Source organism: Acinonyx jubatus, chromosome A3 (genome assembly GCF_027475565.1).
Source record: "Acinonyx jubatus isolate Ajub_Pintada_27869175 chromosome A3, VMU_Ajub_asm_v1.0, whole genome shotgun sequence".
Taxonomy (NCBI): domain Eukaryota; kingdom Metazoa; phylum Chordata; class Mammalia; order Carnivora; family Felidae; genus Acinonyx; species Acinonyx jubatus.
The window spans coordinates 1,492,784-1,628,673 of NC_069388.1; the positions used below are offsets into that span (position 1 = coordinate 1,492,784).

At 63.8% G+C, this 135,890-nt stretch overlaps 4 protein-coding genes, 3 long non-coding RNA genes and 1 other non-coding gene across 12 annotated transcripts; 3 read left to right on the plus strand and 5 right to left on the minus strand.

The window, feature by feature from the left end:
* Positions 1 to 16,036: 16,036 nt before the first annotated feature.
* On the minus strand, positions 16,037 to 38,361 carry SLCO4A1 (solute carrier organic anion transporter family member 4A1). Its single transcript, XM_027046564.2, has 12 exons — positions 38,215 to 38,361; positions 27,355 to 28,216; positions 26,233 to 26,323; positions 25,223 to 25,344; positions 24,912 to 25,023; positions 21,642 to 21,796; positions 20,218 to 20,413; positions 19,111 to 19,276; positions 18,848 to 19,020; positions 18,516 to 18,580; positions 17,959 to 18,107; positions 16,037 to 16,230 (listed from the first exon to the last, which is right to left on the minus strand). The coding sequence occupies exons 2-12, from the start codon at positions 28,145 to 28,147 to the stop codon at positions 16,066 to 16,068; spliced, it is 2,187 nt and encodes a 728-aa protein (XP_026902365.2). The 5' UTR covers positions 28,148 to 28,216; positions 38,215 to 38,361; the 3' UTR covers positions 16,037 to 16,065.
* On the plus strand, positions 31,726 to 41,901 carry LOC113595714 (mucin-1-like). The gene is made up of 5 exons (XM_053201336.1): positions 31,726 to 31,908; positions 32,265 to 32,349; positions 37,314 to 38,749; positions 39,357 to 39,872; positions 40,178 to 41,901. The coding sequence occupies exons 1-3, from the start codon at positions 31,726 to 31,728 to the stop codon at positions 38,519 to 38,521; spliced, it is 1,476 nt and encodes a 491-aa protein (XP_053057311.1). The 3' UTR covers positions 38,522 to 38,749; positions 39,357 to 39,872; positions 40,178 to 41,901.
* Positions 40,703 to 44,778, minus strand: LOC128311073 (uncharacterized). Of its 2 annotated transcripts, XR_008289001.1 has the most exons (4): positions 42,956 to 44,778; positions 42,306 to 42,487; positions 41,690 to 41,845; positions 40,703 to 41,597 (listed from the first exon to the last, which is right to left on the minus strand). XR_008289001.1 is itself a non-coding variant. In XM_053199749.1 (3 exons), the coding sequence occupies exons 1-3, from the start codon at positions 43,593 to 43,595 to the stop codon at positions 41,801 to 41,803; spliced, it is 867 nt and encodes a 288-aa protein (XP_053055724.1). In that variant the 5' UTR covers positions 43,596 to 44,778; the 3' UTR covers positions 40,703 to 41,800. The 2 variants fall into 2 exon arrangements, 1 of the variants encoding a protein (XP_053055724.1); XM_053199749.1 differs by having other exon boundaries at positions 40,703 to 41,845.
* A 1,597-nt stretch (positions 44,779 to 46,375) lies between these two features.
* LOC128311074 (uncharacterized) lies at positions 46,376 to 48,471 on the minus strand. The gene is made up of 3 exons (XR_008289004.1): positions 47,485 to 48,471; positions 46,862 to 47,138; positions 46,376 to 46,737 (listed from the first exon to the last, which is right to left on the minus strand). It is a non-coding gene; the product is annotated as an uncharacterized LOC128311074 (long non-coding RNA).
* Positions 46,376 to 51,361, plus strand: LOC113595718 (uncharacterized). 3 transcript variants are annotated; one of them, XR_008289002.1, is made up of 3 exons: positions 46,376 to 46,996; positions 47,844 to 48,107; positions 49,499 to 51,361. It is a non-coding gene; the product is annotated as an uncharacterized LOC113595718 (transcript). The 3 variants fall into 3 exon arrangements; XR_003416293.2 differs by lacking the exons at positions 46,376 to 46,996; positions 49,499 to 51,361 and adding an exon at positions 49,340 to 49,474 and having other exon boundaries at positions 47,881 to 48,107; XR_008289003.1 differs by lacking the exons at positions 46,376 to 46,996; positions 49,499 to 51,361 and adding an exon at positions 48,943 to 49,333 and having other exon boundaries at positions 47,881 to 48,107.
* A 6,322-nt stretch (positions 51,362 to 57,683) lies between these two features.
* LOC106969928 (uncharacterized) lies at positions 57,684 to 63,412 on the minus strand. Its single transcript, XR_008289005.1, has 2 exons — positions 59,998 to 63,412; positions 57,684 to 58,163 (listed from the first exon to the last, which is right to left on the minus strand). It is a non-coding gene; the product is annotated as an uncharacterized LOC106969928 (long non-coding RNA).
* A 44,837-nt stretch (positions 63,413 to 108,249) lies between these two features.
* Positions 108,250 to 114,582, plus strand: LOC128311075 (uncharacterized). The gene is made up of 3 exons (XR_008289006.1): positions 108,250 to 108,510; positions 109,695 to 109,900; positions 110,027 to 114,582. It is a non-coding gene; the product is annotated as an uncharacterized LOC128311075 (long non-coding RNA).
* A 4,606-nt stretch (positions 114,583 to 119,188) lies between these two features.
* Positions 119,189 to 121,264, minus strand: LOC128311076 (uncharacterized). 2 transcript variants are annotated; one of them, XM_053199751.1, is made up of 4 exons: positions 120,994 to 121,264; positions 120,340 to 120,660; positions 119,771 to 119,894; positions 119,189 to 119,507 (listed from the first exon to the last, which is right to left on the minus strand). In XM_053199751.1, exons 1-4 carry the CDS (start codon positions 121,093 to 121,095, stop codon positions 119,353 to 119,355), a joined length of 702 nt encoding a protein of 233 aa, XP_053055726.1. In that variant the 5' UTR covers positions 121,096 to 121,264; the 3' UTR covers positions 119,189 to 119,352. The 2 variants fall into 2 exon arrangements, with proteins under 2 accessions (XP_053055726.1, XP_053055727.1); XM_053199752.1 differs by having other exon boundaries at positions 119,189 to 119,894.
* Positions 121,265 to 135,890: the final 14,626 nt, after the last annotated feature.

Genomic DNA, 135,890 nt, shown 5'->3' on the forward strand with positions numbered 1-135,890 from the left:
GAGCCAGCCTAGGAGCTTAAAAAATCATAAAAGTCAACTTAGCACAAATATTAGGACAAGGGATTTGCTTAAAACCGTGGAGGAAATGTCACTCGGAAGGCCTCGTTCTACAAAGAGGGCGGCAGGCCCTCCTGGGGGGGCTCCCTGGCGGCCGGCTTGGAACCACTCTTCTGCGTACTGACAGCCCGGACGGCACGGAGGCCGGAACCTTCCAACTGGTTCGGCCCATTCTCTCTGACTTCCCCTGACGTGAACACTTCCTAAACAGCTGGGACCCTTTAAAGAAAGCGTTGGCAAGGTGCGGGGAGGGCCGATCCTGGGTCCGGCTGTGTCTGTGGGTGACCTGGCCGTGCCCTTGGCAGGTGCCCGGCCCCCAGGCTGACAGGCTGAAGCCTGGTACTTGGCTGGCTTTGGGGGAGCGGGGGCCTGTTGCCCTGCCCCCATGCCCCAGATGCTGCGTGTCGGGGGGGGGCGGGAATCGGCTGTCCCCTGTGCACTGAGGCCCCTGAGCCACCCGCCCCACAGCTGTGGGGGAAGTGGGGGCTACTCACCCATCTCAGGAGTGAAGGTCCTGGTTGGGGAATAGGAGTGTTTTTTCTGGCTACAGGAATTTGGTCCCTGGGTCACCGGCGCCGTGGGGCCCCTTCTGCTTTGCAGGTGTGCCTCTCTCTCCCCTGGGCCCCGTCTGCCGTTGGACAGCTCTTGGTGGCAAGAGCTGGGGCTAAATTAAAAATAAAAAAAGTTGGGGCGCCTGGGTGGCTCAGTCGGTTAAGTGTCCGACTTCAGCTCAGGTCGCGATCTCATGGTCTGTCAGTTCGAGGCCCGCGTCGGGCTCTGGGCTGATGGCTTGGAGCCTGGAGCCTGCTTCCGATTCTGTGTCTCCCTCTCTCTCTGCCCCTCCCCGTTCATGCTCTGTCTCTCTCTGTCTCAAAAATAAAATAAACGTTTAAAAAAAAATTTTTTTTTTTAAAAGTTAACAGCAGTACCGTGTCGGTATATCATGATGTTTCCTGCGGGGGGCGGGGGGAGAACGTTCCTTTGGAGACACCGAGGAAACGTAATGTGCGTGTGTGAGTGTTCACTGTAGATCTTCTCATCCGCGGCATGGAAATTGCATATGTTCCAGAACGTACAGCATTCCAAGGAAAATTGTAAAAATAGGGCAACACACGTGCAAGTGTGAGCGAGGTGTGAGCGCGATCCGGCGGAGGGGCCGGGGAGCCTCCCTCCGCCCGGGCGCCCGTGTGCTCACGGCACATCCCGGCTGCGGGCGCGTCCTGGCCGTCCGGCCCCTGGCCCCTGGAGCTTCACCGCCTGGCCCTCGCCCCTCCCGTCCTCCTGGTGACTCACCCACCCCTCACGGGGTCTGTGTGCACGTGTGTGCGCGTGCACATGCCCACGTGTGTCGGGCACCCGGGCACGGGGGCTCAGAGGGTCTCCACCGGCCAGCCCACCTTCTGCCCCTGCCCTGAGGCCCCCTGGGCTGGGCGTGTGGTCGTAGAGACAGCGGAGCCCAGAGCAAGAGCCAGGAGGGCCCCGGAGGGGGCTGTGTGCGTCCAGGTGACCCCTTCCCGGAAGCCACTGCTTGGGCTCGTGACTGGGCTGCACCTTTCTGGTGAACGTGCATTAGAGCCACTGAGGACGCCTTCACAAAAGGGTGCTGCGTGGGCTCTGGCCGCCCCCCCCCCCCCCCGCCCCTGGGCTCCCTGGGGACAAATGCTGCAAAGAGACTTCGTTCCCACCGACCGGAGGCCCTCTCCGTAGGGCTTCCCCTGCATTCACCGTCCAGTTTGCCACCTGTCCAGCACTTACTGAGTGTGGTCAGCGCCCGACGACAGGAGGCCACTTTCCCAGAGCTCACGGCACACTGTGTGCACAGCGCCAAGTGCACAAGTGTTTTCCGGTGGAGGGTGATGGGAGTAACGGGAGGAGGGCCGGGGGGCCTGGCTGGCGGGGGGACACGGGTGGTCTGGAAAGAGCTCCGCGGCCAGAGGTGAGGAAGGAGAGGCGAGGCCGCAGGGGCGCAGCGGGTGTAGGTATGGGGGTTTATTCCCCGTGCGCTGCAGGCTCCGTGCAGAGATATGCACAGACGGCTGAGCTCGTGGCTGCAGGTCAGGGGTTGGTTCCCTCAGGACTGTCGCCCCACATCTTCACAGGCGTCACCCCGCACAGCAGCCAGCCTAACCGGAGATTCGTCAAGCAGAGCCACCGCCGAGAAGGGCAGGTGGGGAGCCCCGGAGGCCCTGCGCCAGCCAGCGGGAGCCCCGTTTGGGACACTGAAGGCTTCTCCAAGGAGACGCGCAAGGAAGCTGGTGATTTGCAGGAAGGGGCCCGTTGGCTCACCTCCTAGGAGATGAGAAAGTCTGACTTCCAAGGCCTGTCAGTGCCGCGCGGTTGTCTACGAGTGTCCCGGGGGGCTCCCCATGGCTTCACCGCGGGCCCCAGAGGGTGCTGGTTACACTTGCCTTGGAAGCTGCAGTCCAGCGTCTCTGGCCCAGGTTTGGAGCTGATGGGGTGACACTCCCACCGGAGGTCGCTGCCGCCCTCCCCTCCCCCTCCAGGTCATGCTGGAAGGAGGGTCCCTAATTTGCTCTGGGCAAAGACACACACACACACACACACACACACACACGTGCATGCACACGCACGTGCACACACACAGCACATCTGACACAGAAGGACCAACTTCCACCTGCTCAGTGTGCAGAGAGGCGGGGTGCTGTCACCTCATCCCAGGAGCCTGGGTTTTTATGCCTCTTATAAATTTGCTGATTTGCGGTTGAATTTCCCAGGCACGCCTGGGAACGTAGCAGGCAATTTAAAGCCGAAAGGATCCCTTTCGGCTAATGTGAGGCTTCCATTTATTGTTGGGAGGAAGGGGGACGGGGATTCGTAGATTCCATAGTGCACTGGCTCTCTGACGGCGGGGTGCGGGGACCCCTCCCTGTGCCCCCCCCCCCCCCCGGCCCCAGGCACCTCCCTCGGCTTTGCCAGGCAGGCGGCACCAGGCCGGGCTGGGCAGCTAGGTTCCCACCTCTCTTTCCTCCGCCTTCCTGTCTTCCCTCCTCCTTGGCGGGGAGGATGGAGTTTTGCATAAACATGATGCTCCCGCTTCCAGCTTTCTCTGCGGATCCGAAGCACACGCTCCCTTTGTCTGTAATCAGGAATTCTAGTTGCCTAGAAATATTTAAATAGAACACTCTCTCATCTTCCAGTGACTTCATACAAGTTCCAGAAATAAAACCTGAACGGGAGCCTTCTTTGTCATTCCTGCCTCGAAGCTCCGATGGCCCGTTCAAGGCAACACCCTTTCCAAATGCAGCCAGGTGCCCCGGGGGGGGGGGGGGGGGGCAGGCAAGTGAACTCCAGAGCCTAGAGCCTAGGGTGGAGGAGGGGTCCCACAGAAGCTCACAGCAGGCCGGGCAGCCCGTGGGTTCCGGTGCGGCCCCCACGGCAAGTTGGGGACCCCAGACAGCCGCGGCCACCGGGTCATCGGCAGGTATCCCTGCGTCCCTCTGCCCTCCACCCTGAGTCTCCCGGCTCTGCAGGCAGACATGCCGTGGGCATGCGCTCTGGCCGCGGGCGTGCAGAGAAAGGCCCACTCCAGGTAAGGCCTCTTCTGGCTTCTAGGTCCTGGCACGCGCTCGTGGCTGTGGGACCCCAGGTTGGAAGCTGTGGGGGAGATGCCCAGTAGCAAGAGAGAGGGTGCTGGAACCCCTCTTCCTTGCGACCCCCCCCTCCCTGGGATCTCCCCGCCCCCCTCCGTCCATGAGACCCCCTCCCACCTCGCTGGGGGAGGGGAGCATTAGCACGCGGGACGAAACGCGTTCCCGGGGAAATGATCAACGAAAACACGCTCCGATCATGCGTGCCTCACAGACGGACAGGATCTGCTGAGATCGTAAGTACACGCTCACACTCCTATGAACCGCACGCTCACGCAGCCCTGCACGCACACGTGTGCACACGCGCTCACACACACTCGGACGTGTGCGCACACGCACGGCACTGCTTTCGTCACGACAGCACGACTCTGCAGGATTCTCTGTGCCTGCTGTTCCCAGTGCTTTTCCCGCCTGAACCTGCTCGCTCCCGGCACACACGGCCGCGTCGCACGCGGGCTCCCATGCACAGTGAGCGTGACGACTGCGAGGCGCGGTGGCTTACTCGCCTTCCAAGGCCGCTCGATGGTGCTGAGCAAATCGTCTGGCCAGTGACATCCTTCGCGGCCCAGAAGCTCCGAGTCTGGCTTCTGTCATCTTGTTCCAAACAGCGCTCCTGCGTGGCAGCCTGGGCCTCTGGATGGGAAATCTGTTGCTCCTTTGTTAGCCCTCACAACGGGCCAAACAGCGCTGCTCTGCCGTGGACAGCTGGCGCCGACCCCACGGGGGACATGTGCTGGCCTGGCTCGCCCAGACCCCTGGCTCCCCCAGGCTGGCCCTGCCCTCTCCCGCCCCCAGGAAACCAGAGACCCCATTCCCACGGCCCCGGGGGCGCAAGGTGGACCCTCAGACCCCTCCCCACTTGCTGGGAAAGGCAGTCACTCTTGGTTGCGGTCGCCAAACTGCTTCCGGGGACGCTGCTCTGAGCCTTGAGTCCCGGGGCGCCTGGAGCCTGCCCACCCCCTAACCCCCCCACCCCCTGCCCCCCCAGTCTGCTCTCAGTCTGGTTCCACTGGGCTTTCCGGCACCTGCAGTCGAGCACTTCAGATGTCACTTGCGGGTTCTGGTGCCCCTCGACCCCCCAGCCCTTTCTGCGTGAAGTGGGGGGAGGGCAGGGCGGCCGCCAGGCAGGCCCGCGGTTTCACGCACCCGGTCGGGAAATGAGGACAGAGGCACGCACCAACGGACTCCCGCCTTCTCTGGAAATTTCAAGGCTTGATGATGAAGACATTAGCTCCCGAGACACTTCGGTCTGCCGGGAGCGGAGTGGGGATAATTTGCTTCTTCCTGTGACAGCTGACGATTAGCTTCATAGCAGCACGTCACCGTCTCCGACTGACTTGCCTGCACAGCCGGGTCACTCGAGAAAAACACACTTCTGAGAAAATACAGTTGGAGGCTCCCAGTGCTATGTCCTCCCCAGTTCACCAGCAGCTCTGCCCTCGGCGTCCACCTGAGCCCCCGAGCAGCCCGGTCCCGGTCTCTCCCGGGGCCACAGGGAGCCGTCCTCCCCGCGGGGCCCTGTCCTCCCCAGGCCTGCGGGGCGCCGTCCTCCCGGGGCCCATCCTCTGCGACCTGGTGGCACCGGGCGGCCAGCCCCCCCACCCCCCGCGGTCTCCCCTCAGTAAGCTAAGGGGAGTCACCCCGAGGCCAACAGTCCACCCCCTTCCTGACCCGCCCGCACACTGACAAGGAATATCTGACTTTGTCGGAAAATGCTAATAAAGGAATTTGGGGGAAGAGGGCAAGCCAGGGCACGAAGCGCGTTGCAGGTCAGGGAGGCCGGCGAGGGGCACCGTCCTCGCGTTTCTACACACTTAGCAGAACCACGTCTGGGGTCGAATAAAACTATTGAAGGGCAGTCCTCTCTGCCCGCTGTTGAGTCGTGGAGCCGGGAGCTGGGCGGGCGCCTCCTTTCCGCTCAGGAGTCCACGGAGGCGTCTCCTGCCTGAACGAAGGCTGTGGAAGGAGAGGTGAGCCCCGAGTAATGACGCGGAGTCACAGGGGCAGGGAGGCAGCGCAGGGGCCTCTGGGCCGCGAGCCGGGGCACGTTTGCAGCGGACCCGCTGCCCCTGCTCCCTTCTCGTCGGGGTTCCTGCTGCTCCTGCAAAGCCTTCCCCAGGCAGAGGAGGGGACAGAGTCAGGTGGCCTGGGGGCCATTCCTGCCTTGCCCGCAGGTCGCAGCCTCTCCTGAGCTCCGTGTCACCCTGTGGGAAAACAGAGCGGGACGTGGGGGGAACTGATGAGATCTGAGGGTGCCGGGGAGATGCCTGGGTCCCCCCCCCCCCGAGACAGACATGAGGCGGGAGCACACGCAGGGAGTATGGGGGCAGGACACCAGGAAGCAGGGCTGGGGGCAGATGGGGCAGGTGAGGCACACGTGACACCTGCTTTGCCCAGGGCGCCCGTGGAAACGTCCCCTGAGCCCCACACCGGTGAGGCGTCGGCTCCACGGTCACCAGGGGCCTTCCTTCAGCTCCACCCCTCCCTTGGCCACAGGGTCCCCCCGCCTGGCATGCACGGTGCCATCACCTGAGCAGCGAGGGCCAGAGCGGTGGACACAGGTGTGGGGGCATCAATGTGCGGGCCACCTCTGTTTGGAACACAATAGGGGTTCCCGAGCCGGGCCAGCGTCCACTCCCCTTCATCAGCCTGAGACTTTCCAAGGTTTTCTAGGACTTTCTGGAAAGTCCTGGGGGGTCTAAGACCAGCAGGAAGTCTTTGGAAAGGACTGGGCCCCATAGGAGGGGAAGGTGTGGGATGGAGACACTTTCGAGAGTGACCGCTGAGCTCAGGTGGGGGAGGGTTAGGGTCCCTCCCTGACCGTCTGCTGTCCACCTCAGGAGGCCCTGAGCGTCTGCCTGTCTGTCCGCGTGGCTGGTGTCCTCTGTGCCCAGGATGGCGTCTGCCCTGTTCCGGCTTCTCCATGAACCCTCCTGTGACGTGACAATGAAAGGAAAAGGAAGACACCGTGTGTGCGTCCCGCCCGTCCCCACACGTCCCTTCGGGCCCCGGCTGCCCCCACACGTCCCTTCGGCAGGCGCGAGTCAAGGCCAGTCCACGGTTCCGGGAGGGAGAGGTGACAGTTGATTCTTTGACGACCAGGCTCTGTCCCTGCGGGAAGGGCGGGGGCCTCCAGCCTGCCCGGACTGGACCTCGAGGACTGTCTTGCAAGAGGGAAGGACAGCGGGGTCTGAATGGGAAACAAACTTCGGTGATTCTGATTTTCCAAACTTCTGGACAGATGGGTTTCATGCTGAGATGTGTGCCCACGGGGCTTTCTCAGGAAACGATAACCCGCCTGCTCCGCCAGCCCGGCACCCCGAGACGCCGGAGGCTTCTCCGCTCCGCTGGGCACTCTGGCTTGCAGGTCCTCCGGGGGCAGGTGGCTGAGGCCCGGCCCTGCCCCTGGGGCGTGGAGTCTGCCTAGAGAGGTTGCCCCTACCCTGGGTCCCGAGGGAGGGTCTGCCCGTGGGTCCGGGGCCGCCCCCCGCCCGCCCGCGCCTGGCTCACAGTGTGGGTGGTGGAGGGCCGCCGTCTCCAGTCTGGGCCCTGGGCCGTCTCCACACACCCCCCTCCGCCCCCGCCTGCCGCCTCCTCCCCAGGTGTCGGCTCAAACTCACGTTCTCCACGGGCCCCCCGACGCCCACGGTGGCCCCCTCCGCAGCCCCCCCCCTCGGTAGGCGTCAGCACGTACCCGGTGTGGCGGGGGCCTCGCTGCGTTGCCCGCGGCTCTGTGCTCAGCGGCAGCCTGGCCCTCAGCCATCCTTCTGAGCACCGGGAGGCTGAGCCCGAGGCCGGCCCCAATTAGGGGGGAGAATGAAGACTTTTGTCTTCAGAGGTTCCTAGCTCGCTTTGGGGGCTTTTCTTACAGCTGGCACCCTTTCCACCTGCCCCTCCTCTGTGGCCGCATGTACCCTGCCACCCTCTGCCCTCCCCCACGTCATCCAAATCTGCTGGTGAAATAGCCGATACTAATTCAGACTGAAAGGTAAATGACTGCTAAGTCTTTTGGTGGCCCTTTCCTTTATATCTTAGAATAGGATTTTCAGGTTTATTTATTTTTTATAATAATATTATTTTTTAATTTGGGGGGGAGGGGGAGGGGGAGAGAGAACCTTAAACAGGCTCAGCGTGCAGCCCAGCTTGGGGCTCAACCCCATGATCGTTGCCGCGATCGTGACCTGAGCCAAAATCAAGAGTCAGACGCTCAGGGGGCCTGCGGGGGGCTCCGTCGGTGGAGCGTCCGGCTTCAGCTCAGGTCATGATGTTGCAGTTTGTGGGTTCGAGCCCTGCGTCGGGCTCTGTGCTGACAGTTCGGGGCCTGGAGCCTGCTTCGGATTCTGCGTCTCCCTCTCTCTCTGCTCCTCCCCTGCTTATGCTCTTTCTCTGTCTGTCAAAAATAAATAAAACGTTAAAAACAAAATTAAAAACGAGAAGAGCCAGACGCTCAACCGACTGAGCCACCCGTGGACTTTACGCCAAGAAATCCCGGGTCTGTGGCCGGTCCTGCCTGGGTGTTGGGAGGTGGGCCCGGGTCAGAGCTGCCTGGGGCTCAGCAGTGGGAGCCGCTCCCCAGGTGGTGGACACATCTTCCACCTCCCTCCCCACCTCCAGCTGAGATCCTCATTCTGAAGCCGTGGAACAGGACGTTCAGTCACAACTGGGGACATCAGAAGAGTGACAAACCGTGCGTCTCTCAGTCGACTGTTGTCCTTGGTAAACAGGGAGGCGTCTGCCGCATTTCTCAGCTGCGAGGAGAGAAAAGGCTTGTTTAATCTGGTGCTTGGAGATAACAAGTCGAGAGCTATTTAGACGTCACCTGTCATCCTGAGCCCGGGAGGCTCCTCTTGGGGCTGGATTCACACGGAGACACTCGGCATTTTCCAGAAGTAGCCCCTGTCCCCAAACACAAAGGTGGCTCTGCCAGATGCGTGTGGCCAAGACACCTGGGCATATGGCCCCGGGGGGCTCTCCGAACCGAGGCGCCCACCCCACCCTGAAGGGCCCCATCCCCTACGCAGCTCTGGTCTTAATTCAGTAGTTGTTGCTCATGGCGTGTGTACTGTTGTCAGAGATCAGAGGTGGCCAGGAAGGGGACAACTCAGCTGCCTGCTTATGAGCCCTGCAACTGCAGCCTGGGGCAGAGGAAAGGAGCTGGGACAAGTGGGGCAGGGGAAGGAGCGGGGGAAGAAGGGAGAAGAGGAGGACGGGAGGGGGGAGGGAGGAGGGGAGGCGGGGGAGGGGTGGAGAGAAGGGGGAGGAGGGAGGAGGACGAGGAAGAGGGGAAGGGGAGGGTGGGGGAGGGGTGGAGGAGAGGAAGGAGGAGGAGGAGGGGTGGAGGGGAGGGGCATCTTGGAGGAAGAAGCCCGGAAGACCCTCCTCACCAAGATATACACTCCATGCGGTATTTCCTTGTGATCAGACAGGCGTCCCCCAAGCTTCATTATACAACCCTAATTTTATATACATATGTATTTAAATGTTTATTTGGGGTGGGGGGAGAGAGAGAGAGAGAGAGAGAGAGACAGCGCAAGCAGGGGAGGGGCAGAGAGAGAGGGAGGGAGAGAATCCCCAGCGGGCCCCCCACTGCCCACGCAGAGCCCAACACGGGGCTCAAATTCACAAACTGAGCCCGAGACCTGAGCTGAGATCGGGAGTCAGACGTTTAACCGACTGAGCCCCCCAGCGCCTCTAACCTTCATTTTTATTTTATTTTATTTTATTTTATGTTATTTTATTTTATTTATTTTTTTTTAAATTCTTTTTTCAACGTTTATTTATTTTTGGGACAGAGAGAGACAGAGCATGAACGGGGGAGGGGCAGAGAGAGAGGGAGACACAGAATCGGAAACAGGCTCCAGGTCTGAGCCATCAGCCCAGAGCCTGACGCGGGGCTCGAACCCACGGACCGCGAGATCGCGACCTGGCTGAAGTCGGACGCTTAACCGACTGCGCCACCCAGGCGCCCCAGCCTAACCTTCATTTTAAACGACGCCCCTGGTGCTTCTCAGGACAAGGACTCCGCCGTCCGCGGCCATGACCATCCTTATCTGGCCCTTCTGGGCCCGGGGCGCTGCAAGAACGCGTTTATTTCCTGAGGGGCGGACCGTTCGGCCGGGCCGGGTGCTGGATGGTCAGCGAGCCGGCCACTCGCCCTGGTGGGCCGGGTGCAGGCCCAGGCAGCAGGAACCCACGGTCTGCCCTTGAACACGTCCTGGCCGGGGCGCCCGCCCGCCCGCCGCTCCAAGTGCAGCTTTGACACCCCCCCCCCCCCCTCCCGCCAACAGCCGCTGGCCTCCACTGGCGGGAGCGTGTGCACAGCAGCAGCGACCCTGGATTCACGCTGGGCGTGCCGTGTGTGTTGTCGGACTCTCCCCACCAAGTGAGCTAGACGGAGGGATGCGCTAAGAAAAGAAAGAAGACAGAATTCGCCCACAGGGCCGCCCTGTAAGGTCCTGCGTGCCGTGGACCCACGCGGTTCACATCCGTGTTGCTCGAGGGTGGACGGCACCCGCAAGGTGCTCCCAGGTCCACTGCCCCTGAGTTCACGCTCTCTCCCCTTCAGACCAAACGAGAGACGCCCCACGGGTGAGGCCACCGCGGGCAGCGCAAAGGGACAGTGTGCGGAGGTGCCCCCACGAGCCGTCTCTGGGGAGCCAGGGTAGCTGGGGGGGGGGCGGAGGGGCAGAGCGGCCGGGTCCTCCCCCCTTCCGGTCCCACCGGCTCCACCCGCCCCTCCCGTCCCTCCATCATCACTATCCGTGTTGCTAGGACAGAAGAGGGGAGCCACCGGCCCATGTGCCCTAGCCTGACTGCCCGCTGGCTCCGGACGGGGCTGCGGGGCCCGCAGTGGCTCACATGTGCTGCTCTGAGCCTCCCCGGGAAGGTGGCAAATACAGACACAGACACAGACCAGTCTTCATTACTGTGGGTGTTGTGACGGTGCCAGGGCCCAGACGGGGCCAGCAGAGGACGGGACTGGGGACCTCCAGGCTCCGGATGAGTGACTTCCGGGGGCGGCGATGGCCCCCGCGTTGCTCCCGTGCACGTGAGTGACTCCTGGGGGGGAGGTCCTGGGGGGTCCTGGGGACGGCCCCGCACGACGTGCATTACCGATCACGCTGTGAATTAAACACAGAACGTAATTACCGCGGAGCAGCCCTTAGAGGACAGAGGATCATACACAGAACAGGCGTCACACGGTCATCCGATGTGCGTTTCTAACGTGCTGCCGATTAAGATAAATCTGAGCATAAATGACCAGAGTAATTGCTCTCTATACCTCGTCTCTGTGCCCCAGGGAGCGGCCAGCACGGCCACTGGCCTCCGACCAGATCAGAAAGGGGCCACCTGGGGTCCTGGAGCCACCAGGGGTGACCGGGCATCTTTGGAGCTCCACCCAGACGGATCAGCTCTTCCTCGCCTCACCCCGGGAGGCGGGTCCCCATCCGGGCCCCATTTGCAGATGGGAACACTGAGGCAGAGGGGCCAACATTCCTCGCTCAAGGTCAAACCACCTGTGAGTGCCAGAGCAGGGATCAGAACCCCGCCCCAGGGTCAGCACTTTAGAAGTGAACGTGTGTATGTGCGTGCAGGGGCACGGCCATGCGTGCACACGGACATGTGAGCACACGTATGCCCCCGATTTGAGTCCATACCCTTGGTTGCTTCCCACCCTCCCCCAAGGGGTGGCCCTCCCCAGGCTGCACGTCGGGAATTTGGGGAGGGCTGGGTGGGCGTGGTGCTCAGGACCCAGCAGCCCCCCCACTTCGGAGGGAGGTGTCCCGTGGGAGGTCCTCGCACTGGTGCTGCGGGCGGCCTGTCCCCGGCCCAGGCCTCTGGCCAATGCGGCTGACGGTGGGGGCGTCCCCCGGGGATCCAGCCCCGGCCACGGTGGCCCCGTTCCCCTGGGGCCTCTGTCCTGCCTTTTCTCTCCCATCTTGTGTCCACACACTTACCTCGTGTCCACACAGTTACCTCGTGTTAACCGTAGAAGTTTCCATCGGGACTCGGACGGCCCGCGTGGCAGGACACCAGGCGGCTTCCGCATTCCCAGTGCTGCGTGTGGCCGCTTCCATCGGGGGCGTCTCGGAACCGACATCTGATAATTGTGCCCGGCCCTCCCTGCACGGGGGCGGGGGCGTGCCCTGGACCAGGACCCCCCTCAGGGCCCAGGGCTGAAATCCTGCCAGAGTGACAGACTTCGCCCCCAGCTCTGGGGGCCGTGTGGCCGTCCCAGTAAGGACCCGCTTCGTTAGCAGACCTCCCTCTTGTCACGCCCTCACGTGCTGGGCAGGGTGGGGGCTCCGGGGTCCCCTCTCATGAGGACAGTAATCCCGTGATGAGCCCCCCGCCACTCCACGGGGGCCAGGCCCTCAGCATGAGAACATTCAATTCATGACACTTGTCTCTGCCAGTGTGCCGCCGTGGGGCCGGTCGGATCCTCAGTCTTCCCATCTGTAAAATGGGCAATTCCACCCCCCTGCAGATGGGGAGACGCGGCTCTGGGCACAGGGGCCACCCTCCCCACGGTCCCCCCATCTTCCCTCGCCTCCATGTCCACTGGGAGCTTTGAGGCCACACGGCTCCGGCAGGATGCAGTGGGTCCAGGAGACACGGTTCATGCTGTGGGGTGTGAGCGTGTGGACTCAACTGACCCCCTGACACACTCTGCCCCAATTCCTTCTTTGGGTTCTTGGTCCAGATGCCGAAGCCAGGCTGCCATCTTGGAACACTGGGGTGGGAAGGGGTGGGAGGGGGTGAGAAGGGATGGAAGGGGTGGGAAGAGTGAGAAGGGATGGAAAGGGTGGGAAGGGGTGAGAGGGGGGTGGGAGGGGGTGAGAAGGGGGTGGGAGGGGGTGGGAGGGGGTGGGAGGGGGGTGAGAAGGGATGGAAAGTGTGGGAGGGGGTGGGAAGGGGTGGGAGGGGGTGGGAGGGGGTGGGAGGGGGTGGGAGGAGGTGGGAGGGGGTGGGAGGGGGTGGGAGGGGGTGGGAGGAGGTGGGAGGGGGTGAGAAGGGTTGGAAGGGGTGGGAAGGGGTGAGAGCAGGTGGGAGGGGGTGGGAGGGGGTGAGAAGGGATGGAAGGGGTGGGAAGAGTGAGAAGGGATGGAAAGGGTGGGAAGGGGTGAGAGGGGGTGGGAGGGGGGTGGGAGGGGGTGGGAGGGGTGGGGAGGGGGTGGGAAGGGTGTGGTGAGGGGGTGGAGGGAGGTGGGGTGGGAGGTGGGCGTGGGAGGGTTGGGAGGGGGTGGTGGGAAGGGGTGGTAAGGGGGTGGGAGGGTGGTGGGCCACAAAGTCAGGCCCTGGCAGCCCCTCGCCCAGGAGCCTGCACAGAGGAACCGTGCTCCTCTCTGATGGAAGCTGCTGTCCCTCGCGGGCAGTGAGACCTCTTCCTGGGGCTCACCCGGGACCTGCCCCTCCAGCCTCTCGTCACCACCTGGCCCACAGGCCGGACCACCGCGGGATCTCCAGTGTGATTCCACCAGCCTCACCTCCAGCCCGAAGGCCCGTCTCCTGTTTGGTGGGAGGGGCCTGCTCGGCCCCGGGCACTCTGCCCCCCAGACCTGCCTCTGCTAGTTGACTGCTTGACACTCCGTGTCCCCGGATGCCCTTGCCCGGCCGGCCTGGGCCAGAGGTCATCCGGGTGAGCCTGGCGGACCGCATCCTGGGGACCCCACGGGCCGGGGGCGCAGCAGGGCAGACCGGTGTGGATGCGGCTGTCAAGACGTGCTTATGGGGTGCGCGTGTGCGCGGAGGATGCTGTGTCCCCGCGACGGCCACAGCACGGCTCGCGGTCAGAGCCCTGCTGGAGGCCATTACCCCGATCCCAGCATCGAAGTGAGCAAAACTGTAGTTCAGCCTGGAAAGGGCGGGGAGAAGCCAGGGACCTTTGTTTCTTCTGTAAGGAATGTGACCGACGCAGCGGGGCCCGTCCACACGGCGGACTGTCATTTGACCTTAGACAGGATTCGGGATACGGCCTGGACGGCACCTGGCGAGCACAGCAGGCGTGGAAGACGCCATCGGTGCGGTCCCGCCCACAGCAAATGCTCCGAGGAGGCAAACAGGGAGGAGAGTGGATTCGTGGCTGCAGGGGTGGGGGGGGGAGCTGGGGGGCGCAGGCCAAGGGGGGTCTCCGCGAGGAGAACGTTCCAGCCGGCCTTGGCGATGCTGGTCCAATCCTGTGAACAGACCAAGACCCACTGAGTTTTCCTTTATTTTTTTACGTTTATTTATTTATTTTCAGAGAGAGGAAGAGAGGGAGGGTCAGAGAGACAGAGAGAGAACCCCCAGCAGACTCCGTGCTCAGTGCAGAGCCCGACAAGGGGCTCGATCCCATGACCCTGGGATCGTGACCTGAGCCGAAATCAAGAGTTGGACGCTTAACCTACTGAGCCACCCGGGCGCCCCTAGTTTACTTTAAGTGGGTGATTCGCATTTCAATAAAGCTGCTTAGAAAAAGGCATGAGCTTAAGTGAGCGCCACCCCAGCTTGGACCCTCTTCAAGGGCAAAGACAGGGTGGAGGGAATCCAGAGGTACCAGCGTCCGCCAGGATGAAGGGGGTTTGAGGGCCTCCTCCTCCGGGGAGAGGGCATTGGCGCACCTAAGAGGGTCCCAGCGCCCCTGCCAGGCTGTGTGTCCCCGGGCCCGCTGCCCTCCCGCCCGGCCTGGGTTTGCCGTGGGGACCTCTCAGGCAGTGTCTCCCCCATTCCCCGCCACTCAGCACAGGGCCTGGCATACAGTAGGTGCCCCGTCAATTCTCGAACGTGGTCCAGAAGGCCAGGGAGGCCGTTTCCTGCTCACCACGTAAACCTTGGCCAACGGAAGCAGCCGGGTCAGGATTCAAGCGTGGGGAGTGGAAGGAAAGGCCCATCCGGGACGTGGGCCCACGTGGGCCGGCTGGTGAGACTGGTGTCCAGGACACCTGTGAGCTGCCCCCAGGGCCCCCCCGGGCCGTAGTTGTGGACTCTCTGGGCTCCACCTGGGAGGGACTGCATCAGATCTGGATACCCAGGGAGAAAGCCCAGTGGGGGGGGGGGGGGGTGTCTCCCTTTGTGTCCCCTCTCACACACATGCACACCCTTCCCGAGCTACCTGCTGAATCCGGCCGTCCCCATCTGAATCCTGGTGCTGCGGGTCACTCAGGAAAGTGGGACCCTGGGTGGAGGGCTCAGGCCCACCCAGCTGGCGCTGGGCCCCCGAGGGAGGGGACTCTTGGGGCACAACGGGGGTCACTGGCGAGGCGGGTGGCGAGAGGCCAACCGGGAGGGCGCAGGGCCAACGGAGCGCTTGTCCCTGGGGCAGCCCAACACTGGCTTTGGGGCGTGAACTCACAAAAACCCACACGAAGGGGGTGTACAAACATCAAACTCTGCACCTTCGTAGAAAGAAAACACATTGGCCAGAGAAGCTTGCTTTAAATATCAAAATATATTTATTTACACATAATTTTGACTGAGGACACCCGCGAACATTCCATGGGAGTCCCAGTGTCCTCCAGGAAGAGTTCACGAATGTCCGCTGAGCCGGCCGCTATGCCCACCACACGAGCAGGTAAAAGACAAATTCTATAAATAAGGTTCTGCAAAATATTGGTCCATAAATATCTGCTTTTGCGACGCGTCCCGTCCCGCTGCAGCTCTGAGGACGGGAGGGGGCAGCAGGGACCGTGCCCCTGGGGACGGCTGCCCGCCCAGCTGCCCCGCATCAGAAGAGACACAGGAAGTCGGGGCCAGGCTGGTCCCCAGATGCGCCGAATGAGGCCCGTTCGGGAGCACGGCCGGTGACACGCCCCGGCGGGGGTCAGGGCTTTGTAATTCCCACCCCGCGGTGTCGATGGTGTCACGATGAACAGGAGCGGCACGAGCCCCGTGTGCGCGCCACAGGCAGTGACGGGTGCTTCTCCAGTCTCCAGGACAGAATGGTGACTTCCGAACCCCCCAGCGGCTGCCAGCTTCACACCGGCCGGCAGGTGGTCCTGGACTTTCTGTAACAGTGCAGCTCAGATCGCATAGAGAGGCTGAAAATCACAGCTGTCGACGCGTCCGGGGTTCTCGAGGCCCCCGGGCAAAATCCAGTGCCTCGCGGCTCTGTCCGTTCATGGACTGTGAGAAGGGCTGGGCTGCGGGGCCTCGGTCTTCCTGAGCCAGAGGGACCGTCACACTCTCCCCCGGGGCTAGCGGGGAGGCGCGCCGTGTCCCCCCATGCCTTGCGTTCTTCCTCTTCGGCGTCTCTGAGACTTGGACGTGCGGCCCCCACCAGCTTAGTACCCTCAGGATCCTAGGAGAGATTTTTGGATACCCGTCCTCAGCCCTGGGGTATCAATCGGCGAGGGGTCAGCCCTTCTGGGGAGAAATCAGACAGTGCTTGCTGGCTCGTGTCCCTGGGCGGACGGGTGGGCGGTCAGACGTCACTCTGGAGCTGGAGGGCCGAGGGGGCGTCCTGGAGGTCCATGGGGGTGTCGGAGGCCGAGGACTGGCTGGGCAGAGAAGCTTCTAGGCCATTGGGAGCCTCCAACGGATGCTTGTACAGGAGGCAGGCGGCGGCAAAGAACAACAAGCCCAGCACCTGGGAGAGAGGAAGAGGCCAGGCGGCCCGGTTGCTCCCGAGGTCCCGAGGACCCCGCTTCCGGAGAGAAGACCCATCTTTCCTGCATAACCCGCCCCTGCGTGGACACCCATACTGTCAGTGAGGGAATGAAAACCAGCATTTGACGACATACTGGCCCTGGATGGGGTGGGGGGGCTCGTCCTGGGCTGAACAGTGCCCCCCCGTGTCGACCCCCAGAGCCTATCGTGGGAGCGGTGTCTTGGCAGGTGTAATTAAGTTCAGAAGGTTGAGATGAAATCATCCTGGGTGTCGGGTGGGCCTGCCTGCAGTGACAGGTGTCCTCGTGGGACCAAGGAGACAGTGGCTTTACAGAGACACCCAGGGGAAGGCCACGCAACACAGGGGCAGAGACGGGGCTGGAGCAGACCCTCCGTCAGAGCCCCCAGAAGGAACTGACGTGCGGATTTCGGACCTCTGGCCCCCAGAACTGAGGAATAAAGATCTTCAGGGTTTTTTGTAATTAAAAAAAAGTTTATTTTGGGGGGGGGGAGGGAAGGGCAGAGAGAGAGGGAGACACAGGATCCGAAGCAGCTCCAGGGTCCGAGCTGTCAGCACAGAGCCCGAAGCGGGGCTCGAACCCACGAACTGTGAGATCATGACCTGACCCTGAGTTGGACACGTAACTGACTGAGCCCCCCAGGCGCCTCTGTACACGTGTGTGTTTTAACATGCAGATGCTGGGTTTTAGCGTTTCTGGGAGCATCACCAGCCTGAGAAGCCTGGCACCCGTGTCCACTCTGGCGCAGGGATCGGAGGGGGTGCATTGGGAACCTGTCTGCTACTCCTGCTGAAACTAACACTGACCTGAGAAGTCACCGTAACCGCTGTGCTGACGCAGAGGGCTCATCGTCTGGGTGGACAGACGGCCCGGGTACCAGCCTGTTGCTCCGGGCACAGGGGCACAGAGGAAAAGCCGGGGGCAGCTCCCAGGAAGCCATGTCCCCCTCCGACTGACCCCTTGCCTTCTGCTGGGGTCACGCAAATCCTTTCTCACACGTGGCTATTATTATGCTAATCCGTGTGGAGATAAGCCCAGGGGGCTGAGGATTCGCCATCCCCGAGATGCTTCCAGACAAACGTGAGGCAAGGGGGGGGGGACCCCTGAGCAGCCCCCCCACCCAGAGAAGAAAATCGAGACACTCCTACAGGCTGGCCCCAGGATTTCACTTTATTGTGAAGGTTCCGTGTCCCTTCCTCCCATCGGGGAAAATTCAAACTATAAATACCGTGCTTCTCCCCACACGACACGAAACACGTGATAAAGCAGGCAGTTTCTCTTCCCAGGGTCGGGCGGAGGGTGGGCCAGCGCCCCAGGCACCTCAAGGTCAGGAAGCGGAATTGCTCAGGGGTCCATAAGCCCCGCCCCGACAGCCCCCAGACACCTACAGGCCCGCCAGAATCTGCCCTCGCAGGACGGAGCGGGGTCTTATCCCTGCAAAGCCCTAGGGGACCAGAGTCCGGGGCCAGCGGCAGGGGGGAGGCCCCGGCAGGCAGGGGCTTCGTGGGGCTGGGGCCCCACAACGGGCTCTCACTTGGGAAGGAAGCCGCTTCTGGGAACCGGGGCCCCGGGTTCGAGCGGCTGGAAGGCCCCGGTGGAAAGCCTGGGCCCCTGGGCCAGCAGGAGGAGACCCCGGGCCTCTGGAGCCGACCAGGGACCACCCCCCTCCAGCGCGCCCCCGCACTCACCTTGTACACCAGCCCTGCGATGAGCATGTAGCGGCTCATGGCCGAGTTCTGGTACACGAAGCAGGAGCCCTGCTGGCCACACTGGTCCTGCCAGAGCAGGCACGCCTTGTCGATCACCCAGCCGAAGGCGATGGGCCCTGGGATGCCCCCTGCAGAAAGAGGCTCACTCAGGACCCAACCTGTGCGGGGGGCCAGAGGGGGTGGGTGGGCAGCGACGAGACCCAGAAGGGTGACGTCAGTCAGCCACTGGTGTTCGCGGGGGGGGGGGGGGGTGTCGGTGCGGACTGGACGTAAATGTTCCTTTCTGGGGACTTGGCACCAGGGGGGGAGGTGCCGAATTACCCGCGACTCCCCTGGAGCCTTTGTGCTAATCAGGAAAAGGCAAATAAATGACCATGGGTCCCCCTAGTGGACGGCGAGGGGATGGCGTCCTTCTCCAAAGCGGGCACTAGCTGTTCCCGAATGCACACCCGCCGCGTGAGGGGACACAGGCCGGGTGCCCTTGTGCAGCGAACGCACTACGCAACTGTACGTGGCTTCCTCACGGGGCACAGTACCTAGAGTTCTAACCACAATCCACTGGATTCCCAGCGCAAACGATCTCTGCCGGTCACAGACACACCTGAAACGTGAGACAGCCGCGTCAGCGCCCGGGGGGGTGGGGCCGTCTGCCAAGTCACACCCCCCACGCTAGCAGCCAAGTCCTGGCCACGCCCCAGGCTGCAGTGGCCACCTCCCCAGGTGGCAAGCACCTCACAGAGGCAGTTGGCTCTCTCCTGCCGCGGTGTTTGGGGGGCCCGGCACGTACCCCGCGGGATCTGCAGAGCTCCACCGCAGCGTGCTGCAAGGGAAGGTTCTGGGCCTGAGCGAAACCCAGGCCCGGGCTTACCGTAACGTTGCCGTGAGCGCAGGAATGCTGCTGAGGAATGTAAATATGATTACAACGAATATGAAAACCAGAAGGAGGGGCTTTCTTTGACAAGTTGAGGTGCATTTCCCTGCAGTGGCATGGCCAAAACCAGAGGAAAAATTCTGAGGGACACAGCTACAGTCTCGGTACACCTGAGGGGCGCAAACAGCGCGGATTACCGGAGGAAGGGGCAGGGGCCCTCCCGGGGCGCGGACGGCACGGGGGGCGGCGGCCACGCTCACCTTCTGGCCGCCGGGGCCGGGTTCGGCCGCCTCCGGGCAGCCCGCGTAGCAGGGCGAGAAGTAGGTGAGGCCGTCGGAGCCGCACACGGGGCTGTAGAGCTCGGGCCGGCAGCCGCAGGCCGCGTTGCAGGTGGCGGTCAGCTCCAGGCGGCCCTGGGGCAGGAGGCTGCGGGCGGGAGAGGAGGGGGCGGTGGGGCCAGGCCGGGTGGGGAGCCCAGCCTGGGGCCTCGCGCCCCCCAACCCCCAGCCACGGCCTCCGGTTCCCGAGGTTCCCGGTGCTCCCCTCCCTGCCTCCTGCCCGTAGACCCGCTGGGCGTTCTCACGCCACGCAAACCGCGCTCGCTCTGCTCTCCGTGTGCGCGGCGCACTTCCCCCGACTTGGTGGTTGGACGGGCAGGTGGTTCAGAGCGCCCGGGGACAAAGCCCCCCCCCAGAGGCGCCAGCCCCTCAGGTGACAGCTGTGTACCTGCACGGCTCAGGGGCGCGTGCACACGGTGGCCATCACGGATGCGCGGGCTTCTTTCTCTTTCCACTCAGATGGAAGACCCCATGCCCATCCGGACCCTTCCCGCCTCCCTCACCACCCTCCCTGGGAGCTGGCCCGGGACCCGCTTGCCTCCCTCCCGTGGCAGCACGGTCCTCGTGGGGGGACCGTGGCGGTCCTGTCGGGGGACAGTGCTCCCACGGCCACTTTGAGGTCTGTGGTCCTGACCCGCCAGCGGCACCAGGAGTCCTTGAGAGGGGCCGCCCGTCCCAGCGGCCACCGTCGTAGCCTGCTCCAGATATTAGCCTGACCGGCTGTCGCTCTCACATTCCCGTGACTCGGTCACACACGGGAGCCGACCCTGGGCCACCTTCCACGTCCACACGTGGAGAGCGGCTGGGTGAGCGGAGTCTCGTTTTCCAGATGGGAACCCCGGGCTTGGGGCTGGGACGGAGCCCGGGGCTTCCAAAGGGCCGATGCCGGGCTTTCAGTGACCGTTAGCCCTGATCCTCTCCAAACAGTGACCGAGTCCCCACCCCACCGCTGCCATCCCCCGGGGCCACCGGTGCCTCCGACAGGTGCGCTGGGCTCTCCCCTTCTCCCGGGCACCTCTCGGTCCTTACCCGCCGTGGTAGCTGGCGGTCACACCCGCCACGGGCACGTTGGGACAGTGCATGAAGAACACGAAGATGGCCAGCAGGCTGGTCAGGGCACAGAAAAGGCACAGCTTGATGATGCCTGCACCACGGAGCTTGAACTTGTTCACGAAGAAGCCACCCAGGAAGGTGCCGCCACCCCCGGCCGGCACCACCAGGTACCCTGCGGCAGAGGGGACGTGCTCGGTGAGGGCCTGCGGGGCCGCAGGGGCGGGGCAGGACTGGGAGGGGGAGAGGCCAATAGCCCGCTGCCCGCCTGACCGGGAGGCCGCCCAGGGACTGTGCTCCCCAGAAAACCACAGCTTCTGCGAGTCCAGCCGTGGGCCACCTTCGAGAAATCCGTGGCCTGTGCCATTTCACGGGAAGCTGGGATTAGTTGGCGTGCGGCTCCCAGGCCGTCCCAGGGATGGGGTGCGGACGGGTGTGGGGCTCGGTGGGCCTGCCTCTCCAGCAAGGACCAAAGCCGGCTCTGACATGGACCCCTTCCAGCTCTGGGCTGCAGCCCGGGGGACCCCAGAGCAGGTGGCCGTTCTGGGACAATGTGAGCACAGGGAGGGGGCCGCTTTGGGAAAGGGGAGGCACTTGTGGATGGGGCCGAGAGGCCAGGCAAGGAGGGGTGTCTGGGGGCATTAGGGGGAGGGGGTCCCTAACTGAATGCCCAAGCCCCGTGCCGGAACAGAACCCCGAGGGCTGGGGGGCGGCCTGCACTGGCCCATGTGCTGCCCAGAAGTCCCCACATTCCACATGGTGTGTTGACCCCCCCAGCCAGGATCCACGCCACGTCTGGCACGGCCCGGCATCGACCCCTTGTCTGGTAACGCGTCCCGCCTGGTGTGTTCTCCGTGAGGCAGCAGGTGCCCTCTGCGCAGCAGCAGGAGGGGGTCTAAGCAGGGCCCTTGTTCTCCTGGGGGGGCCAGCCTGGCTCTGGCCACAGAATGTCTCTGGCCGGGCGGGTCCCGGGGCTCCGACCTCACGTTCCCGTGAAATCCTGGGACGCCGGCCACCTGGCTCCTGGGTGCGACCGGGCCTGAGGGTCTGGATGCCTCTAGCCAAACCCTTTCTGCAACAAGCCAGGGACGCTGGAGGGGGTGAGCGGGCGTCACAGGCGATGAGCTCGCCCCGGACCCTCCCAGCCAGAGCGGACCCCCCAGGAGGTCAGCACGTTGTTGTCCGTGCTCCCCACCTCCCGGGAAGGACCATCAGACCCACGAAGCAACACTGCACACGGCCCAGCACCCGCTCCGGGGGCCTCCCCTGCAGGACCACGCGCCCGCGTGTCCTCGCGCGTACAGGAGCCGCGTGCGCTTGTAAAAGAGACTCGGGAGACCCCTCACTCGTCCGAGAACTCACGAAAAGTCAGAGGACCCCGAGGATTCAGCGAGTTTTCTCACCGAACAAGGTGGCAGCTTCCGAGGCGCTCAGGCTGAACTGGGACTCCAGGAACTTGGGGCCAAACGTGGACATGCCTGCGATGAGTGTGGCCTCGGTGGCTCCCGCCAGGCACAGCAAGATGAACGTGGGGTTTTTCAGCAGGAGCCAGATGGAGCTGGATGGGGAGACGAGAGAGAAGAGACAGAGGGTCAGAGCAGGCCAGAGCAGGGAGGAAGTGCCCTTCCAGAGGGGAGCGCAGGGGGCTGGGGAGTGGGGGGCCCTCCATGTCTCCCCCAGAGCGGTCAGGACGGGGTGTGAGGCTGGCGGAGAACCAGCTCCAGGAAAGCAAGCCGCCAAATCAACCTCCTCACCGCCTCCGCCACAGTTCAGCTCTGGCATGGGGAGAGACCCCGAGCAACCACAAAACCATGGAATCACTTGGCACTGGGGGGAGTCAGGAGCCGGGGGCCGGGGGAGGCGGCTGTCCCCAAGTCCAGGACTGGCCAGGTCCCCACGGATGGGGACCGGCACTGAAGGCTGGGGTCCTTTCTCAGCCACCAGCTCTCGAGAACGGGGCACAGGGGGCCCTCCAAGGAGCCTCTGGGTGGACCGGGCTGGTGTGTACTTTGGGGGTGGTGTCGTAGGGATCCTGAGGAAGGACCTTGGCCCTGGCCCCTCGGACCTGACCTGCCTGTTCCCTAGTGAGGCCGGCCTTGCTTCCCTTTGGGGATCAGGGCGGGGAGCCCTGCACGGCCCCGTGGCGCTCTCGGCCTCAGGTCTCACCGAGAAGCGGAGAGACCTCTGTGAGTGCCCGACTCGGGCTCTGACTGCTGCCCGCCTGTGTCCCTGCCCCGAGCGACGGGCTGGGCACCAGGCCCTGCCCCACACTGCCTGCCCTCGCGTGAGCACGTTTCTCCGAGGGCCGCTGGCTCTGGCCCGACTGCTCTGCACCTTGTTGGGGATTCGGGCCGAGCAGGGCTGGCACCCGGGTGTGCCGACCACACACGCAGCATAGAACACAGCACACCGTCCTTACGGGGCAGTGGAGGCACGACGCTTGGAGTGGGAACGAAATTACAGCCGCGGGGGGTCCGCAAGTTCGGAAGCTCGGCCTCGGGGGGCAGCCAGCCGCCCGCACTTGAGGCTCTACTGCCTGCTTTTCCGATTCCCGGAGCCGCCAGGCGGCAGGTGCCTGGACCTGGGCACCGAGGTGCCGACCGGTACGCTTCTGTCCCTGGCCCCCGGGGAGTGATGTGGGCTGGGGGCAGGGTTTTCTCTGGAGCCCCGGGTCACCGCAGGGCAGCGCCTCCCTCTCCCGCACCTACGAGAAAGCAAACCCTGGAACTAAATGACTACCCTCAGCCCGCCGTGGGGGCCGGCTCTGAAATGGCCCTCGGGGCTTACGCTCTCCGGGTCTGCAGCTCAGGGCTGTGCCACACGTGAAGCCCGTCCTCGTGAGCCCCGGCCCGGAGACCCCGCTGCTGGTCGTGCTCACACCGGGAGGGAGCCCAGAGTCCCTGCTCACATCTCGGGGCACCTGCCACATGCCGCCAATTGGATCTTGGAAAGTAGGGACGTGCTGTGCAGCCGTGACTAGGCTTTGCACCGGGACACACGAGCAGGCGGCAGGGAGGAGGCGAAGGAAAGACGTTCCACGCGGCTCGTGGCACCTGACCTGCCCCAGAGCGACACACATGCAAAACTGACTTTCAAGCCGGAAGACTGAAAACAATGCTTTTTGGTTAATTATTTGGGTCCCATGTCCATGAAGGGAAGAAGAGGGGTGCTGGTGGGTGGGGGCTCGGGGGGGGCCCAGGGCACCGGCCCCTCCCCGGGACCTCCTCTGTTGGGGCTCGAAGGTCCTGCCTTGTATAGGGGACGCCCTGTGTCTGGCTGGCCCCTTCCCTGGGTCTTATTCAGATCGGCCCAGGCTTCGGGGCTCTCGGCTAGGCTTGGGGGGGGGGGGGCAGGCGACCCTCCCCAGGGTGTGCAGACCGTCCCAGGCTCTAGGTGGCTCTGCTAAAATCTGGTGTTGAATTTGCTCGGTTAACTAGTCGTGATGTTAACAGAGGGCACACGTTCCAGGATTTGTTTTATTACCGGCAACTGGCTAGGGAACTAAGCCTGGACACAGACCTCTTCTCGGCCCTCTGTCCCCAGCGCTGCTGACGTGCTGGGTCCCTAGCCCTGCATGTGGGGCACTGGTGGCCCTGCTCCAGCTCAGAGCGCCTCCCCGTGGCTGCTGGGAGACGGGGCGACCCAGCCTTCACACAGACGCTCTTGCGCCCCTGCCCAGTGCGGCCCCTGGCGGCTTACCTGCCTTGGGGCACCCTGCTGAGCGGGCAGCTCTTGGGTGGCCCCACAGGAAGCAGGACGCAGGAGAACAAAGCCCGAAGCGAGGCAGGCCCGTCCACCTTCCACCCCTAGCACGCCAGCCCTGCCTCCTCTCCACCGGACAGCAGACAGCCCCGGGGCTTCCCCGGAGGCCACCTTCGGCCCCGACGCCCCTCCACCCTTCCCACGGCGAAGGTAGGCAACGAGGGCTCATTCCTGCCACCAACAGCCCCTGGCCCCACGAGGCCAGTTAGACATGGCCGTTCCTGGGCTCCGGCTCCAGACTACCGGGGGGCAGGGGGTACTCAGCGAGGCCGAGGAATCAGGCTGGAGGCCGTCCGGGGGCTCCTTCCCCATTCCCTCAAGAGCCCCCTGTGCGATGCCTGGTCCCGTGAAGAGGGTGTGGGCGGCCAGGAGCCCCCCCCCCTCCCAGGGCCCCGAGTCTCCCTGAGACCAGAGCAAGCCAGGGGTCCTTGAAGCCCACAAAACAAGACCAGGTCTCACACAAGGGAGGGGAGCACACGAGGAGTGGGGGCTGCTGCAGGGCAGTGAGGGCAGGGGGCCGGAGACAGTCCCGTCCCTTCCTGGGTCGTCAGAGGCCTCAAGTCAGAGAGAGGGCGTGAGCCTGGAACCCTGGCACGTGCAGGTGACCTTAATGAAAAGGTCAGAGGACAGAGGACACAGCAGAGTGAGGGCCCTCCATCGGGACTGTCCCTCACCGGCTCTGTGTGCAGCTCTGAATCTCCCAGCCCGGATTTCGGGGCTGAGACCTCGAGTCCGTGGGGCCACAAAGTAGGTTCAGAAGCTGTGTGCTCACCGCGGCCCTGGAGGGGCCACGCGGACTCTCCTAGCTTGGGGTCAAGGTCCGGCATGTGTGGGCCCCCCAAGGGTCTGCAGGATACATGGGCACGGGCAGGAGCGCCCCCCCCCCCCCCCATTGCCCACAAGGTCCTTACAGAGGCAGGTCTCTGATGGTTTTCCCAAAGTCGGGGTTGCTGGCTGCCTTGTGGCCTCTGTCCTTCAGCCGGCATGTCTCCGACGCTCTCATGACCACGTAGTGTCGGGAGCCTGGAAGGACACAGACGTCGGCGAGTGGCAGGGACCAAGGTCTCTACCTGAGGCTCCCCCCTCCCAGGCCTGGGGGCGCCTGAGGGTCAGCTGCACGTGGCCGGGCTGGCCCTGCAGGACGGTGGCCTCGCCCCGAAGGCGAAGGGCCCGGACTCCCCAGGGGTGCCCCCCCAGGAGGACAGAGGAGCGATGCACCCACCTGGCAGCTGCCGGGGGTAGCCGAGGATGGGGATGGCGATGAGGAAGGCGGCGGCTCCCGCGCCCAGGAAGCCCACCCACCAGGCGCCGACCCACAGGGGGCTCTCGGTGGTCAGCTCCGTCCTGTGGGGGGAGACACTTGGGGTCAGCGTCCTGCCCACGTGCACTCAGGGCGCCCATGCCGGGCATCCGCACGCTGCTCCAGAAAGACCTTAGCCCAGGGGATCGGAGGGCTCCGGGGGGGGGGGGGGTGCTGGGGTGGCGCACTGCACATCACGGAAGCCCGCACCCCCTCCCACACCTGGACTCTCCACCTCCTCCATCTGGCGGCTCCTGGGTCGTAATCTGCTTAATAAACCGGTAATCTGGTGCGTAAAGCACATTCCTGAGGTCTGGGAGCTGTCCTAGCCGCTCACGAAACCCAAGGACGGGGCAGTGGGAACCCCGATTTGTAGCCAGGTGGGACGGAAGTCGTGGGGACCCAGTGCCTGAGGCTGGCGTCTGCAGGGGGTGGTCTCCTAAGGCTGAGCCTTCACCTGTGGGGTCTGTGCTGACCCTGGGAAGTCTGTCAGACCTGAGCTGAATTTAGGACCCCCAATGGGTGTCCGAAGAGACCTGCCTGGTGTGGAAAACCCCACACAGAAGCTCACATTGGCAGCACGAAATCTGCTCTCAGTTCTGCAAAGGGTATCAGAGAACTGGTGACCTGGTCTCGCCTGGTTCCAGGTCTCCGTCCTCAGGGCCTGCACTCAGGGACCCCCAGACCCCGGGGCTGCCAGAGCAGGGCCAGCCCCCCCAAGACCCTGGGGACCACCCCCCAGACCCCGGGGCTGCCAGAGCAGGGCCAGCCCCCCCCAGACCCCAGGGCCGCCCCCCCACCCAGACCCCAGACCCCGGGGCCACCAGAGCAGGGCCAGCCCAGCTTCTTCCTGCTGTGTGTCCTGCTCTGAGGGAGCCACCGCCCAGGTGAGGTGCCGTCCGCGTGGGGCAGATTCAGCTGGGGCCACTCACTGTCGGCCTACTTCTGTGTAAATGTTGAGCAGGGTGCCTCCGATCAGGTAGCCAGCGGCGGGGCCGAGGATGGCCGCCGTGTAGAAGATGGCTGGGGAGAAGCAGAGAGGTTGAGGCCGGCCACGTCCACTGCCCCAGGGCTCGCGAGCCACTGACACTCAGAAGCCCACCTGCGAGGAGCCCCCCACTCCGTGTGTCTGCACCTATCTGTCCCCGTCACACGGACCCTTTGGGCCAGGGTTTACGTAGGGGAGGCCTTCACGGAGTCTGAAATCTGGCTGCTTTTAAGATTTTTCTGGGGGCGCCTGGGGGCTCAGTCGGGTGGGCATCTGAGTTTGGCTCAGGTCACGATCTCATGACTCGTGAGTTCGAGCTCTGCGTCTGGCTCTCTGCTGATGGCATGGAGCCTGCTTGGGATTCTCTGTCCCTCTTCCTCTCTCTGTCCCTCCCCTGCTTGCGCGCGCGCGCTCTCGCTCTCTCTCTCTCTCTCTCTCTCTCTCAAATAAGTAAACATTTAAAAAAATTTTACAGCTTTCCTGGCCAAGCCGACCGCAGACATTATTTGGACCCTTTCTCCCGGAAGAGCAAAGACCCCCAGAGCCCGTGTTCCAGGCCACGGCTATCTCCACGCAGCATCACAGGCCCACCAGGGCGTCGCTGGACTAAGGAGACCCCAACGTCCCTGGGTCGGCACCGCTAGGTGACTAGGGGGACAGAGTCTGAGGTGGGAACGAGCAGGCTGCAGCCAGCTGACGGGGTCAGGGCAGGCCTTGGAGTGCCGGCCGGTCCCTCGCGCGCGTCCCCGAGCACCTCTCCCTGGGAAAGCCTGGCCTGGCAGGAGGGACGCGGGGACGTGGTGCCACGAGGTTGAAAACCCCGAATTCTGACACCCCCCTCCCCCCCCACAAACGAGGGTGTCTCAGCGGGAGCGTGAGGCTCGAGCCCAGTCCCAGGGGCAGCAGGGCAGCGCCTGGCTGACCCGGGGCACGAGCCAGCCCTGGGCCCACTTACTCTGCGCGCGCCCCCCGGACTCCCAAGACATGCTGGGGGCCAGGCTGAGGTCGGCCAGGACCACCGCCAGCCCCTGCGCTCGCCCGCTGCCTCGCCTGCGACCCCACTCACCGATGTAGACGGGCGAGTGGCTGGACTTGACGTTCTCGTCCAGGTAGGTGACGCCCAGCGTGTAGAGCGGCGTGGCGCCCGCACCGTGCAGGAACTGGCCCAGCATGAAGACCAGGCGGTAGGCGGACAGGCCGGAGGCGCGGTCCCCGCAGGCCAGGCTGCGGTTGGCCCGGCACGCGCCCAGGCCCTCGGCGCCCTCCGCCTCGTAGGCGCCCGCGGCGAAGTGGGGCAGCGCGAACACCAGCGAGCCGGCGCCCATGACCAGCACGCCCCGGCCCAGCCAGCGCGGCTTGTGGCCGGTGCCCCCAAAGTAGCTGACGAAGGTGAGGCACAGGCAGGCGGCCACGTCGTAGGAGCTGGCGATGAGGCCGCTCTGGTAGCTGCGCAGGTCGTAGCGGCGCTCGATGGAGGTGATGACCGTGTTGATGAAGCCGTTCACGGTCATGCCCTGCAGGAAGGCGGCCGCACACAGGAAGAGCAGGAAGGCCCTGGGCGTGTTGAAGGCCCGCAGGCACTCGGGCGCGAAGGCCCGCCAGCCACACACTGTGCTCTGCGGCCCCGCAGCCACGCGGCGCGTCTCGGGGGCCGCCAGGGGGTCACGCTTCCCGGCCGGCGGCTGGCACAGCGGCTGGCTGCAGGAGCCCAGGGCGTCGTGGCTGGGGGGCGAGCCGAGGGACGCCCGCCTGCTGGGGGTGCTGTGGCCACTCCCGCCGTCCGCGGCCGAGGGCGGGCTCGGGAGGACCAGCTGTGGCACCGACGTCGGGGGCTTGTCCCCCGTCGAGTGCTGAGGCATCTCCGCCAGGGGGGGGTCCCGGGGGCGGCCACGGAAGCCGCCGAACGGTATTCCGGGGGCCGGTTCGTCCTGTGAGAAGAGTTTCCGGGTCAGAAAGCTTACATCTGCCCTCGGATGCACGGATATCGCGGGGAGGTGTCCCCCTCCCCACCCCCCACCCCGTGCCCGGTCCCTCGGGGCAGCTGATGGCTCTGCTGTCCGCTACCCAGTCTGATGGGGTTTGACCTTCCCTGGCCAGCCCCCTTCTGAAGCCGGGGCTGGACCTCCCAGACCCACACATGTGAGCAAGCCACAGTCGGGGAGCGGGGCTGAGGCCCAGCGGGACCGAGCCGGATGGCCCCCCTCCCCCCCCCCCCCCCCCCCCCCGGCCTGTGCCCAGCCGGCGTGAGCCGTGCGCTTTGCTGCTGGGAGGGCTGCCCCGTGTGGACGCGGTCTCCGCACTGACCGTCCTGCCTCACTTCCGCAGGAGACTCACACCCCGCTAGCTTTCCGTGCCCTCAGCACGAAGGGGACATCATTGCAGTCCAGCACTTGGAGGGCGCGGGCCACTCGGGAGGGGAAAAGGGCGCCACAGCTGGCCCGGCTTGTTCTGCGGCCGCGGTGCTTGCTGCCCACGGCACGTTTTTCGGGATGTCGCCGCAAAGCACGTGTGCGGCCACGCGGACGGGTTAGGAGAAAGGCAGACACTCCTCTCCGCCGAGGCCCCAGCCCAGCCCCGTTCCCTCCCGGCCCCCACACCCCCAGCCCGCCCACCGTTAGAAAGGGCAGCACATCCTGCCGGGTACACGGTGGCTTCTGGGCGCCCCCCCTGCGCGGCCGGCGCTCCCGCCAGAACTAAACTGTCCTCCCGCTGGCGCTCCCTGCGGGAGAAGACGCCGGACCCTCCCCGTAGCCCAGCTGCTTCTGGCAAACCCCACATAGTCTCTGCTTCTCGGGGCTGACGGTCCTCCCCAAGGAAGGCGTGCTGGAGCCCCGACCGCCGGCCCCTCAGAACGGGGGCGTGTTTGGGCCAGGGCCTTCGAAGAGGTGACTGAGGTCAGATTCGGGGGTCAGTGCGGGCCCCAGTTCACTGTGACTGGCGTTCGGACTCAGGCACACGCAGAGCGAACACCACGTGCGCACAGAACACTGTCCCGCGGGCAGGTGCTTCCTCGCGGCCGCACCTCCGTCCCAGGCATCCTGCTCCCAGGACTAAGACCCTCAACACCTGCTGTGTCAGCGTCCGGTCTGCGGTCTGCCGTCCGGCAGCCCCAGGACACCGCCACGCCCTTCACCTTTGGGGCCGGGCCACTTTGTATGCAGAGTGTTTCTGAGGCCCAGCCATCCTGGGGAGCCTCACGCCGTGGGAGGCACGGGAAACATCACGGGGTTGTGCTCGGAGGCCTGGAGCCGCCTGCTGGCCTCCCCCAGGGCTGGGGCCCCGTGGCTGGTGACTCAGGACCCCGACGTGTCCTCAGACCCAGAGCATCAGGCCACAGGGGTTCATTCCCACCCACGCCCCCACCAGGCACAGAGACGAGGGTGTCCAGAGCTGCCTCCCGTCCACTTTCGCCGGCTGAGACTCCTTCAGGGACCCGGTTACGGGGAGCTGCCTCGTCGGGCCCTGCGCTGGGCGAACGGGGGTCTCCCCAAAACAGCCAGTGTCCACCCAGACACTGAGTGCGACCTTATTTGGAAAAAGCCTTTGCAGACGTCGTTAATGGTTTGAGATGAGGTCATCTGGATTGGGGTGGGCCCCAATCCAGTGACAAGGGTCCTTAGAAGAGAAGACACAGAGAAGTCACATGACAACGGGAGCCAAGAGCGGAGAGACACAGTCACCAGGAGGCCAGGGGCTCCCAGGGCACGAAGACCCTCTCCTGGAGCCTCCAGACGGCGCGAGGCCCGCTGACCTCAGGCTCTGGCCCGCAGAGCCGGGAGAGGCTGAAGTCCTGTGGCTTTAAGCCCCTGGTTTGGGAAGCTTGGCGAAGGCAGCCGCCGAGGACGCCACAAGCTGTCGCGTGTGGCCCGGCATCGAGGAGGCCGCAGGCCTGAGGGGGTGGGGCGGCCGAGCTTGACAGACACCCGGGAGCCGCGTGCATGCGACACGGCCGTCCTCGCCAACACCGTGCTGAAAGAACCCCGACTGATGGTGGCGTTCGCGCACGGGGCTGGCTGCTCCCCGTGAAGGGGGCGCCGCCAGGCCATCCACGCCGAGTCCCGAGGCCGTGCAGGGACAGCGACGTCGTCCCACGGCGGCCACTAGTGTTCCAGGTGCCTTGCTAGTTACTTGTAGCGCCTCCCAGCCTTGTAGGCCTGGCTCTGCTGTGAGCAGAGTGGGGAGGGGGCAACTCCTGGGGACCCTGCAGGACAGGCGGAGCGGGTGCTGCAGCTGATGGCCGCGGGGCCACCTCCAGCCCACGCAGCACAGGCGCCCGGACCACGGCAGAGCCTCGAAGAAGAGAGCAGCCAGTGCGAGCCCCGGCACGGGCGGGCCGCCGAAACAGACACACGGAGAGATACCACGAAGGCTGGACGTTCCCAGAAATGCCAAGGCCCAGAGGCCAGCCCGTGCTGTCGCCGTGGCGTGGTTTCCTCTAGATGCACCAACACACGCGTGCGTGCGGGTCCACGCGTACACACAGAGCCATCTGCACCTTTGCACGCACAATGCACACATCGTCTGGGGCAGGCCCGGAAGCAGAGGAACCTCAACCAGGTGAAGGCCAGCAGGGGCCACGGGCAGCTCAGGGAGGCCACCAGCAGCCTGCGTGGATGACAGGCCGGGATGGGGCCTTGGGAATTATTCGTGGGTCGGCGTTTCCAGTAAGTGGCGGAGACACCAGCCGCGGGCAGACGCCTGCTGCCCCAGCTCTGGGCTCGCCTCACACGCCCCGCCCCTGCAGGAGAGACGCAGGGCAGGTGACCCGGAAAGATCAGGCCCACAGCAGGGTTCAGGAGGCGGCGGGACAGCCAGCTGTTGTGACTGGGGCCAGGCACAAGATCTGAAATCAAAAGCCACAAGCGAGCACCCACGAGCAGCCCCAAGTCAGTGGGAAAATCCCACCTGCACCAACACTGTGGACGGACCTCGGACGTGAGTGTATAAGGCTCAGGCCAAATCCTATGCGTCCCATTATTTAAATTAGCAAATTGAACCGCCAGTCGGGGTGCTGGCCGGCGACCGACTTGTGGCTGCCACCCGCACACGGTAAGAATTATCAGCAGCGTTCAGGGCCGCCGGCCCTGGCGCCTCCTCCAGGGGTTCCGCCAGGAGGCTGACTGCGGCGGGCACGGCCGCCTCTCCTTGCTGTCCGCGGCCAGGTCAGCGCGCTGTGGAAAAGCCTTTGCAACCTTACGCCTGCAGCTCCGCCCCAGGTTTCCTGTGCCTCCTGGAGGCTGGAGTTCTTTGTCTGTCCGGCTCTCACCCTTCCGGACGGACGCTCTGGATGGGGAATGAGGAGGCCGGCCCTCCCGGTGGCCCCGGCGCTCCCGGCACTGCGGCGTGAGCGAGGAGAGGGTGCTCATGCCAGGATCTCACACGGCCCTGCCTGGACACTATCGTGTGCCAAAGCCTGGGGGTGGATGCACAGACGGCCATGCCGAAGCTTGCTGTGTGTGCCCGAGGCCCGACATGTCACCGCAGAGGCCTGCTAGAGAACGGGGTCCTGCACGACAGCAGTCAGCCGCACTGGCCGAGCCTGGTGGTGCGGACGTGGAGGCGAGGGCCGGACAGCACGGCTGCGCTCGGAGAAGCCTTGCTCCCGAGGCCCTGTGAGCATGTGACAGGTGCCTAGTTTCTGTCCGCTGGGAACCGTTTGTACAGAACGTGTGTCGGCTTCCCACCTGCCGATCGGGCCTCACTGGATTGCTGAGCCGGGTCCAGCCAGTGCCAAGGTGCTCACTGGCGCTGGTGCAGAGGGGCTGGGCAAGGTAGCCGGACGGTGGAGGAGGGAGCGTGTGGACGCAGGAGGCCGGCCGCGGGAGCCGAGGGGCAGACAGACCCCACAGCGGGAGGGACGGGCCGCGAGGCCGCCCTCACCCCCCCGGGGGCTCCAGGCACAGCCCGCGGGTACCCCCACGCAAAAGGACCCCAGGGCATCTCACTCCTGACGACTCCTCCCCCTCCTCCACCCAGACCACCGCTCAGAGTCTGGCCCAGAGCCACGGCCACGGCCTCAGAGCCAAGGGCAGCATGATGGTGGATTCCACCTGTCAACCTGGTGGGCCACGAGGTGTGTGGGCAGGGGTGTCTCTGGGAGAGATTAGCGGCTGAACTGGCGAACCCAATGCAGGTGTGTGGGCCTCGTCCAGCCAGTCGAATGGCGGGATAGGGCGGCAGGCTCACCCTTCTCTGAATTTCTCTGCCTGGCTACCTTTGAACTGGGAATTGGCTTTTTCCTGACTTTAGACTCGAACTAGCACGTTGTTCTTCTCAGGTCTCAAGCCCACCCTGCCGGCCCTCAGGCCAGAAGTGCACCTTTATGTGTCCCGGGTCTCCAGCTTGCCGACTGCCCGTTTAGAGAATTGTCAATCTCCACAGTTGTGCAGCCCAAGTTTCTAATAATAAATCTCTTTATATATAAATATCTCCTATTGACTGTGTTTCTCTGGAGAATTCGGGCCGCCGCGGCGGTGGTTCTACACTGACACCTGCTGTACGTGAGGCTGTGCTGGGCAGCGGGGCTTGGGGACCCCCGGGGCACTGTCCCATCCACCAGGAGCTCACAGCCCCCCTACACCCGGGAGCCATTTAAGAGCCAGCCGCAAACTGCCCACTACCAATCACAACAGCACAGGCTGCGAGAGCCAGCAGAGGCAGGAGGCAGGCGGCCAGCAGAGGCCCCGAGAGGAGGGCTTCAGGGCAGTGGGATCTGGCAGGACGCCCGCCACTGTCGCAGGTCATGAGCATTCTGCGGCCTGGTGCCGGCTGAGGCCTCTCCCACGCACACATAACCTCTGAGATCCCCGGTCTCAGAAGGGGGGTCCTTTTACCACGGAGCCGTGCGCGTTGCCCAGGACGAGGGAAAAGGCCTCCACGGGAGCCCCAGCCACGTGACCCCCAAACAGTGGCGGCAGCAGGAAGGAGCCCCCGTGACTGGAGCGGACTGGGGGGCTCCGTCTGGTGCCCTCCACCCCCTGTAGCACCTGTTCACACGCTGGGCCGTCCCTCCCTGCTGCTCTGCTGCCTTCAGCCTTGTGGAGGTGCATCTGGGGCCTCCAGATGCTCCGCAGGACGCTGGGAGGGCTTCCCAAGACCCGAGAGGAGAGACAAAGCATCCCCGTCCTCCAGCTGTGCAGGGAGGAGGCAGCTCCTTCACAGGGAGCCACCGTACGGGGCCTTACCCCGTCCTCCAGGCTTGTGCCGGGTCCCTGGGAGCCTCCCCCTACTGCCAGAGGCCCTCCCCCTGCTCCCATAGGAGACACGCCCTGTGGGATTAGGTGCCCAGGATTAGCGGCGAGGACAACGGGGTCCCTGGAGCCTCCAGCCAGAGGCTCTGCACCTGGGGCTCCGGTGGGAGGGGCAAGGGCGTGGCTGCGCACGCACACGTGTGTGTGTGTGTGTGGGGGGGGGGGGAGGGTGAGCTCGCTCAGGAGGACAACACAGATCTCTTCCACCGGCCCAGCCAACAGCCACAGTTCTCCGAGTCCGAGCCACTCGGCTCCAGGAACTCCAGGTGCATCTCCTCCCCGCCCCGCCGGCCCCAGCGGCCGCAGCGTGAGCACCGGGGGCCCCTGTGTGGGAGGCTCGGGGTCCTGGTCTCAACCCAGGGCTGCAGCAGCCCTAGTACCCACAAGCCCCTCTGCCGGCTCAGGCCTTGTGCGCTCACCCACGCCCCACGCGGAGGCTGCCCGCAAACCCAGCGGGCGGGAAGGACGCAGGTCGCCCCCGGCGCTACTGGTCCTCGCCTGGCGGCTCAGTCTGGCTCTGGCCCAGCCAGCGCCCCAGGGGGGCCTTTCCTGTTAGGGGCCGGGGCGCTCCCAGGCTCCGTCCTGAACCCCGTTCGCCGGGGACGTGGCAGCCGGGGACACACACACGCTGCTGTCACTTCTGCTTCCTCTCTGCGCTCCAGCCGGTAGGTCCTCTTCTCTGCACCGATGGCTCTGAGGTTGACAGCCACAGCCCACGCCACTGTGACATGGCCACACCACATGGTGGCCTCTGCCTGAGCTCCTGCACGTGGGTCCCCTCCCTGTCCCCTCCCCTTCTCCCTCCTAACCCCCTGCATCCTGGGTCTTTGCCCTGTGACCCTGGGCCCTCGCCCCTAGGGCCCTGGGCCTTGTCCCCATGACCCTGGACCCTTGCCCCTGTGGCCCTTGCCCCTGTGACCCTGGGCCCTCGCCCCTAGGGCCCTGGGCCTTGTCCCCATGACCCTGGACCCTTGCCCCTGTGACCCTGGGCCCTCGCCCCTAGGGCCCTGGGCCTTGTCCCCATGACCCTGGGCCCTCGCCCCTGTGGCCCTGGGCCCTCGCCCCTTGACTTGTGGAGGTCTTCAGGCAGCTCTCTTTTCTGGTCTACTACATCCATCTTGGTGTCTTATCCTCTGACTGAGGGAGAGGAGGGGACTTTCACTTGTTGAAAACGAGGCCAAAGCTATTCAGAGGGCAGACTGCGGGTGGCAGACAGATCTGGGCTGGTCATCCCAATTTGCATACCAGGGTGAGCAGGAAGCCGGCCACTTTGCATGGAGGTCAACAACGAAGGCTGGGAGAGAGCCAAGGACCTGTCCCTTGGGGCTGTCCTGCACGGACGTCCCTGCACCCACCTTGTCCCCACCAGCGGGCAGGAGTGTGGGGAGGGCCGGATGAGCCAGAGAGAGGGGAGTCCAAGTTTACCGGTCTTTCCAGTTCTCCACGTTTGATCCCTGGAGGGATGAAGATAGGATGTGTTGCAGCCACGCAAGCGTTCCCACCTTGGGCAGTGGTGGATTTCTCTGCACTCTCTGTGCCTCAGTTTCTCCACTTAAACATAAGCGTGGCCTCATGGGGAGGAGGGAGTGAGCCTCTTCGCAGGTGGGTCTGGGCACCACTTGGGGCTCGTGAGAAACAGAGACTGGCAGAAGGGCCCTCATAGGGTTTGGAGGTGCTGGGTGGGGCACAGGTTGGGCTGGGCCGTGTCCGGGTGGCCTCTGAGGCCTGGGGCTCCAAGTACCAGGCTGAGAGCACCTGCTGAGAGGCAGACCACCAGCCCAGTGGGCACCACCCTCAGCTCAGCTGGTCCCAAGCCCTAAAGGGCACTGAGCCGAGGGACGTGGCCTCGGGTACCCCCAAGGCTTGCTGGATAAAAAGCCAATGAGGAAAGGGGGCCCCGTGGGAGGAGAGGATGTGTTTGAAGTTCCCCAGCCCAGGAGCCTATGACTCTCCGGGCAGCCATAAGCGGAGTGGCCAGGCCCTGGCGAGCAAGCCCCGCCCTGTGCCTGGTCCTCCGTGGGCCACACCTGGCCACGCTGTGAGTGCCGTCTGCAAAAGGCATGATGTTGTGCAAAATGTCCACCAGCCCCAAGAAATGTGGTTCAAGAGGCTAATTCTGTGTAATGCTGGTGGGAGGGGGTGCACCATGGCCACAAAGGGGAAATGAGGGGTATCTGAGAAAAGCAGGCTGAGGGCCCACAGCAGGAAGAGTCCCCATGACCAGCCGAGGAGGGGATATGACCCGGGGCCCAGAAGGCCGGTTTCCTCCCCTGCTAGCAGGCCCCGGGCTCCACGGACACACACGAGCTCTGGTCCCCAGAGACCTGAGCTGGTGCCTCCTTCCCACCCACGGGCAGGGGCCTGGTGGGCCTGTCGATTACCTGCCGTGGTGGAGCCCCGGGCCTGCCCTGAAGTGGGCTCACCACGACCAGGCCCAGGCCAGACAAGCAGCTCAATGTTCCAGAACAAAAGCAGCTGGGTTTCTGAGGATTATTGTCTATCCCCTTCCAAAAGCAGACAATGGGCTCTTTGCCATGCCTGAGAACAGGAGGCCACGTGGCTCAGGAGGGAATATTTTCGTGGTTTCTGTCCACAACAGAGGAAGCAGAAATGGGGCCGGGCGGGTCTTCTGGGTTCGCGCCGGGCCAGCTGTTGAGCCCCCTCCTGACCGCGAGCACCGGGCGCCGCTCTGCTACCCGCCGGAAACCCGGGGAGGCCTCCCGGACCAAAACCACCCCAGCGAGCTTCAGCACTGACACCGGCTCAGCAGTGCCGGCCCAGGAAATGGATCACCGCTCGCGGAGACTTCTACATCGTTTAGAAGCCGGACCCAGAAGTGGACCCAGAGCCCGGACTGCAGCAGCGGTTTGTCAAGGCGAGGGTCCACTGCAGACTGGGGACAGCCAGACTCTCTGAGCTGAATCCCTCAGAACAGGTGTTCAGCAGACAGAAAACATCAGCCCTGAGACTTCCATTCACTCGGCCACCATCAAGCCCCGCCTCCAGGCCCCGGCCACCTCACCATGGTGTCGGGAGGGACTCGGTCGGGACCTGCCCAGGCACCTGCCTGAGGGGCCACACCCAGGGCGGACTAGGGTCACAGCCACCCAGGAGGTAAGCAGCCCCATAAAAACTTTCCAGGTAGTGTCCACCAGGCCTGTCCAGCAGGAAGGCAGTACTGAGGCAGGGCAGCCCGGGGTCCAGCCAGAGGGGCCCTTCCCTCCTCTCCCTGCATCCGTGGGCATTGGCCGGATGCTCCAGTCCCCTTAGCCACGGGCCCACCTTTTGGGACACTGCTCTGCGTCAGGCCGGGTCACCCGGGTTGCCTTCTCCCCACCACCATGAGAGCTGTGAGGGCTCCGGAGGCACCCAAGTCTGGATGATAACCTCTCCATCACATGCTAGCGGTGTGACCGTGCTCGAGCCACCTAACTCCTCAGTGCCTTGGTTTATTCATCTGTGAAATGGGAGTGGTAGTAGCCCACTCCACAGGGTTGTTGTGGGGCTTACATGAGATAACGCTCAAAGCACTTAGCACCGGGCCTGGCACGTTCGACTGCTCAGCAAACAGCTTCTCCCCCGTGAGCATTACTGATATTGTCAGATTCGAACACACAGCGGCTCAAACCAGACACTTTCTCTGGCACGTCCGGTGCCACACAGGGAATGAAATCTTCCCAGGTCGCGGGGTCCCAGCCCGGCTCCCCAGAGCCAGGGTCTGGTCTGACGGCAGGAACCCAGGTTCCAAACAGCACAGCGGGAAGCGGCGACTAAGCTGGTTCCTTCAGGTGGAAAACTACTGCGCTCCCCCGCGGCTGCGGAGAGGAACAGGCCCCTCCACCCAGTCCGCCGCCCACGAGGGAGCGCACGCACGCGGCCGGTCTCTACCCTCGTGGCGCTGACCCCGCGGAGCCCCGCTCGGGTCCGCACGGCCGGCCGGCTCGTCCTGCCTCGGGTCTCCAGGTCCGGGGCCAAGGGTGCCCCGCGGCGCCTCAGGCGGGTCCGCACCCTCGTTTCCATCCCCCCACCCCGCCCTCTGCTGGCACCCGGGCGCTCCCCGCCGCGCCTCGCGCCTCGCGCCGGGGTACCCGCGCCTGGCGTGGTGGGGCGGGAGAGGGGCCGGCCGGCGACGCCCGGGCTGGGGACCAGCCCCGCGTGCCCGCCCCAAAGCCCAGCGCTCCGCCCGCGCCCCCGCCGCGGGGTGTCTTTAGCGCAGCCGGCGCGCGAACAAAGCCCGGCCGCCCGCGAGAAACTTCTGCGCCTGGCGATTTCCTCCCGGACCCGGCCCGCCACCACTCTGCACCCCGGGGAGGCGCGTCCGTCCCTGAGCTGACCCGCGGGGCCTGCGCCTGCGAGCGCGCCCAGCCACCTGCCCGGCCACCAGCCCGGCCGCTCCCGCCCTCCCCACCCCCTCCCCCCCAAGGCTTCCCGCCCGGGCTGCCGGCGGCGACCGGGGTGCATTTGCCTCGGATTTCCCAGAGGCGGCCGGGCCGCCGGGCGCACCGCCCGTGCCCTGCGTCCCGCCCCGCCCGCGCCGGCGCCACCTCGAGCCCGCTGGCCCCAGCCCGGCGTCAGCGGGCACCTGCCGCGCTCCTGACGTCAGCAGGCCGGGGCCGGCGCGCCCGGGCGGCGCCCCACGAAGGCGCCCCGAGCCCCGCGCCCGCCGGAGCGCTCACCGTCCCGAGGTCCGGCCGCCGCGCCGCGCTCCGCGCTCTGGCGGCCGCTCGCAGCCGCCTCCCGCTCCATTCATCCGCGTCCGCGCCCCCGCCCGGCCGCCCGGCGCTGGCCCCACCTACCCGGGCCAATGGCCGCGCCGCGCCCCGGGCCCGCCCCCAGCGGTGGGGAGCGGCGGGGCGGGGCGGGGCGGGGCGTGCCTCTCCGGCCCCCGGGTCTCCGTCGCCCCCGGCCGCTCACCGACCCCTCCCCAACCGCGACAGCCCAGCCTCCGCCGCCGCGGGTCGGAAACCTGGAGCCCAGCGGTGAAGTCCCCAGGCCGGGCGTGACTCAGACCTGAACCCGCGCGTGTGGGACCCGGGCGGTGGTGGAGGCCGTGGTGGAGGAAATGAAGTTTCCCGCCCAACCCTTCGGAAAGGCCGCCGGGGGCCGAGGGAGTTGGGGGGGTGCCGCTCGGGGGGGCTCGCCCCGGCGGCGCATGGTGAGGCCAGCACCCTTGCCCGGCGAATCCAGCGTTCCCTGCCTGCAGCCTTCTCGGTAAAACGACCCTTCCTTAGATGGCAGCCCTTGCGGGGGGGGGGGGGGTGGGGAGGGGGGGGGTGAGGGGCACGAGACACATCCCCGTGGAAAGGAGGTTCCGTCTGAATCCCTGCCCCAGCTCTCTTTGGCCTGACCTTGAACACGAGGCTTAATCTCTCCGAGCCTCCCTGGGGGGGGGGGGGGGGAGGGGGCGGATGACAACAGCTCCTCAAAGGTCCCTGAAAACCCTGAGCGGGATGAAAGGGAAGCGCCCTGGGGGTTGCCAAACTCCTAGAGTAACAGCACATCAGGACCACAAGACTTTTTGCTTTCTGGTTGCCACAAAATGAATGTATTTTAACAGAAATCTACAAAAGTCAACCGTGTGTGTTTAAATCCTGAGGTAGGTTGAGGTAAGGGAGAAATGGCCAAAGCATGACCTTAGGCCGGTGAGGGGGAGCACCCAGAGCTCGAGGTGGGTGCAACCACCCCGGAGGGAGGGAGGCTGGCCTCTTCCTGTGTGTGCAGGGGGAGGGGAGGAGAGCCGCAGCGGAGCGGGGGTGGTTGCTGGGCCTTACGGTCATGTCCACATTTGCTCGTTATTTATGAAATGCTCTGCCTTCAGAGGGCCGCCCCCAGGGTCCCCGGTTTTGCCTTTGTCCCCACGCCTGCAAGCTGGGGCAAAGTCTCGCTGCTCCGGGAGCATTAGCCTCCACTGCCCGCACGGCCCTTTAAGAGGAAACCCCAGCACCTGTGCTCCCAGCTGGAGACGGTCTCTCTGAGAGTGTGAGGCAACCTCGCTGGCCTGCCTGGAAGAGGAGGCTGTTGGGAGAAAGTGGGAGCACGGTCTCTGCCAAGATCCCCGCCCGAGGAAAGGACGGCGAGCTGGTCTGCAGACCCGGCCTCCGTGCGGAGCCTGCTGGGAGCTGACCGGAGATGCCTTTGGGAGATCGTGAGCTCCCCATCCTGGGAGTGTGTGAACAGGGCTGGCCGATGCTGTGAGAGTGATGCCGTGAACGCACCTCAGATGGCAGAAGCAGCATGGGACTCACTCTTTCCAAGTTCATTTTGGATTCTACGCCTTGAAACTGTTACATACACATGATCTTCCTTTGGACGACTCATGTATTTCACTGAAAGAGTGAGTTTCCTTTTAAAAAGGCCAATCCGTATCTTTATCGGAGAGCATGGACGCAGATAAGAGAACACGGAAAGTGGGGTTACGTTCTAGACAGATGCTACTGTCTGCCGAGTGCTCCGGCCACAGACCCTCTTGCCTGAAAAAGGGCTGGTGTCAGGCGTCCGAAGGGCTGTCGCTGACGAGGGGAGCCCGTCTCCTGGACGTGTGGGACGTGTGGGACGTGTGGGACGATCGGCGGGTGGGACAAGGAAGGGGAGAGAAGCCGGCTCCCGCTGTGACTCACTGTTGTCCCCGTGCTTGTTCAGGCACTGTCTCCATCACCCACCCCAGGGAAACACTGTCCCCGAGGCCCCCCGGGGAGCCTGGGCTCCTGGCCCTCCGCGTGGGCCCCACCAAACCCAGGGTCACATAGGACAGTCTCCTCACCGGGGACCCTCCTCCAGGACTCATCCACAGGTGCAATTTGAAAGGTAAATCAGGAAGGAACGTTTCAGGCACATTAATGCAAAACTCGGGCCTTTGGTTCTCCAATGTTAAGCCGGTGCCTTGGTACCTCGGGAGGCCCCTGGGAGCACCTGTGTGCCCGAGACCACGCCCTATGTGGCCTGCCCAAGGGGGCAGCCAGGTGCCTCGGGGCAGGTGTCACGGGGCCGAAAGTGCCGGCCCACGCTCCGGGCCACTGGTGCCGTGGGACTGGGCGGCGGCCTGCTCTCCACAAGCCACCCCTGCCCTTCAGCGTGTGGGGGACGGATTAGGAGAGCAGGGACGAGGCCTTCGAGAGGTCACTCACAGAGCACAGCAGCCTTCAAGAATAAGCCAACCTGATAAAGTGCCCTGGAACATTCTGAACTCAGTTCTATTCTTGGGGGGGGGGGGGGTGGCAGGGAGGTTTGTCTGGAGAGGAAGTAATTAGAAGGAAAAGAAAAAAGTGCCCAAGTTGCACCGGCCCCCCTGTGGTCCCATGGAAGCCGTGCCACCGCCTGTCAGAGCCTCTCTAGGAGACTCACAACAGGCATGTTACATTTTTACGGTCGATCACCACCATCTGGTGTCACCTCCGGAGGCACCCCAGGAAACCGAGACGTGTAAGCTCCTGCCGACCGGCACACCCTCTCTCCGTGTTCGCCCGCTGGATCTACGCACATCTCACATCTCCTCGTACGATCAGAAGCAAAGAGGGAGGGAAAAGCGTTCCCCGCGTCTCAAGACAAGTCAACGGTCAAACCAGAAGTGCCCCTGACGCTCCACAGGCAGCAGATGGGGCGTCGTGTTCTTTTTAGGAGCCGCTCCTAACTGAACAGGTCACTGCTCAGAGGAGCTGCTGTGACACTTTAGTTTCTGGTGGAGAAAGAAGGAGTCCAGGCTTTCCTGCCCGACTAGACGGCCGTGTGATCTGAGGACGTCACTTGAGGACACCCAGGGCACCAAAGTTCCAGGAAAGCCCGACTCAGCAGAGACGGGGGAAGGCCCCTCTCTCTGCAGCTCCACGGCACGGGTCCTCGGGGACCTGCCGAATGGCAGGTGCCAGGCTCCCGCGACCCGTGGGGTCCAGCCCTTGTCGAGACCCAGGGCCTCGGCCGCCCGGGACTTCCCTGGAAGGATCGCTTGACTTTCATCGGGATCCACTTGTGTGGTCCCTCTCCGTTCGCTTCCACAGAGGCAAATGTCTGCCAGCGGGAGGGCTTCTGGGACTGCCCAGGCCTGCCCAGGGCCTGCCCTGTCGGACTGGGGTGGAGGTGGGGTCAGAAGGTCTGTTTGGCAGAGACCTCACATTCCAGAATGACCTCATGGTAGGTGAGTTGTTATTTCAGCCTCACCGATCCGCACGCGGGGCCTCCCGACGAGGCCTTGGGGAGTCCAGCCTTCCCGCTCGCCGTCGTGCCCACCCAGGTAACGCGCGTCATTTGTGAATCCTTTAATTGGCCTGACTAGGAAGACGGTATTGCATCGAGGGTGTTTTTGTGTCGGAAACACTTAAAGCAAACATTCAAATTATCAACAGTTATGTGTAGGCCTGCTTGGGCATTTCTTCATGTTTGATTTTGTTGGAAACCTCAGCAAATGGAGTGGGCAGGACCTTTCCCGCCACCGAGGCACTGCCCGGGGCATCTCTGCCCCTACGGCCACAGGAAGGGACGACACAGGATGCAGGGGGCCGGGGCCTCTGCTTCTCCGTGGGGCTGGGTGGTCTGCCCCGTGCCCTTCCGGCCCCAGCCCTCCCTTGTCCAGTGTCCTTGTCCTGTCTCCCGCCCGCCTGGGCCGCAGCTCACACCCCACAGCCCAGGCCGACCTGCCGCCTGCCCTCTCACTCCAGCCAGGACCCTCCTGCACCACAAACACCTCATGGGTCGTCCCGTCTCCGTGCCTTACTCTTGCAGCGTTCTTGTTTCTGGAAGTTTCCTTCCTCGCTGACTGTGGACACCTCTATCCCACCTCCTCCAGGTCCTCAAGGACCATGTCTCTCTCCACACTCCTGGAAGCCAGATCTCCGGGCTCTGTAGGTCTTTGTTCGTGGGTGTAGGCCTCACCCTGGTACCTGCCAGGCTGCATGCTCCCTGCAGAACCTTCCAGAAATCTGGCCATCCAGCATCGACACTCAGGCTGCCAGTGAGGCACTGATGGTGTGAGGAAGGGGGGACACATGTTCATGAGACATGATCGCAAGGGGGCTGCCTCAGTTTCCCCAGCTGTGGGAGGCATCCTGGACATCCACAGCCTAGTGCCGGCCCCAGGGTCCCCTCTGCTTGGCATGGCTTCATCATGGTCCCAGAACTGCTACCTGGGCTGACCCCTTCAAGCCCGGTGGTTTTGACCTTCTCAACCTCCATCCAGGACAACACGGCTCCTTCCCAGCAGACAAGCTGCAGGGCCTGAGGGCCCCCTTCCCCGGAGTCAGCTGCCAGACCTCCCCCCCACCAACCCCTGTCCTGGAAATAAGGGACAGATTCCCAACTGAGAAACAGACCTCCAGGGGCTTCTAGCTTAGTGATGGGACAGCAACAAGGTGGAGACCAGCTGCACGGCAGCTCTCAGTAAGCACCGGGGGGGCTGCTAGGAGGGAGAGGCCACGTCGGGAGGCCTACCGGCCAGTGTGAAACGGCTCTGGGGCGGCTGGGGAGGGCAAAGCTGGCAGGTGCAGCGGAGAGCCAGGCTGTCCGCAGGCAGCTGACCTCGGGCACTGTGCACTGGCATCGGGTGGGCCTGGTGCGGGAGGGACAGACGGCTGTAGTCACAGAGGAGGGGCCGAGATTTGCAAGGAGACAGGACGCTGAGTCTGGAGCCTGCCGGGCACGAGTCAGGTGGAGCCGTCACTGCAGGCAGGGAGACCGCCCTGAGGGGGGTCCTGGGGCCCAGGGAGACCCTCGCGGGAGGACTGAGACCTTGGGACTTCGCCTGAGGGGGGGTATGTCCCTGCAGAGCCTGGCTTGGGGGGCCAAGGGACCAGGCCCTCTCCAGGCTCCCCGGCTGTGAGCAGAGAGCTGCCCGCAGAGGCCCCTGGAAGGACCACTGGGGGGAGGCCAGGAGCGAGCCCTCTGGTCCCCCAGCTTCCTTCTCCGGAGCCCTGGTGGCCACCAGGACCCCGACAGCTTGCTGGCCCACCCTGCCCCGGGACGGGGGACCAGGGGGCTGGGTGAGCTCAGGTGAGTTCTCCCAACGCCCGAGCCTGCTCAATGGTGAGATCTTTCCCAAAGTCTCCACGGTTCGGTGGCCTGTGGCCAGCATCCTGCGGGACCGGTGGGCACCTTCCCCATCCCGGGGTTGAAACGCGATTCTCCGGCTCGCCCAGAGGCCTGAATGTTCTATCAACCTCAGGAACACGGAGACCCAGAGGGGATTTGGAGAGCTGGCTTAATTTCCGGATCCCAGATGGCTTGCCCCGACACAGGAAGTGGGTGGCTCGGCAAGGCCCTCCGAGGCCCCCTGCCTCCCTCACCCCGCCCCTCCCCTGGTGGTGCCTCCCCCCTCCTGCCTCCAGGCCTGCGGGACCCCTCCCTGCAGTTACACCGGAGGCTTCCCAGAAATGCTTCCTGAAAACCCTCCCACAGGCTCCTGGCTGGGCCGGGGGACCCTTCTGAGGTCACCTCCGAACCCGGCCCCACATCCTCCCGTGCAGACCCCACCCCCGCCTCCTAAGACGACCTCAGCGCCCACTCCTCACTTCTCCCCCCTCGCTGGTCACTGCCCCTCCCGGGAACGCATCCCCCCTGCCCGCCAAGGCCTTACACGCCTGACGTCCTTCTCTGCTCCCTCCGTCCTCTCACCCGTGAGGCAGGCTCGCCGTGGCCCAGGCCCCAAACCTGTGCCCGCAGCCGGCGTCCTCTGAGCTCTGCCTTCTGAGACCCATGGCTGGCCTCCCCCGTGTCCCCCCGGGAGGGGTCCGTGTGGGTCTCTCCGGCTGACCCCCGGCCACAGGCATGGCCCAGGGCCTCCTCCTTGGGCCTCGACTGGCTCCCTCCCGGTGTGCTCGTCTTGCCCAGGGACCTGTCCAGACCGTTCGGGTTCTCCAGCCTCCCGTCACCGCTGCTTGCCACTGTCCCTGCCAGCCCCCCCGTGGATCATCGTGTATTCGGAAAACGCCAGCCTCCCTGCCGTCGTCCGGGGGCCGTGCTGGGCTCCAGTGCAGACAGCCCCCTGCACACCTCGGCGTTTCAGCCACCTTGTCCCCACCTTGTTCACGGTCACATCCGTGCCCCTCCCCAGGGCCCCACCTCCAGGGCTCCCGGAGACCCCAGAGCCCTCGGCCAGGACGTCCCACACCCTCCGTTCGGCCCCGCTTATCCCACCCGGGTCTTGCCTCCCTTCCTCCCTGCCAGGCTTTCTTCTCCCCACCCTCCATGACTCGCCCTCCACCTCTGTCTCTGCCTCTCTGTCTCTCTCTGTCTCTGTCTCTGCCTCTCTGTCTCTCTCTGTCTCTGCCTCTGCGTCTCTGTCTCTCTGTCTCCATCTCTGTCTCTCTCTCTCTCTGTCTCTATCTCTCCATCTCTGTGTCACTGTCTCTCTCTGTGTCTCTGTCTTTCTGTCTCTGCCTCTGTCTCCATCTATGCGTCTCTCCGTCTCCATCTCTGTCACTGTCTCTCTCTGTCTCTCCGTCTCTGTCCCTGTGTCTCTGTCTCATTTGTGTCTAGCTCTCTGCCTCCTCCTTTGTCTCAGGAAATTATTTATTGCCAAAGCGACATTGCAACAGTGTCACAGGGAACGTTTAAAGGACAGAAGTTTGCTCCCGGCCCCGGGACGAGAGCACAGTGGCTGGTCTTCCCTATTTTTCTTGTTTTCTCTTGGCCTCGGCCAGCGACGTGGTGGGTGAGGTACAGCTCCAGAGGCAGCCTCTCCTCAACACCGCGTCCACGCGGACACGTCCCCTGACCGGTGTCGGCACCGTCCTCCTGCCGATGGCCACGTGCCTGCGTGGACATGTGGCCCGGGGGACGTCGGCACGGGTGGTGGGTCCCCACCACGGCCTTCGGGGAACAGCCCGGCAGAGCCTCCTTGCTGGGGCCTGGAAGGCACGGAACCCACACCCACAGATGCCGGGGACCTCCCCCTGCAGCCACCACGCGGGAGCCAGGCTGGTGTCGCCGGAGGCGGGTCCGCACTACGCTCGTGCGCGGTGGGTCCCTCCAGCGCGCACCTGTTTTAGCGGAAGGTGGGGAAGGGTGACCGCTGTCAGCACTGGGGCCGCAGGCGGAGGGAGGGGGGCAGCGTGACTTCTCCTGGACGCCCCGGCTGGGTCCGTGGAGCTCATGTTCCCTTGTCTTAAGAAACACACGAGGGCCCGGGCACCGCAGAGGCCAGATGCCCCCAGTGTGGCCCCCTGGGAGCAGCCGGGGGAAGGGAACTCGGTGAACGGCCGGGGCCAGGACGCCGTGCTCCTGAGGATGGGCTCCGTCCTCCACCTTGGCGCCAGCTCCCTGGGTGGCCTCCCGCATGGGGCAATTACCACCTCAGTCACCTCCCACGTGTCTCCGTCCAGAGCCAGGCCAGCCACGGTCCTCGGGCAAGACGCTGCCCACGCGGGCGGGGGGCCGGCTCCCTCCTCCTGTCCCCCTCCTCGAATCCTCCCCCCTCCCTTCTCCCTCCCCCTCCCTTGGGTCTCCTCCACCCCTCCCCCTCCCCCTCCCCCCCCCTCCTCCCTCCCTCGTCCTCCGTCCTCTCTCCCTCCCTCCACCTGGCTCCTCACCCGGGTCACCTGGGCCCTGCCCCTCCCACCCCACCTTCGTGTCCTAGGCTGTCCTCCTCATCTATGAGCACAGCCTCCAACACGGTCCTGCCACCTCCGCTCCGACACGGGCCGCCCTCTGTCCCCGTCCGCACCCTCAGGAGGGTGCTCCCTCCTCCCCGGACCCCAGGCCGAGGACCCCCAGAGAAGGTGCCCACTCTACCCCACGCTCCACAGGGGGGGCCCCCGGCAGCTTCTGGTTGGGTAGAGGCCCCAGTCCCGGGGAAAGGGGCCACCCCAGGTGGGCAAGCGAACCCCCTTGGCACAGAGCGTGCCTTCAGGTAGGAAATCGGCTGATGTGCCGGGAGCCACAGCTTTCGTGCGGAGACGGCGGAGGCGCAGGTGCCCGCCCACCAGGCGCCCCGGGCCCGGCGCTCTCGGCGGGCAAGCCCCCTTCTCCCCGCTGCTCCCCGTGGGCCCGAAGTCAGCCCCTGGCCGGAAGCCCCTCCCCCACCACGGTGGACTCCCGGTTTACGCCTGGGCTCGGCGCGTGTGGGATGCTCTCTCCATGTGGGCAGGTGGCGCGGAGCCTGGCGCCCGCAGGGGCCAGAGCTGTCTCTGGGCTGCCTTGGCCCAGACGTGGTTTCTCAGGCCATGTGGCGGCATCTCTCTGGAGCACACCCACTGCTCCTCTCCTTCCGGGGGCTTCTGAAAAACACACGGGCCAAGCGCCGTTGGTGAGGATGGGACGTGGTGTAGCTGCTGGGGAAAATGGCGCAGCGGTTCCTCGGAAAATTCGGAACGGAATTGCCGTGCGAGCCGGCGACCCCACCTCTCGGCGTATCCCCCCGAGAGCAGGGACTCGGGGGCATCTGTGCGCACCCACGTTCACAGCAGCCTTATTCGCAACAGCCGACAGGTGGAAGCGACCCGAATGTCCGTCAACGGAGGAGCAGGCGAACAAGCTGTGTGTGTCCATACAGCGGGGTATTCGGGCTTAACGGGGCCGACATGGGGCAGTTGCGCGGGGTGGGGTTCCAGATGGCAGGCTTCACAGTTGGCTGAGTGAGGTTGGGGCTGCCAGGCCTGCTTAACTCACAGCCAGTTCCCTTAGATCAGGGAGGTGGAAAAACCCCAAGAATGTGAATAAGTATTTTCCTTACAACCTTCGTTAACGATGTCTCTACATGGCCCGGGAGATGCTAATTTCCTTGTGTCCAGGTCTCACTCATAGTGACAGAAACACTGTCTGGGGGTGTCTCTGCCTCCTGGGTCCCCCATGTAGGGAGAGGCTCCCTCCCTTTCTAGGCAAACTAGGAAAATGATGGTGGTGATGGTGAGAGTGGAGATAACGGCGATGGTGGTGATGGTGGGTCAGCGGCTGGGCATACAGCTCTGGGTTTTGAGAACAGTCAGGCTGGAGGGCAAAAATGGGATGTTGTCTGTGACACTTACGTGGTATTTATCTCAGCCCAAGGCCAGGGCCCTCTGTGTGGGGTTTGCAGGGAGGAGACTGGGAAGGACGGGTGTCTGGGACACGGAGAGCGGAGGGACCTGCCTTTCCAGTCTCTTCTGACATCCCACCTCACGATCATGTGTCTCGAGCCCGGGTGGCCCTTGGCCGCACGCATGCCTGGGGACGGCAGGGTGGCCGGCCTCCTCCTCCCTCGGCACCGCTCCCCGTCCCGACCGCACCCTCGGCAGGACCAGCCCCACGAGGAAGTGCATTCCGGCAGCTTTCGTCCTGGGCGCTGCGGCTGGGTGGGCGGGAAGGTGGCCCGCCCAGGACCGTGTGTTGTTCTGTCTTCGTTTAGGGCAACATGAAGCAACAGTAAGCTCTAAACCAGAGACTCAGAACCGCAGGATTCCGTCGTGCCCGGTGGAGCAGAGAATGCTCACTGGGCCCAGACAGTGACCGGCCCGCCGTCCCTCGCTGGGCCCAGACTGTGGCCTGGCTGCGCTCCGCACGTGGACCATGCTGTGCGCGGCTAACGCACCCGCTCCGTGTTTCCTTTCTGCACCACAGGCGGTTACCTGGAAATGGGAGGATGGTTCATGACAAAAACTGAGCTCATAAGGTGGGGATTTGCATGAAGCGTTCTTTGACCTCGTTTCTGGGGAGGAAGTAAGAGCTGGGGCGTCTACGTGGGTGACTCCAAACTGCTGGCCCGTGTGTGCCCCGTGCAATGCTGTGTCACTCTCGGTGGCTGGGAGGGACGCAGGGACGAGGGGCTGTGGGGCCAGAGCCTGACCTGTCCCGGCAGGCGGGGCGGGGGTGCGGGTGGGGGGCTCGCCATGCCCTTGGGGGCACCGGCTGCAGCACAGTCCGCTCTTTCTGGAGAAACCGGAAGGAGTGTGGTGTGGACGGCGTTTCCCTTTTTTGATAGTCACACACTTGGATAATAATAAAGAACTGCCCTTAAAAATATCCAAATGCACAGTTGCCGGGAGGTTTTGTAGAAGACGAGGCTCGCTCAGGGGTGCGTAGGGGCAGCATCCGCTTCTGAGGGGGGCGGTCGGCACGGGCCCACACGAACAGGTCCCCGGACCCGGGCTTCGGCCCCGGGAGCCCCTCTGGGTGCCGTGCAGCCAGGGCAGGGGAGGAGGAGCTGGGGAGCCGCACACGAGTCCTGAGGTCTCCCGTCCAAACTGCAGACTGCCACATCCTGTCGCTCTCCACGTGGGCCCCTGGTGGGCGGAGGTGACCTCCTGCCTTGTGCCTGAAGCTGGAGGAGGGCCCCTCGCTTGGTGCGGCGTGGTTTGGGTCCGGTTCAAGGTTCATTCTGGGGGAACGGGGGCAGAGCTCGGCCACGGAGCCCCTGCCGCCTGCCCGCGGTGGGTGGGAGTCCTGAGACCTCGGGGCTGAGAAGGGTGGCAGCATCTGATACCCGTTTCCTTGCGCTCTCCCGCCAGTGGGAGCTGGGAAGGAGTCACGTCTTGCTGGCCTCTCTCCCGCCTGCGGCCAGGGTCCTGAGTCCTTGGCCACCTGGGCCTGCCCCCTGGAATGTTCTGTACCTGGGAAGTGATGCTCATGTGTGGCCAGAGATGCACGTGGTCTGAAGGTGGCGGGGGGGGGGGAGGGGGGGACAGCCAGACCTCCCAGCGCCCCACCTGCCATGGCTCTGCATGCGTCCTGGGACGGCACCCCGCCCCCACAGCCGGCGGCCCCCGCCTCCCATCAAGAGCCGCCTCTGCCCCTGCTCTGCCGGCTTCCCTTATGCTGCTGAGTCACGTCCCGGATCCCACTCTGGGCAGCTGCGACTTCTGGCTGGGTTGTCAGCAGCTGAATGTCCTTCCTGCCCCTTGACAGGAAAGTTGCAGCTCTGGAAAATTACCAGGCCAGGAAGCAAGGGAAGTTTCTGCCCTGGGGAGGCTGACAGAGGAATTTCCCAGGTTGGTCCCAGCCTGCGAGGAGAAATACTGACTCCTGGCAACCTTTATAATTTTTTTTTCCCTTTAATTTAAGTAGGCTCAACGCCCAGTGTGGGGCTTGAACTCACGACCTCGATGTCAAAAGTGGCATGCTCCACCGACTGAGCCAGCCAGGAGCCCCACCCAGTAGCCTTTATTAGAACCAATTTCCTGATTCTGGGGCAGCTGGGAAGGCTGTGTCCCAGACTGCGCTCGTGGACCCAAGCCAGTCTGTTCAAGAGAAACTCGGTCCTTTGTGAGAGGTGGAGACTCTAAGCGGACTCCTTCCAGAAAGCACGGGAACCCCCAGTGACGGCCTGAAGTGACTAAAACACGGCCAGGAGGCACATCCCTGCCCCAGCCCTCCCTAGGCAAACTTTGTGTTCAATGCACCTGAGAGTCAGGTAAATACCGGTAGCAGGTTAAATACGAGTTGAACTATTAGAACCGAAAATACAGCTGCCGAGCAGCCCAGAGAGGCTGCGGGTTCCGGGAGGGGAAGGCCCAGCACTGACTGAGCTCGCCGCCCGGCACAGGTGGTTCGCTTCTGTAGGAACCACTGATCTGGACACCCGCCTCCCCCCTCTGTCTCTCTGCTGCTGGCCCGCATGTTTGTCGCGCCCACGTGGGTGTCGCATGGCGCACAGTTCCGGGGAAGGCTCCCGAACCCTCCTGAGGAGCTCCACTGAGGAGTTATGCACAGCTCAGCCCTGGACGCAGCACGCGAACCTGATGAGCAGAGCTGTGGACAACCCCAGCAACCTGATGGGGGCCCCTGAGCAAGGGGCTTCGAGGCCAAGTTTGATACTGAAAGAGAAAGCCGGCTGACAGAGGCACACGTGGCACCCGAGGATGCCTGCAGGGTGACATCCACCCGTCTGAGCTGCTCTGCCGTCCAGCACCCACGGGGAGGGCCAGTACGCAGGCAGGCCTCAGTTTGCCCATCTGTAAGATGGGGACCCAGCCGCGCTGCAGGGAGAGCAAAGGAGGCTGTGCCACCAGGGGCAGGGGCCACGTGAGCCGTCCGCAAGGGTCCTGGGGCCACCCTCCCAGCAGGTGCTCACAGTTAAGAAACACAGACTTAGACAGTATCTCTTCCTGCTTCAAACCCTCCACGCTCCCGGGAACCTCCCCTCACTCAGCACCCACGCTCCTTCCCTCAAAGGCCACGTGAGTCTCCTGTTGCTGCTGTGACAAATCACCGCGAGCCCAGGGCTGAAAACGACACACGGTCCCAGGGCCGAAGTCCAACCCGGCCTCACCGGGCTGCAGGTGTCCACAGGATGGAACTCCTTCTGGAGGCTCCAGGAAAGAATCCGGGTCCTTGTCTGTTCCGGCTCCTGGGGGCAGAGGCCTGGGGTGGGGGGCATGGAGTCTCCACAGAAGCACGGTGAATAGAGAAGAGTCGAGCTCTGGGCTCCTGGGGCCCTCGCTGTAGGACTTGTCGCGTCCTCCGCTCCCCATCAGAGTGGGTCTCCGAGAGCGGCCGGGTCGGCCTGGTGCGCCAGCTCACGCGGCCTTGGAGTCCTTGCTCATCCCTCAGAACACCGAGTGTCACCTTATGGCCGTTAACCCAGGTGGGCTGCCTGCAGGCGGGGGGCTGGCAACATGGGTTTTGAAACCCCAGTCCCATCCGGCAACCACAGAGTGCTTTAATCTGACTTTAATTAGGTCAGATTTAAAAATTTTAATGACAGGGGGTGCCTGGGGGGCTCAGTCGGTTAAGCATCGACTTTGGCTCAGGTCATGATCTCACGGTTTGGGGGCTCGAGCCCCGCATCAGGCTCTGTGCTGACAGCTCGGAGCCTGGAGCCTGCTTCGAATTCTGTGTCTCCCTCTCTCTCTGCACCTCCCCTGCTCCTGCTCTGTCTCTGCCTCTCTCTCAAAAGTGAATAAACATTAATAAAAAAAATTTTTTTTTTTAGGTTTTAATGACAGTTCAGTTACTGAAAACTTTTCTGTATGTTTGGAACAACTTAGGTAAATGAATGTCCCTTTTGGACTATAAATCTTATGAAATGTAAGTACAATCAATCATATCTGATAACAAGTTTAGCGAGTAAACTGAAAAGTGCTGTAAGTGTAACAAAGACACTGGACTTTGAGGACTTATAGAAAAAAAGGAAAGTATCCCACCAATAATTCCTTATATTGATCACATGTGTAAGTGGTAAGTTTTGGCTCTGTTGGATTAAATAAGATATTCTTTCTCTTTTTCCCTTAAGACAGATCTTGCTCAGCCCAGGTAAATAAAACGTATTATTACAGTTAACTTCGCCCATTTCATGTAAAAATTACCCACGTGGCTCCATTATATTTTTATTGGACTGTTTCATTCCGGGTGCGCCAAGTGTAAAAAACCCAAGCAAACCCCGGCGGTTTTGCGGCGCCACCTAGTGGAACCGCGGAGAGAGTGCGTTCTCTGGAGAGCGGGCGCGTGGGTGCCGGAGTGCGACCCCCGGGGGCGGCGGGGGGGCGGGGGGGCGGGGTGGGGTGAGCAGGGCTCCGTCCCCGCGCCCGAGCGGGAGTCCGGCCACCGTCGCCGCAGGGGCTGGAGGCCTTTCCTCCAAACCCCGAAGACAACTGCAAACAGCAAGGCTGGCGCAGCGGGGACCAGCCGCGTGCAGTGGCCTGGGCCTCAGGGCGCCCGGGACGCGGGCACCAGGTCCGGCACCAGAACCTTCCAGCGGCCCCGCTGCCCTCCGCGTCCTGTTGCAGCCTGTGGGCTCGGAGCCCTTTCTGAGCCGGGGACCGCGGGCACCGCGCCTCCGTCTCCCCACCCGCCCCCGGCCACCCGGAGCCGCACGCGAACGGGGCACCTCGTGCCAGCCGACCCCACCTGTGCCGCCCCAGCCCACCGAGCGGGAGGCCAGTGCCTGCGTGGGGCTTGGGCAGGAGGCCATCCCCCTGCGGGGCTCGCAGCCCTGCGTCGGGGGTGGGGGGGTGGGGGTGCGGTTCCCGCCCCCTCGGGGAAGGTCCCGGCTTGGCTTCGTCACCCTCCCATCAAGGCCACTTCCGGGCGCACCGTGACCCCGCATGACTCAGCCCAGTCCTCCGCGCTCAGGAAACGGCAGGTGACGCAGGGTCACAGTGAAACCACCGTGACTGTGACCCGGAGCTGGAGTGGAAACGTTTGAGGAGCCGTAAATCCTTCCTGGGAAACTCCCCGGGCTTCGCGGGGGGCCGAGCCGCCAGGCTCCGGCCTGTGCCGCGTTCGCGTGCGGCCCCGGGTGCCCGGGGGCGGGCGGGGAAACCGAGGGGCCGCGCCCGCTGTCCGGAAACGGGCTCCGAGCCCGCGGGCTGCAACGGGACGGGCGTCCAGCGGGGCCGAGGAGCCCCTGGAAAGTTCCGGCGTCCCGGGTGCGCCGAGGCGCCGCGCCCTCCTCTGCCCCCTGGAGGCCGGCGAGCCTGGGGACGCCCCCGGGAGGCACCGGCAGCCTCTCCACGCCGCCGCGGATTCCAGGCAGCTGGCTTTCCCCGCGCCTCCCTCCCGGATCGCGGGCAGGGACCCCGGGGGACGGCAGCCTGGCTGCACGCTGCGGGGGTTTCGGTCACCGGTGGTTCCCTACGCGTGGCTTCCACCGCCCACACCGCAAGATCGCTGCGCGCAGGAGGCGGGGCGGGCCCTTCTGGAATCCCGCGCCCGCCCTTCTCTGGGGAGAACACACAGCAAAGCAGGGGGAAAAGCAGGTGCTCCAGCTGACCCCACCCACCCCAGGCGCAGACACTCCCGGACCCCACAGTCCCTACAGCAAAGGCAGCACAAATGCCTCAGTCTTGCCTTAAAAACCAAACCAAACCAAACATTTTTCAAAAAGAAAGCCTGGGCTGTGCTGCTGTTTTCATCACCGTCTCGAAGGTGTGCGTCTCGACGCAGCGGCAGGACGGGTGTGGACAATGGCTGCCGTCACCCTTCCCGGTGCCCAGTCGGGCCTTTCCGAGGGCTTGCCACCACCCGGCCCTGCGGAGCTGCCATCCTGGCTCGGGGAGGCGTGGCATCGAGGTCTGGCCCAGGGGCCCGTGGGGCCTGCAGGCCCTCCTTCTGGCACCTTCCCTCCCCCCCCCCCCCCCCCCGTGGCCGGACCCCCTCTCTGCTGGCTCTCACAGGCTGTGCGTGCAACTTGGGCATGGTTAGGGGTCTTCTCTACATATAAACGCTACCTTTCTGACAGTTTGAGAAAGAGTAGAAGGGAAGGCAAATGCTCAGCCGGGTCCCCCCAGCGCCGGGCTCTCTCCAGGCATATGCTGCACACGCCTGCCGCCCAGAGGGAGGGGCCCCGCTCATTCATTCGCTTTGCTGTAGGCCATTGTCCAAACACGCACAGTTTACCCATTGAGTTGTTCGCGGGCACTTGGGCTCCTACCACTTTGGGGCTGTTCCGAACGGCACCGCCATGCCTGCGGAGCGGCCACACTCGCGTGTGCACTTCTGATGGAAGCGGGTGCCGCGGCGTTGTGGCTCCAGGATACGCACGTGCCTCGCCTGGATCTGTGTGATCTGTGCCAAGCAACGTTCCCTTGGAAAGAGGCTGTGTTCTTCTCGAATACATACAGCAGCAATACCCAGGTTAGCCGTAGCATGGGTGTTTATCAAGTCCTTCCAAAGCGGATCCCAACTCTGTGAGGTGCATCGAGGGGGCAGACACGATCACTTCTGTGGTGTCACAGATGAGGATAAAGTGAGAAGTCAGGTGGCTGGCCCTGAGTCCATCGCTAGTGAGCGCGGAGCCTGAATCCCACCCGCTGGGCGCTGGTGCTGAGGTGAACAGTCTTCGTTCCCATCGTTTACCTCTCCATCACTCGCATTGCCTTGTAAAAAATCGGTTTTAATTGCAAGGGGACTATGGTAATGGTTGTTCCACCGCGCCCCGGCTCTTTCCTCCTCTGTTATGACAATAACCCGCTTGCTAAGCGGATGCCTGTCTTCCCTGTGTTTGCAGCCCCATTCGGGTGCGTGCCTCCTTGCACTACGATCCTGAATAACTCCGTTGGAAGCGATTTATAGAACAAAGTCAGTGGGAACAGATAGAGGAGTCATCAGCAGGACACTGACCGGCCTGTCTTGTAATTTCTTCTGATTTGCCGCAAGTAAGTTTAGGAAGGCCCGCTGCTCACCCCGGGCACGGGTGGGGACGGCCCTGGGCCCTTGGCCGCCCGCCTGTCCGACTCTTACAGAACTGCGTGCGCATCTGCCCACTGTTTCTGGAACTCTCTTCACCCCACTCGGCCGTGGTCGGGGTTACATGCTTCGTCAGTGAGCGTGCTTTTACAGCATTTCAGTGGCTGCGTACGATTCTCCCACAACCTGCTTATGCTCGGAGACCGTTTCCAGCTTCAGGTGCTATGTGGAGCGACGGTGCTGGATGCAAATCTTCCCGCGGGAATGCATTTTTTACGGACATATTTCTGTGAATTTTATTAGGATTTCGGTTCCTGGTATCTAAATGCGTCCCGTTGCCTTGCCCCCACCCCAGCCTCCGTGCCGCAGGGCATAAGGGGTCTTTTCTCTGTTCTTTGGCCAGAATTGGTTTTATGATTTAAAACATTGTTTACCAGAAGATAAATTGAACGCCATCGATGCTTTTGTGGCATTTCTCTGACTCCAGCGAAGTGAAGCATTGGTCATGAGCTCACTGGCCACAGTGCAGTTTGTGAAATGCCTGTTCAAGTCTTTTGCCCATTTCTTGTGGGTGCACTTGTCCTTTAAAAATGTAGTGCTTTAAGGGTGCCTGGGTGGCTCAGTCAGTTAGGCATCTGACTTCCACTCAGGTCATGATCTCGCAGTTCATGAGTTGAAGTCCCTCGTCTGGCTCTGGTCTGATAGCTCAGAGCCTGGAGCCTGCTTCGGAGTCTTGTCTCCCTCTCTCTCTGCTCCTCCCCTGCTCACGCTCTGTCTCTCCCTCTCTCTCTCAAAAAGAAACATTTAAAAAATTTTTTTAAAAATGTATTGCTTTATAAGATTATTACTAACCATTTGTGACATATATTGAAACACTTTCTCCTGGTTTGCCATTTGCTTCTAATTTTGGTTTATGGTAACTTTAACCATTCAGATGTTTTACGTTTTTATGTGGTCAAATATATGAGTCTTTCCTTTTGTGGTGCTTGGAAAGGACTCACCATCCCAGAGCAATAAAATAACTCACTGTGTCCCTGTTATTTTATCTGTCTGGCGGATTTGGGTATACGGTGACGTGAGGCTTCTAAACTTTGGTTCCAACTGCACATTTAAATAATTAGCTGAGGGTCTGGCACTGGTGACCCACGATTGCAGATCGCGTGTAATTATACGGTTTGAAAGGGATAGAGGCTAATGTTTTCCAGAGATCTTCATCGACAGCCCTGAATAAACTCATTTGTCCGTGTCCGTGGGGTTGGAGACAATGATTTTCCCCCAACCGGAGATCTTTCAGCTACTGGGCAGTGACCCCTGAGGTTGGGGTCTGTCTCAGGGCCACTGCCGCCCCCCACGTACACACACGAGGTCGCAGACGGAAGGGAAGAGCCCGAAGCAGCGTCCTCGCACGCACGCCGGGTGTGAGTGTGGCCTGGGCTGCGTGGCTGCGTCTGGAGATCAGTCCCCGGGGGCCAGGCGGGCCCCCAGGAGGGTGTGGGCCGGAGTGAAGGCCGCCTCGCACCGGGCGGAGCCGCCTGGGAGGACGCCCCTGCTCGCGACGCCGGGCTGTCCGGAAAAGACCTGACTCGTGGGATTTCATAAATCAAGATGATTTTCGTGTCGAGGGTTGAAAATTGATTAAAATCTGAGCTGTCACGTGTCGTATGGATCCGGGAGGCCGGTCTCCCTCAAGCTGTCTCTGCCAGAGTCCCGGGTATCAGCCGTTTTCCTGGAAAGCAATCTTTCCACGTTTAGTGTCGGTGCAATTACTGTGATGCCGTGGTGGCCGCGGGCCTGGCAGGCGGGGGCTCGGTGACTGGGGTTCGCACAGCTCCCGGCTCCTGAGCACCTTGGCCAGGGGGGACCCGTAGGGCAAAAGCTGAGGCGTGTTGGCCCGATGCCTCAGGATCTCCCTGCCACGGGGGCGGGGGCTCCCACTGACGTCAGATCGCTGGGCCGGGTTTGCGCTGGGGCGGGGGCCTCAAAATAGCTGACCAGTCGCTCTACCCTTGTGCCAGGCTCCCTTCTGCCCCCGATAGAGGTCGTGCGGCGTCATCACCCGCTTCGGTGAGCAGGGGCCTCGAGGGGGGCCCCCGCGTCCACCAGCCCGCGGAGTTTTGGTGACCGTGAAGCCAAGGCCCGGACCGAGTGTGGGCGTCTGGCCCGTGTGCTCGTGCTTGGCCGTCACCTGACGAGGACGGGCCCTGGGCTCCCGCCGGTCCCAGAAGACTAAGGGGGACGGGAACGGGAAGGAGATGCTCCTCCCACCCGCCACGGGGACGCTCGTTACCCGGCGCCGGGTGACTGACACGCTGCCCGGCTTGGCCGGCAGGTTCCTGGTGCCCGCCTGTTGATTTGGCTCCTAAAGGCTTCGGTGTCCGTGGGCTTCTCTCGTTCCCCACCCCCTTCCTTTCTCTGAGACGCGAACCGAGTGGCAGGGAGCCCCTCCGGGTCCGAGGAGCAGACCCCACAGCGACTGGCGAGCTGCCCTCTGCACTCCGGCACCGGGCCGCCCCCTGCCCTCGACCCGCATCCCGCCTGCCCTCCGCTCCCAGCCGAAGGGCTGCGGGGGAACGGCTGGGCCGTGGTCCCCGGTCGCGGGGCCGGGGCTCGGGCGCCTGCGCGTGTGCAGCGGAAGCCAGAGGGGCTGCCGGGGTCTTCCTTCGGGCGGGGCCCCCGACGGAGGCCACGGTCCTCACGGCCCCTCATGCCACACTCCTGCCGACCCCGCGGATCCTCCGGTGTCCTGAGCGAGGCGGGCAGTCCACACCGGCCAGCTGCCACCCGGTCCTCACCCACACGGGCCCGTCTCCACAGCCGCTCAGGGACACCGAGCCAGGACCCGCATGCCGGCCTGGAGAGGCCACCGGCAGCCTGCCGGCCCCAGGCGGGGGGGGGGTGCCTTCTCAGGTGGCTTCTCCTGCCCCAGCCCGGCGTCGGTGGGGGTCCCGACCTCACCCACCTCCTGTCCCTGGCTGTTCTCCGTACAACAGCCGTTAAGGTAAACCGTCATCCTTTTCGTGGCCGAGGGCTCTCAAGCCCGACTGCGTGTCTGCCCACACAACCCCTGCCCGTTCATCCTCGGGCGGCCCGGGAACCTGTATTTTTCTCGCTGTGGGATTTTGTGGCTGCGTGGACTGCTTGCACACGTAACAAAGTTCCAGACCCACTCGGGGCAGCCGCACGCCTCCCAGCCCCTCCCTTCTTCTAGAGCTGAAACGTGTAACATCAAACCGAAGGCTCACTGGTGTCTGCGAAACCGTATCTCCTCAGTAAATTTTCAAGTTGTGATTTATTTTTCTCCTTCCTGTTTTAAACACACATGGAAAATTTTAGAAGGGTTTCAATTTACAGAAATGCTGCAAAGAGAGGGTGGCGAGTCCCCACGTGCCCCCAGCCAGATGCCCTGCCGCTCCCGTCTTGGGTCACGATGGTACATTTGTCACAGGGAAGGAGCGTGTGAACCCGTGATGGGAAATGGGCTTTGCTGACGTCCCACTGTCCTCCTTCTGTGCCAGGACCACGTGACGCTTGGTCACCATGTCTCCTCGGGCCCCTCTCGGCTGGGACACTCTTGGACTTTCCTTGTTTTTGGCGACCTTGGCAGCTGTAAGGAGGATTGGACCGGTTCTTTGTAGAACGTCCCTCAAGTTGGATTTGTCAGAGGCTTGTCTCACGATGGGGTCATGGCATCTTCTCCGCGGCCTGGTGTGGGCCCAGCGAGCCCACGCCGCCCCATCCTGCCCCTTCAGCTTGAACACAGGCTGGCCGGCCTCCCTCGGTTGCAGGTGGCGGAAAACACAACCCGGAAGGTCAGGGCATGCTGATTTCAGGTACGGCTTGATCAAGGGTTTAGAAGGTGTGGTGCCTGGGTGGCTCAGTCGGTGGAGCGTCCGACTTCATCTCAGGTCATGATCTCCCAGCTTGTGGGTTCGAGCCCCGCGTCGGGCTCTGTGCTGACAGCTCGGAGCCTGGAGCCTGTTTGGATTCTGTGTCTCCCTCTCTCTGTGCCCCTCCCCTGCTCATGCTCTGTCTCTCTCTCAAAAATAAACATTTTATTTAAAAAGGATTTAAAATGTATTGCCAAGATGAGATTTCTCCTCTCTCTGTCCCACCCACATCGGCTCTGTCCTCAAGAACCCATTTCACTGACATGGATGCAGTCCCCGAATCAACCCCCCCCCCCCCGGGTCACGTGCCCACCCTGGATGGCAGCCAGGCAGCCGAGCCTGTAATACGTGGGCTGGAGGAGCAGCGGTGGATCCCCAAGGCAAAACCAGTCCACCACCGTAAGAGGGGGGCCCCTCCACTAAGGTCTTCTGCAGCGGGGAAGGGATTCCCTGCAGCCCAGAACTCTGCTGAGGAGGCCACGAGGAGGCAGGGGTAGGACATGTGCAGCCCCGACCCAGATCGTTACACAGTGTGAGACGCAGCGTTCGCGCCCCCATGACAATTCTCCAGGTGAGTGACGTGGAGCGAGTGGATGTTCAAACGCGGCCGTGGCTGGCCCTGCATTTGGGGCCGAGTGACACGGGGCGTGGGCAGGATGGACGAGGCCCGTGTAACCCATCAGGAACCCTTCGGGGAGGTGACTGTTGCTAGGTCCCTTGAATGGTATTTAAGGAGGAAATGAATTTGTGAAATTACCTAAACGTGCGGCCCAATGGACACACGGCGGCCCTCCCGGTCTTCAGCGGGAAATGACCTGGGACTTGGCCGGAGCAGGGCTCAGAGAGTCTGCCCCAGTGGCGGGATGGCAGACGGTGTCTCGCACTTGCATTAAGGCCAAACAATGAGTGGTCACGTTTAGAAAAGGGTGTCACCCGAAAGTGCTCTGTTCCTCGCTCACGAAATCATGGCAGCGAGGCTCGAGCCTCCACGAGTGTCTTAGAAGGCTGCTACCACAGGTGTGGGGAAGAACCTTCTGGAAGAGGGCGCTTTCGCTGCACTTCCCCAAAGTGGAAAAGTGTGAATTTCCCTGGGACACCGGCCTATTAGGAGGCCACAGCGTGACCTCAGAGAAGTGCGGATGGTAAGTACGAGAAATGTCATTCAGAAGGGCCACTGTGGGCTCCCCCAGCCGCCCGCTGGGCTCCCTGACCACTCACCCCTGCGGCCCGCCGGATATGGAGCTGGGCCTGATGTCCCTGCCCCGCGAGGACAAGGACCGGCCTGCGGGGCAACCTGGCCCAGAGCCTGGGCAAGTGCCAAGCCCAGGAGTGGACGACAGGCCATCTCCGAGAGATGCTGAAGTGCAGGGGTGGCTGGGGAGGGACATCGGACCCCAACAGGGTCCCAGGTGGGGGCGTGACGGGAGCTGGCAGGGGTCCGGGGCCGAAGGGTCCGTCAGTTCCATCTTCCCTCTCCACCCGCCCACTCCACCTCTGTCCGTCCCACCCTGCCTCTCCCCTGCCCGCCCCTGAGCCTCTCCCGGAACTTACCGTCTGCAGACAGGGTTGTGAGTCGGTGCCTGGAGCTGGCTCCACTGGGGTTGCTCTGGACACTGAGCACTGTCGGTGCAGGAGACTAGCCCTGGGGACCGTCCAGGACAGGAGGGGGCGCTGAGCATAGAGCCTGCTGCGGGGGGAGGAGTGAGGGGCTCGGAGCATTGCCTGGCACTGAAAGGAAACCAGGGGGCGCGGCTGGTGGGGCAGGAGTGCCCTGGAGGCCCCGCCACCGCGCAGTCCGAGTCCTAAACCGCTTCAGGGCGTGTGCCTCCAGGATCAAGGCCAGCAGGGCTTTCCCCCTAGCCCCCCCCAACCCGCCCCGCCTCCCCCCACCCCGCGCTCTCCGCTGCCCTGCCCTCCGACTCCACCCTGGGCTGAGACCCTGCCCTCCTTCCGCCTCCCTCACTGCTGGGCCAGGATGGGCAGTGTGTGACCTGCTGTGACCTACAGGTCTGCCCGGGCTGGTGGGGCAGGGGCGCTTACCTGGGACACCTGGCGGGGGGCTGCAGGAGAGTCTGACCTGTGTTGGCTCAGCCTGCTGTGCGCACACTTCCCGCGTCCAGGCTCTGAGCTGGGGGTCCCCGGTCCCAATCTGGTCCTGGGCCAACCTCGGGGGGGGGCACATGTTCCTACAGGTGTCCCCTTGGGTGTCCCCCTGACCCCCAGGGCACATGGTTGAAGAATCACGCTCCTGCTGAGCACAGACCTTGGAAATGGAAGGAACAGAGAGCCCAGCCAGTTGGTGGGACCGTGGGGGAACTTGGGCCCTTTTAGTGGCTCAGCGCCCACCCCCACCCAGGAAGGAGGTCCCTGTGTGCCTTGTCCAAGCCCTGGCCCACAGACTCTGAGAGCAACACACGAGGTCATCTTACAACCTGAGTCTCGGTGCTTGTGATGTGGTAGTCATGGGAACAACGTTTGAGGTCTGGGGGCAGGCCCTGGGACATCTGGGGGCTGATCCCGGTGGGCTGTCGGGGGAGGCCCTGGGGGTCTTACAGTGGCATTTGCTAGACAAGCATCTCCTGCAGCAGCCTAGCTGACATCCTTTGGTTGAAGCAAATATTGGCCTTGGGGGCTCACCTCCCTCCAACCTCGCCCACACGTGCTCTGGGTACATGGTGCGTCTCCTGCCACAGGGCCTTTGCACACGTAGGTCTGGCCTTGGGGAAAGCTCCCCTCACCCCGCATGGGTGAGGGCCTCCATTATCCACTGCCCCTGTACCCCAAAACTCTTCCTGTTCCCATCAGGTCTGTGCCTACTGTTTCCTGCTGGGGACATTATCTGGCACATAATAGGACCTTACTTTGTATTTGTGAATAAAAAGTGAATGGGGTGACATTTATGCGGCCCGAGCGCCCAGTCCCTCCGTGTCTGTGGTTGAACGTGGGCCCCGCCCTCCCACCTGGCCTCCAGAGCTCACGGCCCAGAGGAGCTGGGCCCCCCAGGCTCTCCGCTGCCAGGATGTGACCTCCCCCCACCACGCTGTGAGTCCTCAGTCCGCGGCTGACCTCTTCGTTGAGATCCTGAACCTGAGAATTCTCAAGACACTGCCTTCTCCCCTCTCCCCTAAGACAGCTAACCCCTGGGACGAGAGCTTCCTGCCAAAATCCCAAAGAGCCTGTTTTATAGGCTTCTTTTATTTGGAAGCACTCTCTGGAAAGCTGACCTTTAGGACGCACTTGCCCCTCTACCGTTCAAGGTTTCAAGTCGGCACACGTGGGTCGCTGAAGGGAATGTGCTTTGTCACACTGGATCAGGACAGGGGTCCCCTCGGGCTGTGTGGCCCCAGCAGGTGTGCCAAGGGCTCTGTGGGGGGCGGGGGAGTTCCCTGGTCACCGGTCACTGCAAAGGTGAGAACGTAACTACCCGTGAGCAGACCCACACCGTGCAGCCGGCCCGGCCCAGGGTCCCCAGAGAGGAGACAGGGGGGCTGAGGCACGGGATTCTCGGGGGCTGCAGAGGGGAGCTCGGGGGTGGCGTGGGGAAGGGGCCCAGACGCACTGGCGGGGCCCCAGGGCAGCCAGTGATCTCATCAGAGCAGATCAGAGGGTTCCACCCAGATGCGGGGTGGGATGGTGTGTGTCCGTGACAAGGGGGGAGGGAAGGGGGGCAGGGCTGCCTGGGGGTGCTCTCGCCCGCAGGAGACCCAGGCAGGGGAGCCCCGACGGGGGGTGCGGGAGCTGGCAGAGTGGGCTGGGACACGGGTTGAGGGGTGCCCCTGAGATCGCTAGCGGACGGGCCAGCGGGAGCTGGATGCTCAGGCCTTGAGTTCGGAGGCAAGAGTAAGGGTGACAACAACTGGGGGACAGATGCCGGCTGGTGCTGATGGGGGCTGACGGGGCTGCAGCTGTGGAGAAGGACGGCCCTGGCCCCAAGGGAACGCTGCCCGGGGGACGTGGCCTTATTCTAGACTCGGGGCGGGGGGGGGGGGGATGCCCAGGTCCTTCCTGACCTCACTATTCTCCCCAAAAACGGACAGCAGATCTGGAGGGACTGTAGTGTGTGGGTGGCCCAGGTTGCAGCCTCCAGATGGCCAGTGTGTGGTTTGGGGCCGCGGGCCCTTGCTGTCCCCTCTTCCCGGCTCCTGCTGGTGGGGGCCAGGGAGGGGCCCGCAGGGGAGGTGGGCATCGTAGTGAACAGGCAGGGAGGGGCCAGGTTCACCCCCATCCGGATGTGCCCTCCGTCCCGGCCTGCCCACCGTCCCTCGGAGGCTGGGCAGGTCCTACAGGGGGGGCACGGCCCGCACGTGTGTGCGCACTGTGGCTGCCACACCGTCCCCGCCCGGCCGCCATGTGACGGGGATTGTCGTCCGCGTCCGCACAGAGCCTCGCCCGCGCTGGCACACTCAGGGGACGCTTTAGCCAAAGGCCATTAAGCTGTCACGCTCCATATGTCTCACGTCCTTCTTCCTGCCCCGTGTGCGTGCAACGCCTCTGCCTCCCGTCTCCTCCTCTGCACTGAGTCACCGCCGTCCGGCCAGACCGCCCCCCAGCTCTGAGCTCACCGGCCCCGCCATCAGCGAGCCGCCCCGGAGTGGCGGCGTGGGGCCGAAGAGACCGGGTCCTCCCTGCAAGGACTCAGCCGGCCCAAGCGGCTGGAGGAGCTCAGAGAACGCGGGGCCGCGGCAGTGCCTCCGTGTGACGACGGAGCGGGGACGAGGTCCGGAGGCCCCAGCTCAGGTTCCGAGTCCGGCCCTGCACCTCCTGTCCCCATGGCCGTGGGTGTGCCGCTCCGGGCTGCCCGCGTCTGAGGATGCCGGCCCGACGTGTCGACACGAGGGGGCCGATCCCCACTCCACCTGACCCGGCCTCTGGCCGCAGCCTCCCTGCCAGTTGCGGGTCAGCTCCGGCCAACTGCCAGGAAGTCCTCACCACCTGCCTGAGCTGCCAGCACCGCCCGGGGGGGGGGGGCTGCACCCAGTGGGGGCCCACGCTCACTCGCCCTCGGGCCTCAGAAAGATCTTCCTGCAAGCGTCACGGGCAGGAAACCCTCGAAGGAGCACAGAGGTGGCGTCTCCCACGCGGCCAAGGTGCGGATTGGGCGACAGCCCATCCCTCCACTAATCACAACGGAAATCCACGCAAAATGCAAACGAAAACTTCTGCCGAGGACGCAGTGAAGTGCACAGAACTTCTGGGTTTTCCCGGTGGCTCTGCCCAGGAGGCGAGGCCCGGCCTCGGGTCAGCGCGGCCACGCGAGAGGCTCTGATTGTGATAGAAACCCCCCCTTTCCAGGGAGAGAAACAGGGAGAGGGGCTCCTGCGGGCCGGGGGGGGGGGGGGTGGGGGAGAGGACCCGGGGAGGGAGGGAGCCGACAAGAGGGTCCCCTAGTTCCGTGTCTGGCCCCGCACCCACCTCAGAACAGCCCCGGAGGGTGCACGTGTGAGGCCCACAGAAGGCGAGGTGAACCCGCCTCCACGCCACCAATGCCAGCATCTCCAGAGGATTAAAACAGGACCCGGCATCTATGCAGCACGGCATTCCAGTGCTCACGATGTGAAACAAAATCGCTCGACAGAAACCAGGAAAATGGGGGCCCCCGGGCGACTCGGTCGGTTAAGCGTCTGACTCTCTTGATTTCGGCTCAGGTCGTGATCTCACAGTTCTTAAGATCGAGCCCCGTGTCGGGCTCTGTGCTGACAGCATGCAGGCTGCTTGGGATTCTCTCTCTCTCTCTCCCTCTCTCTCTGCCCCTCCGCTCTCCTCTCTCTCAAAATAAATAAATAAACGTAAAAAAAAAAACAAACAAACAGGAAAAAGATCAATCTTCAGGAGGAGGCACGATGGATGGCCAGATGCCAGCCCTGGGTATGACCAGGTACTTACAGCTGGCGTCCTGACTGTGTTTTGTGAGACTTCTGTCTCTCTCTCTCTTTCTCTCTCTCTCTCTCTCACACACACACACACACTGTATGATAAGAAATTAATAAGAATTCTCAGCAGAGGGGTAGGAAACATAAAAAACAAATGAGTATTTTCGAATCCAAAAATGCAAGGTCTGAAACCCCCTGATGGAGTTGAGAGCAGAACAGGGATGAAAGAGGAAGCCAGTGAACTTGAAGATAAACAGAAAAGACGCAATCCGAAGAAGAGAGACAGGAAGTGACAGCTGAGTGGAGGTTCAGGGGCCAGCGGGCACGACCTCAGAAAGTCCAGACGGAGGGAAGAAAGGTGGGGAAGGGATTCAAAGGAATAGTGGCGGGAAACATCCCCAATTTGGTGACAGAAACGCGTCAAAACGTTGAAGAAGCTCAGAGAATCCCAAAGAGGATGAACTTAAAGAAAACCACACTGAGAAACATAATAATCCCTGAAAACCAAAGAAAACATCCTGGAGGCAGCTAGAGAGAAACGACACGTTGCAGTCACCGTCCGGTGATTCAGTCGCCGCACGTCGTGGGGACGAGGCGCAGGGAAGCGGGGCCTGGAATGCGGAAAGAAAAGCACTTTGGCCGAGTTTCATTTCCGGTGACTACCTCTTTCAGGAATGAAGGTAAAGATCATCCCAGGTGAAAGAAGCCCCAGAGAATCCCCCACCGCAGACCGTCTGCTCCCGAAATGGCGCGGGGGCTCCCCAGGCTGGTGGGGAGCAGCACCGGGGAGGGGAGGGGCGGGGGGAGCCGCCTTCACAACAGAAACGTGGTTCCCTGAGTAAACACAGGAGTCTGCTTCCCTCCCCCTTTGAAAAAATGGCCGCGCTGCGGCAAGATGGTCAGCCCTCGTCGAGGACACACGGGCGGCAACCGCGAAGGCCAGCGGGGCCGGGGCGGGGGTTGGGGGGACGCGCCGGGATCCGCAAGCCCGCTCTATTTTATGGGAGGGGGTAAAGACGCAGGGTACTGACAGTGAAAATGACAGAAGAGACAGCCGAAACGCCGGCGCATGCCTGACCGTGCCATGCTAAGCAACATATTCGTTACAACAAATAAACGAACCCAGAGGAGAGAGGCAGAAAACAAAGGAGAAGACGACAGACCTAAACTCAGCCAGTGGGTAATTACATCAAGGGTTAATGTGTTAAGCATTCCCATTAAAAGGCAGAGACCGGGGCACCTGGTGGCTCAGCCGGTTAAGGGTCCGACTCGTGGTCGTGATCTCATGGTTGGTGAGTCTGAGCCCCGGGTTGGGGGCTCAAATCCCTGCTTGGGATTCTCTCTCTCCCTCTCTCTCTGCCCCTCCCCCGCTCGCACTTTCCCTCTCAAAATAAATAAAACAAGGTTAAAAAAAAAAAAAGGAAAGGAAACAGATCCATTACCCGAAACCCCCTTGAACTAATTTACGATTAATCCCCTTTCTTCCCGGGGCCCGGCATCCACTGATTTGTTGTCCGTCCCTGTGGTTCTGTCTCTTCCAAAATGTCGTGTAAGAGGACCTGCGCTGGACGGGATCGTGGGTCTGGCCTCTTGCAGCGAGCATGACGCTTTTGTGATTCATCGCCATGATCACACCCGTCGGTGGCCTGCTCCTTCCTGGTGGGTCAGTAGGTCGCCGCATGGTCGCATGGCCGCCTGCTCACCCAATCACTCTCAGGACACTGGGGTCCTTTACAGCCCGGGGTGATTCGAAATAGGTCCCCTGCAAACACCCACCTGTGAGTATGTGGGTGAGCATGCCTTCACTTCTCGAGTCACGAGGAGGGGGGCTGTCACGTGCAGCGCGGCACGTGTGGGCCTGGCTGGGTAAGAAGCCGAACTATTTTCCAAAGGGGCTATTCCCACCAGGGATGCCCGCGTCTCACGTGTTCTGCATGCCTGTCAGCTGCGGGAGCCGAGCCTGCTTGGGATTCTCTCTCCCTCTCTCACTCACTGCCCCTTCCGCGCATGCTCTCTCTCTCTCTCTCTCTCTCAAAATAAATAAATAAACTTAAAAAAACTAAAAACTAAAATAAAACGAACACGAAGTTAGCCTTCCCACGTGTGCTGGCATCTCCACTACGGCATTAACGTGCGTTTGTCTGATAATTAAGGATCCTGAACATATTTTCAGGTGCTCACTTGCCGCCCATATACCTTCTTGGAGGAAGCATCTGCTCAAATCTTTTGCTCATTTTATTTTATTTTATTTTTTCAACGTTTATTTATTTTTGGGACAGAGAGAGACAGAGCATGAACGGGGGAGGGGCAGAGAGAGAGGGAGACACAGAATCAGAAACAGGCTCCAGGCTCTGAGCCATCAGCCCAGAGCCTGACTCGGGGCTCGAACTCATGGACCGCGAGATCGTGACCTGGCTGAAGTCGGACACTTAACCGACTGCGCCACCCAGGCGCCCCTTTTGCTCATTTTAAAAGCTGGGCTGTTTATGACCGAGTTTTGAGACCCCTTTATACATTCGGAATTCCAGTTCCTTATCAGGTAATGGGAAGGGCAAATGTTTTCTCCCCGTCAGCTCCTCTGTTCCTTGTCTCAACTGCCACAGAAAAGGCTTAAGTTCTTAATTTTTATTAAGTTCAATTTACAAATTTGCTTTTTTATGGATCACTGCTCTTAAGTGTCATATCTAAAATCTTTGCCTAACCCAAGGTCACAAGAATTTCCTTTTCCGTCTTCCAGGAGTTTTATGGTTGCAGACTTTCTGTTTAGGTCAATGAACCAATTTGAATTAATTTTTGTATGCACTGCAGTGTGTCGGTCAAGATTCTTTTCTTTTCTTTCTTTCTTTCTTTTTTTTTTTCCGTATGAATATCTGATCGTTCCAGCCCCATTTGTTAAAAAGACTATCTTTTCTCTGCTGTATTGTCTTCGAATCTTCACTGAAATCAATTGACCACGTGTCTGTGGGTCCACGTGTCTATCGTGTCATAAATACCACAGGCTCGTAATGACCATAGCCTTACAGTAAGACTTGAAATCAGGTTAGAATCTCCCAGCTTTGTTCTTCCTTTTCAAACCCTTCTTTCGGTGATTGTAGCTCCTTTCCCTTTCCCTGTAAGTTTTAAGATTGGGTTTCCAACTTCCACACAAAAACATTCTGTGCTTTCCCTTTTATTTTTAGTTTTTGGCCTCCCATTGGATCTATAGGCCAGTTTGGGGGAAACGAACATGGTAACGATCCATGAACATGGTTCATCTCTCCATTTATGTGCATTTTAGCTGACCTCGATAATAGTGTTTTGTGGTCCTCAACTTACAAAATCTACACTCATTTCATTAGACTTATTAAGTCTAAGTATTTCATCTGTGTTTGGTGCCGTTGTAAATGGTACTGTTTTTGTTAAAAAATTTCTTTCATGTTTGTTTTTGAGAGACAGAGCGTGAGCAGGGGAGGGGCAGAGAAAGAGGGAGACACGGAATCTGAAGCAGGCGCCAGGCTCTGAGCTGTCAGCACAGAGCCTGACGGGGGGGCTCGAACCCACAAACCATGAGATCGCGACCTGAGCCGAAGTCGGACGCTTAACCGACTGAGCCACCCAGGCGTCCCTGTTTTTAAGTTTCAGTTTGCAATTGCTCGTTGCTGGTATACAGACATAGGACTGATTTTTGTACAGACACTTTGTATCTGGGGACCTTGCAAAGCTCACTTACTAGTTCTTTTTGTCGGTTCTTGGGGACTTTCGATACGGATTCACGTCACCCGTGGGAAGAGTCAGGTGTGTGTCTTTTCTCCGGCCAATGTGGCGTCCCCCCGGCTCGTCATTGCCTCATTACACTGTCTAAGCCCTTCCACCATTAAAAGCGATGTTAGCTACCGGGGTGCCCGGGGGGCTCAGTCGGTTAAATCCTGACTCCTGATTTCAGCTCAGGTCGTGACCTCATGGTTCAGGGGATTGAGCCGTGTCGGGCTCCACGCCAACAGTACGGAGCCTGCTCGGGATTCTGTCCCTCTCCCTCTCTCTCAAAATAAATAAATAAGCATTTAATAAAATGACGTTAGAGACATACGGTTTCTTGTCTACCGTTATTAATTTTTGTAGATGCCTTTAATCAGGTTGGGGGCTTCCTTCCTTTCCGAGTGCGCTGAGGGTTTTCATCGCGAAGAGAAGTTAAATATTCTTACGGCATCTACTGAGATGTTCTCATGGGTTTTCTTCTTTGGTCTGTTGGTAGGGTGACTACAGTATTGAGTCTGGAACGAGCCACACACCATAGGGACAACTCCACTTGGTTAGGTTGGTTTATTTTTATTTTTGCTGGATTCATGGCCTAGTATTTGTTGAAGATTTTTGAATCTGTTATGGGCCGAATGTTTATCTCCCCACCCTCCTGCCCCCGGCCAAGTTCCCTCAAAGCGCCTATGTTGAAACCCCAACTCCACCGTGATGGTATTTGGAGGTGGGGCTTTCAGGAGGTGTTTAGGGGAGGACGAGGTCGTGAGGACAGGCCCTCCCAGTGGGATTTGTGCCCTGTAGGATGGGTCACTCTATCCGCATGCACACCAAGGAGGGGCCATCTGAGGACACAGGGAGCGGAATGCGGTCTCAAGCCAGGAAGAGGCGTCACCAAGAACCAGATGGCACGGGCACCGTGGTCTCAGACTTCCAGCCTCTGGAAGCGTGAGGGGAGGGGTTTCTGTCATTTAAGCTGCCAGTTATGGCCTTCTGAGCTCGCCGAGAGAGCCCTGACGTGCATGCGGCCTGGCCTTCCCGTCAGCACACCACAGCTGAACGCAACTCTTTCTCCGGGACCCACGCCCAACCAGAGCAAGGATGTGGGGGTGGGCGGGCAGGGGGACCCCACCAGCCCCATTTCCCCTCCTGGCTGTTGAAGGGCCACTGTCACTGCTCGTCTGCACCAGATGTGAGTGCTGGGAGCGGGGCCCGGGCTGGGCTCCTGTCCTGATGTGCGCTGCACCCAGAGGACAACAGGCGAGACCGCTGTCCTCATGCTACGTGTCCTTGCCTCCACCTGGCTGGGGCTGTCTGGCCTGCGGGAGGCCCCGTCTCCTCGTGTGACGACAGGCCCACCCCGTGGTCACAGTGACGGCAGCACAGGGCAGACGCCCACGGGAGGCCCTCTCTTGCCCCACCACCAGCATTGGCAGGGACCTGGCACCTACCTGCCCCGAGGGACCTCTCCGTGGGTGACCTGGTGGCCGTGGGCAGGTGAGGGCAGGGTGCGAGGGGCCCGGTGCCCCCCTGGGTTCTTGTCTCTCTGCGGCCCACTGGCTACCCCTCACTTCTGCCGTCTGTCTCAGTGTCTCCACGGGGTGAGGAGGAGAGGCGGGGGCCCCCGCTAACGCCCACGCCAGCCCCACCCTGCACGGCGCCCCTCGGAGGCCGGGACTGGCTCCCCCGCGCTGCTGAGAGCTGGCGCAGGAAAGGCTCATTCGGGGTGAGAGCGTGTTGTGCCCGTCACCCGGGCTCCGGTCATTTGCCAAGCCTCTGCCTTGCTTGGCACCAACAACAGCTTTGTGTCCAAGGCCCAGGGTGCTGGCGGCTTTCAAGCACTCGCTGTCTGCCGGACGTCAGGCGATGGACGGGTCGGGTCACGCTCCCGGCATGAGCAGGGCCCAAAGGGGCTGCCGGCCGCTTTGACTCGGGACCCGAGCCTCCCACCCAAAGGGGCCCCAGGAGCTGCCTGGGATACAGATGTCCCCAGCCTCTCCTCTTCTCCTGCTGGGCTTTTAATTGATCGTTAATATCAGGGCCGAGGGGAGGTGGGTACGGTCACCCCAGCACAGGCAACATTGTCTTTGGGGGCTTCAACAAACATTAATAAACCCAAGTGAAAGTCAGACAGGTGATTCTAAGGAAAGGGGCGAGGAATCACCCCCCTCTGCCCAGTGGTGCCCCTGTCCTTGGCACACTGCCAATCACACAGGCCGCAGACTGCCTCTCCTGGGCCCAGCAGCCTCCCTGAGCCTCCTCACCTGCGCACAGGTAGGTGGGTGACGCTTGAAACAAGCAGTGTGTGGGAGGTATTTCTGTGTGTGTGTGCATGTGTGTGTCCGTGTGTGCGCGTGCAATGCTGGCAGGCGAAGGCACTGTCCGGCCACCTGTGTTTCCCACCGGGTCTGAGTTTATCCCACGGATCCCCCAATAATCGGCTCCACAGCCCCACCCCCGGTGCTCCCTGGGGACTCTGGGCGGCTGGCCGGGGCATCCGTTCTCACCAAGCCCTCTTGCTGGGTCCACCCGACTCGGGAAGCCCTGACCGGCCCCCCCTCGTAGAGGCTGCGTGGGACCAGACGGCACGCACGACCACATGGCTTGCACCTGTGCTCCTCCCCTGCCCCCACGCTGGGCCCATGGTGGGGGCGAACCTCACAGATTCCTCAATACCCGCCCCCTTCTCTCCTCCCGTCCCCAAACTCTGGGTGTGGGGTGGGGCTGGGCTCTGTTTTAAAAGCTCAGCGGGTGATTTAGTATGCAGGCAGGGCAGGAACCCCCAAGTCAGCGGTCCTCAAAGTGGGGTCCCAGACCAGCGGCATCATGGAAAGGCACATCCTCAACGCCCCAGACCTGCCGAGCTCAGTCCTCCGGATGCGCCTCGCGGGAGTTTGAGAACCACTGCCCCCCGGGGAACCGCGTCCCTCTCCAGGGCAGTGCGGCCGCCAAGCCCAGCGCCTCCACAGGCCAAGGGCCCCTTCTGTCCCCGGTCAACGGTCACAGCATCTACTCCGGGGGGAAGCGTTCTGCGGGCAGGAGGGCACCCTGTGGTCCTGCCTCCCTGATTCACTCGAACCCCACTGGGGCCTTTGTGGGGTTGAGGGCACCGGCCCGGAAGAAAGATGTGCCGAACGGACTGGCTGGGAAGGGGGTGCGGGGTGTGCAGGGGGCTTCGGGCGTCAGCACACGGGTAGCCCGGCCGTGCACCTCCCACCTCCTCGCCACGGAGACCCTCTGTGTACTCTGCTAACCGCACGCTGGGTGCCCTGCGTGGCAGGCGGAGCCTGGAAATCTCAGGAATCCAGGCTGCTCGTTTGTGGACCAGGAACTGAGATGCTGGACCCCCCCCCCCCCCCCCCGTCAGGTTAACCAGCCGGGTCGCCCCCCGGGCCTCACAGGGAGAGAACACCAGAGGCGAGCAAAGGTCCGCTTGGGCGCTGGTCCAGCCCACAAAGTCGCCCAGTGTGTTCACGCGAGCCCCGGCTGCCCTTTGCAGATGATGGGCGGGGGGGGGGTCTCCACAGGTGACCCCGGAACAAGTCCGCTGCTGCTTTGGACGGAGGCAGGTGACTACCGTCTCTTGACCAGCAAACTCTGAGCCAAGTAACGATACCTTACTGACATCACATGCACCCCCCCCCACACCCGCCCCCCTCCTCGGGTCACGGGGTTGGAGGCCACAGGGCTCGGCCTCTTCTCCCAGCCGTCCGCACCCCATGGCCTCAGACAGTCCTGACGCTTCAGAGATCACCCGTGCACTATGACCCCCGTCCACACCCACGAGCCAGCTCGTCTGGGTCCTCGGTCACCGGCTCACCCATGTGAAGGCCCGGCGGGCGGCCCAGGTTGGGTGAGGGCAGGTGGCCCTGTCCACCAGCCCTCCGGGCCCAGCTGTCCCAGGCTCTGCCGTCGATGCCCCGGTGTCCCCCAACTCAGCGTCACCGCACACCCGTCCGTCTGCAGCTCGCGGCTTCGCCCCCAAGATACATCTGAAATTCCCCTCCCGTCCCCCCGCGTCTCCTGAGAGACGGTCTTGAAACCCGGCCTCCTCACTGCCCTCTGGCTCCGCACACCCGCCCCTCCCCACAGCAGCCAGAGGGTCTTATGAACACGGGGGCCAGGCCCTGTCGCCTGGGCGCCCCACAGCACCCGGAGGACCCAGCGCCACACCGGGACCCACGAGGGCCCTGAGACCTGTCACCGGCCGTGAGGGCCTCCCTCCTGGGCGAGGACCACCATCCCGTCCCACGCACCCCAGGTCCTTTGCGCCTGCTGCTCCTGCCTCTGCAGTGCTCCCCCCTCTCCCCCCCCATGAGGCCCCGTAGCTGCTCCTTCCCGGGGCTCAGGCACCATTTCAGACATTTCTTCCCCAGGAGGGGTCTTCCTTGACCCACCCCTCAGTCCCTTCTGACATTATCTCAGCTGCTCCCTGGCCCCTCCCACTAGGACGTGACCCCTGGGAGCAGTGACCTCCTCTGTCTGTCTTGTTCACTGAGTCCTGCTGCCCGTTGTGCTGAGGAAGAAACTGAGGCACCAGGAGGAGGGGGAGCGCGCCCAGCAGGCAGCACTGGGGCTGGAGCAGGACCTGAACCCCGTCGTGGGGAGGCCGTGGCCACATCCTGTCTGGGCCAGAGAGGGGCTGTACTGGTGGCTGCCTGAGGACGTGCTCACGCTGCCTCCACAACACAGCTAGGACAGCGGCGCTGGCAGGGGAGGCCGCTGCCGTGGGGCCCGGGCCCAAGGAGCCTCCAGGCGGCTGCTGGGTCTGGCGAGGCTCCCAGGCTCCTAATGGGCCGGGCAAGGCACACCCCCCCCCCCCGCCCCCCGCCCCCGGGAAAGGGGTTGGAGCAGGGCTGAGTGGTGGCCCAGATGCACCCAAGCCCCGCCCCCAGGGCCAGGCCCCAGAGGCCGCCCTCCGCGGGCCCGCCCACTCTGAGCAGGGGGCGGAGCCTCTGGCCCGGGGACCCCAGTGCCCGGGGGTGTGGCGTGTCCCGCAGGGGCTCAGCCCGGGGCCAGTGGCAGAGACGGAGGAAGCGACGGTCTGTACCGAAATGTGAGAGCTGTGTTGCACACCCCCCGTTGTGTCCTGGCCGGGGCTCCGCTGTTCTCCGGAGAGAGGTGCATCCTGGCCTCAGCCCAGGAGCTATGCAGGGGCCCCCTAGGCCTCAGTTTCCCCAGCTCTAAAATAATCCCTGGACCCACGGAGCAGGTGCGCCCCTCCCACCTGCGTCCTGCCTGCCCTTGCCCGGCAGCCTGGAGCCCGCCGTGCCTGCTTCCTGTCTGGGTCAGCTTGCTGAATAATTCACTCGGCACGGGGCAGGCCCTGGCGGGACGGGCAGGGGTGGGGGGTGCGTCCTCCTGGACCGCGGCCCACCCCTCCAGTGCTGTCTGACTCATCTCTGGCTCCAGCTCCGAGCTTCCGTCCTGTTAATGGAACCACAGCCCCGGCGGCGGCTCCCCCGCAGCCAGGCCGGCCCCTCCTCCCGCGGCTTCCTGGCTCTGGGGCCGGGCCCCGGTCACCCGTCCAGCACGTCGACACCGCGTTTGCAAACAAGGCTCCAGCCAGTCGCCGCGTTCACCCGCGCACCTCACCGTCCACCAGGCAAGGAATCCGGCCGAACTGGGGCTCCAGAACCCCCAGGGCTGCGGCGGCCTTGTTTTCCCAAAAAGTGTCTCCCGGGAGCGTGGAAAGGCCGACTGTAGGTTCGCTTTGAGGGGGGAGGTGTGTGCGTGCACATCCAACGCACCCAACACGGCTTGCATCGCCTCGGCCTCCCCTGAGCGCACACCGGTGTGCACGTGTGCGAGGACGCTGACCCAGCAGGTCCGGTCCGTTGCAGGCCTGGTCGGCCGCGGTGCTCCCACGTTTGGTGTAGGGCCGGCTTATCCTGGCTTGCCACTTCCTGCCGGTTTATCCAGGATCCCCGCTGGATACAGGGACCAAATCCCGGTCCCTGTAAACCTTTGGCACCAGGTCTGCTGGGCCCCCGTGAAGCTCCAGGCCCAGCCCTGTCCTTCAGCAAGGAGAGAGTCTGTCTGCCAAGAGGGCCTCGGATTCCCTGCTCGAGGCCCTCAGGGCAGAGCCGGCCCCCCACCCCGGGACAGGCAGCATTCCTGGGGGTGCTGGGAAGGACGGCCTCTTCCAGGTATGTCTTGGGCCGCCAGGAGCCCGGCGGAGGGGATTCTGGACAGATGTGTAAAAGCCCCTGAAGGCCCAGTCCATGGGGTCGGAACCACAGCACCCCCAGAGGGAGAGTCCAGCTTCAGGGTCAGCAGCCCTGGCCCCTCCTCACCCCCAGCCTTGGGCCGTCTCCCCCCGGGGAACACGCACAGCTCAGCCTGGTATCCTGACCCTGGTTCGATGCCCTCAGGGAGCTAAAAGTTCTGCAGGGAAATCTCCCTCCTGGCCTGCCGGTCAGGGTCCCTGGTGGGGTCCCTGGCAGGGTCCGGATGGGGTCCCAGATGGGGTCCCGGATGAGGTCCCTGGTGGGGTCCCAGAAGGGGTCCCGGATGGGGTCCGGAGCCCCCACGGCTCCTGCACGGGTGGAGTCAGGTGCCGCCACAGGGCCTGAGTTCTGGCCGTGTCCACACCCCAGCAGCCCCCACCCCCACCCCAGGCACTGGATGATATGTAGCAGAGCCCCTCAGGAGGCCCCCAGCCGCTGGCCCTTTTCTGCCTGGCTGCCCCGCCCCCCAGCTCTGATCCCGGCGGTCTGAGGTGGGCGTCCAGGGAGGCAGCGCCCTGCAATCCGGCCATCTGCACTGCGGTCCCCTTTCCCGGTGTGGATGGGGGACGCCAGCCGTAAAAACCCAGACAGTCACCCAGGAGGCAGGTCGCCGACCGGCAAAGCCCTTTGAGCCCCGGGTGCTGACAGAGGTGGCTGACTTGATTCACATGAATCCCCCCCCTTCACTCGCTGTGTGACCCAACCCGGGTCCCCCCCACCCCGCCTCCCATCTCGCTCCCCTCAGCTGTGAGATGGGGCCTGTCCAGAGGCGTGTGCTGGGCTAACGTGAGGGGTGTGGGGAGCTGAGAACAGGGCCAGGCAATGCCCAGCAGATGCCTCTGATGGAAGCATGCGACCTCTGGTCCCCTAAGTCCCCCAGATGCTTCCTCCGAGCTCGGCAGGCCCAGGGCCCCCACCTGGGGCTCCTGATATCACAAACCCCAGTTCAAACCTCAGCCCCCCCCCCCCGCCCCCAGGCGCTGTGTGGCTTTGGGAAGCTGCCTGGTCTCTCTGAGGCTTCAGTTCCATCTGTGGTTTGGGGAAGCGAACCCCACACACTTGGGGCCATAGTGAGGATGAAGCGGGGTGACCACTGGCACCTGCTACGTCTGGGGTCACCTCTCCAGCAGCAGAGCCAGAGTCCTCAGCCACCGAGAGCCAGGCTGAGCTGCCCGCCAAACTAGCGGCATAAAGAAAGGGCTTTTGGAGACCAAGGGCTGCCATTCAGCACGGAGGGCTTCGCAGAGAAGGTGCCCTTGAGCTTGACCTTGAAAAAGAAGTCAATTTTGATGCTGGGGGCAGGAAGGGTGTTACAGGAGGTAGGGGGACCCCCAGCCCCCAAAACACAGGTGCCAGGTGGAGCCCAAGCCCCTACCGCCTGCACAGCAGAGACTATCCTCCCCTGGTCCCTCCAACACCCGCAGCACGCTGACCTCCAGGGACCCATTTCCCTCCTGTTTGTGGCGACGGGGACTCGGGCCCACCGGGACACGGAGACATGCCAGGGAGGGCTTGTGTCAGAGCTGCCTGCGCGGGGCCCGGGGAGCAGCCTGGTGGCCGCACGGTGGGCTCCCGGCATTGGCGGCCTCCGTCCCCCAGCTCCTTGGGCTCCTGCTGCCTATAAACCCCGCATCGCTGATGGGAGCTGAGCGTCCCCCTTAAAAGGCCTCAGAAGATAGATTCGATTTGGTCATTCTGACTGGCAAACCCAACTCGAAAGCCCCGGCAGATTTGTAGGAAATTGGTTACTCGTGCCCAAAATGAGAGAGTAAATCTTGGCCCCACACGAGTCACTGCCTGAGAGGCCGTCACCCTCAGTGTCCGCAGCACTTTCTGCCTTGGCAAGCCAGCAGCATAAACCTCCGTCTTCGAAGTGATTTACAAACCGGAGCTGCGCCAGCCCGCGGCCCGCCCGGGCATCGGGCTTCGGAGACGAAGACAGACCCCAGAACGGGTGGCACCCGGGCTCTCCCAGGTGCTGGAAGCCGGCGGGGGCCGGACGGCCGTGGTGGACATCTGCACACCCCCCCCCCGCCCCCCGTCGCCGCCCGAGGCCACCCCAGTCCTGGAACCGCCAGCCTGAGAGCATCTGTGGCCAAGAGCGGACGGCGCGGGGGGGGGGGGTGGGGGGGGGGCAGGCTGAGAGCGCCGGCGATCCGTGCCTGCAGGAGAGGCCCCCACCGAGACGGCCGGGAGCCGTGGACAGACGCCCAGTGTCCCCAGGGGGGGCCAGCTCCCAGTGCGCTCACCAGCGTGCCAGAGAGTACTCAGCACCACCTGTCAGGAACACGGCTCCTTGTCTCTCCTCCCCGCCCGGCCTCCCGGCCGCCGGCTCCCCACCTCTGACCCAGGCTCTGCTCTGGGGACCCCGGGCCGGGACACCAGTGCTCCCACTTAGGGGGCACCCTCGATGCTCAGACCAGGGCCGTCATGTTGTGTCACACGGAGCTTTGGAAGGAGACCCCCTTCATCTGCCCTCTGGCTTCACAGCCCCCACTCTGCTGGAGCTGCCAGCGGGGCCCTACCCTGGGGGGAAGGCGGGTGGAACCAGCTGTTTCTGGACTGTGTCCCCGGCAGGCTCAGTCCCAGCAGGCAGCCCAGGAGCTATGCGGTCAGAGCCTCGGCACAGGCTTCCCAGAGACACCGGTGCGCGGGCCACGTGCACAAGCCTGCGGGGCCGGCACAGGGGGCTTGTGTGACCTGGGTGCCGGGCCCTCCGGACGAGGTCACCAGGAAGCCCTTACGTCTACTCACCCGCCAGCCTGCATTTCCTAGGAGCGCTTGGCCCACCGGGCCATTGATCGCACCGGCTCCCGAACGTGGATCTCTTCAGTGCGTGTAAGCAGTGTGAAGTCACCACATTGCGTCTCCACACTCGGCCTCAGGAGCACGTAGTTCGCATGTCTGTGAAATCCTGGGAGCAGGAAGCATGCGTCATCTCTGTTCGTGTTTCCAGAGCCCGTGGCGCGGGGCCCCCGGCCGCCCTCCGAGCGCCGGCCGCGAGGGTGAACTGTGCGCGTCGCTGGGTCCTGCCGACCTCACCGGGCACGGGAGGGGCAGGGTGCGTGGCGCCCCGCCCCGGCCATCTGTCACCCCAGGTCTGTTGCCACAGAGCTCACCGTTGCTGAGCAGTGCTCTGTGCTCTAAGGTGCCACCCCGGTTCTCTGTCACCCCCATTTTACAGACAGAAGACCGAGGCCCAGACAGAGGCAGCCACTTGTCCCGGTCACATAGGACAAGTGGTGTCTGCGTCCCTACACCCTCAGTCCCAGACCGGCCTCCTGTTCTGCATCTGAGGGTCTGGCTGAGCTGCCCTGGCGAGTGTGGCCAGCTGGGAGACACGGCGCCGGGCAGGGGCCAGGAACGTTCTGGACACCTGCAGGCTTGCCTGCATCTACACTGCCCCAGACCCGCCCACAGCCAATTCTGACCGGACAGCCGGACACCTCGCCGGCGGGGCTGACCCGTCGTCACCTACAGCGGACGTGTGTGAGTGGAGCTTGTGTGGTATACATTTGTAGTCGTGTGTGTGTGTTGGTGAGGCCGCGTGGGGCGACAGTGTGTGCGGCGTGTGGGGTCTCCATGGAAAGGCCTAACTCCTGTGGATGCACTGGCCCCCCGTGTGTGCGCCACGGGGTTTTCGAGGTCGTGGCAGCCGTGGGCGTGTGACTTCGCATCGACAGGCCGGGCCTCGGTGCCTGGCTGTCAGATCACCCAACACCAGTGTAGAGGCCGCTGTGAAGGTGTTTTCAGACGTGATTCACAGTTAAGCGGGCCGACTTTGAGCAAAGTAGAGGAAGGACCCTCCGAAAAGTGGTTGAGCCTCCCGCAAGCAGCTGAGGCCGTAGGAACAAAGACTGAGGTTTCTGGAAGGACTTCTGGGCCCAGAGACCCTGCCTGAGTGTCCAGCCTACGGGGCTGCCCCTGAGCCAATTCCTTAAAATAAATCTCTCCCTCTCCCTCTCTCATTCTGGACGGATAAACAGCCAGGCAGGTAGGTGGATGGATGATGGGTGCATACGTTGACTGATCCGGCTACAGGTGCCCATACCGCGTCTGTCTGTCCAGCGAAGCTTGACTGACACAGGGAGGCTCCAGCTTTCCAAGCCTGACCCACCTGTCCTCGGAGACGGGTCCGGAAGCCCGACGGACATGGTCTTGTTCAAGGTCCGAGCAGCTTAGACAACGAACAGTCCCCCAAGTCCATGCCTCCCTTTCTCCAGGACCCAGAGCCCCCACTGCACTTCCTTTCCCCACCACCTGTGCTCTCCCAGCCTGGATCCTGTCTGCCTGTCGTGGGACAGCTGTCCTTCCAGCCCAGCGGAGGGTCCAAGCATCAGCAGGGAAGGCAGGAGCGGGGGGGGGGGGGGGGGGGGGGGCGCGGAGTGTGGCTCCCATGACGGCCTCTTCTGTGTTCACCCATGTGCCGGGGCTCCTGGCTCCCGGACAAATATTTTACGGGCAGCCTGGGTCCGTGGGTGCGAATCACAGGACACTCCCTTGTCGCACCTACGCTGTCCTGCGAAGTCTGGGCAAAGTATAAGTGCTTTCCGTCCACCAGCCCCGACGAGCGGATCAAATGAAAGTCAAGTGAGAGGTCTGTAGCGTCCTTGTGAAGTCGTCTCCAGGGAGGGGGCCGCTGGCAGCGCGGACACGGGCTGGGGCTCCTGTCCCCCGGGAAGGCCTGGCAAAGGAAGGGGGCCCTGGGGCGGGCATGGGGGGGGCGGCGCTCGAAGCCTGATTTCTCATGACCTGGGACCTGTGCCTCCCATCCGCACCCGAGTTTTGCTTTTTAAATAAAAGCAGCCCTCGCTGCTGGTTTAACATTGAGACTCGGGAAGGGTACCAGTCACCCCCCACCCCACCCCTCCCCGCCCTGTACAGCCTTGCCCTCCTCCAACCGCCTCAGCCCGAGGTTTCTCCAAAGCCTGTGGAGCACACGGTGTTCCAACCCTGTGCAAGTGTAGACGCGTTAAAGCAAACGACCCCAATGCAGCCAACAGTGGTACATACCCTCCCGCGACCCCGCGCCCTCCCGCGACCGCACAGACTCCCCACGCACTTTCATCCCTGAGCGCAAACCCACCGCGATGCGTGGCCGCCGAGGGCCTGCTGCTGCTGTGATGCGTTCACCAGCCCGGCTGTCCTCACTTGTGCCCAAGGGTCCTCGCCCGGGAGCTCCCCCGCCCAGTCCGACCGCAGGTGGACACCCACAGGCCGCTGGATCCAGCCACAGGCCCGATGGGCCCTCGGACCCCTTGACAACCTCCCCCCGCCCCCACCCTGCCCCAGGCGCAGGGCTGGCCTGTGGAAGAGGAGGGCGCCGTCACTTGCTCAAGTGGCCTCGGGCTCAGGGCCAGGCTGCACTCAGTCCCCTCACAGGCCTCTGCGACTTTGCTTTTCCTGGAAGGCCTCCTGCCCCCAAGCCCCCCCTCCCCGGGCCGTTCAGGACCCTGCGTGTCTCCCCACCTCCCTCCCCCAGCAAACCCCTCCTGACGTCCCCACCTGCCAGCTTGGCCTTCGGGGTCGGGCCCCACGGGGAAATGCCGCCCTAGAGGGGCCCCGCCTGTCCTGTGGCCCCCAGGTGCCAGCTGCCCAGGGCACAGGCAGAAGGCAGGCACTTCCCGGGACCGCTGTGGGCTCCTGGGCGTCAAGCCCCTGCCAGCTTCCTGGTTGAGATAAGAGCCGGCCTCCAGGGACAAATCATTCTTCTCCAAATGAGCCCAAGCCCCACACCCTCCTGCCCAGGGGACCCTTTGCTTGGGGGTGAGCGGCCTGTTCAGAGATAAGTTGCCCAAAGGGAATAAAGCAAGTTGTGTGACTTCTGTCTTGGTGCTAAGCTCTGGCCCAAGTCCTGCTGCTCCAGAGGAACCAGTCCCTGAAGGTCAAGGACACAAGCACATGTGGACGGGAGCATGGGAGGGGGCCACCGGGCGTCTCTGTGGATGCTGGGGGTGCAGCCTGCAGAGCTCCAGTAAGGGACCCTTCCAGCAACCCTCCAGGAGCCACCAATTCACAAGGAAAAGACGGAGACAGGGAGAGAGACAGAGAGAGAAGGAGGGAGAGAGACAGGGAGGGAGGGAAGGAAGGAGAGACAGGGAGGGCAGAAGGGAGGGGCACAGAGAGAAGGGAGAGACAGAGAGAGGAGGGAGAGACAGAGAGAGAAGGAGGGAGAGACAGGGAGGGCAGGAGGGAGGGGGACAGAGAGGAGGGAGAGACAGAGAGAGGAGGGAGAGACAGAGAGAGAAGGAGGGAGAGACAGGGAAGGAAGGAGGGAGGGGGACAGAGAGAAGGAGGGAGAGACAGCGAGAAGGAGGGAGAGACAGGGAGGGAAGGAGAGAGGGGGACAGAGAGAGAAGGCGGGAGAGACAGAGAGAGAAGCAGGGAGAGAGACAGGGAGGGAAGGGGGGAGAGAGACAGAGAGAGGAGGAGGGAGAGACAGGGAAGGAAGGGGGGAGAGAGACAGAGAGAGGAGGAGGGAGAGACAGGGAGGGAAGGAGGGAGGGGGACAGAGAGAGAAGGGGGGAGAGACAGAGAAGGAGGGAGACACAGGGAAGGAAGGAGGGAGAGAGACAGGGAGGGAAGGAGGGAGAGACAGGGAAGGAAGGGGGGAGAGAGACAGAGAGAGGAGGAGGGAGAGACAGGGAGGGAAGGAGGGAGAGACAGGGAGGGAAGGGGGGAGAGAGACAGAGAGAGGAGGAGGGAGAGACAGGGAGGGAAGGGGGGAGAGAGACAGAGAGAGGAGGAGGGAGAGACAGGGAAGGAAGGGGGGAGAGAGACAGAGAGAGGAGGAGGGAGAGACAGGGAGGGAAGGAGGGAGGGGGACAGAGAGAGAAGGGGGGAGAGACAGAGAAGGAGGGAGACACAGGGAAGGAAGGAGGGAGAGAGACAGGGAGGGAAGGAGGGAGAGACAGGGAAGGAAGGGGGGAGAGAGACAGAGAGAGGAGGAGGGAGAGACAGGGAGGGAAGGAGGGAGAGACAGGGAGGGAAGGGGGGAGAGAGACAGAGAGAGGAGGAGGGAGAGACAGGGAGGGAAGGGGGGAGAGAGACAGAGAGAGGAGGAGGGAGAGACAGGGAAGGAAGGGGGGAGAGAGACAGAGAGAGGAGGAGGGAGAGACAGGGAGGGAAGGAGGGAGGGGGACAGAGAGAGAAGGGGGGAGAGACAGAGAAGGAGGGAGACACAGGGAAGGAAGGAGGGAGAGAGACAGGGAGGGAAGGAGGGAGAGACAGGGAAGGAAGGGGGGAGAGAGACAGAGAGAGGAGGAGGGAGAGACAGGGAGGGAAGGAGGGAGAGAGACAGAGAGAGGAGGAGGGAGAGACAGGGAGGGAAGGAGGGAGAGACAGAGAGAGAAGGAGGGAGAGACAGGGAAGGAAGGAGGGAGGGGGACAGAGAGGAGGGAGAGACAGCGAGAAAGAGGGAGAGACAGGGAGGGAAGGAGGGAGAGGGACAGAGAGAGAAGGGGGAGAGACAGAGAAGGAGGGAGACACAGGGAAGGAAGGAGGGAGAGAGACAGGGAGGGAAGGAGGGAGGGGGACAGAGACACACAGAGGCAGACGAGGAGGGGGAGGGGCAGGGGAGGGGAGGGAGGGGAGCTGGGGCCGCACGAACACCCACCCCGGTCTGGAAACTCGTGCCTGTGTTTGGAGCCCAGCTGGGTTCCTCCAGGGGACACTTAACTTGCCAGGGTCTCATTTCCGAGCCCGTAAAACAGGGCCGAGGAGGGCGATCGGGGCAGAAGTGTCACCTCGGAGGTGGACGGAGTCCGCACGCGTGTCACACGCCCCGGGAGGGCTCCGCGCCCTAGGACCCCTGCCTCCGTCGTTCCCCTGGATGTTTCCAGCCGGGCAGTCGCTCCGAACACCAGCCCTCCAGATCCGCGCTCCTAGACCAAGCCTAGGCCTCCACCCTGGACCCCTTTCCGGGCGGGCCCGGCGGGGAAGTGGGGCTGCGGACGCGGTGGTTTCCAGAATTTACTCCAGAGCTCTCCAAGGAGGGAGACTGGGCAAAACCCTCAGGGGGGAGTAACGGCTGCTCCGAGTGCCTGCTCTCGCGGCTCCGAGCCTCCCGCGGGGCGGCACGGCCGCTGTACCCATTCTGCAGATGGTACCACGGGGCTTCAGGGGCCGGCCTGGTGCTCCCGCCCCCCACGCGCCCCCTTCTCTGCACTCCTCCCACAGGGCGGGGGCCCCTATTCCGTGACTCCCTCGTCCCAGGGCGGGACCTCCCGGGGAGGGCGTGAGCGCGCGGCCACAGACTGGTCACGGCGGTGGCTCTTCGCGTTGTCGTTATTAATTATTAATATATCGATGCAATTAATACCGCGCCGCATGAATAATTCACGAGCTTGCTGGGCGGCGGAGGGCGTGTTAGGCCGGTTCTCGGATCAGGGAGTCCCCGGTCCACGAGCCTCCGCGTTAACACCCTCCTTCCAGTTGTGCCCGGGAACCGTTAGCAGGCAAGCATTTTAATTAACTCGCACAGACTCAGATGAAGGGTCCCCACCTTCCAGCTCGAGGGCTCCTATCTACCTCCGGCGGGAGGCTCAGCGCCTGGCCTGGGGACACGGGGCGGGGAGCAGTCCCTGCACTCCGCGCCCACCTGCCACCAGCCCGGGGCGCTGGCAAGGCACTGGCCGGGAGCTGTCCTCAATCGGGTCCTGAAAACGCACTCGCTGTGGCCGCCTTGTCACCGTTCTGTTTAAGCAAACGCTGTGCTTACACCCCCACACCTGACCTGAGGGGGGCAGTCTTTCCTGGGGGGAAAGTCCTTCCTGGGGGAGCCAGTCCTTCCTGGGGGAACCAGTCCTTCCTGGGGGGGGTGGAGTCCTTCCTGGGAGGGGCAGTCCTTCCTGGGGAGGTCCAGTCCTTGCTGGGGGGGCCAGTCCTTCCTGAGGGGGGACCAGTCCTTCCTGGGGGGGGGGAGTCCTTCCTGGGGGAACAGTCTTTCCTGGGGGGAGGCAGTCCTTCCTGGGGGGGCCAGTCCTTCCTGGGGGTGGAGTCCTTCATGGAAGGGGCAGTCCTTCCTGGGGGGGGCAGTCTTTCCTGGGGGGGGCTCAGTCCTTACTGGGGGGAGTCCTTCTTGGGGGGAAGTCCTTCCTGGGGGGACCAGTCCTTCCTGGGGGGCTGTCTTTCCTGGGGGGGATCAGTCCTTCCCGGGGGGAGTCCTTCCTGGGGGGGCAGTCCTTCCTGGGGGGGGCAGTCTTTCCTGGGGGGGGCAGTCCTTCCTGGGGGGGGCAGTCCTTCCTGGGAGGCAGTCTTTCCTGGGGGGGGGGGTCAGTCCTTCCTGCGGAGGAGGAGTCCTTCCTGGGAGGGCCAGTCTTTCCTGGGGGGGCCAGTCCTTCCTGGGGGGGCAGTCCTTCCTTGGGGGGGAGTCCTTCCTGGGGAGGGCCAGTCCTTCCTTGGGGGGGTAACAGTCTTTCCTCGGGGGGCAGTCCTTCCTGGGCAGGTTTGGAACACGTGCAGAAGGCAAGTCACATACCCAGGGTCTCCAGTGGACTGGCCAGTCCTGAAACAGGTCGCCAGCCTTCCCGTCCCCAAGAGCCTTCCTTGGAGTCCTGTCCTGTCCCCCTGCTCTCCTGGTCAGGTGCAGGGACTTTCCATTCGGGGCTGACAGCACACGAGATGTACAAATGGAGCTATTCTTATTATTGTGTCATTACGTTATTATTGTCACAGATGGGGTTGATTAGAAACCGCCAAAGCAAGAGTGGCCGGAAGGTCAGTGCCATGGGCGGGGAAGGGCCCACTGGGGATGGCCAAATTGCTAGGAAGTGTCTCTCGGAGGCGTCTCTGCTGGCCTGGAAGGAGGCGCAGCCGTGGGCACTTAGAGCATGGGCGGCCGGCAGAGAGGAGCACGTCAAACTCAGGAGACCGTGGTCACCGTCCCGGGAGTGAGAGAACCATCCCCCAAGGACTTCCATCCTGAGGGGAAATTTAAATGTGTAAGCAAGCACGTCCTGAACCCCAAGGGGGTCCCCAAATCCTTCTGCCTTCGGACAGGCTGCGGGAAATGGGGGAGGCACGGGATGGAGATGCCCACGGGGCCCACACACCCCGGGGAACAGCGCCTCGGGCCCCTCGAGCCTCCCATGAGGAGCCGTGCAGGGCAGTCCCGAGTTACAGGGGAGAACAGGTCTGGGGACACCTTCCCAGGGTCCCCGGCCAGGACTTCTCCGGAGGCCTGTGCAGGGCCCAGGGCCGCTTCAGGGCAGCACACGCCTCCCCCGAGGGCTGCCTTGAGACTCACGGAAGAGGCCTCTTCGGGTGGCCCGGCAGGCACAGCCCCAGCCCCGTGCGTCCTGGGGGACAGTGGCCTCAGGGACAGGGATCCGCCACGGCCACCGAGGTGGGCAAGGTGGGTGGGGGCCGGAGCCCCCAGCCCTATAGGACTTGCTTCGGCTGCTGGCTGTCAGGCTCCACGTTGTCTGACTCAGCAGGAAGACCGATCCCCGCCCTCCGAGGACGACAGTGGTGCAACCAAGTGACACGAGAAACCCTCTCGTTTCTGACAAGCACTGAGCCGGGGCCCAGCGCCCCTCATTCTGTCCTGTGACAAAGGTCAGGTGTTCCTGGTGCTTGTTTTTCGAAGCAGACACCAGCAAGGCCTGCCCACCGCTGCTGCGGCTGTCGGCACACTTGGGGTCTTCCGTGTGTCCCGAGAATGGAGGGGCCGGAAGAGGGGTCCGGGGCCGGACCTGGAGTCTTCAATGGGCCCCCCTTCCCCTCTGTGCTGGTCAGAGCCCCTCTGCCTACTGTGAAGGAAGGAAGCTTCCAACCCCTGGGGGACCCCGGCCCCACCCACGACCGCTGTCTGGTTGGCCATCTGGGGGGACCTGTCTCCTGCTTGCCCTGCACACCGTCCTGCCGCCCTCTGACAGACGTCCAGGGGCTGCCCTGGAGCAAACGGAGGCCAGATGAGGGCTGCGCACCCTCCGGAAAAGGTCAATACAAAGGACAAAATGAGTCGTGTCAATCTAGACCCACCTCCCCTCCGCCCAGGCGGCCCCTCTTGGCGAGCACTACCCCCCCGCCCACCCCCACCCCACCCCGAGGGCTCCAGTGACGCAGGCCCGGCCACGAGCATCCCCTGGGACGCTTGCTGGGGCTGCTTCAGTGAGTCCCTTGCCCCCCCCAGCCCCAGGCCCTGCCCCAGAATGAAGCCAGCCCAGGGGAAAGTGGTGAAGAGGTGGAGGCCAAAACAGATTTCCGATCACACAGTCGGAGGTTCTGGATCCAGCCCGAGCTTCAGAGCTCGCGGCCACGAGCCCCTAAATTCCCTTCTGAGTTGGGTTTCTCTCCCCCGCTGACACTGAGCCCGTCCGGACTCCCGAGCGACGGCAGACTGCAGCCCACTGTGTGCCCACTCCTCCCCGAGCCCCTGTCTCCTCCCACGACGGGACACGCGATGCTGCCCGGCAAAGAGGGGAAGGGGAACAGGCGTCCCACCACGCACGAGTCTCAAGTAAAGCCCAGGCAATGCCAGGCAGAGCCGGCCACACACTGAGGTGTGCACTGAAATTTCTGGAAAAGGCAGACCTGATCTCTGCCGACAGAAGGTGGATGGAGGGGGCGTGCAGACAGGACCCCCATGCCTCGCGGCTGCACGGAGGCCCATAAAGGTGGCAGAGCAGAGGGCTGGAGGGGCCATGGGCCCAGGGAGGGGCGCGCGCGACAGGGGCTGAGTCCTCCTCAGTGGGGTTGCCAAGGAAAGCCCACAGTCCCCAGCCCGACCGCCTCGGTCTGAGCCTCACCCCACACGCGCCATCCCCCTGCCTCCCCAGATGTGACCGTGAATCGGGTCTCTGTGCGTGTGTGTGCGTGCACCCCTGCCTGGGTGTGCCTGTGCGTGTGTATGTGTGTGTGGGTGTGTGTCCCCAGCTGTCAGTGCTGGGACTTGCACAGAAACAGACGGGCAACAGACAAGGACAAGTGCACTGGGGCGCCAGCCGCACGGGGTGTGAGTGGCGCTGGCACTTGGACGTCTGATGGAGGCAGTGTTTCCCCAGGACGGGAGCACTGTCCCAGGAGGTGCGGGGCAGGGGTGAGGACGACGGACCAGGCTGGATGCTGAAAACACACACCGCCTTCATTACACAACCACACGAGCTCCAGATACAAAGCTCTTCAGAGGCCGTGGAAACAGCAGGGAGGGAGCTTTCCAGCTCGAGGACCCGCCTCCCCCACCGCCACGCGCCCACCCTGTCCCCGTGAGGAAGGACACTCCGTCTTGCTGTCACTCACTGTCCACGTACAAAGCATCTGGGGTCACTTACTGGAAAAGCATCTTAACATTTTCCAAGAAAGAAGAATCTCTTTCAAAGGCACATATTCTTTTCTCTACTGAAATGTAGCGACATTTCAGGGCCCCCTCGGAGTAAAGAATGTCCAGGGCAGGAGCACAGGTCGGGGAGCGGGGGCTCTGAGAGGCGGGGGGGGGGGGGGCGGGGGGGTCTCTTTCTCTGGGAGCTCAAGGCCCAGGATCAGGAAGCAGCCAGGCCTAAAGCTGTCAGGCACACGGCCTTGGTCCGGGTGGCTGTCGGCAGGGACTGGTGACCGCCATTTCCTTCTTCAACAGCTTCCGGAGGCCACAGGTCCCTCCTGGAGACCCGGAAAGCCGAGTTCCCGCCCCGGGCCCACCCCCGACTCCCGTGAAGGTTCTGGGAGGCACATCGCCTTCACCAACCTTCGCGGCTTCCTTGACAAAAGTGTCCAAGGACAGTCTCGGCCGGAGCATAGGGCCAGGCGAGGACCCCATCGAGGGACCCTGAACTCACAAGGGACCCCACAGCCGGGTGCTAGGGACAAGAGGCACCATGGGGACGCATGGGGGGCACCCTGGCCAGCGAGGCCTAAGGAGAGGTGGGGCACTGGGGCCGGAGGGAGACAGGGGGCCAGGCCAGGCTGAGGTGCTGCAGGAGGCCCGGGAGGCCTGCACCCTGGACTCCCGGGGAAGTCGGCGTGTCTCCAGGAGGGGACAAGTCCCCAGGTGGCCTCAGGGGCAGCCCAGGTAGGAAATCGTGGCTGGAAGGAACCCACCGCGGACGAGAGGGCTCAGCACCAGGGCCGCCGTGAGTGACCCGGACGGTGATTGGAGTAGCTAATGATACGGAGCAGGGAAGGCTGGCCCCTATGCGTCCTCCGAGCACAGGGACGGGGCCACAGCTGCGGTGGGCTGTGACAGGCACCATCTGTGAGCGCTGGCCCCTCAGACCGTCTCCCCGGCGAGGGAGCCCCTGCCCGCTCTCCCCTGGAGCCTCACCCAGGGCGAGATACTCAGGCCCCCGCAAAGCCGAACGCTCAGCATGGCTGGAAACCACATGCGGGACCACCCTAGTGGCCCGAGCTCGGCCCGGACAAGGGCCTGGGTGGGAGGACGAGCCCAGGCCCCACAGCCCTGCATGCCAACCCCAAGCTGAACTGGGCAGGGACTGCCGTGTGACCATGGGCGCTTCCCTCACCCTTCTGGCGGCCACGCCCAGCCCCAAGGGGACACAGACTCTGGGGCCATGACGAGCAGAGTGTGAGGCTGGAGGAAGTGTGGTCCCCAGGACGAACCCACGTCCCTGTGCCCTGGCCCCCTGCCTAGGCCCCGAGCTGGGCCCTGGTACCCGGTGGATGCCTGCTGCAGCTACTGGCCCTTGCTTGTGGGCACATCCAGCCGAGAGCCAGGCAGGCCGCCCAGGGGCAGAGACAGCCCCACCTCCGGACCCACAGCCCAGCCAGGGCTCAGGACAGAGCGTCTCCAGCTACAGAGAACATGGACCCACCCCCGGCTGCTGGGCTCCCGCTTATGCGCTCACCTGCCGGGTGGGCCAGGCCTCTGTGCCCCCCCGGCTCTGGGAAAGCTGGGAGTGGGCAAGGGGCTTCCCTGGAGGCCTCCCCCTGTTCATTCACCAAATGTCCGCTAAGCAGTTAATACCAGGAACAGAGCAGGGGCCTCTGTGGCGCTTTCCACGCACACTGTGCCGAACACGTGTCTTTGCTGTCCCTTTGGGTGGGGCAAACTGGGGCCCTAGGGCCAAACCCCAGATGGCTGCATGCACACTGCCTGAGAGCCGAGATGGCTTTTATATTTTTAAAGGATTGAGGGGGGAAGAAACCCATGACCGGTAAAAATTACATGGAATTCAAACATCAGCGTCCGCAGTATTTATTGGAATGTACCTAAGCCCATTTGCTCACGTATTGCCTGTGGCTGCTTACTGGGGCTGCCTGGCCGTGTGCCAGCCCCGCCGGGCACACTTTGGGCTGGTTTGGGGTCTGCAGTCACTTAACCCACAGCATCCGTGCGGTCACCCGTGGCAAAGGAAGCAGAGGGGTCTCTGGTCTACAGAGTGGGTCTCACGGGGGACCTGACCCAAGACAGCCTGCGAGGGGGTGGGAACCAGCAGCTCCCCCCTTTCCAGTAATTCAGGGGCTGGTGTCCATGGTGCAGGTGGAGATGGGAGCCGGTTTTGGTTGGTCCATCCTTTCATTTAGAGGGGAAAGCTAAGGCCAGGGGCAGGGGGCCCCGAGGCTAGACTGGACCCTGCCGTGACCCTCCTCCTGGGCTCCCCCTTCCTATCCTAAGCATCACAGAATGTTCTCGGGTCCTGGCACCAACAGGTGTCAACACAGGTCAGAATCAGAACCACAGGCGCTGACCCAGAGTGAGGCTGCAAAGACAGGAAGGAAGGGGCAGGCTGGGGACAGGTGTCCTCACCCACGGCCGGGATCGTGTCCTGACTCAAACCGTAGCTCGTGTCCCAGGGGCCTTCACCAGTTTCAGGGTTTCCTGAGTGGGTGTCTGGCCAGGGCTGGCCGCTGGTCTTGGCACAGTATTTGCACAAGAACCTCCCTCCCGTAAGGACGGGACCCGGTTCCAGCCCTGCCGCGATGGGAGAGGGACGCGAACTGTATCTAATCAATTGAAGAGCTAACTGATCTGCTCCTGGGCCAGTGGACAGCGGTGAAGACCGGTGAAGACCGGTATTTTCCTCTCCCGAGGACCCATGGGGTGTGCCCCAGAGTCCCCAGCGAGGTGCCACATTTCACACTGGACCGAGAGCAGCCTCAGGCAGGAATGAGACAGACGGGGCAGGTGAGGTCCTTAGCTTGGGCTGGATTCCCAAAGTGGCCCCTTGGGCCGGAGCCCTGCCTCTCGTGTGAGTCCTGCCCCCCCCCCCCCCCACCGGGCAGGGCGTGCAGGATCCCACTGCCCACGGCCGGTGGTGCCAGGGCCTGAAGTGACTTCCGGACATGCAGTGCGGGGCCTCCCCAGCCACCACCAGAGCCGTTCCTAAGGCCATCAGCGTGACAGGGGCGCCCTGTATGGTGAAGGGCCTTCGGGCCAAGGTCACCCTCAAGGAGAAAGGAGAGCAGAGGTGGAGAGGGGTCTGCCTCTCGGGGACCGGCAGGATGCAGGGCTCCAGGATAGACTTCCCGGCAGCGCGCCGGTGTGGAAACGGACGGACGTTTTCACGGTACCCTGCTGAGGGCTGCGGGGGGCAGGCAGCCACAGCTGGCCACCGTCCCGGCCGCCCCAGGGAGCACAGCTCCGAGGGACCCACACTCGGAGCAGGGTGGGTAGGTCTCGGGGGGTTCAGCCGGAAGTCCCACCCGAGGCCGGTCAGGGGCCCGGGCAGGGTAGGGGTTTCGCTTACTTGGAGCTGAGCAGACCTCGCCGGGCCTCCGTGTGGCCTCCGCTGTGGCCTCCGCGTGGCCGCCGTGTCCTCCAGCCTGGCCGACGGTGCGATCAATGCGCAGCTACAGCTGGTTGAAGGGGACCAAATCCATTGAACAGTTGATTTGGTTCCATTTTACCAGCTTTAGCAAAGCATTTGGCTCCGGGATCCACGGGAAGCAGCGACGTGGATGACAAAGTCGGCCCCAGGGTGAGGTCCGGACGTGGTGGGGGCGCCCAGCCTCTGCCCCCACCTTGCCTGCAGGGCTCACCATGGCGGAGGGGCCCTCGAGCCCTGCAGGGGCTGAACGTGAGAGGGACGCGCCCAGGGTGGGGGTGGGAGGCCCCACGCCGGACACACGTGCACGGGGCCCCCTGGGCAGAGGGGCTCCATCCAGAGCAGTGGCGCCCCGACCCCCCACTGGTACATCAGGGACCCTGGCACCTGCCACTGGTCTCAGCCCCGGGGCCCAGCCAAGAAACATCAGGGCCCTGCCCTCATGGGGCTAACAGCCTGGGGAGAGAGACCACTTGCCCACCCCCACCCCCACCCCCGTCCCGGTCACATTCCCAGCCGGAGCTGACACAGGACAGGCCCCTGGGTCCCACCTGGGCCAGGCTGACCATGAGCCTGGCCTGCGGTGACCTCGGCCCAGCCTGGCCCAGGAGGGGTGGGTGGGCTCTGAGGGGGGAGGGGCCGGAATATTCCGGGACAGCACCCCCTTGTGTGGCTGTGGGAGGTGAAGCAGGACAGGGGCACCCACGGAGCTGACCGCATCAGTGCCCAGGGCCCTGCCCCCCCCCAAACCCGCGACCTGTCGGGGACGTGACGGTGGTCCCCTTGACTCCCAGGAAGGGCCCCGCATTCAGTGTGAGGACAGCACCTGGCCAGCGGAGGCCGCAGAAACCTCATCACCCTCAGTGACTCTGACGGAGCAAGTTCCTTTTTAGAAAATTAGTTTTCCTGCCAGCACCCAATTCATCAGCATCGATGACGAGGGAGGACAGCAGCCTCAGTGCCAGGGACACTGCGTCCTGGGTGTGTGGACTTCCCTCTGAGCACAGACCAGCCTGACAGCAAGGGGTGACCGCACTGACCCGCCAGAACCCTCGCTCTCTGCCCTGCCCTCCCGACACCGCGGGACCGATGCTCGGGGGGTGGGGCTGGGCCGCTCAGCATCATACACCCGGCCGCCCGAGGGCAGCAGAACCCGCAGACCACCCCCCTCCACACCTCAGCCCCCATGCCCCTCCGCAGAGAAGTGAACTGGTCGGTGCCACAGGGTCCTTCCTCTGGGGACAGCCTTGGCCGTTCCCTCAAGACCAGGCCCCGAAGTTCACCGGGAGCCCGGGGTGAGCCCCAAACCTCCGGCCTCTCATTCCACGACCAGCGGACGGCCCTGGAGGACGAGGAGCCCCCAGGTCCCAGCCCTGTAAACACCCTTTTATTCTGGCTCCGGAGCACGGGGAGCGGGGGGGGCCCCGAGGACCCCCGGAGCCCGGCCCTCCCTTGCCCTCCAGAGAAGGCCCTGTAGACCGAGCGACGGGCCCGGCTCTGACCCGCCTGCCACTGTTCCAAACAGAGCAGGGATGTGACAAGCTGCCCCGGGCCAACACCGTCACTCCCGTGTCGACCCTGCGCCCAACACCATCGGGGCACCCGGCCCTTCCCCGCCCCTTTGACACCCTACTGCCACGTTCACCACATCTGAGGGAATCTCCCCCAAATCACAGACCTTCTGCTTCCGCACGCTTCCCCTGGGGGGGTTGGTCCCACCGCGGCCCTCGGCCGAGTCAGTCCAGCCCCGGCCTGTCCAGGCCCCTGCTCGAGGCCGGAACACTCCGGGGTTCGAGTCCAGAGCCGCCGATCCTTGTCCGTGAGCAGGTGGGAGCTTCGAACTCGCCAGGGAGCACAGCAAATGTGGCCTAGGGGTTTTAGCCCCAGCACCAGGCACGGGGTTGGCCGTGGGGTCTTGGCTGGGCTATCTCGGCGAGCGCAGACCGAACCCCTGCGTGCCAGGCACCGGGATCCTGGCATCCCGTTAGAGTGCACTGGGCTCGGGACGCCTCCCTGTGGCCATTCTCCCGGGGGAGTGGATGTCCAGCCACCCACTCTCGCACCCCCGCACGGCCTTGCCTGGGGAATGTTCTGGCAGCTCTTTCCTGGACGAGTGACCACCACACGTGACGGCGGGTTTGGGGGGGCTTGCTGGGTCTGTGTCTGCAGTGGGGCTCCAGGGGGAGGCGGTCCCTGTCTCTCTGACTCAGTTGCCCAGTGACCGTGTTAACTCAATTTGGCAGATTTTCTGCCTTCCGCCACCCCAGCATCCCGGGGTCTCAGCCTCTGTCTGGGGCTCCCGACTTCCCCACGAGCCCCTGAACGACCCATGGCTCAGCCCAGGTGCCTCTCAAGCCCACCCTCCCAGGAGCCCCCCGCCCAGCTCAGGCCCTGCCACTCACCTCCACCAAACAGCCTCCGGAGCCCCCGCAGCCCCTTACCCCCAACCGCCTGCTCTCTGGAACTCTGACCCTGGGGCCAGAAGGAGGCGCAAAGAGACTGAGCCCAGAGGACTCCAGAGAAAACAGACAAGGCTAGCGCCAGGCCTTCACCATGACTCGCAAACGTATCACCGAGTCTGCGTTTACGTGCGCGATGCGTCCCGCCAGAAGGTAAGCTTGTCCTGGGCAGGGACTGCGCCCCAGGCCTGGGCTGCAGGGCCCCGAGTTCCGGTGACTGTACCATCTGCCAGAAAGGCAGGCCGTGGCTGGAGCCGGGTAGTGGTTTTGTCCGAACCCCTCCCCGGCCCTTCTGCCTCTCCTTCCGCTAGGGCACGAGAGACCGAGGCTGCAGCTAAGACACTTTGTGCATTTTATGAACAAAACAATTAAATAGGTTTTAAAACATCTGCTGACGGAATTGTCCCATACGGGGAAGTACACTCAGCATTTTTGAAGCAGCAGCTGACACTGGATGTGGGGAATCACTGCGGAAAACACCAACGGCCCTGTTAAAATCGATAGAAAATTAGACGCTATGAACATGCACTAGGTGTCCAATTAGTTATAATTGGAGCAAACCACCGTGTAGATGAAGGCGCGGTGTGTTCGCCAAGACGCGTGGCTGGCGTCACCCCGAGAGGTCCCAGTGGGGCAGCGACACCACCAACGCGAGAGCCGGAGGCCTGTGGTGCTGCTGGCACTGTCCCCAAGTGCCCCCCGGGGCCCAAGCGGCAGCTGGCACCTCTTCTGGGAAGCTCTCCGGCATTTGGTGAGGGCCCTGGACTCAGCAAGGACTCAGTGAGCAGCTGAGCTCCCCAGACAACCTGGGCCGCACCGGGCTGCCCCTGTACCCTAAGCTGTCCCAAAGTCTGACCCACCCGTCGGGGGCTCTCGGCGGGCTTCCTCGGCCTCTCTGAGCCTCAGTTGCCCCATGTGAGAGGGCCAGCCACGCCCTGCCCATAGCCGATGTCAACCCAAGCCCTGTCACGGCGGTCACCGCCGTCCCAGCTCACTGAAAGGCCCTGGCCATTGTCCCTCAAGGGCAGCGAGCAGCGTCTCTCCACACTGCCCCACAGCCCCTGGCCCAGGACCCCAGGGCACAGCGTTCACTTTGGGCAGAAACCACACAGACTCCTCCAGAAGGAGGTGTCAGTGGCCCGGCACACTGAGCACTACAGCCCGAGTCCCGGGGAACAGGTGGCACCAGCTTCTGCTCAAGGGCAACCAACAGCCCAGACAGACCTGCAGCTAAAGACACGGCCCTTGGAGGTCACAGAGCAGAGATGACGCGAAACCCCCCCAGCCCCGCAAGCACATACCCACCCGGGGGCGGCCCCCCGGCCCCCCAAACACATACCCACTCGGGGGCAGGCAGCCTGTGGCCACGACAATACCTTACACAGCTAACAGATCCCTTCCCTCCACCAGGAGGTACCAACAACTCGCATCTGGATGCGTCTGGTGTTTTTTACTACGAAGCTTTTAAAATTTAAACATAAGTAACCTAATATATCTCCAGCAGCAACATTACCTATTAGCACTCAGATTCACCACTAAATTAATTTTTAATTCCAAATTTTGGTTAATTATTAAAATAAATAGCAAAGAACGACAGTTGGCCCCAGGAATGTGAGCAGCCCGGCCAGGGCTGTGCTGAAGGAGCCTTCCCGGGGATTCTGTTCGGGCTGCGGGGTCCTTACAAAAGAGTCTCAGGGGAGACCCGCGGTGAAAAGGCAAAAGCAAACCCCGCCCCCAGACATTTCTCATTCTCGCGACGCTGACCCAGCCAGGTGCCACACAAGACCCGCTCGGCCCAGTCCCGTAACTTTTCCGTCTATTCAAAAAAATATGTATTCTTTCTCAACACTGATAAAAGTTTAATACGGAGTTGCCCGGGTTTTTAATAAACTTGTCAACAAAAGAGCAGGGTAAATTGATGGGGCCCCTCCTAGAGATAAATTTCACCTCAAATAGACCCAAAGAGCATGGGGACAGGCCAAGGGGGAGGCACGATTGTTTTGCTGTTCTTTGCAAAAAGTGGTAAGGTGGATTTTTGTGTCTTATTAGCTCACAGATAGGGCCGGGGTAGAAGCAGGTATAATTTCAGGAAAGAAAGCCACTTGGCTGAGAACCGGATCCAAGAGCCCTGAGGTCAGGGGACAGTGGCAGCTCGGGAGCAAATTAGCAGCCAACGTGCTCGGAGATAAGAAGAAGCCACCAGGCTCCGTGGTCCCTCTCTGGAGTCCCCGTCACATCCCCTCCACCTGCAGAAACGGATCCCGGCAGCCGCCAGAGCCCGGAGCGCAGGGACGCGTGCTTCACCGGGTCAGGGGGATCAGCAGTCTACCGTGGGAGGCCTGAGCTGCGCCAACACAGACCGCGCACGTCCAACCCTAAATTCTGCCTGCTTGGCGAGGTCTTCCAACGGCGGAGACGCGTGAAGTGTAGCTACCCGTCTCCAGGCAGGGAGTGGCACCCCGTGCTTTGCGGGGTATAAGCAGGCCCTTTTATTCCCTCACTCAAGGTCACCTGCTCCACTGGCTGCAGAGCGGTTTGAAATTCCACCATTAGAGATTCACTTCTTGGGCCAAAGGTGGAAGGAAAGCAGGTCCCCCTGGGAAGCTGCTGGCCTACCAGCTATGGGGCCTTGGGGCAAGCTGCTGTGTGCAGCACAGGAGGCCATGGCCAGGGACAGACGAGGAGGTATAGAGGGGACTCTGGCGACAGCGTCCACGCTGCGGGACAGAGCCCGTGGGAGCCGGGCCAGGTGGCTCCCCGCCCTACCACACATAGCCCCCAGGCCAGAGTTGGGGTCCTGGCCCTCTTTACCCCTCGGTGCCCTTGGAAATGGATGACAGGAAGTCTCCAGGTCCTGCCTGGACTTGGGGCCCACAAAGGGGAGAGGTGAGGAGGGCACAGGGCTCGGAGCCCCCCCACCCCACCCCAGCCTGTCACTGCAGCCGGCACTGGGGTGGTGGGCAGGGTGCAGGGAGGCCGCCTGGGGCCTCCCCTGGCCCGGAGTCATCTGAGTTCAGCCTCTCCAACAGGACAGCTGAGAACGTGGACTATTTATACCGGCCAAGGCGGGCAGGCGGCCGCACAGACACATAGCCCAGTAGCCATATGTGGGCATGACCGACAGCAGACAGGCCTGCCAGGGGGACAAGGACCCAAAACAGTGTGTCTGTCCTGGGCGTCCTTCAACCTCCAGATGTCCCCCACTGAGCGCCCCCCCCTCCTCCGTATCACCCCCAAGCCGTGACAGGTTCCCGACAGCTGCCTTCCCCCACCCCCACCACTCAACTGTTAAAAATACTCTGGTCACTGAGCCTCCCGTCCTGCGGCTGTCCTCTGTGCCCCAAGCTAGCCATCTGAACCCGTGGGGGCGACTCCAGACTCTCAACCACCAGGTCCTTCGGGGCTCCACTCCCCAGGATGGGGAACAGCCAGAGACCTGGCCACCCGGCTCTCGTGCAGTGGAAACTTCCTTCCTTCGTTCTCTCCTGGGCTGGGCACCAGGGGCCTGGGAGGTGCCTCGGTGCCCAGTGTCCCTGGCCCCGTCCCACGCACCCGGTCTCACCCCCAGCCCAGCACGAGAAGCAGACCTGGGCCTCTGGAAACCTCGGTGGGTGGCACCGATGGCCAGTGCCCTGCCACGTTTCAGGGCCGGTCGCCCTGAGTCTCTACCTCAGGAGCAGCTGCCGGGCTGCCAGAGCCGGCCCTCTTGTCCCTGCCCTTGAGACGCGCAGCCCTGCATGCCGCCTGCACAGCTCTGCAGCAGCCTGCACTGCTCGGGCCACCGCGCCGGTGGCCCCTCCCCGCTGGGCGGGCTGGGCCTTCCCGGGGTCAGAGCCAGCCTGCGACTGGGAGCGCTGAAGGCAGTCCCCACCGGGGAGCCAGGAAGGCACCCAGGAGCAGCCCCAAGCCGGGGCCAGCCAGGTCCAGGGCCTTGTGGGGCCGGGTGAGAGAATCCCCAAGCACGATGCAGGCGGGAGACGGCAGGAGCTCCCGGGGGGCCACCGGCGCTATGCTGGGGGCCCCTCCTCTTGCCCAAAGTCACGCCAGCCTCTTCCCCTCTGAGGCTGGCTGCTGGCGGGCCAAGGGCAGTAGGGCCAGGCCAGGGTCCCCCAGAAAGCCACGCGCTCTCATCCCCGGGGCCCCTCTCCAGCAGCTCGGTCCCCAGGCCTGGCCACCCTGAGGAGCAGGGGGCGTCAAAGGCAGGGAGCCGAGCGGCAGCGAGCGGAGGCCCTCTGCAGTGGGACGTGCGGCCGGCGAGCGAGGCTGAGTCAGCACAAAGCTGCTCTCACGGAGGCTACCCTTTATGCTAAGGTGGCACAATTAATGCGATCGCGCCGGCCCCGCCCCCGCCCGCCGGCCCCGCCCACTTCCGCACCCGCCCCGTCCACTTTCTGCCCCACAAGGCCTCCGGCCTCCAGGCTCCAACGCCCCGCGCTCTGCGCTGGCCCTGAAGAGCGCTGGGGCCCTCCCGGTTCTCACTCAGGCCGTGGGGGGACAGGGGTTTGCAGTTCCAGCAATGTCCACTTTGATTGACTGGGGCTGCGGCAGCTCGACCATCCTCCTGCAGGGCAGTCCGATCATTTGTTCTTTAGCGCAGCGTTTTTCACGTGAGATGGACCGTTTTCAACGAGATTCCTGAGCCCTGTTCACAAATGCCTTCACCAGCCCTCCCCCCTTGAAAACCTCACGCAGGGAAGGGCTTTCCCGCCCGTGACGAGTGCACCACCACCACACCAGAGCCACAAGCACCCCTCCTTGGAAGCAGGTGCCACAGTCCACGTGGCCACCTGGCTACAGACAATTTGTGGTCGGCACGAGCGCGGGCACGCGGTGCGACGGGGCTGCCCCAGCCTCCCGACCCCCTCGCACGGCGAAGGTCCATTTGGAGCGTAGGTGGGTTTGGTGGGCCGTCCCCTGGAAGAACGGAACCAATGACACCCTGACATGAGTGCCACGATTCTCGGAGCTGCCGTTTCTACCTCAGAATCTGGGGCCTGCCACCGGCCCGCAATCCACCCAAGTGTCCCGGAAACCCAGGAGCCCCCCCACTCCTCACTCTGAGAGCTCAGAGAAAGGGGCACCGGCCCCCCCTCCCGACCTGGGTTTCTCCCCACGACCTCACAAAGCCCACGTCCCCAAGGTGGCAGGCAAGCCCTAAGAGGTGGAGCTCTGACCCCACCCAGGAACGCCCCAGGCCCTCTCCCCCTGCCAGGGCCCCAGGGCCCCCGCGGCAGCCCATCTCTGGTGGCGGGCCATCCCGGAAAAGAGCTCTGGGCGGAGGACACACCCTGTCCTGCCGCTGTCTCCTTCCCCCACAGAAAGGCCCAAAGACCCAACTCAGAAGCCACGCTTGCTCTGGGCTCCCTCCCTGGCTCCTTCCCCGGGAAGCCAAGAACTAGGGCTTCCCGAACAGAAAATTTCAGCCGCCCCCAAGACTCCCATCGGGAGGCGTCCAAGTGGTGCCCGTTCTTAATTTGGCCAATCAAGAGACGGGTGGCAATTTACAGCTCTCTCCCTGTGAACTCTCTGGCTTTGCTCAGTCAAACCTGATTCCAAAACACTAATGCTTTTATTTAAACACCACATCCTGCAATAAAGCCCTAATGTGCAGCGGGATGCATCGAGGGGAAGAGCCGTGTGTCTGCGGCCAGCCCCGGTGGCCATGCGCCCTGCTACTTCCCTCCCTGTGGCCGGAGCCGGAGGCATAGGGCAGAGATGACCTTCCTGGGGACGCTGGGCACTGACCCCTCTGGGCCCCGTGGCCGGAAGGAAGGCAGTTCCCAAGGACAAGCCTGCCTCCTGGACATGCACGCCATCGGAGTGGCCCTCGACTACGGTGTCCCCCCCGCCGCCCCCCCCCCCCCCTGCCGCCGGCCCGGCAGCTGGGAGCCACGTGCGAGCTTGGAGCCGCCCATGTCTGCCCGTCCCCCGGCTCCTTGGTGGGACCTTAGTGTCTCAGGGAACCTAGCTGCCCCCAGACCCAATGCTCCCAGCAGCTGGAGGAGGCGGCCTGCTGGCCTGCCCCTCCCTGTCCCACCCCCATGCAAGAGCCGCGTTCCTGCCAAAGGTCAGCGTGTGGGAGGGGCTGGGGCACCTGCCGTGGGCCCCAGGCAGCAATGCCAAGGATGCCCAGAAAAGCAGAGATGACACACACATTGGAAAAATAGCCCTGAGCCCGAGGAGGACGTGCCCTGGGCAGACACGCCGGCCTCACCCCACTCTGAGGGCCAGAGACTGGCAGAGACGCCTGGCCCCCCCCGCCCCGGGGCCCTCTGCCCTCAGCCTCCCCGGAGGAGGACCAGCGCCCTGGAGACCACCTCTACAGAGGCTCTGCTCTCCTCTCCTGGGCCCTTACCACCCCGCCCCGGGCCCACAGGACACCCCGGGCTCTTCTGGCAGGGGCTGGGGTCACGCGCGGACATGGAGAACAGCTCAGGCTGGTGTAGCGGCGTGGGGCAGGACCAGCTGGGGAGAGGGGCTCAGGGCCGGCCACGCTCCGCCCCTGCGGTCTCTGTCTTCACCACCACGGGCTCCCGAGGGGCCCTCGGGGTCCAGGGCTTGGGTGTTTTCAGGCAGGAGCGGGGCCTGGCACCATGGGCCTTCTGACCCTGTTTGCTGGTCCCCGGGGGACTGTGCTGCGGGGTCCCCGCCTCACAGTACGGCCCCTGGGAGCCAAGGAGGGTCCCCACGTGGCCACAGGAGCCCCTTCTCTCCTCCCTTTCCTTGCCCCGCGTGACTCCCTGACCCTGAGGGGACTCCCTGCGCTTCTAGTGCCCGTGAATAGCTTTCTGCCCCTACCTCACAAACAGCCCTTTCTACTGGCATGTGACCCCTTTCAGGGTGCCCAGAAGCGATGGCCCGGAGCCCCAGGCACCCTGCGTTCCCAAGCCAAGGCCCCCACCCCCAGCCCTCCAGCCCCCGCGCCGGACCCCACTCCTGCCACAAGGCCCCCTTGCCTCTGCCGCAGTCAGCACGTTGAATATTTAATGTCTGATGAACGCTTCCACCTGCTGACACAGGCAAAGTGACAGAACAATGCCGGCAGGGGACAGGGCAGTCCACTGACGCCCAGGCGGCCTGCCACGGAGGCCTCGCCCCGGCCACAGCCGCCTGCCCGGCTGTCTGTGTGTCCGTCTGTCCCCCGGGCGGCCCCGCAGGTGAGAGGTCCCCGCCTGAAATACATACTTCTTTACATTCCATAGCTTAGGTCCATATGGGCATATAAAGAAGTATGTTTCCCAAGCAGGTAGTTCAATGAGTACAGTCACGTGGGCTCCGGGAAGGGGAAGCCCCACGGAGGCCACGGGGCGTCTGCCTGGAGCCTCGCCTGTGCCTGAGGCCCCACGCCCTCCAGCTCTGCCCTGCCCCCTGCCCTCAGGGCTCCCCCTCTGTCTGGGGCTCCCGGGAACGTGCACACACATGGTCAGGAAGGGCAGAGGCAGAAACCCGCTCGAAGTCTCGAGAATGCCTCCCTCGCCCCACAGTTATCTGGTTTTGCGTCAATGGAACAAGAAAAGCAAGGACCCAGGCTGTCACCTCCCACCCTCACCCCGGAGAAGGGATGCGCCATTTCCTCTCAGCACCCCCCCCCCCCCCCTCCATCTGGGCACCTTGTCCCGGCCAAGTGCACGGGGAGGCCGGAGCGAAGACACCGCAGCTCAGAAGGAGCCCACCAGGGGCGATCAGGGAACCGGGTGGCCAGAGTCCACGGGGCGCCGGCATCACTGGCCTCGAGCCCAGAGGGGGGCAGCAGGAGCCCCCGAGAAGTGGACAGGCCTTACCTGGGCAGCTGGAGGGCAGCTTGCTGGGCTGGTCCCTGGTGGTTCTGCCTCCCAGGAACCAGAGCCCTCAAGGGCAGGGCTCGGTCGGTGCCTCTGTCTTTGAAGACATGTGTGACAAGGGCGGCTGCCGGGAGACGCTGGGAGGCGGCCCTCGCCTCAGCCAGCCCTTGTGCCGGGGGGTGGGGGTGGGGGGGTGCCGGCCCAGTGGGGGGCAGAGCCGACTCCTGCTCCCCTCTGTGGCTCCTGTGTCCCTTCCTCGCCTCTGTCTCCCTCTCCCCTCCTGGCACGTCACGCCCTCTGCCACGGCCCCCAAGAAGAGGCTGGCCCCAGCGAGCAGCTCACACGGGTGCCGGGGCCACCGAGCACTGCCACCAGTTTTGGCGATGTGGCCCAGGGGCGCCTGGCTCCTGTGGCCCGTGCCCGGCCTCCACCGGGCCTGATCAATACCAATTTACTGTCAAACGCAGGGGCTGCCTTCCCGTTAATGAATTTCCCGGTGCTCACCAGCTTCTAATGAACCCGTTAAAGAGGGTTTAAGTAAACTTAGCAAGTGGCGAGCTAAGCACTTTGGAACACTTAATTGTATCGATATTGTTGTCACTGCATCTCAGAATGTCCCTGTGATAGAAGCAGCCCCTCGTCCCCATCGCCTGCCTTCTACGACCGCCCCGAAGCCAGGAGTCAGAACCGCAGAGTCTGACAGAGAGCAGTGTGACCTCTGGGTCAGGTCCCCGCCACAGGAAGGGGCACTAATCCCCCCCCACCGCCAGCCTGCGCCCAGGGGCGTCAGGCGTCCATGGGGGGGGGTCTTGCCATCGCCAGGGTGAGTGAGGCCCGCGGATGGGGCAGTGGCACGCTGAGGCTGTCAGGTGCCTGCAGGGGGAGAGAGCCGGGGGCAGGCAGGCTCACTGGGGGCAGGAGCCGGGCTGGGCACAGACAGAGGAGCTGGGCCCAGGGTCCTGGTGTGGCCGGACGAGGCCCCGGGCCTGAACACACTTCAATTCTATCAGTGAGACAAGGCCTGGGGCGCCCCCGCGCGCCCCTGCCCACCGGGCAGCCCACCTGTCCTGTGCAGACGGGCCCAGAGAGGGTCGTCCGGACGCTGCCGTCCCCAGGGCCGGGCTGTGTCTCAGCAGAGCCTGCAGCATGCAGAGGCAAGTAAGCAATTTCTCCAGTCCCTGGGCTGTGGTGGCTGCACCGGGGACAGCCAGGCTGGAGTTTTCCGTGGGGCTGTGTGATCTGGGCTCCAAGAGGCCCCCCCCGCCGACAGGAGAGAGCCACCCTACAGAAAGACACCGAGAAGCGACGTCCCGTCGTCCCATCTTCGTGTTGCTGCTCTCGTCTATCACCTTCACGCAGCCCGCATGAGAAGGGCGGCCGGGGCACCCCCACTCCCCCCCGCATCCCAGAATGTGCCCTCGAGACCCTCACACGAGAAATTTCCCTGCCAGCCTCTGACAGGTGAGGCCTCAGAGGCACTGCTCAGGCCGGGGACCCTCCCTCACCGCCCTCCCCACGCCAGGCCTTCACACAGGCTGCATCTGGGACACAGAGGAAAGTGGGGGGCTCCAAAGGGCAGGAGGGGTTAGACTAGGTCCGGCCAGAGTCCCGCGAGCTTCCGCCCTGCTCCAACACGAACCCCGGCCACTTTTCAAACAGTTTCCCATCCTGTGAGGACAGTGAGCAGTAGCCACCTCCAAGGGACCCCACGGTGGGGGGAGCAGCGGGCTGGCACCCTGCCCGGCCTCGCCTAGCACTCCTCAGCCGCGATTCCACCCCCCCCCGCCCCGCCCCCAGCCGCGTGGAGGTCATGATCCCTCGCAGAGACCCCTAGCTGCTCCCCACCCCCGCCCCATCCCCCATCCAGCCCCCAGTCTCTGCCACATATGCTCCCCGCGGGGCGCACCTAGCATAGGGCCCCTCCACCCCCCCCCCCCACCATGGGGGCCGTGACAACTACAGAAGTCTAGTGTCCCAGCCTGGGGCGGCCACACTGCCGGCCTGGGACCCCCTGCCCCAGCATCTCCACCGTTAACGCTGCAAGTTCCAAGGTAAGTTTAACCACACTCCCAGCGCCAAGCTTTGTGCCTCGGGGCAGGTTCATCGCGCCCTCCCCACCCCCACCCCCGGCCTCCCCTCTGGCCCCCCCCCGGCCCCCCCCACCCCGGCACCAGGACCCCCGTCCACCCCGGGCATCTGGAGGCAGCTGCTTCCTTGCAAAATGCCCGCATGTCAAAGTTCGTGCATCCCGGTTGGACGCGCCCTCCCGGCCTGCTGGCTGCTGGCTCTGCAGTTTTCCAGATGCGGACGGAGCCGCGAGCCAGGAGAAAAGTCCAAAGCGCCCCCGCTGGAACCACGCGGCCCGCCGCCCCGGCTCCCACCCACCGGCAGGCACACCCCCACCGCGGCGGCCGGCAAGTTTGTGGGGCCGTCCGGACCGGCGGGGCAGGACTCACCGCGGAGCCCCTCCGGCCGGGCTGGCGGCAGCGGCAGCGGGCGCAGGGTCGCGGCTCCCGGTACGATGCGCCCGCGTGGCTCCCAGGGAGATGCTGCAGCCGTGGCGGCACCATCCACCTTCTCCCGGAGCCAATCGCGAATGCAGGGGTGGGGGAGGCCAGAGCTCCCGATGCGTCCGCACTTGGGGGGCGGGGGGGGGGGCAGGCACCGGGAAAGAAGACACCACGCACCCCCCTCCGCACCGGCCCTTCCCCCAGCCCTCCCGCAGCAGCCGCGCAGACTTAGCTGGAAGGGAGATCTTGAGAGGAGAGAGGGAGAGAGAGAGGGAGGGAGGGAGGGACCGGAGGCGCAGGACTGGCGGGCGATGCGGAGTTACGGAGGAGCCACCTCGAGCCCCTGCGCCTTGAGCCCTCCCCGCGCTGGGCTGTGTCTGCAGACGCTCCCGCACCCCCAGCCGGGGTCAGCGCCAGGTAGAGGTCAGGGCGGAACAAAAGGGGACCGGTCCCGTGGGTGTGCAGGCTCACACATGCACACAGCCCTCCGCCGAGCCTCCCGCAGGCGGGGGAGGGGAGGGGATGGGAGGAGAGGGCTGACCCGAGGGGCCGGAGCGGGCATGGGGGCCCCCCTCGGGTCAGGAGCCCGCCTCACCTTTGCAGTCCTTATATACCCGGCCAAGCATCCCAAACACGCGGCCCCGGCCAAGTGGCCCCCTCGGGCTGTGCTCCCTGACCATATTTAGTCAAGCAGGGGAAAAAATAGCCTGTCAGCTGGGCCTCGGCTGGCCGGCCACCGGGAACAGGGTGGGAGCACCAGCGCCATTGACGGCCGGTCCTGGGCCCCGAGCTGCCATCCTCGGCCCCCTCCGGCCCCTCCCCACGGGCCTCCCACCGGCTGTCCCTGCCCTGCCGTCCCCCCCTGCTATTTTTAGCCCAGCCCAGGACAGAGGGGCCCTCTTGCAGCAGGAGCAGTGGCCTCCCGGGCCACACAGCCCGTTCCGGGGGTGCCCGGGGGAGACCCAGGCAGGGAGGCCGGCCGCCTCCACCCCGCTCTTGGCCTCTGGGGACGGGGCCCCACCCAGGCCACCCAGGGTCTCACTTGGTGCCCTTCTGGCCAGAATTGGGGGCCAGGTCAGGTGATGACAGAGCCACCGGGGTTTCCGGAGGCTCCCAAGCCAGCTCTGAGTAATGAGGACCACAGGTCACCTTGGACAGAAAGCCAGGCCACCCAGCTCACCGCCGGGTACCCCAGGCCCGCGACCGGGGGGCACGCGCTAGTGGGAGATCCTCGTGCACACTCTGGCTACGCTCAGAGCACCCCCATCCTGGGTCCGTGCCACAATGATGTAATGGGCATGTGCTGGGCACGGCCTGCAGGGGCCTGTCCCCACGGGGCCCGGACGCGGAGGCCACCTGTCCCCCACAGCCGTGTGAGCCGCGTGGGCCTCCTTGTCTCCCCGGGGCCCCCAGGACGCAGGACGGACCCCACTTCCCTGAAGGTGGGGGGCAGGGCCCACACGGGGTGCAGAGGGCTGCTAGCTTCACTGTCTGTGGAGTCCTGGCCACTAGAGTGCAGGCAGCAAGATGTTCTATTGTCCCAGAAAAGCCATGTCACAGACCTCCCTGCCTCCTGTGCCTTGAAGGCCTGGCCCAGCTGCGGGCGTGGGGAAGGGGTGTCCACACTTCTCGGGGCAGACTCCCATAGGCCCAGAGCTGCAGGGTCCCAGCCTGGGGGCAGGGGTGCCACGGGGAGGGTCTGCGAGGACCCCCACATAGGGACAGGGGCGGGCAGGGAGGGACATGCTGGCAAGCAGTGGCCACGCAGGCCCAGGAGATTGGGCAACGGCATGGGGTGGGGGGTGTCAGGCAGCGGCGGGGGGGGGGGGTGCGGCGCTCCCAGAAGCTCTGAGCGTCTGGGAGCCCCCACGTGGAGACGTCAGCGGGGGGGCAGTCAGGCCCTGCTCACAGGCCTGCAACCCCAGTTGCGGGGGGCCTGGGTTCGTGCACCCAGGGGAGGTGGGGACCCTGAGAGGTTTCAAGCTTTGGTCGAAGTGCTTTTCTGAAACCAGCCGTTTGGCCCCCCGACAGTGAGGGAGTGTCTGCAGTGCCCCTGCACATGCCCCTGTCCCCTCGGTGGGCAGGGGTGGGGACAGGAGGGCGTCATAGAGTTTGGCCAAGGAGGTCAAGGCAGCCAGGGCCCTAGGTGGGCGAGGGAGGGTGGCGAAAATGACAGCAAAGACAGTCCAAGGCGATGGGGGCGGGGGAGAGTGCGTGGAAGAGGCCCCACCATAAATCACCCAGATAGTCACCCTCCCGATGGCAGCCCGGCACGCACAGACAAGGGCTGTGTCCCCCTGGAAGAAAGGCTGGTTGGGTGGCCGGTGCCCAGGGGTCCCCAAGGTCTCAAGGACAAAGCCAGATGACAGGGCACTTTATTCATTTATCCACAACACTGGCATTTCCAGGTACTCCGGAAACTTCCGTGTGGATCTTCAAAGCGTCACTAAGAGGCGGGCCTCCTGTCATCCCCACTTGGCGAGAAGGTAGGAGCAGGTCAGAGGGAGCAGACTCGCCCGAGGTCCCAGGGCGGGGGCGGCGCTGGGCAGTGGCCCCTGCTGTCCTCCAGAGCCCCTTGCCCGGAGGGTCAAGACAGACCCGGTGCCCTCTGCGTCGGATGCTGATGGAACCCCCACCCCAGGGAGACCGCCACATGTTGGAGACACGTGGAAGGTGGCAGGTGTTGCCTCTTGGTGGGTGCGGATGAACCCAGCAGCGGCCAGCAAGCCCCACAGTCCGCCTTCCTCCTTCGTTCATCAACAAGAGCCCAGGGGCCTGCCTGGCACCCGCCGGGGCCATGGGGGCCGGGCCACGCACCATCTAGGGGAACGTTCCAGCACAGGCAGGTGCACTGCCCTCACCAAACGGGGCCACCTGGCGCTTGTGGCTGCTGAGGTCTCGAAACGGGGCTAGTGCAACCGACCCCAACCTTGGATTTGATTTGATTTAATTAATTTTGGTTTCAGTAGCCACATCCGAACAGCTGTGCTGGGCACGGACGGCAGGGGTGTGGAGTCAAATAAGCCTGTTCACGATGCTGCGTGCTGAGGGGCTCTGGGAGGGAGGGTTTGGGGGAGGGATGGGTGGGGCCTGGGTGGCCATGTAGGTGAGAGGTCAGGGAGGCTCCTGTGGAGGCTGAACAGGGGCCCAGAGGGGCACCCAAGCCTGGCCTGCCCAGGACAGCAAGGGTGGGCAGGTGGGCCGATGGTGGCGCTGCTCTGGCGCAGGGGTGACGGCGGGGCTGGCTGGGCCGTCAGGAGCCCCAGGCCACCACGGCTGCCACTTGGACCCACGGCGCCACGTGCAGCGGGGAGAGGCACCGAGGTTCTGGCCGGCTCTGGAAGAGCCTGCCCTCCAGCTCTGTCGCGGCGTGGAGGGCGGTCAGGCAAGTGGACCCCAGGAGGACGGGGCGATCTCCCGGGAGCGAGAAGGGGGGTGTCGCAGAGGGGAGGCGAGAGTGGGCGCGGGGCTCAGCCCCGACGGGAGGGCCTGGAAAATGGCCTGTCCCCGCCGGAGCAGGAGGCCCTGAGCGGGCGCAAGGAAGGACACCCCTGCGCAGAGGCTGCTGCAGACCCCAGAGGAGGTCCCCAGGGGCCCGCCTGGGGGTGAGGAGTCCCCGGGGAGGGGCCTCTGGCATCCGGGCGGGTGGAAGCCGTGCGGTTTCTGGGCCGCGGGGCCTCTGGCCCGTCGAGCTGAGTGGAGGGCGGAGGGGCCACTGGAGACGAGCCGTTTCCTGGAAGCTCGGACGACAGTAATGGAGCCGGGAGCGCCCCCGGGAGCAGTGGCTTCTGACTGAGAGCTTTTCCTGGAGCGCCATCCCTGGGGGCGCCGGCCGGGGTGGGGGGGCGGCCCTGGTGTGCAGCCCGCCCTGGGGAGACAGAGGGGTGCGGCGTCCCTAAGGCCCCGCCAGGTGGCCCCGTGAGGTGCGGGAGGGCGCCACGGGGGGCCGGAGAGGCCACTCCCTGACTCCCCGAGACTCAGCTTCCCCATGGGTCAAGTGGGGCCATGGCCCGTGGGCGTGATGAGGCCGAGCCCCTGCACGAAGCCTCAGTGGGGTGGGGGGCAGGGTCAGTGCTGCGGCGTTAGTTCAAGAAAAGCCCCCCAGACAGGACTGTTCTATCCCTCACCTTCCCATCTTCTGCACTCAGAGGGATCTACTGAACGAATGAATGAGTGAACGAGTGAATGACTCCATCAACAGGTCCTCCATACATCTGCTACTAGACTGGGGCAGTGAGGAGGCACGTGGGGGCCGGTGGGGAAGCACGTGGGGGTCGGTGGGGAGGCACATGGGGGCCGGTGGGGAGGCAAGTGGGGGCTGGTGGGGAGGCACTTTAGGGGTGGGGAGGCACGTGGGGGTGGGGAGGCACTGTGGGGGTCGGTGGGGAGGCACGTGGGGGGTGGGGAGGCACGTGGGGGGTGGAGAGGCACGTGGGGGTCGGTGGGGAGGCACGTGGGGGGTGGGGAGGCACGTGGGGGGTGGGGAGGCACGTGGGGGGTGGGGAGGCACGTGGGGGTCGGTGGGGAGGCACGTGGGGGTCGGTGGGGAGGCACGTGGGGGGTGGGGAGGCACGTGGGGGTCGGTGGGGAGGCACGTGGGGGTCGGTGGGGAGGCACGTGGGGGGTGGGGAGGCACGTGGGGGCCGGTGGGGAGGCACGTGGGGGGTGGGGAGGCACGTGGGGGCCGGTGGGGAGGCACGTGGGGGTGGGGAGGCACGTGGGGGGTCGGTGGGGAGGCACTGTGGGGGTCGGTGGGGAGGCACGTGGGGGGTGGGGAGGTACGTGGGGGTCGGTGGGGAGGCACTGTGGGGGTCGGTGGGGAGGCACGTGGGGGTGGGGAGGCACGTGGGGGCCGGTGGGGAGGCACGTGGGGGGTGGGGAGGCACGTGGGGGCCGGTGGGGAGGCACGTGGGGGGTGGGGAGGCACGTGGGGGTGGGGAGGCACGTGGGGGCCGGTGGGGAGGCACGTGGGGGTCGGTGGGGAGGCACGTGGGGGTGGGGAGGCACATGGGGGGTCGGTGGGGAGGCACTGTGGGGGTCGGTGGGGAGGCACGTGGGGGGGTGGGGAGGCACGTGGGGGTGGGGAGGCACGTGGGGGTCGGTGGGGAGGCACGTGGGGGGTGGGGAGGCACGTGGGGGGTGGGGAGGCACGTGGGGGTGGGGAGGCACGTGGGGGCCGGTGGGGAGGCACGTGGGGGTCGGTGGGGAGGCACGTGGGGGGTGGGTGGGGAGGCATGGCTAGAACCATGTTACTGTGTGTTCAGTTTTGGGGTTAGAGGTGAGGCTGGGGTGTCTAGAGGGGGTAGGGGCAAGGCAGGGCCAGTGCCCTGGGAGGATCAGGCCACAGTCAGATGTGGGGTTCCCCTGACCCCTGCTTGGGTGCCTCTTGTCCCCAGCTATGTCCCTCTGAGGAGACTTGGCTTTTGGTCATTTTGTCCACAAATCTTTAAGTAAAATGAAACGAAACCCAGGTTTTATTTTACAATTTGGTTGTACTTTCAGACCGCGGCCAACACGCCCTGCCATGGCCTCTGTTAAGGTAAGCGGAGCTCCCCCAACAAAAGCGACGGGCGGAGGACTGGACGTGCGGATGGCCAGCAAGCCCACGAAGAGATGCTCAGTGTCATCGGCGAAAAGCAAGTCAAAGCCACGGCGAGACACCATCTCTCACCCACTGGGACGGCTGCAAAACCAACAAAAGCCGAAAACCAGAAAATAACAAGGGTCGGCGAAGACGAGGCGAAACTGGACGTGGAGACGTTGCAGGTGAGGATGTAGGACAGTAACAGCGGCCACCTCGGAGCGAGGTCTGTGGCTTCTGCAACCTGCGACCCCCCCCCCCCCCCGGGCTCGGCAGGAAGAAAGAAGGCAGGGACTGAGATGCACCCCACCCCCACCGCGTCTCCGAGCGCAGGAGCCCAAACCACCCGACTGCCGTCTGTCTGTCCGTCTGTCGTGTGCTGGTTGGTAAATCCGACCACAGAAAGGACTGCGACACGGGGGAGGTGAGAAAACGAGACGCCTCGGCTGCGAAGTGTCCAGAACAGACAGCACAGGGAGGGCTGGGGGCGGGGATGCCCCGCAGACTGGCCGCTTAATGGATGCCGGCCTCCTCTAGAGGGTGAGAACGTTCTGGAACGAGGAGGGGAGGCTGCCCAGCACTGTGAGTGTGCTAACTGCCGCTTGGCTATTCACCCTAAAGTGTCTGGGGTTTTGTCTCGTGATTTTCACCTCAATAAAAAAACAACAAAGGTAAGTGGAGGCCAGGGTAAGCCGCACCCTGTGTCCCCATGGTCCCCCAGCACCTGGAGTCGGGGCTGCCCCACGCTGGGCACTTCCGCTCTCCCAGCGCCCCTCCCGTGAGGGAATAAATGTGTGTTGTGTTAACGCACGCGGCCCTGTGTTACAGCACTGCCTGTGCCCCTCGGTCTAGGAGACCCTCCTAGCTGGACGGGGAGGGGGCGAGCACGGAGGACGAGCGAGCCAGGGGCAGTCGAGGGGTACCGTGACCCCAGAGATGCCCACATGCTGCTCTGGGAGAGCAGGACCGGCTGCTGTGGGTCAGGAAGACCACCGGGCTGGGGAGGGGTGATTGGTCAGCACTGCTCACAAGCAGGGGGAGCCTGGGAAGGGCTCATCCGGCTCTTGAGGGAGGCGAGGTACCCAGAGCCTGCCCGGCTTCCAGCAGCTTCCTGTGCCCTGGGCCAGTGTGGGGTCTGCACGAAGCCAGCATGGCCATCGGAGACCATGGTCCCCGGACTGGGCCTGGCCTTGGTGCTCCAACTCACACGCACACGTGCACACAGACACACGCACACACACGCACGTGTGCACACAGCAAAACAAATGTGCATACATCGCCATAATGGCAGTGGGAAACCCTCCCTGACAGCTCGTAAAGAAGTTATATTTCATTGCCATGATGTCAGCAGAGAGCAATTTGTTTCCAGAGACGTTGCATCCAGAATGGTGACAGCTTTACCATCATAGAGGCGTGGTTCGTGGTTCGTGGTTCGTGGTTCACTTCAGGGGGCCTGGCCCATGCGGTGCACCGGGGGCCTCGGGAGATGGCTCGCACCGGGTGGCCTGGGACCTGCCCCGTGATGCGGCCCCACCAACACCGAGCTCCGGGGCAGGAGGAGGACAGCCCCAAGGGGTGAGGCAGGGCAGGAGGGGAGCTGCGGGGTCCGGGCCGGTGCCCTCCCCGGGGGCTCTGAGGCTGAGATCCTGCTGGATCAACACTCTGACTTCTCCCCCCTCACCGTCTCCTCTGGCCCCTCAGGCTGTCATTGGGGGTGACAAGGGCTGTGCCGGCCTTGAAGCCTGTCTGCTCTTCAGGACTCCCATGGACCCCTCTCAGAAGGGAAGGAAGCTTAGCTGGCACGGGGCCCTCTGAGCCTGCCCCCTGCAACCCTTGACCTTCCCCACAGATGCACCCAGAAGGCCCCGGGGAAGTATTTTCTGGATCAAGAAACAGATTCCTATTTCTAGGGAGAAGGAGGCTCCTGAGCACAAAGACCTGGAGACTGGGCAGGGGATGGGGTGAGGGGACGGCCCAGGGGCCATTTCTTTCTTCTTTTTTTAACGTTTATTTACTTTTGTGTGAGAGACAGAGAGAGAGTAAGCGATCGAGGGAGGGGCAGAGAGAGAGGGAGACACGGAATCCGAAGCAGCTCCAGGCTCCAAGCTGTCGGCACAGAGCCTGATGTGGGGCTCAAACCCATGAACTGTGAGATCGCGACCCGAGCTGAAGTCGGACACTTAACCGACTGGCTGCATTTTACAAAACCTTAAACGCGAAAACTCAGCCACAGCAGGGATGCAGCCCTCAGAACGAGCTTTCAAACAGGAGCCCATCTCCACCGACAGACATCGTCACCCAGCAGAACTGGGGGACTGCCTGAAACCCCCCAGGGTGGGCCCGCCACCTGCTTGTACACATTTCTCCCCTTCCGCGGACTCCACCCCATCGTGGTCATTACTTGGCGGTCCCAGACCCTCTTCAGACACCTCTGAGGCCGTGGGAGACCCGGCGGGGGCCTGATCTGCTCTCCCTGGAGCTTGGGGACGTTGGGGATGGCCAGAGCAGGATGGACATCACCTTGGTGGCCAGGGGGCTGCGGCAGGTGGGGGCCGGCTCGGCTGGCTGCGGGCCCCTTGGGCTGGGAAGAAGCCCGGATGACCCATCACCCGGTGGCAACTGCGAGCAGGGGGACACGATGCCCAGCTCCACAGGCTGCCCGCACATCCACGAGCCTTACTCTGCCCGGCACCTGGGAAGAGGGCCCAGCTCTTAGGGATGCGGAGAATAGACAGGAAGCCCTTGGTCTGGCTGTTCTGTGGCCTGGAAACCTTCTCGCCACACCTCACACCTTCCTCTTCTTCTGAGCTGGGCGGAGGCCTCCCCCCCCACCCCACTCTCTGCACAAAAGGAGACCCGGCTTGGCCCTCAGAAGTTCCCAGATGCATCAACAGAATCGCCTGCAGGAGAAACGTCTGGGAGCACTTAGCTCCGAACGCCCTCACTATCGGAAAGGAGGCCGCGACCCCGTCCAGGAGAGCCAGCCTCGCTTTCCTGTGCACAGACTCCTGGGAAGCGGTGCGGCACCCGCGTTTGGCAAAGCGGACTCCCCGGGTCCGATGTCCGGCTGCTCCCTGCCGTCCCAGCCCTTCCCACCCCACTCTGGTGGTGCCTGAGGGGCACCTGTTCCCTGCCCCTCTCCCCTTGCTGGGACTCAGCTGAGGAGGTGGAGGAGACCTCAGAGGACCGCTCCTCTCCAACGCGGACCCCGGGCGCCCCTGGGGTGCACGGTTCCAGCTGCCCTGCCGGATGTCCGAGGGCCACCGGGGTCCCGGCTCCTGGTCACACAGGATCCTGCAGGCAGGCCCCTGGCTCCCAGAGCAGGCGCAGTAGAGGACGCGGAGGGCAGGGTCCTAAGAACGTCCCCAGAGCCCCTGACTGCCTTTGACCATCAGCACCAGGCTGCCACCTGCTTGGCTGAGGTCTCCTGGGGGTCTCCTCCTCGTGTCCGCGCTGGGAGCACGGCCAGGAGCCTCGGGATGAAGGGCGAGGCTTATCTCTCTCGCACGCTGTCGCCAGAAGCCGAGGGGTGTTGATCCAACAGGATCTCGGCCACAATTAGCCTGTTCCCTCATTCTTGCCCTATAAATATCCATTCTGAGATTGTCATAAAGGTGCTTTAAAAAAAAAAAAAAAAAAGGGCCAAACCCGTTTGGAGCAAGGAATCAGCTGCCAAGTGAGTCCCACCGCAGAGACCGTGGAGATGCTGCCCCAGACGGCTTTTCTCAAGGGCCAATGTGGGTGCTCTCTGGGGTTCTGTTCAATTTGGGGTGGGGGTTCCGGTCCCCTGCATGTAGCCTTTATAAATGTCACTGTGTGCTCCGGAAATGCTGTGCATGGGGACAGTGTCCCTGCAGGGGGTGGCCGGGCCCCACAGCCACGGGAAAGGTGTGCCAGCCACCCACAGGCCACACCCCCACCTCCGGGCCTGGGTCAGACACAGGGGGCTCGTGGCCACACCCCTGCCCCAGGACCCACGTCACGCACACGGGGTCGGGAAATCGGGGTGCCATCACAGGGCCAGGCAGCCGGGCTCCCCCAGGAGTCCTCCAGGCGGGGCCCCCGTGGCGCCTGTGGCCAGTGTATGTCCCCTTCCTCATGGAGCCCTTTGAGCCTCAGAGGTTGCTCCCTCCACAAGGAGCCCATCCCCGGAAGCCAAGGGTAGTTTCCTTCTCTTTCATTATCCCTGACTTTTTCAGGAGCGTTAGAGTGGCCTGCCCACTCACACAGGGGCCACGGGGCCAAAGGGGTCCTGGCCCAGCCCCAGGACCCTCAGCCACCCACAAATCTCCATCTCACCCAGAACCCCATCGATTCACCTCAGTCCCTACCTCAGGTGATGGCGGCGGTGGTGGTGGTGGCGGTGACGGTGTGTCGGGCTTTTGCTTGCCTGCTGAGAGGCTGCCCCTGCCTTGCCCCCCAGGTCCAGCTCCTGCCTCTGCCTCTCATTAACATGAGTTGGGTGGGCACCTCCCGGCCCGGCAGGCAGGTCTTGTTAGGAAGTGAGGACCCCGCTGACCTTCACGATCGGACCCTACATTCCCCCGGGGGTAGGTATCCCAGCGCCTGGCCTAGGGCAACCCCTCCTGCTGCCCGTGCTCAAGGCTCCCCCTGGCTGGGTCCCCAGAACAGAACCTACCGAACGTGCACCTGCACGCACCAGCCTGAGCACACCCCGACAGCTGCCTCTTGCCCGGGCTGCCACCCCTCCTTCCCCTGGAGCACCCCCGCTTGCCTCCGCCCCCGGTTTCTAAGCAGCCAGAAATGGAAGCCCCAAGCCTGGGGGTGGCCACACCCTGGAATGTCTGGAGGACGTTTTGCCTTCTTGACAACAGATTTTCCTGATCCCGGGTTTGCGGACATCGAGAACTAGCCTGCCTGAAGGGAGCTGTCCCGTTTAACAAATGGATCTCGGCTCGGTCCTGATGGATGCCTTTGCCTGATCGTAAAACTCCGGAGGAAGTCAAATTCGGGTTCTCAAAACCTTGGAGATATTCCTTGAATTTATTATGTGACCTGATAAATTATTGAATCTGAGTCCTCAAGTAGCTTTAACAGGCACAGCAGACCGGAGACACTGAATGTCCCCTGGATGTGGGGGACCCGCCAGCTACACTTTAAGGTTCCCACCAGAAAACTCTTCTGGGAACTCAGGCTGAGTATCCGAGCATCCCAGGGAAGCCCTTCTGGGGTCAGAGGGCAGCAAAGCCTGAGAGGTCCCCTAGGGCGGCCTCTGGGACCCTTCCATCTCCATCAGCTCAAGGTCGTTTCGTTTCCCTGGCCAGCCCTCCCTCCTGGGGAACGAGGGCTCAGAGTCCTCAACTTCCTTTGCACACACACCTGTTGGTGGCAGAATCCCGTCCCCGCTCGAGTACACACCTTGTCATCCTCTCCCCTTGAGCAGAGGCAGGGCCCGCAGGGAAATCACTTCTGAGATTAGGGCACCGATCAGGCCACTGCAAGTTCATCAATGAGAGCAATCTCCTGGGTGGGTCTGGCCTAATCAGGCAAAGCCTTTAAAAGGAACAGCATCGGAAAGATGCCATCCTGATGGTCTCAGAGAAGGAAGCCAATGGCAAGGTAGTGACCTACCTTTGGGGGCCACGTGGCAAGGGCCTACAGGTGGCCCCTGGCCACAGCCGGACAACAAGGGCCTCAGTCCTACACGCACAAGGAACTGAACGCTGCTGACGCCCTGAACGAGCCGGGAAGAGGCCCCGAGCCTCAGAAAGAAACCAGCCCCAGCCGGCGAGGTGGGGCAGAGGAGCCGGCCACGCCGCGCGGCGCTCCTGCCCCACAGAAACTGCGACATAATAAACGGATGGCACTTTAAGCCGCTGGGCGTGTGGTGGTTCGTTACACGGCATCGAAGACGGAGGCCAAGTGAACCCCAAACTGTAAAATGCGGGCGCGTGCCGCTCACGCCACAGGGGCCGGCACCTCTGCCCGACCCAGGGCAGCCGGTGCCCCTCCTCCGCCCTCCCACCCCAGGCGGTGGCCGCGCCCCCTCCGGGGGTCTCCCGGCCCGGTGCTCAGAAACCCCGCGACGGACATGCTCCCGGCTTTCTCACCCAGACGGGGGTAACGCACGTCCCGCTCCTTGCTCCGCGCTCTGGGCGGCAGCGCGATCCTGCCCCCGGGACGGTGAAGCCAGGGGTCGCGACTGCCGCTGCCGGTTCCATCCGAGGGTGGGCGCCGGGACCCCCGCCCCCTCCCCGCCTCTGTGCCCACCGGCCTCACAACCCCTTCCTGGAAGCCTGTGCAGCTCGTCGCACCCCCCCCCCCCCGCCGCCGCCTCTCGGCTCAACAGGGACCCTCGTCCTCACAAGACCCCTCCCCCGGGAAGTGACCCCGCCTGGATGTGAGGAGGCGACATTGGCAACCAGCTGACTGGTGCCAGGGTGACCACCTGACGGACGGAGGAGCTGGCGGAGCCCCCCGGGGGTGGGCAGCCTCAGCCCAGGAGCGGGGCCACGTGGGAGGGGGGACTGCGCCCACCGTCCGGGACTGACCCCAGCCTCCCTCCTGGGCCCCTGCCAGCCCCGCGGCAGCCTCTCTGAGCCCCGCGAGTGACCTTCGCCAAGGCTGTGAAGCCTGCGGCCAGCTCTGCCGAAGCATCGTGCCTTCTCGGTTATGAGCTCTTTTTATTGCCCAGTCAGTAAAAACCTTCTGATTATGTCACTGCGGAGGCAGTCGAATGCCAAAAAATATAAATTTCCTTCTGTCCGTCATGACCCCTCCGCCTCCATGCTGGCCTCCGTTCTGGTTCCTTCCCTGTGCTTTCGTGAACTGTCGAGACCCCGCCCCTGTGCCAGCTGCCTCCAGGCCCGAGGGCCCCTTCCTCGGCAGGGAAACCAGAGGAGGGGGCGCAGGCTGGGGGCGGAATCCAGACCCCCCCCGGGAACCAGGGGCTCCCGGAAGCAGCACCGGCCCCCCTTCGAAGGCCCCCCCCCCCCCCGTGCTCCCTTCGTGCAGACAGAGGCGGAGTGCACACTCACTCGTCCCCTCGTTCGGGAGACATTTGCGGAGTCTGCCCTGAGCTCCTGCTCTGCGGGGTGCTGGGATAGGGCACCCAGCCTCTCGGGGGCTCTGACTCTCCTCCGTGAGTCAGCGGTCACCATGCCGGCCCTCGGAGGAGGGGCCTAGCACAGAACCGGACCCAAGCACCAGCTCGGACCCAGCCCAGGCCTCCTCCAGAGAGCCCGGCTTTGAACCAGCAGTGACGTGGGAACAGGACGAGGTGGAGGCACGGAGGGCTTCCCAGAGGAGGTGATACCCGTCCCCACGTTCGGGTCCCCGGTCCTCCCTAGTCCCGGCTGAGTCGGGAGCGTCAGGATGCTGGCCGCCAGCCGCAGCGGGGAGCCCTCCGCACAGAGCCAGGCCAGGGCTAAGCCGGCCCTCCGCGGGCCCAGGGGGCACCTGTCCAGCCAGGGGCGGAGGCAGCCTTGGCATCGGACCAGAACACTTTGGGAGGCTGACATCAGCGCAGACTCGAGCTCCACGCTCGGCACCTGTTGGGTAGACCCAAGAATAGCCTCTTCCAAGAAGCCAAGTCGAGTCGGGTGTTGGGAGGTTCTGGGGGGTGGGGGGAGGGGGCCGCTGGAGTCGCTTTGCCCTCAGGCCGAGGGAGGCGGGTGCCTGCCCCCTGTGCCCAACCCTACAGCTGCCGCCCCTCCCTGGCCTCCGCCTGCCCACCTTCCAGTGTCCTGGGGTGGTGACCCAGCACGGAGGGTCCGGCCCACAAGCAGGACACGGCCCTTTGAAAGTCAGTGACTTGAGACGCCCTCGGCCGCCTGGATCACAGTGGCCCAGGCCTCCGGTCCCTCCAGGGGCGCCCCTGACCGCCGGCGCATGAGGACCCACGGGCCCCAGGACAGACCCACCCCAGCAATACGCCTTCGCAGGCCCCACGATGCACTGTGGGAGAGCCACCCGTGACGCCTCGGGCTCCAGCTCCCTGGGCCCAGGGGCTTTTCTCTCCTCCACCCACCTTCGCCCCCAGACCCCCCCTCCCTGGGGCCTGACCCCACAGCTCCCCTGAGGGCCGCTCTCTGGCCTGGAGAAGAGCTGACAGAGCCTTCCCAGGGCTGGAGGCCCACGGAGTCCTCCCTCAGACTGAAGGCCGGGCGAGGGGGCCCGCTGCTCCGTGGGTCGGGGGACCGGGGTGCGTCCAGGAGACGGCCCCTCCCTCGCCCCCCGGAAGCCACCACTTCTCCAGTAGCTTCCAATCACCCGCGGTGGTTTCCGGAGGTGTAATTAAATATGGCGACAACGCCCTCGCCCAGCCCCGGTCGGGCTTTTTAATTAGCTGCTCCAATAAACGTGTCACAAGCGCCCCTTGAAAATATATGTGTCTCCCAAGACCGAGTCGAGTAACAAAATAAACAGGGGCTTAAAAAGCATTGCCTCAAACTTTAACGCCAAACCACACTACCTGGTAACAGAGGGCCCTGCCGGGGACCTGCCGGGCCTGGGTCTAGGCGCTCGTCGTGAGGCCGGGGCCGGGGACCCAGCTTCCCCGGCGACATTGAGGAAACGGGGAGCCGCGGCTGGCGGGGCTCAGCTGGGTCTCGAGGGCCGCCCTGCACCCCCAGCTCCCCTCAGGGACTTGGGAGGGAAGGAGAATAAAGGTCGTGACTCGTCCTGGGGTCGGGGGCCCAGGTTCGGGTGGGGACGGCGTCCGCGTGGCCTCAGCTCCTTGAGGGCGTCTCCTGGACGAAGAGGAGGAAAATAGTGGAGGCCAAGTCCACTCAGCAGAGCCGAGGGGACAGAGTCGGGTGGCAGGAGAGCCCCGTCTTGACCCCGGCATGGCTCTGGGGAGGGCCCCGGAGTCACCGGGGCGCCTGGACTCGGAGCAGAGGCGGGCAGATCGCGGGCGGGCGTGGGGGAAGCAGGGGCTCCCGTAGGCGCAGCCAACGCTCACTGGGCACGTGCTGGATGCCGGGCACCACATCTCAAAGCCCAGACTTGCTTCTCGTTTTAGGCCCAGAGACAGCGCCTTGGGGGGGAGGGCGAGGTCCTGGCCTGGGGGCACAAAGACCTCCAAACACCACCATCAAGGCAGAAAGTATGGAGGGGGGGGGGCGGCCGGGGGCGGGGGGCCACGTGGGGTGGAGACCAGGTTAAGAGCTCTTTGTTCTAAGGCTGTGGGGGGCCCCACCCCAGGGTGACACTGGCCCCATAGGACAAGCGGCACCGGCCTGGCTGGGCCAGGAAAGAGGGGTGGGCTGCACTTCTGGGCCCGTGCCCCCTCGCAGAGTGGTGACCTCCCGCGTCCCGCTTCTCAGCTCCTCACCAAAGCCACCAAGGCCTGGACAAGGAACTTCAACCCCCCAGGCAGCCCCCCAGAAGCCCCCAGACCCTCCCAACCCAGCACAGCGCTGGCGCCCCAGCCCCCCGTGTGCCCGGCGCTCGGGAGCAGGGTCTGCCTGCACGGCTCACTCTCTGGGCCGCTGGCCTTTCCCCGGCGGTAATTGACTGTGACATCACGAAGGGCATTTCCCGCGGACAAGGTCACTTCAGGGCTGGCCACGGCCTCTCTGTCCGCCGCGGTCCCTCCTCGGGCTGCAGCTTTGACGAAGGGGGTTCCGCAGACCTGGCTGCACGACTGGAGGAGCACACAGGGAGCTGAGGCTGCTTTCCTTGCAGAAACCAGTCCTCGCGGCTCGTCAGCTGCTAACGGCCCGGACGGGCGGTGGCAGGGGTGACTGTCAGGGCCTCAGCCTCCTGCCCTCGCAGCACAAACTTCTGCTCTCCAGGAGCTTTGGGGCCGGTGCTGGGCGCCTGCAGGGAGTGCGGTGGGCACACAGCTGGGGGAGGGGGCCCCGGGGGGCTCGCCCGTGCCCGTGTCCTCCGCTGCGCACGACGCGACAGTGCGGCGACCTCGCGGTGAGAGCGTGTGTGCTCGCCAGGCGTGCGTGTCCCGGGGCCGCTGTAACCTATCCCGCAGACGCGGGGCTTCGAGGTGGATCGTCTCCTGGTTCCGGGGCCACAAACCCAAGCCCAAGCTGTCACAGGGCTGGTGCCTTCGGAAGGCGTCTGTCCAGCGGCTGCAGGCCATCTCCTGCCGGCAGAGGCACCGCACGCTCTCCGTCTCCATCGGCACCCGGCACCCTCCCCGTGTGCATGTCTGGGTCCCGATGTCTCCTTCCTATAAGGACACCAGTCATGGAGACACCCTAATGGCCTCACCTTAACTAATTCCCGTCCACAACACTAACGGCCTCACCTTAACCAATTCCCGTCCGCGCAGCCCCATTTCTAAATAAGGCCTCGTTCTGAGGTCCTGGGGGTTAGGAGTTGCACGCAGGACGTTTCAGGGACGCGAGTCGCCCCACAGCCCTGGGACTGAGCGCCGCGTAGGTCCAGAGCAGCCCCCACCCCACAAAGCCCTGCGTGGGGCTGAGCACAGCCGCCTTGTCCACGACTGACGGAGCTCGGAGGCAACCAAGCTGTCCTGCAGCCGGTGACAAAGAAACACTCCGCGGTGCACCAGTCAACGGACTATTCCTCAGGCCAGAAAGAAACGGGCTCTCGGGCCATGAGGGTGCGGAGGAGGCTCCCGTCGTGTTACTAAGCGAACGCGGCCGGTGGGGACTCCACACTGCGTGGTTCCTCCAAGTCGACCACCTTCCGGAAAAGGGAAAACTGTGGACACAGTAAAAAGACCAGTGCTTGCCTTGGGGGCGGCGGGGGGGAGGGGACAGACGGCGAGCAGAGCAGAGGATTCCAGCGCCGTGAAGATACCGTGTGACACAATCGCAGTGGATACAGGTCACTACGCGTCTGTCTAGGACCACGGAACGCACGGCCCCGAGACGCGCCTAAGGTGAACCGCAGACTTTGGGTGATGACGAGCATGGACTGTCATGGGCATGCCTGCTGGCGGGGGTGCAGACGGTGGGGTGGCGGCGTGGGGGGCAGGGCGTACGGGGAATCTCTGGGCTCACCGCACGGTTCCATGACACTAAAACTGCTTTAAAAACTAGCCTATTAATTTGTCTCTGCGTTCAGCAGAGGGATGCTTCTCACGGCGCCGTCCCCACCCGTGACCTGAGATCGGATGGCAGTGCCTCTCCCGGAGGCCCCAGGGCCATGCTGGGCAGGCCCGGCCGGCGTCCACCAGGGGGGCTGTGCTCGTGGGCTGTGCTTGGAGCTCGGGTTGGCCAAGGTGAGGAGGGCCCTGGGACACAGGCTTGCTCAGCAGTCGCCCCGAGGAGAGGGAGGTGGGCCGATGCCCCTCGCCCGGAGCTCTGGGAAGGGAAGCGGCAGGAGGTCCGGGGCCGAGGGCCCTGCCTCCGGTGGACGTGAGGGGGACTCAGGCCTCGGGCATCTGCCCTGCGGCCACCAGCTCCTGTTCCCGCAGCCGAGTGCCGGGGAGGGAGGCGAGCGCGCGGACCCGGCCCAGGCTCCCCGGCAGCCCCCTCGCCCCCCACAGACCCTCACTGTCTGGTTCGGGCTGTGGCACCTCCATCAGGCCCACGGTCAGCCCAGCCATCACCTTTGGCCCAGGCAAGGTGATCTGAGTACAAGCCTTGCAGATGGGACACCGCTGCCACACCGAGTCCTCCTGGGAGCCGACGCAAACACCAGTGTGAGGCCGGGTGCGGCTAGCACAGTGCTTGGAGGGGAGCCTCCTGGCCCAGCCACCTGTGTGTCACGGGTCACCGCGTCCCCAGGGGGGAGGCACAGCCACGGCCCCCACGTCCTGATCCTCAGAACCTGTGACTGTCAGCTCACGTGGCAGAAGGGACTTTGCAGACGTGGTTAGGGACCCTGACGTGGGGAGATGACCCTGGAGTATCCAGGGGAGCCCCGTTCAGGGCCACGGAGGTCCTTAAAATGGTCAGAGAAGGAGCGTGAGCAGCACAGAGATGCTCTGAAGACCAAGGGCGCCTCCAGCAGCAGGGAGAGGAGAGGAAATGCGCCCCCGGAGCCCGCAGGAGCCACCCGGCCCGCACGCGCCCTGATTTTAGTCTAGGGGGGAGGGAGGGTGGCCGTGTCGGACTTCTGACCTCCGAACTGTGCGATGACAAATCTCCGGTTGAAGCCGCTGGGTCTGGCGGTTTGTCCCAGCGGCAGCAGCAGGTGCGCCCTGCGCATCCGCCACGGGTGCTGGTGCCGACGAGACACGAGCGCTGTCCCCTGCCTGCGAGGTCACCGAGAGGACCTCCATGTGTTCCCCAGGCCAGAGGGAAGCTGGCCGGGCCGGTGTGGCCCAACTCCGGGGTGCGGACATGGTCGGGTCCCAGGCAGGCCTCTTCGGGGTTGCAGACGGCTGTTTTCTCTCGTGTCCTCTCGCGGTGGAAGGGGCGGGGGGCTCGCCGGGGTTCCCTCTGTTGGGACACTCATCCCGCTCATGGGGGTTCCACCCTCACGACCGACCCCTCCCGAGGGCTCCACCTCCTAGCACCATCACACTGGGGTTACGGTTCCAGCATAGGAAGGAGTTTGGGGGGGCACACGTGCAGCCCCCTTGAGCTGAGGGGATCGGCCCACTGGACAGACAAGGAAATGTAGCAAGGGACCCCTCCGGCAAGCACGGGGGCCGATCTGTCCGGTGCCCGCAGCCCCTCGGGCCGCTGCAGGGAAGCCTGGACCCCACCCCCCACCCCTTCATGCACCTGCCCGGGCTGCGTGCCCTCTGCCCTGGTCAGACCGGGTCTTACCAGGCTGCAGGCCTCTGGGGCACCTGCTCCGTGGGGGCGGCACCAGCCCTGCCGGTGGACCCGCAGCACCACGAGTGACAAGTGACGTGAGGCAGGGAACATCCTGCTGCGGGAGTCTCCCTCGTGTCCCAGGACAATTTTGGCTGGAAGTTGCCAGGCGGAAGCTTCATTTTTACTCAACGTGTCCCGCCCAGTTCAGCGTGACACTGGCCCGCTCGTGCCCCCGGCGACTGGGCAGTGCGCTGTGGCTTACACGAAAAATAAATCTGAGTAGGCCCCACAGTAAGAAAACAACCCAGTTAGAAATGGGCCGGAGACCCGAGCAGGCCCCTCACCGGAGAAGACGCACAGATGCAGACGGGCGCGGGGACAGACGCTCCGCGTCACAGGTCGTCAGGGAGACGCAAATCACAACAGCGAGGCACCACGCACGCCTGTCACCAGGGCCCAAACCCACGACCCTGACGACCCCAGACGCTGGCGAGGGCGCAGAGCAGCAGGAGCGCTCGGCCGTTGCCGGCGGGAACGCAGGACGGCGCGGCCGCTTTGGAGGCGAGTCTGGTGTTTTGCTACAAAACGAATCATAGTCTCACCGGACGAGCCGGCAATCGTGTTCCTTGCGATTTATCTACACGAGTCGAAAACTCGTGTCCACACGAAAACCTGCCCACGGATTTTTACAGCGGCTGTGCTCGCGGCTGCCAAAGCTTGGGAGCGACCACGGCGTCCTTCAGAAGGTGACGGATAAACTATGGCAGATCCACAACGTGGACCATGACTCCGTGCTCACAAGAAACGAGCTCTCGGCCGCGAAAACGCAGGGAGGAGGCTCCGACGCTCGTCACTAAGGCAGGAGGCCGATCTGAGGAGCCCCCACACGTGAGTCCAGCCACACGACTTCCTGGAAAAGCACAGCCGTGGACACGTAAAGGGTCAGTGGCCGTCGGGGCGGCGGCAGGTGGGGGTGAGGGCAGCGGGGAGATGAACACGCGCAGCTCGGGGGGTCTCGGGGCCGTGGAACTAGAGCGCGCGATGCTGTGAAGGCAGGTGCACGTCACCGCACGTTTGTCCAGACCTGCAGAACGCGCGACACCGAGAGTGACCCCAAGGCGCGCGTGGACTTCAGTCAATAATCTGTCAATATCGGCTCATCAGTTGTGACAAATACACCACGTCAACGCAAGATACTAATTGTAGGGGAGGGATACATGCGAACTTTCTGGATTTTAGACTCAGTTTTTCTATAAACCTAAAACTTCTTTAAAAATAAAGTTATAATTGGGGCACCTGGGTGGCTCAGTCGGTTAAGTGTCCGACTCTTGATTTCGGCTCAGGTCATGATCTCACGGTTTGTGAGTTCAAGCCCCACATTGGGCTCTGCGCTGATGGTGCAGAGCCTGCTTGGAATTCGCTCTCTCCCCTCTCTCTCTGCCCCTAGCACACTTGCTCCCTCTCTCTCTCTCTCTCTCTCAAAATAAATAAACTTAAAAAAATTTAACAAATTAAAAAAATAAAGTTAATCGGGGCACCTGGGTGGCTCAGTCGGTTAAGTGTCCAACTTTGTCTCAGGACATGATCTCACCGTTCATGGGTTTGAGCCCTGAGTTGGGCTCTGTGCTGACAACTCAGCCCCTCCCACGCATGCCGTCTCCCTCTCTCTCTGTCTCTGTCTCTCTCAAAAATAAATAAATGTTTTAAAAAATTGTTTTTAAAGGAACTTAAGTATGACAGAGAAAAACTTCACAGCCGTCGGGAGGCCCAGTGCTGTCTTGCCCCCTCTAGGAAAGCCGTCCTTCCGGCCTTGGGCCTGGCCGCCCACTCTGGTTCTTGCCAAGGCCTGAGTGACCTGACAGGCCAGCAGGCGGGTGAGGGTCTGTGTGCTATGCATTCACCCCTTCCCGCCCCCCACCAGCCCCAACATCCCTGAGCAGCCAGGGCCCGTGTGAGGGGAGCCCGGGGGCCAGGGAGCAGGGCTGGGAGAGAACACACCAGTGTGGGGGCAGCGGCTCCAGAGAGGCCAGGCCTAGAGTCCACAGGTCCCTCCCCACTCTCAGAAAAGCCCTTTCAAGCCCCGGGTTAAATGACTCCTCCCCCAGAAGCTTCCACCACCCCACACCCAGCCGCCTCCCCCGTTTGTGGGTCCGTGAGCACCTCCATTTACCTGTGTGGTCACGTGTCCTGCCCTGGGCCCCGGACACAGTCAGGTTTTCCCAGCGCTGTCTCCCTAGCACCTAGGAGGGCCGGCACATAGTAGGTGGTCACTAAACACTTGTCAAGTGAACAAACAGATGAATGAAGCCAAGGCCAGCGGCCTAGGGGACCTGAGGTCAGGGGCCATCTAGGCCACCTGTGCAGATGCCCTGGGCCCTACCAGGCTAAGCCAGCTGCCCGATGCAGAGGCCAGGCCCACCTCACTCCCACTGGTGGGTCACGTGATCCCATGTGTGGCCATACCTAGAGGGGGACGGGAGCCTTCCCGTGCCTGGCATGTGGGCACTCTCACCGGGGCTCAGGCCAGGACACCCATCTCAGAAGCCTTGACCCCAACAGCGTTATCAAAAATAAAACTTCTTTAAAAATTAATTGGACGCGGGGTGCCTGGGTGGCTCAGCCGGTTAAGCGTCTGATTTGGGCTCAGGTCATGATTTCACCGTTGGTGATTTCGAGCCCCGTGTCGGGCTCTGTGCTGACAGCTCGGAGCCTGGAGCTGCTTCAGGTCTGTGTCTCCTTCTCTCTCTGCCCCTCTCCTGCCCCTGCTCACACTCTCTCTCTCCCTCTCTCTCTCTCCCTCTCTCTCTAAAAAATAAATAAATATTTTTAAAAAATTAATTGGACGTGCTGGTTAGTGTACAACCTTTGGGGCTATCGCCGATGTTTTCAATATGCAAATATTCATTAATGCAGCCATAAAGGGTGGGAAGCAAAATAACATTTTCATCCCTGTGCCAAGTACACGGAGGGGATCAGGTGTCACAAAGAGCTATTTAGCACTGACCTCCTGAAGGGCAGCCTCAGTCAGGACTTCACGGGGCTGTCCATCCAGAACGCGCAACGATTCATCCAGCTCTACCCACCCAGACCACGCAGCCTGCGGTCTCTACCCTCCCACCACCGCCCACAGGTCTTGTGACACACACCCCAGGAGCCCCCTGGGCCTGCCCACTCCCCCGAGACCCGCAGGGGATACGCCTCTTAGAACTTGGCTCCCGTGGGCACCTGGGTGGCTCAGTTGGTTCAGTGTCCAAATTCGGCTCCAGTCACCATCTCATGGTTCATGAGTTCAAGCCCCGCAGCCGTGCCGAGAGCCCAGAGCCTTCTTTGGATTCTCTGTCTCCCTCTCTCTGTGCCCCTCCCCCCCCCCATAGAAGTAAACAAACATTGAAACCAACCAACCAACAAAAACCTTCGCTCCCTGGAAGTTCCAGCCTTAAAACCAAGTCCGGGAAATGGGGCCCAAATGCAGTAAAGCAGAGAAGCCTCTCAGCGATGCCTCGGCCGGCCTCAGAGAAGCCCCGCCGCGGTCTCCGGGTGGGTCCTCTCCCCGGGATTACGAGGCGCCCCACACTCTGCCCCTTTCCATCTTTGGAGCGGTACTTACTGCTTCTGTCGCCACCTGGGGCAGGTGAGCTCTCAAACCCGGGGACCTCGGTCGAGACCTCAGACTCCTGGATGCAGGTTTGCGGAGGCTCACGTGTGGAGGTGGCTCCCACCGAGTCCTCTCTCAACTGTGAAAGGCTCACAGGAAGTCCTGCCGTATTCCAAGCAAGAGGCATGTTCCTTCTCTGTGGATTTACTGACAGTGACACTCCACTGGCTCCTAGCACCTTCTGGAACTTAGGTGAACTTGAGAAGCAGGTTGGCCTGGGCCGGGCTGGAGCTGCCGTGGCTGGTGGGCCCACAGCGCAGGCTCCTCGGGTCAGGCCCAGAGCGGCGCCTTTGTCCCGCAGGCCGGCCTGTCCTGCAGCAGGCGTCCGACTCGCCCTCTTGGGCTGACAGCCCACGCGTGCGCCCCAGCATCTCGTTCCGAACGCGGGGGGGCACGTTCAACCCCCAGGGGGGCCACCTGGCTACACGGCGTCACCCCTGCCCCTCCCCCAGTTTCGCATGTCCGGTGGCCCCTGCTGCCCTCTGGAGTGGACTTGGTGAGTCCCTGGGCTCAATCCCAGCCCCAACTAGAATCTTGGGATCCTCAGAGGGCCTCAGACGGAACCACTCAGTCCCTGGAAGCCCCAGCGGCCACGTGGCTCAGGCCCGTCTCCCCGGGTTCTCTGACCGCACCCCAAGGGCCCTGCTGGCAATCCACACATGCATCCACCTGCCCTACAGTAGTTTTGGAGTGCTTGACCTCTGCCAGGACGCACAGCCTCCCACGTATACACAGGGGACACGTTCTCTGGTGGCTCCTGCATTTGACCAACACCCAAGGACAGCACGGAGGGCCCCGCTTTGCACACGCAGGACGTGGGTGTCCCATCGGTGCCCCTAGAGGTTCACAGTCTCGGGGGACACACAATTACACCCCAAGGCAGTGAAACCCTAAGACTGAAATGCAGGCTGGAGCGTCTGAGGCCTTCCTGGTGAAGCAGTCACAAAGGGGGCCCGGAGGCTGAGACAGGGGTTGGGGCCCTTTGGAGTGTGGCAACGGGGGACTTCTTCCTTATGTCTCTTCGGGAGAGTGACCAGCCATGAAAGTCCCCCATGTGTCTGCGTGTGCACAATGTCCCCCTGAGATGGCAGTTTTATCTTGAAGGGGGAGAGTACCGGAGGGGCCTGGGTTCTCGTTCAAGTCGGGTCCCCGCCTCGCGGGGTCTTGTGAGGACGGCACATAATTCCACCTCTTGGGGGGCGGCTGCAGCCTGGCACCGGGGCTCTGGCCACCGCAGGGCACTTTCAGCCGAAGCTACAACGTGGCTGGGCAGCTGTAACTGACCAGAGGCAGGAGCGCATTGGTGCCCGGCTGGGGGGGCAGGGCAGGGGCAGGGCACTGGCACTGACCCAGCCCCCGGCGGCCCCCCTTGGGGCCTTGACCACCTCCTGGCCCAGAGGTCAAACCCAGCAACACAAGGCCCCCCACCCGCACCCTGGGGCCCCTAGGAAGGTCAGCGCGGTGTGAGGAGTGGGGTGTGAGAGCGGGTGGGGAACAGCCGGGTGAGTGTGTCGGGGGCGGGGTATAGCAGAGTCACCTGAGTCCGTGGAGTCCTGAGCACAGCTGCTGGGGCCCCACTCGGGCGGGTGGGCCTCCTTCCTGAACAGGGACGGAGCTCCTCGGTCCTGCGGGTCCGACCACAGCATCCTCCTGGAAGGTGCTCCCCAACCCCCTGCCCGCCCCCTCCCCCAACAGCTGGGCCGGCAGCTGTCCGCGAGCTTTGATGTGCCGCGTGGGGTCAGGCCCACGGGACACACGTGTCCCAGGCCCCTGGCAGAACCCGCCCCTCCCCCAGGGCAACAGGAGCCAGCAGTGGAGGACAGGTGGGGGGGGAGGGGGGGCGTGAGGGTCAGGTGAGTGCCCCGGGCGCTCCTGCGGCCCCTCAGATGGTCTGTGCCCTGGCTGTGCAGACAGTCCGGAAGTAGGAAGAGGGGCCTGCTGTGATCTTTCTCCTTCCCCTAGAACACACCACCGCCCCCCAGCCCCTGCGCAGTGGGACCCGCCCCCCCACCAGCCCCTGTACACTGGGACCTGCCCCCCATGGGACCCGCCCCCCAGCCCCTGCGCATTGGGACACACTCCCGCCACCAGCCCCTGCGCGCTGGGACCCGCCCCCCGGCCCGTGCTAGGCTGGTGGGCTGATCCTGTAGCTCCCAGCATGACAGGCTCGGAGACCGGAAACGCGTGGCCGAAGCTCGTCCTTAGACATGGCAGCTCCGGCCTGCAAGGCTCAGCGGCGCTGAGTCCCCAGAACCTCCCGACGGGCTCCATTGTGGGGGAATTGAGAGGCCGAGGTGCCAGTGGGCGGCTGCTCCCGGTCCCGCGCCAGCCCGGCCGCCCCCCGATGCCTCACGCCGGCCGCTCGCTGGCCGCGTCCCCGCACAGCCAGCTCCGGTGCCAGCCTGGACGCGTGCCGGGGTCACCGGCCTCCCGTCGAAGCGGTCGCTACAGGCATCAGCGTCCGCGCCTGACCTCTGCCCGGTGTGGTGGCGTCTTCGTGGCGTCCGGGCCGGAGGGTCAGCAGCGGGGCCTGACTCCAGGCTCGGGCTCCTGCGGACCGTTTCCTCTTGCAGCAGTGACATGGATGTGGGCCCGTGTACCCTTACTTGGCCTCATCCTATCGTCGGCCCGAGGCCCGCTCAGAATCTGACGCCACATGTGACATCAACGCAGCACCTTTAAAGTAAGCGGCTGTGCCAGTAGCATAAGAAACACTGGCTTTTATGGGGTTTACTGTGTCATAGGTCCCCCCAAACTGGGCCCTTCGTGGTCTCCGACTCTGCTGGTGGAGGCAGCACCAGGGGCTCCAGGACCCCAGGCCCCCGGGGGTCCCCACCAGGGTGGCACGTTGGCCACTGGCTGGCACCTGCTCGTTTACACTCGCCTGGCAGCCGGCTCCCAGTGGCCCAGCCCCACCTGTGCCCCTGCCACTCGGGCTCGGGGAAAGCGAGTGTTGTCGGTGGACGTGCGGACTTTTGCGCATTTCCATCTGGCACACGTTAATCTGTTTCCTCCCCTGACCCACACGGTGCTCCCGGGATCCCCTACGGGACTGAGACCGTGGGGCAAGGAGGGGATCCCCTCTGGACAAACACCTCCCCTGGGGACACAGGCCCAGGACAGCGGCTGAGAATACAGCGTGAGTGTCAGCAGCATCAGCTCGGCACCTCTGTGGGGGTGACTGTGGGCACGCGGCTGAGCCTCCCGGAGCCCCCGGGGAGGGGACCGTGATGCTGGGTCACCGGCTGCAGAGAGACGTCTGCCACACACGAAGCACGTGATGCCTGACACATTCAAGGGCCCACCCAGCAGGGCTTTGCCAGGTTGGGGTGGATGTCTGCCTGCCCCCCACGCCAGGCGGGCAGGACCCTGGGCGGTGCCCCTACCCGCCCCTGCCCTCCCTGCTCCCAGGGAGGGGCACGGCCGGGTGGGTGGGTCGCAGTGCCCGAAGAGGTAGACCCTGGTGGGGAAGGGGAGGGGTGCTGGTGTCCAGACGGGAGGGGCCTGGGCACAACAGGGCAGCAGGAGGGCCTGGCTCTGGCAGCAGCTGTTACTAACGCCACCCTTGTCCCCACTAGGTTTTTAGTCTTCAAGGACAGTGTGTACACGTGTTTTTTTGATCCAGAAGTGCCAAAGGCTATACCACACGCGGTGAGCCTCCTGTTCACCCCACTGAGGCCTTGGGCCCCTCCCCAGCGGCCCCGCCGTTGACCAGCCCCTCCCGGAGCCTGTGGGTGTGTCACACACACGTGCACACACCAGCGTGCACGGCCACACCCCAGCCGCAGCTCCCGCCTGTGTCCCCCCCACCCCGCCAGCCGCACCCACCGGGGTAGGTGGAGGTGGGTTGAAAAAGTGATGGCACTAAGTGGGCGTGTCCTTCCCGCAGGAGATCAGAGGTCGCGGAGCCTCTAAGTCCCTCCTCGCTGGGCAATGATGACACCAAAGCTGCCGTAGCAAGTGTCATCGAGTGTCACAGCCTCACGCAGAAGTAATTTACCCGCAGGACACAGCCTCCTCCGGGCAGCCCCAGGGAGGACCCCGTGAGGACACAGACTCACATCTGTGAGGACCTGAGCCCCTTCCCCCAGGAGGCAGGGGTCCCAGACCCTCTGCAGCCATGGAGCCCCCCCAGCCCACACGCCAGGGATGCGAGGGGTCCCCCCAGGCTCCCCACTCCCCCCACCCAGGGTCCTGTTGTTCTAAACAAGGTGGTCAGGCAGACCCCAGCGGCAGGGGGGCCAGGCGGCCTGGACACCCTGTGAAGTGGGACCCGGCCCCTTAACCGGGGCCTCTTAATCTCGAGAGTCCCTGCGGAGAAGCTGCTGCCCAAATCACCCGTGTGCTCAGATGACCTGAGGGGACCCCGGCCCCAGCCCGTACCCCCCCTCGCAGCCCCGTGGGGCCAGGGTCAGGGCCGCTCCCCACTCCGGCCCGAGCCCTCTGCCTCGCCCATGCCCCCGGGTGCCAGGCGTGGTCTCGGAGTTATATTAAGGTGGGGATGGCGTCCTTCCAGAGAAACCCAGCAGGACGCAGTGGTCGGAGGAGCCGGACTGATCCTGCCCTGGTCAGCTGACGGGTTCCGGTTACAGCCCTCAGTGGCCCGGCCGATGCGTGAGCTCGGCGTCCACACTGGGCAGCCGCAGGGCTTGATCGGGAGAGTGGTGTTCCTGTACAAATGCTCTTACCACCCTGGGGTTAAAAATAGCCTCGAGCCAGAGCACCAAGATGCCTCGCGGCCAGAAGGCAGCTCCCAGCAGCTCTGCTCCTGCTCAGGGAGAAGCGGGGGAATGTTCCTGCCCGACCCGGCCCAGCCCCGCCGGCACACCGGCACCCACACCCTCATCAGACCTGGGCCAGGGGTGACGCCAGGGCCCATCCTGCCAGGGCTCTGCGGCCACGGCACCACGGGCCTTGCACAGAACGGGCTCAAACGGCCACGGCTTCGCGCAAAGACGGCGCTGGGCCCGGGAGGGGTGGGGGCCGGGCCACCGTCTGCTACAGGAGCCGCCACCCTACACCCTGCCCTCCCATCGTCCCCGAGGTCACAGCCAGGCACCCGGCCCTGCAGCCACCAGAACGCCCTCTGGCAATTCTCCCGCTGGGCCACGGGGCTGGTCAGCCTGCCACGGGCAGTGGGAAAGGCTGCCTCTGCGGCCGGGTCTGTGCCGGGTCTGCGGGCCCCGGCGGAGGGCGAAGCAGGGCACCTCGTCATGGCTGTTTAAAGGTCGGGAATGGACAGATGCAGGGACGGGAGAGGGGATCTGAGCCGGACACAGGGGAGGGGGTGGCATTCGAGGCTCCCTGGCCCGAGGCGGCAGGCAGCCCAGAGGTTCCCGGACAGCCCGACACGCCCGGCAGCAGGGTCTGAGCTCGGTGGCAGGAAAGGCGGGACTTCGGGGCCTGGCCCTGAGAACACCCTGCACTGGGTCAGGGACAGACTGGGGTGTGGCAGCCAGGACTGCCCACCCCCTCCCGGGTCAGTGACCGCACAGGAAGCTGAGTCAGGCCCAGGACAGCCCAGATGCCCAGAGGCAGTTTTCAGAGCCTGCGAAAAGCCCAGAAAATACAGGAACCGAGCCTTTGGTGCCATTCCTAAGGGAATCTTAACCTTTCCACTAAATAACCGTCATCATCATGCTGGTGGCTCCCGGGTCAGTTCACGGCCCCGCCATGCTTGACGGAGGACTCCGGGCAAGTTTGCTTACCTGAGCCTCAGTTTCCTCACCTTCAAAACGGGGGGAGGTGGGAGCCCTGCTGGGCTCAGGGGAGCAGTAGCATCCAGCGTGCAGCCTAGAGCCAGTACCCGACAGGCACACAGTACACAGTGGCCACCGCAGGCCCCTGGAAAGACAGAGCAGGCCGGCTAAGTCGCACTAAAGTGTAAATGACTGCCAGCACCCCCCACTCTCCAGAATAAGCTGCTGGGGAGGGAGCAAAACACTGGGAGGGGGGACTCTGGAGGGAGAACGAAGAGACTAGGGAGACGACTTTCCCCGAACTTGGTGGGCCTCACCCTGGCCCCCAACTCCATCCGGCTCCCCAGACCCTCTCCAGCCCCGACTCTGGCCTGCTCAGACTGTGTAGAAGAAGACACTGAGGGCCTCACCCCAGAACCCCACCCCAGGGTGCTCAGTGCCCGGGCTCCGCGTCTGGTGGTGACTGAGCTCACAGCAGGACCTGCTAATGGGCTGGCACCCCACAGCAGGAGAGGCAGCTGGGACGGGGGGGGGCGAGCCCGCAGCCTCGGCCTGGAACCACACGGGCTTGTTAATTGTCGGCTCCTCTGCGAGAGAGGCTGTGTTTCTGAGCTCACTCAGCGCAGGGACCGCAGGCCCACGGAGCCCGTCGAGCGCCCGTGGGGGGGGGGGGGGGTTGGCGTCCCCGCGGCTCATCTCCCCCCAAAGGTGGGCCCCGCCTCCCCCATCTACCCTCAGAAACTACCGGCTACTGAGCCACTTCCAGGCTCCCCACTCAGGCCAGGAGGGCGGGCGGGGGTCCTGGCAGCCCCCCACCCCCGCCTCCACACCATGTGCCCGCTGCCTGTGGCGGCCTGTCTGGGCCAGCTGTCCTGGTGTCGCCGGGGGGCGAACGCTGCCTGCTCCTCGTGCCGTCAGGAGCCCTGAGCACGTCACAGCTCAGCCGCGCCTCCGCCTCCCAGCCAGCTATCGTCACTAAGGCTCCCGGCAAGGGGGACGCCGGACCCGCAGGCCAGCTGGCCGGGGTGGGGGGTGGGCAGGTGACTCTGGGCCCCCCTGCCCCCCGTGAGCCCTGGGAAGCCACCTGCCCTGTCACCTCTGAGCCCCGAAGAGCTCAACATCTGCAACCACCTGGTCGCCCTGTAAAAGAGGCTCATCCACTCGGGAGCAGGGACCCCTGAAGGAGGCGAGGGGCCAGCTGTTTCCATGGACGGGATTCAGAGGACCCGTTTGGAGGCGGGGGGTGGTGGGGTAAAAAGCAAAGAAAGGAGGGCACAGTGTGGGGGACGTGCAGCGGTGGGGGGGCGGTCAGAGAAGGAAGAGAAAGAGAAAGCGAGCGTGGAAACGAAGGCAGGGGACCCAGTGCCGAAGGGGCCGGGAGCGTGCGTGAAATGGGCCGGAGACAGGGAGCGCTGGCTCCCCCAGAGGCCGGGGTGAGGACCGGCCACTGCACCACAGTGCGATGGAGATGCCCGGTCTCGGGTGACAGGCGCTGCAGGCTGGGCACAGGTGGGCACAGGTGGTCACATGCAGCTGGGCCCTGCCCCCCGCATCAGCAGGGCACAGGGTCACGCACCACCACGCGCTCCCCAAGATTGGAGCCCGGGGTGACCACCAGGCCGGGCCCGGGCAGAGCCTAAGGACAGCTGGGGTAGGGCAGGGGAGCCCCCACATTTAGCAGGGGGCACAGCCCGGCCAGGGAGGGCGAAGACGTGCCCAAGGCCGACAGGTGGATGGATAGGTGGGACCCCGACGAGCCCCACCGCTGGGGAGGAACGGGGCAGGAGGCTACGCCGAGGCCAGCTCTCTGGCCCGTCTCACCGAGCCCCTCGGCCGGCCACCACAGCACAGCCAACAGCTCACGCGGCCCTCTCCCCTCGCCCAGCAGACCCGGCGCCACATGCACCCACGAGGACGCTCTCGGCCCGTCACGGGGTCGTGCGAGCCGCGGGCCCCGCTCCGCGCGCTCTTCCGTGAGGGACGGGCCACCAGGAACACCAAGCACCCGGCCGTCCTAAGAGGTCAGCCGCGCTCATCCGCGCAAACCGCGGTAGAAACGGACCACACCGCACAGGTGCTCTGGGGAGACTGAGGAAGTCGTCCCTCTTCACCTCTGGGTGGGGGCTCAGCAGGGCAGGGGAGAGGGCAGGAATCAGGCTGTGAGCGCAGGGGCCCTGCTAAGGCAGGAAATGCAGTCAGGAGTCTGAAGAGAAGTGTGGGCCGGCGGGATTCCTCTGACACCTGCCTCCCCCAGCCCCACAACCCGCCGAGCTCGGCCTTCAGATCAGCGCACAGCCCAGTAAATCAGAGACGAGCCCACAACCCTTCCGGAAGGAACGGATTTCCAGGATGGAAATCCCACGGGACTCCTTGGAAGGTGAAACTGAGGCATCTCCCAAAAGGAGGGCCCAGTCGAGGCAGGAAGTTAGGAAGAAAGAGTCAGGGCCTCCCAAGGCACCAGCTGGGACCTGAGGCCCAGGGAGGGGCTGCTTCACAGGCGCCGGGTCCCTGGACTCGTATGTCCAGCCTCTGAGCCGGGCCAGGCGAGCCCACAGCCCAGCCAGACCCTGGGGGCCAGCTCTGGTCTCGGGCCAGCCTCCCTGTCCTTACCAGGCCTCCACACGACCTCCCTGCTGGACCGGGGGCAGGAAGGTGCTCAGCGGTGGGAGGTCCCCGGCCGAGGACACACCTCACTGTCCCCAGACTTTGCTCAGGGGACACCCGTGTGGGAGGCACCGACAGAGGGCTGGTGCAGGGGGCGCTCACTGGGCATGCCCTCTCTGACCTCCCCTTCGGCTTGCTGGACAGCTGCTGCGTGTGGAAGGACTCAGGCTGCATCTGAGTTCAGCAGAGAGCAGGGATTGATTGGTGATGTCTGGCAGGGGCACAGGAGACCACCGGGGCCTGGAGTGCACTTCATCCCCGGACTGCTGTCCAGCTGTCAGCCAAGCGGGTGTCTAAGCACAGAGGACAGAGGTCCCCTTCCCCCGATGGACAGCGTCCCTGGACTTTGTTCCACGTGGGGCCGCATACTCCCACTGGACTGCCTCCCCGCTTCCCCGTGGACTGGCGGAGAACCAGTCCCCCAACTCAACGCTCCCCACGCTGTCCCTCCCCTTCTACCGCCAGGCCTCCGCCATCCCCAAGAGAAGGGCCAGAGAACGTGCCATCCAGGCTGGAGCCAACACGGTGACCTGATCCAACCCTGGCCCCAGAGGCCCCCGCCAGGGCAGGGCAGCGAGACGCTGGACGTTTCTTCCACGGCCCCAGAGCCTTCTTTGGGCATTTTTTACAAAAGCAAACACACAAACAAAAACAGGTAGAGTGAGTGGACTGTGTTGAAGGAGGGGAGGGCCGGGACCCCACCCACTCGGTCCTACTCACCTCATCTTCCCCAGGGCTCAAAGATGGCCCCAGGGACCCTACTGGAGAGCACTCACTCCGAGGCTGTAGGTGACCCACCGTCTGCACCCACAGGTCAGCCACGCAGAGCAGCGTGTAGCATGGTTGCGGGGGGTGAGCTCCATGATGGAGGACCGGACCACGTCGACCTCAGCCAGTCAAGGCCGAGCACCCACAGCCGTGTGTTGTGCTGACAGCAGGGACCCGGCGTGCCGGGCCGAGAAGGCAGCCCCCCTCTTTGGTCTCCCCCGAGGACCCCTTACCCAGTCTGACCACGAGAAAGTCCCCGGACCAACTCAAAAGAAGGGACTCTCTCCCAAACGCCTCACAACCATCAAGGTCATCGGAGACCAGGAGAGCCAGAGGCACTGCCCAGCCCAGAGGGTCCTACGGAGAAGGCGATGCTAGATGTCATGAGGGGTCCTGGATGGGATCAGAAACAGGGTGTGAGGAAAAACTGAGGAAACTGAAACCAACCTTGAGCTTTTGTGAACGATCATTTATCCACGGTGCTTCATTTATTGTAACAAACGGACGGCACTGATGCAAGATGTTAATTTTTTTTTAATTATTTAATGTGTATTTGTTTTTAAAAGACAGAGAAGGAGCAGGGGAGGGGCAGAGAGAGAGAGAGGGAGACGCAGAATCCCCACAGGTTCCAGGCTCCGAGCCGTCAGCACAGAGCCCGACGCGGGGCTCGAACCCACGAACCGTGAGATCACGACCTGAGCCGAAGTCGGACGCTCAACCGACCGAGCCCCCCAGGCGCCCCTGTAAGATGTTAACTTAAAACCACCTGTTGAAGTCCCTTCTCACCTGCTTTGTTTAACGGACCTGGTGTTTTAAAGTTATTTTGATGTGTTGTCAATTTAAAAAATCAGGAGATCGAGCGTGAACACCTGGGTTTCTGGCCTCTCCTGAAACCCTGAGGGACCGGTCAAGCGGCCGGAGGAGGGTCAGCCACCACTCAGCGGCCGCGTTCCCAGGGGTCTCCTTCCAGCCCACGTGGCCCCTGCCCCACCCGCTGTGGTCTGCCTAAGAGAGGACAGGGACTCCCCCGACGTCATCAGCAGTCTGGTGACAGAGCAGGAAGGGCGGGGCCAGAGGGCACCCCCAGAGCCCTCCACATCGCACTCGGCACAACCCTCCTCCCAGGGAACATGAGACCTGCTCATTCTGGAAGTCCCCTCCCGCCCCCCAGCAGCAAGAATGTCACTCCCCTGCCAACTTTTAAATATCACCACTCATAAGTTTTCAGCTAGACTACATTTCTTTCACAAAGAAATGCATATATATACATAAACCTATATTTGTATATACATATGAAGAGAAGAAAGATGTACGTGACGTGTCCCTCCTGTCCTGTGAGCAGAGGGGACCCGTCTCCAGCCTAAATCCAGCCTCGGCCGCTCCCGGCCTCTCCCCGGCACCATGGGCCCCCGAGCAAGTGCCCTCCTGGCCCACGGGTGCCCTCCGGGGCAGAGGGCAGGGTCAGCACGCGGGGGCCACGGAAACTCAGACCCAGGCTCAGCCCCCATCGCTCTGACCCCAGGGGCCACTGCAGACCCGTCCTCAGGTGGGCAGGCGGGGGACGCTGGCCGGCGGGCCCAACACAGACACCCACACGACTGTGGGCAGCTGGGCGTCTGGGAGGCCACGTGGGCCTGGACCCCCACGAGGGCTACTTAGGGAGCCTCTGAGGCAGCGTCCCCAGTGAGCCTCACCGGAGGCCCGATCCACACAGAACATGGCATACTGCAGGGGTCCGGGCCCGCCAGACCAGGTCAAGGAGAGGGACGGGTGGGAGCCGGCTCTGCCCCCCCAGCCTCACACCCCCCCCCCCACCCCTGGTCCTCTTGTCCTACAGCTGCCCCTGGGATGGCTCCAGGTCTCATCTCCACGCCTGTCCGGGGCCCGTGGGGCTCACGGTGACCCCTGCACAGACTGTCCACCTAAAACCCATTTTCTAAGGGCGCCTGCGGGGCTCAGTCGGTTCATCATCCAACTCGTGGTTTCAGCTCAGGTCGTGATCCCAGGGCTGTGGGATTGAGCCCCGTGTCTGGTTCTGTGCTGGTGGTGAGCCTGTTTGAGACTCTCTCTCTCTCTCTCTCTCTGCCCCTCTCCCCTACACGTACTCTCTCTCTCTTTCT

Bases quoted from the DNA above. Each gene is read 5' to 3' on its own strand.
- LOC128311073 (XM_053199749.1), bottom strand. From the start codon at position 43,595: ATGCTGGCCACAGGCCACCGAACCGTGGAGACTTTGGGAAAGATCTCA. The intron at 42,488-42,955 runs GTAGGCCTCCCG...TCACACCATCAG, and splicing joins GAGCCGTTTCACACTGGCCG to TGCCTCACTGGCAGCCTGAG. The intron at 41,846-42,305 runs GTGGGATAGAGG...GTTTGCTTTAAG, and splicing joins TCCTTGAGGACCTGGAGGAG to TGTTTCCGACACAAAAACAC.
- SLCO4A1 (XM_027046564.2), bottom strand. From the start codon at position 28,147: ATGCCTCAGCACTCGACGGGGGACAAGCCCCCGACGTCGGTGCCACAG. The intron at 25,345-26,232 runs GTGAGTGGCCCC...CTCCCCCCACAG, and splicing joins TACACAGAAGTAGGCCGACA to GACGGAGCTGACCACCGAGA. The intron at 19,277-20,217 runs GTAAGGACCGAG...TCCCGCCCGCAG, and splicing joins ACCGCCAGCTACCACGGCGG to CCTCCTGCCCCAGGGCCGCC.
- LOC113595714 (XM_053201336.1), top strand. From the start codon at position 31,726: ATGCCGAAGCTTGCTGTGTGTGCCCGAGGCCCGACATGTCACCGCAGA. The intron at 31,909-32,264 runs GTGACAGGTGCC...TCCTCCACCCAG, and splicing joins TCCCGAGGCCCTGTGAGCAT to ACCACCGCTCAGAGTCTGGC. The intron at 32,350-37,313 runs GTGGGCCACGAG...GCGGCGACTAAG, and splicing joins GGATTCCACCTGTCAACCTG to CTGGTTCCTTCAGGTGGAAA.
- LOC128311076 (XM_053199751.1), bottom strand. From the start codon at position 121,095: ATGTTCCCTGCCTCACGTCACTTGTCACTCGTGGTGCTGCGGGTCCAC. The intron at 119,895-120,339 runs GTCAGAAGTCCG...GTCGGCTCCCAG, and splicing joins TGTCATCGCACAGTTCGGAG to GAGGACTCGGTGTGGCAGCG. The intron at 119,508-119,770 runs GTGAGGGTCTGT...CCTGTGTCCCAG, and splicing joins GCCACAGCCCGAACCAGACA to GGCCCTCCTCACCTTGGCCA.